This window comes from Musca vetustissima, unplaced genomic scaffold, assembly GCF_032173495.1.
Source record: "Musca vetustissima isolate MV318-11 ecotype Yass unplaced genomic scaffold, APGP_CSIRO_Mvet_v1 utg8951, whole genome shotgun sequence".
NCBI lineage: Eukaryota > Metazoa > Arthropoda > Insecta > Diptera > Muscidae > Musca > Musca vetustissima.
The window spans coordinates 109933-254111 of NW_026882490.1; the positions used below are offsets into that span (position 1 = coordinate 109933).

The window sequence follows — 144179 nt, forward strand, 5'->3', positions numbered from 1 at the left end:
ACAATTCTGAAATCTATGAAAAATTGCATGTCTATCGGACAGGCTTTGGAGGAGGTTAACCCGGCAAAACACTCTAATGTAAATGGCGTTTAAGTTGAACAAAACTAAAGCAGCTGAAATTGGAAACTCAATAAATGGCATGTAACTTTTTTAAAAATAAAGTTATAGTGAAAGTTTTTTTATTCAGAAATAAGTAGATAATTTAATCAATTTTAAAAAACAAAAAGTATAAACGCAAAATTTATTTTGAAATAAAAAATATTCTATTGAAAAATAAATCAACTTTTTGATTTGTTCTAAGAAAATCATCATATCTTGATAGTAATCACACCTACGAGGCATTAAATAAATAAAATGGTCAATTTAATCCTTGGGCATATCGGACACCATACAAAGAAAAAACAGCCCAAAGCCATTATTGACTTACCTCCATATTGCCCAGTATACTTGCAATATTGAAGCCTGAATCATTCATTTTTAGGCATTGAAAATTGAAAATGTGTATGGAAGCTATATCTAAATCTGAACCGATTTCACCAAAACCTAACACACGTCATTCTAGACTACAATCAATATGCTAAACTAAATATCGTGCAAATCGAACATGATCTATCGTGCATCATTTACATAAAATCGGACGAAAGTATATATGAGAGTTATATCTAAACCAAAGCCGTTTTCAACAAATCTTAACACAAAACATTCTAGACTAAATTCCATACCCGCTGCCATATTTCGTGTATATTGAACAAACGTAGAACGACATAAGAATGAACGAAAATATAAATGGGGGCAATATCTAAATCCGAAAAGATTTTTACATAACACTACACACATCAAACTCAATTCAATACCCTCTGCCAAATTTCGTGTAAATCAGCAAACATATGCTTTCGGTGTACCATTTATATAAATCGAGCTATATATAAATCTGAGCCGATTCCAACAAAACTTAACAAACAAACTTCTAGACCCAATTCAATACGCTATGCTAAATTGCGTCTCAATCGGACAAATTTTGGGAGTTTGGTGCAGCATTTATATAAAATCCGACGAAAATATATATCGTCAGCTAAAATGCAAAAAGGCGTAACTATCAAAGAATTGAAAATTGACTTTTTGAATGAATATTGTGAATGTCAATAAACTACATGTGTTGACAAAGTTTTACACGTCTGCGGTCAAAAAAGGAGCTTCTATTAACAAAAAACAAAAAGACGTAACTACAAGTGGGTTTATTTCATAAATGCAAATAGGCGTAACTAACAAAAAAATCAAAATTTTACTTAATTGTTATGACTGCAATTAAACTAAATAACTAAATTTGTTAAAAAAAAAAATTATAGTCTATTATTCGTCATATGTAATATCACCCTGCCGGGCATACTTTTTCATTTCACATGACATGTTTATAGTTTTCATTCAAAACAGTTTTTTGCTTCTCCTACACAATTATGCTTTTGTTAGTTACGCCTTTTTGCATATTAGCTAACGATATGGGAGCTATATCTAAATTTTTTCGTCCTTGGATCAGGTCGCATCTATGATCTGAATTGGATCATAATTTGCTCACAAATATACATGGACGGACATAAATCGACATAAAAATGATTCTATGGATATTCTCAAAAGGAAACATGTGTCTATCTCGATTATGAATTTTAAAAAGTTATTATATTCCAATTTCTTTAAAGCATTAGGGGGTAAGCATTTGTGGTTACTAGCAAGGTCTAATTATGGCATGGTAGTGCATAGCTACCATCTGATTAAAATTTTTTCTCATTGTTCTATCAAATCAAGATACATATTTTGTGTACGTGTGTGTATCGTTTGAATACCATGTCAACAAATTAAATTGAAAAATAATTAAATTTAATAGGAATGATAACGATTTTTCAACGCGTTAGCCTGTAAATACTTACTTTGTTATGGATGAAACAACTATTTCATCGTATTCCCTATTGGATTTTGAGAAGAATTCATGACGTTTCAGTCAATTCTCGCATTTTTAGTTATATGCTGGAAAATGTCAAATAAATACAAAAACATGAAAAGATCATTCATTGAAATACATGTATTCATTGAAATACATGCATTAAAAAATAAAAATATATGGAAAACTATAAAATATATATTTCTATCGCTTCCTCATCTTTCCTCTAATATGAATATGCTGGAAAATTCGAGTTATTCTATGAAGAAAGATTTCCTGTCTCAGACTTGATGCGTCCTCTTAACATTTTTGATGTTAAAACAAAAATAAACATTAATGAAATTTATTCCGAAATGTTTCTAATGATTTTTTTTTTTTTTTTTTTGAACTTCCTGGGATATTATTTATGCTTTAAAAATATTAACAGCCTGTTTATGTATTTCGAAAGAAAGGTTTCTTTCGCTTTCAATGCGAATGAAAATCAATTTTGGTTCATATAAAAAGTTTTTACAGACAAAAGAAGTCGAACGATAAACAACTCGAAAGAAAACGTAAACGTATATTTTTTCTTTACAAATTGGGTTTATGTATGACGAAAAAGCTGTCTTTATGCGAACGAGAATGTCATATTCACTCACTTGCTTTATAGCTTTCGAATGAGTTGCAAAATCGCGAACTATGTACGAAAATTTGAAGCACATTCGCACAACACAATCTCTATACAAAATAAAAATTTTTGGAACATATTTTATAGGTATCCCTTGGATTTTTCATTCATGTTTTTAGAAAATAAAATTGTACAAATACTGAAAAATTTCATTTGACAATTTTTTTTTTGTTAAATATGTGATTGTATTTGTGTAGTTTGTTCTCATTTCCCATTTGACTCTCATTTACTGAACATTGTTGTAAAACTTTACATTTAATTTAGTAGTTTTTCGAATGGCATACGTAACGGCAAACGAACGATTGTTTTCGAAATACATGAACGCTTTTTTAAACGAAAAACAGGCTGTAAATTTAATAAATTCCGAAGAACAATTCTTTTTTTTTATTTTCCCTTAAACATTTTTTAATAGAAATGTTGCCCACCATTGCCTGAAAATCAACATTTTAGCATTTCTCTTGTATAATATATTTTAAAATCTATTATTTAATTTTCTATATTTTTTTAAATATTTCGACTTTTTTTGCCAGTACAAAAAAAGAATAATAATAAAATAAAACCGTGGGTAAAATCTTCACTCAAGTATAAGAGATTTTTCTTTTATAAAAAGGTACTAAAGCATAACAGATTATATTATTTTTGGAAGATTATGTCTGTTGATCTAGGTTCATGTTGATCCACGTCCAACGATGAATCGAATTTGATGATTGATTGAAAAAATATATGTTGTAACAATTTTAAAGTTCCCACCATGGTACAATTATACAAGGTAGGGTAGCTTTTGTCAGAAAGGAGAAAATACACATCTACCTTATGTGTCAGAATAAATGAAAACAAATGCAACAAGTTGTTTTGTTCATTTGACATATTTTTAGTTTTTGGAGAAACATTCAATTTTTTCCAAATTGAACCATATTTAAACTGCTGATACCACTTCCTTATATGTATGTATATATGTACAATACAGTTCAGAGATGTTTCACCACAATAATATTCGAAAAGATTCAAGTCGACAACTTTGGTAAAAATAATACAAGGTAGGTCAGCTTGAGCTAAATATATAGTACGTTTACATTGTACCAGATTTCGTCAATTCCATTGTATACATTTCAAATAAATCCTAACAAAGTAGGTTAATCCGGTAAAAAGTTCTAACGTAAATGCTGTTTTACAGAAAAGCAACTATGTACGTGGTGGCTTCATCTGCCAAATATAAAATAAATATACCCAACCAGTGTTTGTGTTTATTTGTCATTTCTTCAACACACAATTAAAAACGCGAAAAATGATTTATTTCCAAAATCCAGTAGGGATTACCATGAAGAGGAACGCGTTAAAACATCGTATTCATTTCTATTAAATTTGGATATACACACCTACTCAAAATATGTATTTTGATTTGATGGAACAGGACATCTTGAGTGCCCTACCTTGTAATAATTATACCCATAATTACATGAATACAATTAATTAAATTAAAATTTGATATATGTCTCAAGCATTGGTGAATTTAATACCGAAATATAATTTTATTTTGTTGTTTTAAAACAGCCTTGCATTAAAGGTTTGTAAAAATATATACATACATATATTAAAATAAATTATATATACGTATATGTTTCGTTTGGTATTCCGAACTCAAGTGCCATTGAGTGAACGTGGAACATGTCTGCTTTAAAGAATACAAGTTCCACACACTCTTGTTAAAAATTTAAAAATAGACCAGTCCGAAGAGATCTGCTCTGTGAAAATAGCGTGATTGCTGTTCTCTTTTAGATGCTAAGAGAGATCTTTTGAGCGGTTTCTGACATTTCAAAATTTTCGAATAGATTTTGTTTTAGAATTAATTTTACGAATCGATTGGATACGACTAGTGTACAAATTTGCTTCTGGCCAAAAGAACGAGAAAAGATATACCAAATAAGAAAACAAGTTCATGTGAAAAAAGAACGGAAAACGGAAAATTTTTGAGAAAAAAAATCTAAAATCTGTTGGAACGAAACTTGCGAATTTTATAAATCACTAGAAAATTTTACAAATGCTAACTCCATTAAAAAAACGGTTTCCATCGCTGCAAAGTTTAGGCGTAAGTCAAAATAAAAATAACTACCCATAATTCCGCAATAATTATATTTAACACAAAACAAAGATGGAAGTGTATAACGAAGTAGAAAAAGGGACAAAAGAGCCAATTTAAATAAATTAGAATATCAGATGTGATGAAATTTTTTGAACTAAAATAAGCCATCAACACACATATGCATGTATCCATCTCATTATGTATATACTACGTGGACAGTGATGTGCGCCAGCTAACAAGCCCTACCGACACATGGAATCATAAAAAAATAATTAGAGAATTTATGTAATGATATCATGCCTAAAAAGTATTTAATTTGTGACAGTAATAAAAAAATTGCCACTATGTTCATCATACACCACATGTACATTTATGATGATTCTTAAAAAATGCGGAATTTAATTAATTTAATATTTTTAAAACATATACATTACAAAAAATAAATTTATTAAAAAACATACATTTGTATGTAAGAATATTCAAACGTATTAGTCATACAGACTCGTACAAGGGATAAATACAAGCAAATTGCTTGGTTGGGAGGGGTTGGTTGGGATGTATTTTGTGGTCTGCCTATTGTGAAAAAAAAACAAAATTTGTATCACTTTGATATGCATACGCACATATTCATGTATAAACATATACTACATATCGAATCTGTATAGATACATTTGAAGAACAGAATATTGCAATAGGTTCGTACATATACATACATACATCTTTATATGTATGCTCATGTTTTTACACATCCAAAATTATACGTACGAACGCACAGGAAAAACAAATATTCGACGGGAGCCGAATACTTCAGTAAATTAATTGTGTAAAGATCTTTTTTCCTTCCGAAACTCTTTCAATTTTAATTATTTTTTTTCGCCTGAAATTTCTATGTGGCAATATTTTGCCACGCAAGCCATAAATATTTGTTTTCCCATGTAGGTCATGTTCGAATTATGTACACTTGTCTTTTAATGTACATACATATATGAATAAATTGGTCGGTCTTGTGGCTCTTTATCATGATTTTGTTCGCATATATTTTTACTTGTTGAAATTACAAGAAGTTCTTCTCGAGTTGGTACGGACGGATGGATATACATACTTATGATACACACGTTGTTAGCATATCCATCACTTTTAAAGCTATTTACTAAACACACGAAATATGAATATAATGTCTCAAAATACGTCCCAAAATCGGTTAACGAGTTTCACTAAATGTTTGTTTTCTTCCAAAACTCAATGTGCCATGTACACTCTTGACATAGTTGAGATTCGCCTGTTGATAGTCCTCTTTACAAAATATTTTAACTAGCATTTAATGTCAATTACTACTAATCGTAGTCGTACGTTAGCATAAACTCTGTCCAATGTCAGACAAATTGGTAAGTAGGTGTTTTTATACTTACATAGATATCCGGTATGAATACGTGTCAGTATGTTAATTTTTGTTTGGCTATGTAATAGTATTATACTTATCAGCGTCTTCGTAATTCGAAGGGAAAGTGTAAGTCTCTTTATTTGATATCGACATCAATTGTAAATTGTTTGTATTCAGGCCTAAATCTGTTTTAACTCAGGCGACCAGATTTTGGAAATGGAAAGAGATGACAAAAAGAAGAAAAGCGAATAATCTTGGAATCAATATATAAGGAACATATCAAAGAAGTAGACCCATAGTCCAGAAAGAATAGAAATGACATCCACATTCGAAGGCAAATTTGTGTACAATTAAAAAATGAAAAGGTTAGGGCTCTTTATTCTGGAGACACCTAAAACATTGAACCCAAAATATCAAATTTCCGTCAATTCGGTTGCAAAACGTGTCCAGGAATCCTAAAAATACCAAAATTTAATAATTAATATTTTTTATGGAAATTTGTTACCCAATTAGAACTCAAAATATAAAATAACAGATAATTCGTACAATTTCACTGAAATTTCATAAGATTTATTAATTTGTTTTAATTTACAAAAATAAATATTTATCAAGATTTTAAAAATATAGATGACAGATTATATAAATAGATGGCGGATAGAAGATATTAATTTTATAGATGACAGCCAGTTAAAATAGATGATTGTCCTCTAAAAAAGAGGACGTATGGTCACCTTATGTTAATTCTTCAATATGTTAATTTAAATTATTTGTGTTAAAGAACTTGCAAGAATGTACTAATTTTTACTATGATAATATTGTTCCCTTTATATCAAAAAAATGTAAAAATGAGTTGTTTCTTAAAGTGTTTTCACCGGGCTTAAGGTGTTTTCACTGGGCTAATTTGGTCAATACTTTTATGGAATAAACAAAACAAATTTATTTCTTTTTTTACTTAACGTTTATTTATTTATAGAATAGACCAATTGTAATAACATATGTTTTCTACAATTTAATAACTTTATTCATTTTAAAGGCAATAGTAGAAAATACTTCGATGTGTTATATACCGATATGCCAATCTACCATATACGCACTTTATATGATGGGGATTTCCGAAATCCTGAACATAAATTAAGCCTTTGTAAATGGCTTTGAGTTCATTTAGGAATCAGCTGATAATTGTTTATATACACACTCACTCTTGTTTACAAAAATAGAAACTTGTTACCACGAACTTTAAAATAAGATTATAACTCAAATTTGTATTTGAATTTGATATTTATAATTATTATTTATTTCCCCAAATACAGTAGACCACGGATATAAGAAAATGTTTCGCCATATAAGAAAACAGTTTATTATATAAAATACATTCATATAAGAAAAAACCGCTTATAAAAACACATTTTTCTCGATTTATCAGCGATGTTCTTATATCCGTGTTCTACAGTATGTATTTTCGGGTTTCTCCATGGCATAATTATGGAAGGTAGACTCATTTGAGAAATTGATAATGGCAAACCTTCTTAATATGAAATTCATATATCAATTTCAAATAAAATGAAAAATAAATACCATAAAGTTCTATGCCATGTACGGACGAGCGTTGTAGCGAACAACGTTGTTCGACCCCTAATTATGAAGTAATTACTTAGTTCCCCGTACAAAATTTTTTGAGCGAACACCTACTTTTGTACCTTGTTCAATTCGAATCACTCTCTGAATAACGAAGAAATTTGTCCCATCCCTAACAATTGAGAGTCAAATTGAAAATGATGAATGAAAAGTAAAAAATTGTCCATGCAAATTGTATGCAGAAGGATCTAAATTTAGTTGTCTACATAATACAATATGTATTTCTTTCCGTTTTGTTCTAATTAGCGTATAAAACAAAAAACAAATGTGGGGCCACCAAAAAAAAAAAAAAAAAAACAATTCTCCAATTTTGTATATGTGACATTTGAATTGAGAAAATATAAAAATGTATGAAAACAACAATATTTTCAGAAAAAATGGAAAACATGAATTAAAAGTAAATAGATATGGGTTCATACTATAGTCAGGAGAAAGGGAATTAATTTTTCTATTTAGATCCATATGTGATTCATGCAAATATGTTAGAATTTTGGTGTAAAACAAGAAACAAAAAGTTTGAAATAAAAAACTCTGATGACGTGAATTAAGAATAGTGTTATATGAACGGGTTTATTCATGTACGTAATTCTGAGAGAGAACTACGTTGTTCGAATGCCCGTCAGAACATGGTATTATGTATGTCGATGTCGAAATATATTTTCTAACGCTGAACATTGCTCTCAAGATTTAACACCATGGTTTCATTTAAATTTTGAAAGCTGAATTAAACTATATAATGTAGAAAGCGTAACGACGATAATCTTTATTACTATGAAGAATTATTATAATTATAAAAAGTTAAGACTATACCCATGGTATAATTATTACAAGGTAGGGCACAGCTACCAACTGATTACAATTTTTTCTCAAGGTGGCTTGTTCCATCAAATCAAAATACATATTTTGTGTATGTGTGTGTATTGTTTTGAATGCTATGTCAAATAAATTCAAAATAAGTTGAAATATATTTAAATTTATTTGAAATGAAAATTATGTTTTTAACACGTTCGTCTGGAAGTAATTACTTTGTTATGGATGAAACAAACATTTGATGGTATTCCCTACAGGATTTTGGGAATAAATCATAACCGTTGATTAATTTTTCGCGTTTTTTACTTTTGTGTTGAAAAATGTCAAATAAACACAAATACTTGTTGCGTATATTTATTTTATTTTTGGCAGAAGAAGCCACACGTGCATAGTTCCTTTTTTGTTATTCACCTCAAGCTGCCCTACCTTGTATTATTGTACCATGACTATACCAAGAACTTTACCCATAAGACCAATTTTAAGCTACCATTATAAATTCTATAGCAAACATCCAAGGGGTTGTAGAAATGTGCAATATTTCAAAGACAGAAATGAATAAATCGGATTTTATTTTGATTGAAAATACCGTCGACTTCGATCAATGCATATCAAAAAAATCGAGCTTTATTCATTTCGTTTTACATACAATATTAATAAAAACACTCATTTCCCGATTTGCTCGAAATTCTATGCGAAATCGCACGCACCAAATATTGTGTCACTTTTTCTAAAATTACCAAAATACCAACGCTTTATGTGTGTCATTCTATTGGTTTAAAGTTCTAAATAGTTGTATAACAAAAATAACAGAAGTTGAAAAAATGGGTTTTATTTAAATTACAGCTATTATTAAACGATAACTATTAATCGTGTTGAATGAAAGCATTGTATGTTAAAAATGTAAAATGTACCTTTGATATACCTTGTGATAATTACTCCATGTAATAGACCAATACTTTGACCTCACCACCGTTTTAATATTTAATCGGAAACTTTTGAATATAAAAAAACGTCACACTATTCCTCTTACAATGTTCAATTTTAATTAAATTTTACATCGTTTAATGTTTCATTTCCTTTGTATATATGTATGTTAAATACGTAGAACATGCTCGGTGTAAATCTGGCTTTATTGCATACAAGTTATCTGTTTGGCAATGTGGCAACGTCTGCCAAACACACGAGAAAGAACGACGCATGATGGAACAAGTTGAACTAATGTGCTGGATCTAGTTCCAACCGTTCCTTTCGATTTTGCCTCCATTATACCCCATTCGTAAACAATGGTCATTCTTGGCCATTTTGCTTTAAGTTGCTGTTTCGGTGGAACGTTTTTAATTTGAGCCGGATCAGTGTACGAGTTGCTGTGCTCGTCGAGTTGTTTAGTTTTAGTTGTGTTTTAAACGAGACGGGAGACAGATTTGAATTGTATTCGATATCCGTGCATTTTTCCAGTGTATTTTTTAAGAAACTAAACAAAAATACATTTATGCCGCAAAAATGACCGCGATTATTCAAAATGACATTCAAAACGACAAAGTATGTTCAGTAAATTTATTTTTGGCTCTTCCCAGCTATTAGCAATTGTTGTGCAAATAAAAGAAAAGAAAGCAGACATTTCTGTTTAATCCCAGTTCCAATTTGCATTGTTTTTCCCAAAACAATGACGTCAATATGTGGTGTGCTTGCTGATCTTCTTTTTGTGTGTGAATGTTTGTGTACATGTATAGAATGTAAACGCACAAATAGATAGATATCCATTAGATACATAGATAGAAAGAACATCGTCGTGTGTAAATGTATGCTCATGAGATAATTGTGAATTTATTGTGGGGTGTGGTCAGCGAGTCTTTACTTTGCGCTGTTCACCTTCCATCCGTGCTATCGGTGTTTTGTTGTTACCCATCAATTCCGAGTGGAATCCCATCCAAATACCCACTTCCGAATTATTCCCACCACCCACTTCCTGTTGTTACTGGTGGACATACGAACACCACCTAGGTATATCGTCGTGGTGAAACATACACCCAGTAACAAACCTGTCCAACTCCCACAATTTGAATGGACCTCTCCAAGTAAGTACTTGATGTGTGAGTGTGTCTGTCTCTCTCTGTTCCCCCTCCCCAAAATGTGGATACCTTTTCACTTGGTACGTGTTCATTAACATTTCGTTGTGATTATTTTTGTTTTGTTTTGATTGTTTGTGTCCAGTCGTCGCCACTTCTCCTGACGTCTATGCATGTTAAGTGAAAATTGCTACATAAGTTTTCCCTAATATCCATTTTGCGAAAATGAAGGCTAATTTTCGTTCAGATAAGATGGTATATATATGAATATAAGGTGTATGTACATCTATATGGACAATTTTGTATCTGCAAAATAAGTCGATCATCGTCGTCATCATCATCCTATTAGGCCTAATAAAATCTTTGATGACGACGACGCCAAACTCGCATAGACAAACCACTAGACTAGATACACACCGTCACACGCACAAAACCACCAGACAGACATTCGTCTATATTTTATTTGTTGGCGATCTCAGAAGAAGAGACCGGTTTTGGAATTTGTGATCTGAAATTGTTCTGCTTTGACGCTCTTAATTGTGCAAACGCTATTCAGAGTTAGCGTAAATGCGTGTTTATGTTTTATTACATGACATCACTGCCAACACTGAGCAACAATGAATAAAATCCATATATAATAATATCTTTAATTGGAATACGTATATATCTATGTATGTATGTATTCTTATTCGCTTATTCGTTGTATCTTCCAATTTGTAAATTCCTCTTCTAACAGCCCAGTCTCAGTCTCTGAGCAGAAATATTGTCTGCCGTTGGGGGCTTAAGTGGCTCTTACTATGGCAGTCGCCATTGACGCTGCCATAGTTGCTCAAATTCTACGAATTTATCATCAAACGTTCAGTGCACAGGCACCTAAAGTGTAACATAAGCTTGTTAAGTTAAACCGTCAATTTTGCAATAATTATTTCTCGCAAATATATACAAACGACAATGAATCTCCAGAGAATTTTGCAAAACAAAAATATGATGATAATGTTTTTTTCTAGTGCACCATTTGTTGCTAAATTACTTTTCTTCCACTTTCATTTCTATGTCCTGGAATTTGTAAACAATTTGCACACACACACACATGGCATGTATGCCATCCATTTGAAATATTTATAAACAACCTTTTTCTCTCAAGTTCGTTAAATTTATTACTAAATATGTTATATAATTTTTTTGTTTTGCATTAAAATGAATTCTTTTGAGCACATTTACCATGTTTATTGGAAGTTAAGAAGCAATACAAGAAGTGCTTCAATGGATGTGTTAAATTTGTTGGCAAAATCTTCTAAATTATATTTTTTATGCTTAGAGATTATAAGATATTTCAGACAATTCGGAGTCGATTTTTTGGATATCAACTATTTGATATGATGAATAAACTAAGGCGCCCACATTTTGCAATATATTTTTCAAGTGGTATAAATCTGTTTGAAATGTCATAGACTGGGGCAAGATATATAGCGGTCGGAACACACAACTGATTCTGATATATAGCCATCACTAAACATGATTTTTTTTTTATTTTGTTATATATTATTTGGAGATTTTTTTGGGAGAGTGAATTATTTTGTTGTTGCGATAGGCATACATCAACACACCTTTTTTTTAAATTTGTCAATATAATTTTTGGCAAATCTATTTTAATAGTGCATTTTTTTGTTTCTTGTTATCATTGTCATGAATCGTGATTGCTATACAATCTCAATCATAAATCAAATTTCACTCTCTGTGCCCAATTAAAGTTTATCATTATTACTAATATTTTTATAAATAACTGAACATTTATCGCTAGACTTTTTAATTAACCGATAATATTTCAATATATGATTTTACTTTCTCTTTAGTATTTATTTTTACATGTCAAGATAACTTATGTCGACATGCCATTTTATAATGAATCCTTTTGCTGATTATTATCACAATCACATAACAATTACAGAAGAAACCCTTACATCAAAAAAGTTTGACCCTTTGTAACACTACTGAATTACGTAAACTATATGAAACAAACAAGGTTTATGCAGATTGATGTTGTCAATGTTGCCGATTATGACCTTTCTTTTATACTTTCACGCCCCAATGTAATGAAACATGTTTAAATTAGATAAACCAAATGTAAATAGCAAAATGTATTCCGTTTAGTACCTACCTTTAATGTTTTAGCATTAGTTCAATCATTAATGGTATGTTCCCGTACTGCTATTTTTTACTACGATAACAATTTTTTTTTACACTACGGGAATAGACTTCCTTTTTAACGGCATACCGGTTATAACGACGGTATCCAAAAGTTCCGAGAAAAAAATCTGCCCTTTATTCGATATCGATTATAACGACTATCACGTATTGCGACCATTTTCGCCGGCCCCTTGATCGTAGTTATAAGCGATTTCGACTGTAATGAAATCAGTGCAACCGAAATGATTTTAGAGTATTTGGAGAGTATTTGGAAATTAAGAATCCAAATACGAAATTAGGGTATTACATTAGGGTGGACGGGATAAACTTCCGTTTGTTTAGGGTTAGACTGATGTCATCAGTTCAACTTTAAAAGGCAATGTGCAACTTAAAATGAGTTTTGCGAACTTATATAGGGATGATGGTATACATGTATACCATCATCATTGATTGTTTGGAATATTCTTCAACTCATGGCACAAATATACAATCTTCTCACACGCACACTCATACACATACACATGTACTTTCTTGCGAATAATAATGTTGATTGTTAGGAATATTTCCTAGAGTACCAACTGCTGCCGGTAATTGTAAGTAAAACAATAACAAACAACTTGGCACGTGCTTTGTTTTTATTTTTCGTTTTTTTTTATTCGTCACAAGGCAAGTCAGAAAGAATAACAGAAAACAACCCCAGTCTTATTGCGACCAACCCTTAGTTCTATTGGAATAATCAAATTCGAAATATTCCAATTCGAATGGCTTGAATGCGCAGGCTTTTAGAAATCCTGCTGTCAAAAAGAGTTGATGTAGGCTTACAGGACATTTTCAAGTTGGATTTCTAACCAGTCTGGAGTTACATTTTGAGCTAAGCGGAAGCAAATCTAACAAACTGAAATACAAGTGAAAATAACAAGTGAAAAAAAAAAAATAAAAAAAAACATCTTCCTTTATGAATACACACACAAACACACCCCCTATAAAAGGACACACACTCGCGCATACTACATACTTATATGTCTCTGCATACATATTATAGTGCATATACCTTAATAGTATATAGAAAAAGTAAAAAAAAGTTATTTTTCCAATTTCAAATGTTGAATAATACTTTTAACTGCACCAATTGACGACAATTTGTGTTTAATATAAGAAAACCAACCAGAAATTTTATAAAAATCCATTTTGAATTTTAAGTAAAAAAGCTAAGAAAAAATATGACTAAGCAGCAACCGCAGCAGTGACGACATACGCTTACACAATTTCTCTATACCATAGAAGAAAGTGAATCAATAATATTTTAACAAAATTTTATAAAATAACGCAGATATTAAAGTAAAACATAAAAATATATAATTTATCAAAATGGTTACCGAAAACGGAACACAGGTATTTAATATTTTATTGTAAAATTATAATAAAAAATGGCAAAATTCCACTTTTACCCAACAGAAAAAAATTTATTGAATACATACAATATATCGTCTGGCTGGTAGCCATGATGGTTTGTGGGCATCCATTTTTTCATTCAACGACTATTGATTTTTCACAGAAAAAAAATGAATAAAAAACATTTTTAAATATTTTTTAAATACATTTTTTGGTGTAATGAATTGTTGCAAAAAAAAAAAAATAGTTCTAATTTCATTTTCAAGGACTTTTTGGGAGATCGTATAAACGGGTTTTCAAAAAGGGGGTTTAAGAATATCTATATATATATATATATTAACAGTTATAGGGGAGAGGGGGGCACCTTTGAACACTTTTTGCTTTCAAGCCTTATAAAATTTTTTATTTTATCATTTTTGGTTTCTTATAAATTTTAACTAATAGGTACATATGTAACCTTTAAAATGAATATACATATGACAAACTATAAGCTTGATAAATGTATTTTATAACTGTTTTAATGGACGAACTCAAAGTGTTCAAAACTGCCCCCCCAGGGGGGCACCTTTGAACAGGGGTTGGCATTTTTGAACGACATGGTTTTTTACAGTGTTTATGTTCAAATATGTATGTATTTTATTCATACATATCAGAAATGCATTAATTCATTAAAAAATATATAAAAAATATTCAAAATTTAAAAAATTTAGATCAAAAATTATTAAAACATAAAATGTCTCAAAAATACAAATTAATATGGTGAAAAATACAGTTAATTTCGTAATCTTATTAGCCCATTTGAAATTTTGAGAAATCCAAGCCAAAAGTTAAAAACTCCTTTTTTTACTCGAGTTTAATGGGCATGTTCAATGGTGCCCCACCCATGACATTTTACGGAAATTTAAAATAACTTTTTTTGTAATAAATATATATGAAAGAAATTACATTAGTTATGTTTGAAATGATTGTTGGAATGCAAAAAATTTGTTTGACGAAAGAAAACTATCACATAATTCTTCCTGCGCCCTTACAACCAAATGAATAAAAGTTTACAATGACACTGAGAAAACATGGTCACCCATGCACAATTTTTCGACAACTGAAAAAGCAAGCCAAAGTGGTTTACGCATATAGAGAACACGATTGCCATATACAAAAATGTGGTTGCGGGTCGGAAAAATATTAAACCAAGATTTTATGAGCGCTGTTCAAAGGTGCCCCACGTTCAAAGGTGCCCCCCTCTCCCCTATATATGAACAGTTATTAATTAAAATAATTTCAAAACTATATTTTTTGAATTTTTTAACTTAAAATGTCCTTTAGCCTTTTTAGGTTAAAACGGTTGTCTCTAAAAAGGGTGTGGCTATTTAATATAGATTTGCGTGTCTGTCATCCCTTGCCACATTTAAACTGACTGTTAAACTTTTTCAATGTCCCAATTTGGAGAATGCACGAAATAATTACTGCCCAGTTGTGTGTAGTTTGTCTATTTTTTCAGTATTTTTTAAAGGAAACTAATACAGACATTACATAATGCATGACTCACACACAGTATTGTGTTTGTTGTCAGGCGAAGTCGAGGTGTTCGACAATAATACGACCGTCGTTGAATAGTTGGCTAGTTGGGTTGAGATTACGTGATTTCATACACAAAAATAATAATGTCAAATATGAACTAACCTAATAATAGCATATAGTATAGAGTAAATGGAGGGGAGGGCACATTATGGGTGGATCTTTGATAACTATATGGTTATTGGATAAATATTTGCAAAACAGACATATCCAATTACTTGTATACTCTAAGCAATTCAGATAAGAATGGAACGTTTGAATAATTTTCGCAAAAAATGTTAAATTCCGGGGCCAAATGTTTCAAAACATGTTATTGAGTGTTTGTGTGACTCTGACACTATTATCATTGGCAAAAATGTGCCGGGTAACAAATGACCCGGGAAAGAAATTAAATTTTCGATTCCAATATCGGATGTAACAATTTTATTTAAAGAAGTTCACCAACAGTTTGATTCTACCCATAAGAGTAGCTCAGTTTGTTAAGAAACTATATTACGTAATCCACAATAGGAATAAACAAAACAACAATATTGGGACTACTGGTTATTTGTATCAAGGTTACATACGCAATATTACAACTTCAGATCGATCAAGCGAAATGTAATCACAAAAGTCAATGGAATCGATTCGCCTACAACAAATACTGGCATTGTCGTTAATGTATTTTCTATGAGCGCTTCTTCTAATACTTCAAAGAAATATAAAAAGAATAGAAAACAGGAAAAAAGTTCAGTTGTTTTGTCAAACAATTCTTGCCATACCAGAATTTGTTGTTGATTAAAAAAAGGCGATTTTTAGTTCGTGATAATGATTCGACTGAATTCGTATATCTTAAAAGACACACAATGCTGACACATGACAAGTATTTCTTATTCGAAACAACATACGAGTATGTTTGAATTCTATTCGATTTCGATATTCCAGTGGCTCGCTCTTCTCACTATTTAATAATGTCACTCTCAGTGTCTTCCGTCTCTTCGGGTTTGTTTACGTTGTTCTCTTTGGAAGCAATGACGCCATTCTTCGAACACCGATGAAGAAGGGTAGTTCGCGTGCTGTGTTTTCGAAAATAAATAAAATGCAATATATAAACAAACGGCTGCGCACACTGTCGGGTAGCCGAATAACAAAGCCGGAAACCGAATCATGTGTTCACCGATACGAAATATATAATATAAGTTATAGTCAACACAAAATACATGTACTTTCTACATGTGGATGGCACATACATATGTGTGTACCTATGTACATGCATATAATTTCAATTGTTTGTTGTGGGTGTTTTATTCATATATTAATTCACCTGCTTTTACCATCCAACCTTACAAAGCAGTAGAACAGGTGTTTTTTGTTGTTGCTTAAAAACTGTAAGCTCACTTTTTTGCCAATCTATGAGTCATTTTTATAATAATAATAAATTAGGCCAAAGTTAATAATACATACATGTTATTATAAAAAAAAATAATAATTACAATAAAACAGCATTGTTTATTAGTCTTATTCACATTTGTGGAATAAATAGTATAATAATACGAGTGCTCTGTTTACGCGACACTGACGAGCACTGTTGACGTCTAGTCTTCTAGTTAAATATTTGCAAAACATGACCAACTAGTCAGTGAAATGATCCAATAACTAAAAATGGTGTAGCTTTTAATCATTTTACTACATATGACCAATATTTTTTTATTTAAACCTATACTTCGTTAAAAAAATAAATAAAACATATGGTCAGTAGATAAAAACATACTTTGTCACTGGTTTATGGACCTAGTTGATCTATGCCGGAACTCTATATGAGTATAAACCAACATGTTTTAACCCCTTCAGTGACACAAAAAAGTTCTGTCGGAATAAAAATCTAAAATTTTGTATTTAAAATCATATAAAGGGACATAGTTTAGAAAAAATATCAATTGTCATTTTAACCCTCGGCCAGTTTCGTCTGTCTTTCAGCAAAAACAAAAACATAAATAGTAACGGCACATAGGATAACCGAAAAATCGCAAAGAAAGAGAGTATTTTTAAATTTCGAATATATTCGACAAAAACACTGAAAGGGTTAAATAGGATAAATATATTTCCTAGGATTTAAGTAGAGAATGGAAGGCATGAACAATGGAAGGCAGTTGACTTTAGAAGAAGACGAAAAATGTCTGTCATATGTACTTATATTATTTCTGTTAAGGATTCAAAAAGAAGGGATTCAATCAGATCACATACGCTTATTTCCAATCCATAATCTCGCTGAATTTCGCTATACAATTCATGCCGTCCTTGTTATTAGGAAATACATAATTGATGAATATTTTTGTTGACCGAGGGAGCGACTTCCCGTTTTGTAGGCATCGCGAACTCACCATGATCTGCATCATGATAGCATTCAAGAGAAGAGAGGAAAACCAGTTACAGAATCTACTTCAGGAGCCAGTTATAAAGTTCTACTACTCATTTAAAAACACAATTATATTCGATTTTATAAGTTCTACATTAGAGTATACAAAATTAAAATCAATACACATTTTACTAAAAGGATCTCCCATAGAGTAATTCGTGCAATGGAAGCCTGTATATAAGATATGATAGTCTCCACTAGATCGGACAGGAACATTTATTCTAATTCATGAAATTAGGAATTCCGAGGGTATCGTGATCTACTCCATAATGGTTCTTGTATATGGTATTGTGTATTCTGAAATGAGTTAGATATTTCTGCCGAAAAATGATTTTCACTCTTCACTTAAAACTGTAAATGAGAAATATTCACGAAATTGATTCTTGTTTTGAGTTCAAGTGTTGATTGCCGATTATAATAGATCTTTCAAATATATATAATGGTATTGTGTTTCGTACACTTCTTTAAGATGGGAATTGAACAACAAACCTTATTAATTTTTTTATTGCATTGTTTGCTAATTGAAGTTTTTTATTCAATATTTTTGTAGGGCGATGGAAACACATCGTTTCTGCGAGCTGCCAGAGCTGGCAATATGGACAAAGTTCTCGAACACTTGAAAAATAACATTGACATTAACACTAGTAATGCGGTAAGTTGGACAATACAAAATAAAAATGGATGACACTTATTTATTGAATTCTTTTAAATTGCAGAATGGTTTAAATGCGTTGCACTTGGCATCGAAAGATGGCCACGTTCATGTGGTCTCAGAATTATTGAGGCGTGGTGCAATTGTAGACAGTGCTACCAAAAAGGGTAATACTGCATTGCATATTGCTTCGTTGGCGGGTCAGGAGGAAGTTGTAAAGCTACTTTTACAACATGGAGCGTCTGTTAATGTGCAATCACAGAATGGTTTTACACCGTTGTACATGGCTGCACAGGAGAATCATGATTCAGTGGTAAAATTATTACTGTCGAATGGCGCCAACCAAAGTTTAGCCACCGAAGATGGATTCACACCATTGGCGGTGGCAATGCAACAAGGTCACGATAAGGTTGTGGCTGTATTATTAGAAAGTGACACACGTGGCAAGGTTAGACTGCCGGCCTTGCATATTGCTGCTAAAAAAGACGACGTAAAAGCGGCTACATTGCTTTTGGATGTAAGATTTGAAATTTAAATTTAGTGGGTATTCTAGTAAAATGATCTCGAAACTTGAATTGATAAATTTGTATGTCTCATTGCGAATTTTGTTGGTAGACATGCATATCCATTGATCACATTTTTGAATGATTGGAATATATGTCTTCGTTCTGCATTTGCAAAATAAAGTATTCTTATCTTTATCATATTCAAGATACAAACACAGAGTAATTTATATAGAAAATCCTGAAAAACTGGCAAATACTAAAATACATTCTTAACAATCGAAGGCGCACAACCTCAGAGCCATTTAAAAATAAAAACCAATTTCATCGAAGGCAAACAACATTTTTCCCGTTAAATTACCTGTGCCTGAATCCTAAGTTTTTCAAGAAGTATTACTAATTGTGTGTGTTTTTCGAGATTATTTTACAAAATTATTGTCACGTTTTAGTTCTTGCTTTTACTTAAATTATAGATATATCTACATAATACTGTTTCTTCTTTCTAGAATGATCATAATCCTGATGTAACTTCCAAATCTGGCTTTACTCCCCTGCACATTGCCTCGCACTACGGCAATCAAGCTATTGCAAATCTTCTCATACAGAAAGGTGCCGACGTTAACTTCTCAGCCAAACATAATATTAGTCCACTTCATGTGGCTGCAAAATGGGGCAAAACCAATATGGTTTCATTACTTTTGGAGAAGGGAGCAAATATCGAAGCAAAAACCCGCGACGGTTTAACGCCCCTGCATTGTGCTGCACGCTCGGGCCACGAACAAGTAGTGGATATGCTGCTAGAACGTGGTGCTCCGATTAGCGCTAAAACTAAAAACGGCCTTGCTCCACTACACATGGCAGCCCAGGGAGAACATGTCGATGCTGCCCGAATTTTACTGTACCATCGAGCACCGGTAGATGAAGTCACTGTAGATTATCTTACCGCATTACATGTTGCCGCTCACTGTGGACACGTGCGAGTGGCCAAACTGCTCTTGGATCGTAATGCTGATGCCAACGCTAGGGCATTGAATGGTTTTACTCCCCTACATATTGCTTGCAAAAAGAATCGCATCAAGGTTGTTGAATTGTTGCTACGTCACGGAGCAAGTATTAGCGCTACAACCGAAAGTGGTTTGACACCGTTGCATGTGGCCGCCTTTATGGGATGCATGAATATAGTCATTTATTTATTACAACACGATGCTAGCCCGGATGTTCCAACTGTTCGCGGCGAAACTCCATTGCATTTAGCCGCCAGAGCAAATCAGGTATGAAAGAAAGCTTTTTATTTTAATTAATATTATTTACATATAAAGAATTTGAACGTTATATTCCAAATCAACAAAAGAATAGAAATTTCAATTGAAAGTTTGATCAAAACTATTTATTTAAAGAAATAGAATAGATTTTGCTTTAATTTGGAAAAATAAAAATAAAATCATAATGTCCGATAGTAATTGATAAATTTGTATTTGTTTTTTGTTTTATTTAAATGGTGTGTTAAATAAATAGTGCATATTATTCATATTGTATTTTTTACAGACTGATATTATACGGATTTTGTTGCGCAATGGAGCTCAAGTTGATGCACGCGCACGTGAACAGCAAACTCCACTTCACATTGCATCGAGATTGGGCAATGTTGATATTGTCATGCTATTGTTGCAACACGGAGCTCAGGTGGATGCCACCACAAAGGACATGTACACGGCTTTACATATTGCCGCCAAGGAGGGCCAAGATGAGGTAAAGCAATTAATTGCCAAAAAGATTATGGATCACATTGATACTGTATATTTGATGCAATTATTTTGGATACGCCATCAAGAGTATTTCATATAAATATTCTGAAAGTTGTTCAAATTTTAATTTCTTATTTCAAGTTGTATGTCGTCGTCACATAAGTGTTGTTCTTTTCTCTCAACTATTATTATTATTAATTTATTTATTATTATTTGTATAAGTTTGTTTTCTTTCTCTCTATTAAACCACTGATTAATTTAACATACATACATATACATATATTTATTGTTGTTATCTTATAGTTGCACAGATTTTTATTTATTTATTTATTTGTTATTGCTGCAAATTGTTGTTAATTTTTACAAAAGCAAAAAAATGTAAAATAAAAAAAGAAGATATTTTAATTTTTATTAGGTATTTTTATTTTAGTATATATAAAAAAAAATATTTAAATTTAGTTCCGTCAAGAAGTAAACTAGCGTTACTTTAATGAAATGTGGCACAAATGGGGCTAACGATCGACTATGACCCTGGTAATGGGAATAGGATTATTTTATTCAATTAAGTTGTACTGTCACTGCCTTCAGCAGGGACAAACTAGCTGAAAATATTTTCGGGGTTGGTGATTGAAAAGAGCACATTTATGATTTGGTGCAAGCTTTCCTATAAACACTTGTGTATTGTAATATCTGTTGTTGTTGGTTGAGGGAGTGAGTGTGTATTTAGCTTTATATTTTGTTTCTTTTCGTACACATACACTAATTTCGCTAATACTAAATAGCATCACAATAACTACCACTAATCAATCATACAAACAAGCAAGCTATCAATCCACCAGTGACAATATCAACAAAAGATACCAAGTCCTGGTGCACTCCTTAGACACTTCTATACTTCATACATAGCAATGACAAACCCCGTTCTACATTTTAGGTGGCTGCTGTACTGATTGAAAACGGCGCTGCGTTAGATGCTGCCACCAAGAAAGGCTTTACACCTTTGCATTTAACCGCTAAGTACGGTCACATCAAGGTCGCCCAGTTGCTGTTGCAAAAGGAAGCCGACGTTGATGCCCAGGGCAAAAATGGCGTGACACCGTTACACGTGGCCTGCCACTATGACAATCAAAATGTTGCCTTGTTGCTGCTGGAGAAAGGTGCCAGTCCCCATGCAACAGCCAAAAATGGACACACGCCGTTGCACATTGCGGCTCGTAAAAATCAAATGGACATTGCTACAACACTTCTGGAATACGGTGCCCAGGCTAATGCCGAAAGTAAGGCTGGTTTCACCCCCCTGCACCTCAGCTGCCAGGAGGGACACACAGAAATCTCGAATCTCTTAATCGAACACAAGGCCGGCGTAAATCACCCAGCCAAAAACGGGTTGACACCGATGCATTTATGTGCCCAAGAGGACAATGTCAACGTCGCCGAAATACTTCAACGCAATGGAGCCAACATTGATATGGCCACCAAAGCCGGCTATACACCGCTACACGTTGCTGCACACTTCGGCCAGGCCAATATGGTGCGATTCCTTTTGCAGCATGGAGCCAATGTTAATTCTGCCACGTCCATTGGCTACACACCCCTGCATCAGAGTGCTCAGCAAGGTCATTGTCATATTGTTAAGCTTCTGCTGGAGCATAATGCCGATGCTAATGCCCAAACTACGAACGGACAAACGCCATTGGACATTGCCCGGAAATTGGGCTACATTAGTGTTTTGGATTCGCTGAAATCGTACACCAATGAACCGGAGGGTTCCACACAAATCCATTCAGATGAAAAATATCGAGTGGTTGCACCGGAGGCCATGCACGAATCGTTTATGTCCGATTCCGAAGAAGAAGGAGGTATGTATCTGAAACGAATTGAGTGTGTCAGACATTTTACATTTTTGTTATTATGGAACTTTGTTAATTAGATTTAGGGGAATGTAAAAATGCACCACATATTTTGTTCATTCCTTATTTAGATTTTCTTTTTGGCTCAAACTATGTTCACACATTCTCCAACATTGTTACCATACTAAAACTCGTGCGCACACATACTAAACACAACCATACAAACACATTCGAACTATGATCCAACTCCCAATCCCATTACGTTTCCGTTCATCCTCGTATCCATCCATCCATCAGTTTATTGAACGATGGCTGGATGGTGCCCTCACAAGAAAGGCCCTGAACCAAAACAGAATAAGAACACGAACCAACCAAAAACATACTTCCCACTTGTGACACTTGAGCCGTTACTTGAAATCTCTGCCATCGTTTATAATCGAAAATTGTAATTTCTTGATTGTGTCATCTACATACTATCGTTACCACATGCCAAATATAGGTGACACAAATGATTGGGATCCGTGTTTGGGCATTAAGAGTGACCGCCAAAAGAACGATAGCCACATTTATCTGCCATATTATCGCGGTGAATCACTGTTCTTGTCCTGTAAGTGTCTAATCCTATGAAAATGGGCTCCTCATTTTACTACCTTGTATTCTCATACTCGTTCATTCATATATACCTCTACCAAACTACTAACTCTATTGCCAATGTCTAAATGTAAATGTGTTAAGAAAAAAAAAATTATATAATTTATGTATGTATGTAGCAATTATTTGTGTACACACGACCATATATACCTTCAATGTTGACAGGATAACAAATGTATTTCGTTTTGTTTGATACAGAATATTAAAATAATAGATAGATCAACCAATACGTAGGACATCCATACATTACCAACAATAACATTTACTCCACCAAGAAACGAATCAACAAAAATTAAAACATAGTAGGTCTCAATATTTAGGTTCTTGTTTTGTCAAGAGATATGGATATATTTCTATGACTGTTCGCGATTTATGATGACGTGCTTTAAGTGATATGGATTGATTTATGTACATCGATATGGATTCCTTTATGTACGTACATACGTAAAAATCTACAAATGTCAACATGACATCAATTTGATGTTTCAAGGATTTCCGTGTGTTTAAATACAATTCATTTTTTCCGTCAAAAATTGTGCAGATGATGTTGTAATTTTTCTCACAACAACAACAACAATGTATGTATTTACACATAATGTTGTTTTTCAAATTTTGAAAAATTATAAGTGCAAAAATAGCATTTCTTAAAGTGCGTTAACATTGTATCGGATTTCGTTAACCCAGTGTGTTTATATTGTCAATTCCATTGTATACATGTCAAATAAATCCTCATCGACAAATGTCGGCGAAATTAAAACGCATATTTTTATAAAAATTACAATTTATTTTAAATGTTGCATATCTCTCGGTAGGGCTTAACGACTACTAAATGTTTTGCAAGTTAAGTTACCGAATATTTTCGTTAATTAAGCAAATGAAAATTTGCACTTATCGACAATCCGTCTTTGAGCAGTTACAGAGTATCACCACAGGGGTCTTATCTTGCTAATTCCAAATTAGCCTGTTTATCCAGTTCGAAAGTTTTCTTGATTTGTGGAAACTCTGAAACTGAAAAATACGCTTGTTTATCCTAGACGCTCGCACCGTTGCCTTCCTCCATCTTGGTTTTGACCCGTCCCTGTGGATTACCAGTTCTCTAGGGATAGCATAAATGATCTTGTATGTAAATACAAATACTCATGTTAAAACAATTGTGCGTAATGGTACATGATCGAAACAAATACAGTTTCAATAGTCGTGCATACTAACCAAGATTAATTCTCATATACTAATCAAATACTAATCAAAATGTCCAAACAATTAGTACTTCTAGAAATCGTTGTACGGTATTTTCTAATTTGAAAATATCAGTATGTTTTGACGACATTTATCGCTATAAAGGGTAACGCTTTGGGATACAGACCTTATAGCCGATATGTAGTAATAAATGTTTTCGTTATAAACGAATTCGAAGCCCATAATGTTGACATACATTTGTATATATTATTATGATTATAAATTGAAACTGACTTGTAAATATGACATCTTTTATTTATACATGTTGTGTATTATAAAAATATTCAAATAAGCTCAACGATGTTCGGAAATCAAATCATATTAATATTGGTTAAAATGGATTGATAAGTAAAATTGGTAAATATCTTCCGAAGAAAAACAAAATAAAAAATATATACTCTCGCTTATATAACTAAAAACGACGAACTGAACTATACAAAAATATTCGATTTGATTTGATTTCAATCAAAGTATCTGTATGCGATTTGTTACAAAAAATATATATAATATGACTACGAAGAAGAAAACGATGGTCACTATAAATATATATGCATGAGATTTGATTTGAATTTGAAAATACGTATGTATGTTCTATATACCATATATGTCATTGTCAATTTTAGTAGCAAATATAGAAACGAATTCTTAACTCATTCATCAATTTTGTATGTACTTTCAAATACCTCACTGCACATTATCATCATCAAACTTTGCTGTGTCGAACCAATCAATCAATCGATCGAACCAAATTGGAATGCTACAAATCGCTAAACAAAAAACACTACAACCACCAATATATACCACTGCCCAAAAAATGTCGCCAATGCTACTCGCTAATCTCTACCCATCGATCAGGCGAAGATAATATGCTTTCCGACCAACCTTATCGCTATCTGACAGTTGATGAAATGAAATCCCTAGGAGATGATTCTCTGCCCATTGATGTGACACGTGATGAACGTGTGGACTCCAATCGCATGGCCCAGAGTGCTGAATACACCAACGCTGGATTGCAACAGCAGCAACAACCGCAGCCGGCTGTCGAGAGCGCCATAAGTCCCCAAAAGGCACAAACCTACAATGCTGTCCATACGAAAACAATGCGTGACGGTGGTATTTACATATCGAACGATATGTTAAACGGGGATGACCATCAGCACGAGGGGTAAGTAAAATGTTTCCCATTCGTTTGTTAGTTGTTTTGTTTGTTTTTTCTTTTGGAGTTTTCGGTTTCTTGCGTTTCTTAAGTTGATTCTCATTTTCGTTCAAAACGATTGCAAATAATATGCTAACCTTCATACATTATTACTATGTATACTTTTTTCCAACTTTTCTCTTGAAATGCATAGACGTAAATTACAATGGAAAAGGTTTGTGTCTTTGTCTGGTTATTCTCAGAATGCATTTAACAAGTGCTAATGTTTTCCCATTTGACCATTTCAGCTTCTTGGTCTCCTTCTTGGTTGATGCACGTGGTGGTGCTATGCGAGGCTGCCGTCACAGCGGTGTTCGCATGATCATACCATCTCGTTCGACTGCTCAGCCAACGCGTGTTACATGTCGCTACGTTAAACCGCAGCGCACTATGCATCCTCCCCAGTTGATGGAGGGTGAGGCTCTGGCAAGTCGTGTCCTCGAATTAGGCCCTGTGTCGACGAAATTCATTGGACCCGTTATTATGGAGGTTCCCCATTTTGCTTCGTTGCGTGGAAAAGAACGTGAAATTATAATTTTACGTTCCGATAATGGCGAGACATGGCGCGAGCACACCATTGAAAATTCCGAAGAAATCATTCATGATGTATTGCAACAATGCTTTGAGCCAGAAGGTGAGCTAGTTTTTTTGTTTTTGAACTGAAAAACATGTAGGTGCAATGTTTTCTTTGTTTATGCTCTAGAAATCGCCCAACTTGAGGAACAGTCTGGCAATCATGTATGCCGATTTGTTACCTATGATTTCCCACAATATTTCGCTGTTGTAACTCGCATACGCCAGGAGGTACATGCTATCGGACCCGAAGGTGGAATGGTGTCTAGCACTGTGGTGCCTCAGGTGCAGGCGGTATTCCCACAAGGAGCTCTAACTAAAAAGATTAAAGTTGGCTTACAGGTAAACCTCTTTAAACCTCGCAAAGGTGTTGCGCCAGAAAAATTGCGTAAAATTAGTGTTAATCATGTACCAAAGAAAAAGCGTTTTTCGCTCATTTGGTAAATCGAAAATATTGTATCATAAATATTCCATCAGCAGCTTATGACAAATAACAAAAAAGAAAACAATGAAATGTTATGCTTTAAACTCAGTCTGCAATTTCGTATAAAATATAAATTATATATACTTATAGTCTATTCGGGCAATAGAAGTATAGCGCAACCACTGTGGTTCAATTTTTTTCCATTCCACGACAAATTGTAAAGCACAAATACTATATTGATAGAACAAGTGATTCGATATCATTCCATTGTTTCTGTATGCAACTATAGGGGGTTGTTTTGCACTACCCAATGCGGAAAAATATTTCCAAGCTCGCTATATATTTTATTTATCAAACTATGTATTTTGATAATTTCAATACCCCATCTCTCCTATACAATGGACATTTTAAACTTGCAAATGCGTACTGTGTTCTCCAGTTAGTCACTATTTATTATTTATGCTAATGAGAATCTAAGAATTATTTAAAATAATATTACTTGATATGTTCATGTGTAGATTCGATGTATGTGAAACGATAATTTTTACGTCAAACATTTAAGTGCATTTAAACGGCACTTTCCTAAAATTGAATTGATCCATAGCACTCTCTTTTGAATATGTTTTGCTCGCCGTGAATGGATCATACTTAACATAATACTTAAAATTGAATCGTTTTACAAATATCGATATTTGATTCAATTAAATTATCCGAGTTAAAATATTTTATTCCTAATATCAGTACCCAATCATAATTTAGTGTTACGATGGTACATATGCAATACAAACAATATAATCCCAAACTAAACAATAAAATTATGCACAAATACTTACCTACATATATAACTCAAAACGTATCTTATAATAAGTAACAACAAAGAAAAAACGTCAAACATTTTTAACAATTAATAATCAATGATCATGGATCGATTTCAATAGTAGAGTACTACAAACTGTGAAAACAAACTCAAAAATTAGAGATGTAGAATAACATTTTTTCATAAATAAAACTCGAATAAACTTAAATACATACATACATATATATTGCAAATCATAAAGTATACTAAAATACTGTAGAAATCAACTGGTGCATCTGAATCTCTACTTCTTATTATTTTTACTCTTACGATAATTATTACGATATACTAATGTGTAAACCTAAACTCTTACTTATCACAGCAACAATTATTAACTAACTACAATTAAACCCAATAAATTTAGTTACAAATAAAAAGGCAAAACCAAATTTTGAATGTTCTGATTTGTTTCTTTCGTTTCGTTCGACTGAAGAAAAATGCATATTTATTCCAATGAATTCAATTTCCTATTTTGGGATTACTTTTGGAATTTTGAGCAAGGGATATATGTTCACGATACTCTGTGGGCAAAACATAGGGTCTGGTGAAATGGAAAGTGCCTTCATTTGGAAAGCTTAATACGTAAAGAAAATGATTTTTCAACGGCCCCTGTTTATGTAGGATATCATACATACATACATGATTATATTAATATATGTGAATTTTTATATTTTAATTTCCGTTTATGAATTTAAATTTTTTTCTATTTTACGTTTTCCAATCCCCTTATGAATCCACTGTTTTAAATCCACTGTTTTATGCATTTTTCTTTGGTTTTAACTTATTATTTGCGTTCATCTTTCTGATTTTGATTATTTCATGTTGAAGTAGTTGAACATTATTTGTTTGATAACTAAATTTATTGGGAAATGAAATGGGGCTGAACATTTTTATTTGGTTGAAATATTAACCAAATAGCCAAAAAGTTAAAATATTAGAAAAATCATATGGTAAAAATAAAACAAATTTATTAACATTTAAAACATATAGAAAACAAATTAAATAAAATGTTCATCGCCATTTAATTTCTATCGACAAATCGTAGTAAATATACATAAATATAAATACATATATTACAAGATAGCGAAAACTAATATAATTACTGTTTAAGTAAATTCATTAAAAAGTATATATAAACAAGAAAACAAAACTTATTAGAAAAAACTACACGTAATAAGCCTTTGGTACATAAATTAAGTTCATTCGATATATAAGGGCTATAATAAGTCATCAGATTATATAAATCATTTAGATGGAAATTATCTACATTCGTTTGCCAAATTTTGAATGTTTCATGCGCATTAATGATCTCAAAATGTCATTAAATATTGATATTGTTGGCAAGAAAATTGGCCCTTTCACAAATATTAATCAAAATCACTTATACACTTGAGTGACATACACAAACCTAAAACGGAGTGTTGATTGATTTTATTTATTGTGATAAATGTAATAGAAAAAAAAACATATTTTGCACAAATTTAAATTCATGCAGATGATGGCGTATGGAACACTTAAGCGATTACTAAACAGATATTTTGTTTTATTTTATTTTTGTCTTCTTAAAAATAAAAATATAAAATGTTATATAATTAAGTAAATGTTATGTATTCGTGTATTTAAGTTATATAAACTAAATGGCCATCTTAATTTAAAAAAGAAGAAAAATCATTTTTTAAGTATTTAGCTCCAAATGATGTGAATTATTTCTTTATTTCATTTCTTGCAATAGGCACAACCAGTTGATCCAGACTTAACTGCAAAACTTTTAGGACGTGGGGTTGCAGTATCGCCTATTGTTACTGTTGAACCACGTCGCCGTAAATTCCACAAGGCTATAACATTAAGTATGCCTGCACCGAAGGCTCACAGCCAGGGCATGATAAATCAATATTCAGGCAATACACCGACACTTCGCCTGCTGTGCTCCATAACCGGTAAGTACTATTAGTTGCCTCTTTCTAGATCAATATATTGTTCTTGTTTGTACATTCCTTGTTTTCGTATTTATTTTCTTGTTTTTTTTTTTTTTTTTTGAGTACCTCTTTCGTTTAGTTGATTCTTTTTAATGTCTAAAGACTCTGTGAAATAAATTTAGACCATAAAAAAATTTCTTGATGGGATTAAATGGAAATGAAAAGATTTTTATTAGCGTAGTATAGCCGGGGAATCCTTGGCAGTTGTGGGCATATCTTGCCACTGATTTTACAATATAAGACCTCCAACAACTAATAACTGAGCTTAAATTATCAAGTAATATTTTTGGTCACTGAATGCCACGATACATTCCTAGTATAACTAAGATTACACCTATCGAATATATGGACCCTTCTTTTAATTGGCTTTAATATATATTTAAAATTTGTAAAGTTTTTTTCCCTTTCACTTGATCCCATATGAGAAATAGATTCTTTTTGTCCAGTCCATTACGAGAATAACACACACACATATAGCTCTATATCTACGTATTTGACCACAATCAGATTGCAGAATTATAATAAATCTACTACTATTACAAATAACAAGAACGATAATAATGTTAGGCATTGATTTAATTTATCTTAAGTTCCTTTTTTTGTAATTTACATTTATTTTTTTGAATTGATTATATTAATTTTTTTTTTAATTTTCGTTTTCATCTCTTAGTTTGTGTGTTGTTTATCGAAATATATAGTCAAGAACATTTTATATAAACTAGTTGTTTAGTCAATTAGATATGTTGCAATATACAAAAACAGTTTCCTTTTACCATATTTATTCGATCGAATCCACAACGGACAGTGCCTAAGATAGTAGTAATATGTACTATTACGAATCTGTTAGTTTAAGTAGATTATCTATACAGACGATATGAACTGCTTCGAGACCATTGGTATCGTTATCTAGAAACCTGGTTGATTGTTGCCAATGGTGAGTGCAAAGCAATTGTCATTTTGTCTCTATTGGTCTTTCTAACTATGTTCCTTCCTTACGATGACTCATCCTAAAATAGTGTTAGTAAAATAGTTTTGCTAGAACATGCCTCCCTCTTCCAGATTTATAAAAAAATTATGACAATTGTAGATTCGAACATACACCCCCAATATACATATACATACATAGTATTATATTTATAAATCGGTAGCAATATGTAATCAACTGAAGTATTTACCACTATATTATGTGATATGCTTTTTCGTACGTACATACATAGTTACATTCAATCATATGAATATGTTACACCACCGAGAATTTTATTTTCTTCCCTTTTGTCTGTTTGTTGGTTGTTAAAGAAGCTATTCTTCCATTCCCCATTGTAACTACATTGTCTGTCAATCGTATTAGAATTGTATATGTATGTCAATATATATATATATATATATTTTATATATATCTATCTATTTTTTATTATTTCTATTAAAATAGAATAGTGCCAATGTAAAAACAATGTATTCAATAAGTTTTCATCACAAACGTACATACTTGAATATATCGCATCGCATCGTAATCCTTCTCAAAAATAATTCTTTCTTCACATTTATTTTGTGTACTCTCATCCCTCTTCTTTTCATTCATCGGACCTTGTTGACTAACAACCATCAAATCAAATCCGCGCATATTTGTTGTATTATTTCCTAACTCTTTTTTTTAATTTCATCATTATTTGTATGTCACCCAAATTTATTAGATTTGGTTGTAGCGGTAATATGGTTTAATTCCAATAAACCACGGAAACTCTGGTCCTGAAGAAGGCTTTCGATTAAATAAAAGGCTGGCTATTTATTGCGAAACACGTCAATGAAGTTCTCCCTTTAATTGAGACACTTTGAACGTTTATTGTGGCCAGTGATTTGTTTTGCCTGGTCACCAACGAAAATGTATTTCTTTTTTTTTTGAAATGTGTTATTGGCTGTGTAAGGCTTATCGAAGATCATAACATGTTAAATTATATAAAAGACATATGATGGGTATTTTCGTATTCCTTCATTGTTCTGAGTGAGGGCTTCAACGTAGGAAGTGTTCATGGTCGCTGTAACACTGATGCATGATAATCTTTGTATTCTCGTACAGCAATAGCTGCACAACACTGCTGCCAGACATTTTACAGCTGTTGCCCTGATCTAAAAATTGCATTTCATGAGCTGTGTATTTTCTTCTTTTTGTGAAAATTGTTGTCAGTTTTTCTTTTATAACAGAGTATATAACAGTATGTCCATGAACGCAATCAGGATAGCCTTACACATTTAGGGCTCTGTCTCATTAAAAACAACCATGATTTAGTACGTTGCAGTTTAATAATTATGTTTTACTGCCTACGTTTAAATGTCTCCCAAGGCGCAATGCTTTATGCATTAGAGTGTTCGTTTGAATAAAAAAGCAAAAATATTTAGAAAATATCTTCTCTTTCTGCATCTTCAATTGGTTGCATCTTCATGAATATCAGTTGTCTGACTGGAAATTCTTTACTGTGTAAATATTCCTTGTAAGAACTAGCAAATACTCAGCAACAAAACTTTCAAATCTACTCTCTCAATTCAATCTCTTTTAATAGAATTTTGCGTAAACGAACAGCATCCAGTAACAATTTGTATAAATATTATTGAGCTTCAACAATCACAACATAATTTCGGTTTTTTAAAATAGGCATTTTTAAAATGAAATATCTATTGTTAAGATTTACAAAGAGTATGATGTTTTATTAAATTTAAGAATATGTTTTCTGATCATCTTATCTGATATACATATACAAAGATAAGGTACGCAAATTTCTGCAAGATCATCTCAATTCAGTATCATTGTCATTTGAAACAGTGAGAGGGCTTTAAATTTATTTGTGGAATCTATTTATTATGTAAATATTCAGTTTGTAAAATATATATGTTGATTATATAAAGACAAAACATATTCCAGATACTTGGATATAACTGAAAGGGAAATTCAATGAAATTAAATGTCAGTGCGATTAATTGTAAATTGTTTATTATTTATTATTAATTATTTATTATATACATATATTCATAACTACATTCATATTCTCTGTATCGGTGTATGATCATGTTTTATTTTGATGTGTTCTAATACATGCCATTTGTCATTAATTTCCACAAGTCATATACACGCACACACACTCACACAGACATATATACATACCAATATGCCATATAACGTACGCACCTACATCAACGTATGTGTGTATGTGAAAGTTGTATCTTCTTTACGCGTGAGTGTGTTGTGTATTGATAATGTCGAACAGCTACAGCAATAACAGTGTACAAAAATACATGTCATATAATATTTATAAAAAAAAATACAAAAATTATTATTATTATTTTTAATTTCGAATTTTTCAGTTCAGTTGAAGTTTATTTTTTGTTTGTTTTGTTTTCTCTATTTTTGGGTTAATTTTAAGTTTTATATATTCTGTTGTTTTTCGTGTGTGTTTGTATTTGTTTCAATGATAGATAAATAAACAACAACAACCAACAAAAATAAAAATTAAACTGAATATTAAAATCCGTTTACGATTTTTTTCGTACTGATGCGTTCCAATGCATTTTGTGCACGCATTCCGTTCCATTCTGTTAAAATTTTCATCATAATGAAGGTGTGTTTCGGAAAAGATCTCTAAAAGGTAATTAGACAACAAAAACAATAACTACATTCAACAATTACAGTAAAAAATGTGTGGCTCGATTACGAATAGCAACTGAACCTTTAATGGAATGACCAAATCACATACATTTGTGTCGACTGCTTTTGACAATTGGCGTTCCAATAGAAGTTCAGTTATCATACAAAATCGGATAAATAATTAAATTCTGACAAAAATAAAAAATATTTGAGAGAAAAATATTTTTTTAAATCCAATCAACAATAAACCCCCTTTCTTTTGTTAATTTTCCTTTGTTTCGTTTTATTTTCTTTTACGTAAAAAAAAACGAGGAAAAACAATAGCAATTCTGCATTTATTACAAAAAAACTCAGTAAATGTTGCAAATTCGCAGAAAGTAAAACTACAACAAGTTAATTTCATAAATTAATTGTACTCTTTAAATATTACCGATAACAACAACAACAATAATAATAACAAATATATTTTATTTAATTAAATACAGTACAATAAATAACTTTACTATTCCATTTAATATGCTTCGAAGCAAAGTTTTTATTTTTTGAATAACATTGTCTTCTTATGTTTGGCCTTATTTTGTTAAAAGTTTGTTTAAATTTGACATTTGATTATTCTGTCTATGTTTTGTTTTGGCATTTTTTTTTTTTTTTTGTTATTGAATGAAACCAATTGATCATTTTGAAAATCTCCGCGAAAACAACGCATACAGATTATGTGAAACTCTGTTTTGCAAAAGAAAAAATAATAATAATAGTGAAAAAAGATAAAAGTCTTGACTTTTTTCTGTACATACATATATGAATATACATACATATATATTAAAGGAACCTTGTCTGACTTTATACAAAAATGTAGAATATATACGCAGATAGCTATGGATTTGTGAATTATTTCGCAAAATATTTGCTATTTTAGAAATTACCCGGATATCTATTGACATATTTACTTAAAAAAAACCTTTTTGAGGATAAAAAATAGCGTAATAAGCCCGCCCATTTATTTTTGATATAATATTGTCATGTACAATCTTAAGTTTAATCGAATTTCAATTTAAATCTTCATTTATGAAACAAATACATTGACTATGAAGGGTACCGTTCCATATCCGTTGATTTATAACTAATAATTTTGTAAACAAGGGCCCATAATTAGATTTGAATTACAATTCGGCGAAAGCAAAAATAAAGATTCTACTAAAAGTCTTTTGAGTTTGCACTAAATATTAATGCATTCCAAGGAAATGATGAAATCGATATTCAAATTAAACTTAAACTGAATCTGCATAACGCCAAATATGCATACACATAATGCAACGTTTTTATTCTGTCTGGACGTTATGGTCTCAAGCACTATACATATTTACAAATGGCAACTGATTAAAACATAACAGTATAAAAGAAAATATAAATTCTTGATAGGTATCCTATATTTTAGGAAATCGTATATAAATGTACTTATTTAAAAATTAACATACGTATATATGTACATAAAATGGTTTTGTGTTTTATTTTTTTTTGCTAAACCAGAGTATACTACGTACACACGTCTCCATTGAATTGTAAATACATAGTTTCAATTGGGCTGCGAGCTTAGAAAAGTATTCTCTTTTTCGAAGACAGTTTTTTTATCTATTGGTTCATGGTTTTCCAAGAAATGATACAAAATATTGCAACATTTGATTCTTTGTTTGTATTTTATTTTTATTTTGATTTGAGTACACGACAATTTGTAAAATAACACAAACATTTTGAAATTAATCTCAGCACTAGCAACTTGTTAACTTTTTTGTAACAAAATTCGAATATGAAAGAGTTCTTCTTTGGGCCTTACATTCCACCTTGTTCGCCCTATATTAAATAAAAACACAAACACACCTGCAGAACCACCGACAAATTGCATTATTTTTCGTTAATAAATTTCTGTCTGTTTAATTTGTTTTTTTTTTTTTTTTTTGTATTTCTGTTCCTTTTCGGTTTGGGTTATCTTTTTATTTCCAATTTCAAATTATACAATTTTCCAGCCACAGTTTGTTTATTTCAATTCAATTCAAATTCAAAGACAAGGAAGACATGATTTATAGAAAAAGAAGAGTATAAATTAATTAATAAGATTTGCAATGCAGAATTCGTGAAAAATTAAACGATTAATTTTAGCAACAACAACAACAACTACTACTCTATGATTTAATGTAACATTCATTTACCAGTCTTCGCTTTTAAATGAACATTAAAATTTTAAACTCGAAACCCAATTATAATAAAAATGTAAATAAAATTTAATTTGTACATTATAGTTTTGGTTAGTTATTAATATATAATTTAATTTATTTAGTTATTGTTTCTTTGTGGCCCCAAAGAGAACTTTTCTGAAACAAAACATCTTTCTGAAATTCGTACGACTGTTTTTCAACATAAATGCTAACATTTTTTTCTATTATAACGCCTATTTTCATTTCGATTGTATTAGGTTTGATTAATTTCCATATAAGTATATTTTCTTCCTCTTCTTCTTATTGTTCTTCGCATACATATTTATTGTTTTATTAATAATTTTCCACATCACTATAATATTACAACTAACTACCATACAAAACAATATTTTTTGTATTACTAAATATTTACATAAATATTCGTATTTTTACTTAGAGTATTCACACATCTACTCACACACACACACACATACAATCATAAATACTTTCTACGCATGCTCTTTTTGGAATATCTTGTTTAGTATTTTTTAAATGTGCTATTGAATTAAAAGAAACTACAACAACAAACATATAGATAGCTTGCTTCAATTTCAAAAACAATTCAATATTAAAAAAACAACAAGGCGTATTAAAATAAGCTGATGTAAGTGACTGACAATCAGTCAAGTTGTTTTACATGTTTGTTTGTAACATAATGTGTAAGCATTTATTAGGATCTACACATTCAAATTATATTTTTTAATTGTTTTTGTATTTCCAATAGTTGATGTAATGTAAATATTCAATACCATTTGTTGCTGTCATATGAACAAAATATATGTGTGTTTATTAGAAACGTAACGAGATTGTTGACTACAATTCAAGTTTTATGTGAATAAAACATACAATCACAATATCCATTGATATGATACAAAATGTTGTATATTTAGCAAAATTGTAACAAGATGGTAATGGTAATAATCATTTTATAAGAGCTTTCCAATTTTCTCGATAGCGTTCTGTTTTCTAAAATATTTTCTCAATTAGCTAGTAATTCATGTATCGCCCACCGTTACATTATAGATTGTTTCGACCGTATATTTTTACAACAGACAAATCATTTGAAATTACCCATTTAAAAGAGGTTTTTGTCGGGCTTATGCTCTATTGAATCAAAAATCCAAATCTATATATTTTTGTATACAATGTAGAGTGATTACTTGCCTATAGAAAGCCAAAATTATTATTTTTCAATATCAAGTTTTCAGGAGGATTGACGCCCATTCAAATCATTCAAACAATAACCGATATCATTCAAAAGAAATTTTCTGGGAATGGGTTGCTGGTAGTATTCAGATTGAAACACAATTTAATCTATATCTTAACTGCTTTAATTATTTCTTAGCATCACATTTGGCATCGCATATCGTCTCATCTGAAAATTCACCACAATTTCTTTGCTTTATTTAAATATATTCTGTAAATATATAAAATAGAAGCATTTTGTTTTACGCAAAATTCCGTAAATTACATTAAACAATACAAAGTTGCAATACAATATTATAATCAACTATGCACAAATCCGTACGTTAGCGTCCATTTATATTTTCTTATCAATTACTCAGATGAACGAAGAAAATTGTTTTGTTAATTTGTACAGTAAATTATATTTGCGATTGTTTTTAATAAATTAAGCTTTATAAAATAATAAATTATTAAGAAACAGTTTGGGACTCTCTCCTGCTCAATGCGTACATCACTGAATACAATAATTTTTCAGTGAGTTATTGTAACTCAAAATACGAGGCACGTAGACTTTTTTAAATATGTAAATAGCGGGAGATGGACTTTTTCTTTCTGTTTTCCTATTCCTTCCTACTGCATTTAGACATAGACTAATTAACGGATTGTTCTCATCGTTTATATTCGTTATTGTCGTTCGTAAAGAATGAACCGTTACAATCTCTCAATCCAAAAATGTTCACGATATAGTCAATAAAAAACTGAGATTTACTATATATTGCAATTGAGAAATATTCAAAAAAAAAAAAAAAAAAAAAAAAACAAATATATTGCTTAAAATTTAATTGTTTGTGGATTCGGTTCAACCGACTAGAGTAACAGGAAAAAAACCGAAAACATTTGTTGTAGTCTTCATTCTGATTGTAGTGTCAACGCTTTATAGTAAAGTGTTTGATTTGTTTGATGATTTGAAGAAAAACCTTTAGTATTTTCAAAACAAACAAAAAATCGTTGTTCTCCTGCATGATATAATTCAGATCCATGACACCCACCCATAGGTCAATGTTATAGACAAATTAGAGAGTATACCTTAGTTAAGATTTTCATTATTTTGCTATCCAACATTAGCTGCGTTAGAATACCCATAAACATTTTGATAGCTTAGAAGAATGAGCTTTATTCTTTTTTGTTGCGCTTTGGCTTGTCTGGAAATAAACATGAAAATACACAAGCACATTTTAATGAAAAATTTCCAATACACATTATCTCATACACTAACAAAAATCAAATCATTTAGATATCGTGCAAATTCAATATACAATTAGGTTACATTGATGTGGTACAATAATAAGGGTAAGATCAAGGTCTATATAATGGTTAAAGGAAACCCCATATCGAATAAACTTTTAATATAAATTCGTTAGTAAAAATAACTAAACATTTCAATTAACGGTGTTTGACATTTTTATGAAACAACAACAATACTTGAATTCACTAACAATTTTTAGATTATTTTATATAATAAAGAAGCCCAAAACAAAAAAATTAAGTATATAGAACTTCAGTAAAGTATATGATACGATTATTTTGAAAGTGGTTTAAGTCCATTTTAGACTTTTTACGTTTTTGATTTCTAGTATATTTTACAAAATATATACCGCATATATTTTCTATAAATATCAAACAAAAAACATTTTCAAAATAAACGACTAATATCTGTAATGCAAATGTAGGCTTTATGCTTTTTGGGAATTGAAATGGAAGTCTTATATATAAATGAATGTCACATATAGATTATTTATGATAGGAAACTCCTCCGCTGACAAGTTTTTGTAAAGGTTACCAGCATTAGCGTAAAAATTAACTTTTGGGGTATTTTTCTTGTTATGCATTAAGTAGATCTTATCTGCAGCATGTTCATTATAACCAAATAAAAATAAATGAAAACTTAAAGTTGGGACCGAATAAATAGTTCGTTGTAAAAAACGATCGCTATAGGATTTGTATGAAAATCTTTATTTACAAGCACAAATAACGTACAGCATAAATAAAGTACAGATATAACGAAAACGATTATTTTCTCTACCAGTTAGAAATCATCGCAAAGGTTTTTAAGATAGTGAAAAGTAATATCGGAATTTTTCGTGTAATTTTTACGCAACAAGTCCCCATCCATTCAATGAGTATAAGTATTTAATAACGAATACCTATATAATATTTGAAACTCGTATTTTTTCATTTGTCTGTGTACGTTATTTTATGAGAGAAAGATAGATTCTTATTATTCTTCAAACAACAACAAAATTCAACATTTTGAACAAAGGGCATGCTTTCAATTTTTTTGAAAAAATACATTAATTAAGATTTACATTGACGTTTGCTTATGAAAAACTTTACTTTTCTAATAAGATTTTTAAGTACTCAGTAATGGAAAAATCAAAACAGCTCTCTCAGTCAAGAGATAACATTTTGAACAAATTGTTACAAAGTAACGAGTACGCAGACAGACGTATATTTTCCAAAATTGTCGAAACTACATTTCCTATGCTGCAGTCAATTTTACATTTTAATACAAATATAATTTTCTATGTTTACAAAAGATGATGAATGACATGTATTGCAAACATCTACAAACGGAATTCCATATAGGAACAAAATTTATGAACGTAAACAATATATAAATAAATAATAAATAAATTGATTGATTGTAAAAAATACACACACACGTCCATAATCCTAATTGTATTCTAAAGGTGGAAAACCATATGTGGCCTGGATCTACCTACAAGTAATATCGTACCACATTAGGAATATTTGCAAACTAAGTATTAAGTGCATAGAACATTATTCGAATATATATTTTTATTTCTTATATTTAAGTTTTCTTATATAAATATGTTTTTGTTTTTCATTTTTTTGTAATAATTTTTAATTTACTTAAACACTTTAATGGTTTTGTTGGTTTACGTTGATTGAATTAATTATAGATCTAAACAAATCAAAAATAAAAACAACAAACAGAACTATTGAAATTTAAATGTTCAAAATCTACATTCAAAATAGAGACGTAAATTTATTTTTTATAATAAAAGTGTAATAATAATTTGCTAAAAAATCGTTTAGATAAAAGAAAGAAAACAAATTAATTAAATAGCTGAGGACAGTGACCATGACGTTATTGACAGGAAATTGTAGCAATTAAACACGAAGACTATTGCCAAGCCATTGATATACCACTAATGTTTTTTTTGTATTTTTTCTTTTGCCTTGATCGCTTTCTTTTCTTGTCTCTTCTTTTCCATTTTTTGTCTGTCTTGGTTTTCTCTTCCTCTCTCTGGCTATCCTTGTCCAAAATAGGTGGTCCTTCGCGGGCTCAATGGGAAGACGTGACTGGCTCTACTCCACTGACATTTGTCAACGATTGCGTTTCGTTCACCACCACCGTATCGGCTAGATTTTGGCTTATGGATTGTCGTAACATTAGTGAGGCCACAAAAATGGCTACTGAATTATACAAGTATGCAACATTTTATACAAATAAATAATAGTAAGACACGATCACTTAACCTAACTCCCCTTCTCCCATATTGCATCTTAATAGGGAAGTCATTCATGTACCTTTCATAGCTAAATTTGTAGTGTTTGCCAAAAAAGTCGAACCATACGAAGCCCGCCTGCGCGTCTTCTGCATGACGGATGACCGCGAGGACAAGACACTGGAGAAGATGGAGCTGTACACACAGGTGGCCAAGAGTCGGGACGTCGAGGTGCTCGAGGGCAAGCCTCAGTACATTGAAATGGCCGGCAACTTGGTGCCGGTTACAAAGTCCGGCGAACAACTACAGCTACCATTTAAAGCATTCCGCGAAAATCGACTTCCATTTACGGTGCGTGTCAAAGACCAGCACGCCGACATTGTGGGACGCACGCTCTTCATGAAGGAGCCGAAGGTGGCTAAGGGGGAACCGCCGCAACAGCCCATCTGCATCCTGAATATTGTATTGCCGGATGCTGTCATACCCGATTCAGTTACGGCCTTTTCAGACAAAGTTACGCCCACATATCGCAGTTCGCTGTTGAACTTTAGCAAGCACCAGAACGATCACTATATCGGGGACATACGTATAGTGGACCTGTCAAATCTGCTGGGCAAGGATTGGATCCAACTTGCCTCCGAAATTGGCATCACAACGGAAGAGATCGACGAAATTATCAACCAGAACACCGACAGTATTGCTAGACAAGCTCAAAGCATGATTCGCTTGTATAAGGACAAGCCAAATTATGATTTGCCAGCCCTGGAACAGGCTCTCAAGAACATCGGACGCGACGACATTATGAGCAAATGCAAGAGCGGCAGACTTTCGCATTCGCGTGACTTTGATGAAACCGACATTATGAAAAATTCGGAGTCGGTGGAGGAGCTTGTCCGACAAGAAAGTAAGTATCCTCGCGATAAGACATATTGTTGATCTGAATTTAGAATGGGTACTTTGTAACTATTAAATTTTGCAGGCAAGCGGATACAGCAAATCCATGATCACGAGGAAATTAAGTACTCGGCCGAGGAGAAAGAAATCGAGGAATCAGAATCGGACGAGGAATGTGTGAAGCGATCGGTGGCTGAGAGGCGCGATAAAATCGTCAAACGCTTATCGGTGGAACGACAGATACCCGCTTCGTCCCAGAAAAAGGAAATTTCCCGTGAAATAACCGAAATCAAACGTAAGAGCCTGATCGATGACAAGAAGGCCATTCACGAGTCGGAAATAATGATGCAATTGCCCGCTGACAATATTGTAAAGTCTGCAGTGGTTCCCGAACAGGTTATCAAAATGAAGATGGGCAAGAAGGATTCGAGCGAAGTGAGCAAGAGCGACTTTGACAAGGAACTAACGCACAAATTCAAAACATCCAGCCGTAGTTCCGAGGAGGAAGACGACACCTCCAGCGCTGCAAAATCGTTGAGCAGCCACGAAGAAGTGGACAATTCGAAAATCGTCAAGGACATCAGCAGTGTTGAAAAGCCAAGCAAAATTATTGACTCATTGAAATCGGAAATGCCATCGTTGGCCTCCGGTCCCAAACAATTAACTCAAGACTTTTTAGCATTTGAAAAATTCACACAATTGCCATCACAGCAAACCACCGCAGTGCCTGAAAAATTCGTCGGAGAGGTAAAAGAAAAATCGCAGGAAGTAGTACAGACTGCGCAAGAAATTGTAAGCGAAACCGTGGAAACAGCTTCGAAGAAGGTAGAAACTATAATTTCAGCATTTGAAACCAAGAAACCTGAGAACGGCTTCACCGAAACCAACACTGCTACAGCACCTTCCAAGATCATAGATGAGACGGCAACACGCGTTCAAGACTCTATAATAGCAAATCAAAAGAGTGCAACAGATGCGGTGAAAAGTTTCTCGGAAACCAAAGTCGAAGAAACAAAAGAATTCCTTCAGACCGAAAGCGAATCGGTAAAGGATAAAATTAAGGCCTTCACCGAACCCAAAATATCCGAAGCTAAGGATACCTCGTCTCGTATTGCTGAAAATGTAGGTAAGGCAAAGGAATCCATTGAGAAGGAATCTTCGAGTGTCGCCGACTCACTGAAAAGTGGTGCCAGCCAAGTGCAAGGCAAACTGACAGCAGGAGTCGACAAACTGGGACAGATGTTTGGCGGAGTAAAAAATGCCGTCGTATCCGAAGTAAAAGGAACCTCGGAAACATTTGAAACAAAAGCTAATGAGACTAAAACTGAAACCAAAGAAAAAATCGAACAAAGCATTACCGACACGAAAGATGCCATTGTCACCGAAACGAAAACTGTCACGGAAACTATAAAAACATTTTCAGAACCGGCAAAAATAGAAGAAAAAATCACACAAGCAAAGGACTCTGTGAAAGCAGAAGCCAATAATGTTGCCGAGACTATTAAATCGTTTACAGATAAAGCTGGTGCAGCCGTCGACGAGGTCCAGTCGAATATTCAAAAGGAACAGGTAATTGCTTCGGATAAAATTGATCAAACAATTGCCGACTTCGAAGCTAAGAAAGTAACATACGAATTTCGTGGTCTCGAGCCGAAGGTAACATCAGCAGCTACCACTAACATCGAAGAAGAACAAAAAAGTGCTCCAGAAGCTGCGCCTAGAAAATCGGTGACCACATTCGACGATTCCCTGGAAAAACTGGAGGAGATGAAATCAATTGTCGCCGATGCCAGAAAAGTAACACGTGACTTTTTGTCCATGGAACAGGAATCTCAGTTGGCTATGCCACAGCGAACGGGGGTAGTGGAAGAAACCAAACAAATTGAAAAAACAATCGTCGAGACCATTACATTCCCACCAGTGGTGGAGACCACTATAAAGGAAGGTGAATCTTTAGTATCGAAAACTGGCGAAACACTTCAAACAGCACAACAACAAATAGAAAAACATGTTGACGAAGCCAAACACCTTTTGGGAGATGGCATTGAAGTCGCCGCACCCATTACCAAGCCTGAAATTATTACAAGCTCCGTTAAGACCCTGACACAAGATTTTCTGAACTTTGAACAAGCCGGTCCAATGTACGCCTCCACAAGCAGCGAACCACGTAAATCGTTGACAGATGCCGAGTTTTGCAAATCAGTCGAGGAGACCATTACAAAGAAAATGAGTGAAGGTTTAATTGAAATCTCCGAACAGCTGAAACTGCAAGGTGGGTAAATGCCAATAAATTTACAAAAATAATAATAAGTTGAATCAATCAATAAATAAATAGAATTGATAATTTTCTTGTACATTTTTTATTTACAGAGAGCGATATTCCGCATTCGCAGACACCACCACCAACCCCCATTGAAACGAAAAACGACAAAAGCGAATATGTCGAAGGAACACAGAAATCGACAATTGACGAAGGTGAACATAAGTAAAATTCAAATACATTTATTTGTGTGTCCATCACACGTAGTTAAATAAAATTAAAAACGCCAATGCAAGAACTATATATATATATATATGAATGAAATATATATGAATAGAGAAAATCAAAAACACAAAAGGGAATTCTAGGTAGCAATATGTGTCTCTCGCTATCAATCTCCCGGCGGGGAGAGCTCAAACGTTGTTAAACCTTTTAATTTATTTCAGTATTTGTGATAGACGAGAGATGGATAAAAGCAATATCTATCGGCGGGCTGTGTAAACTTTTCCTTTTTCGGTTCTATTATAATTATATGGTGATGTATAAACAGCCACACCGCCAATTCTAAATACTTACACTAGTGTGTATGCGTGAGCGTAAGAAATCCCTTAAATGTTTTTGTGCACACAAAACCATAATGATTGATAATGATTGTGAATAATATTAAAATATCCAAAAAAATAAATATTTAATAATGTGTCGATGTAAAAAATATTATGCACATTTATATTTAATTTCGATTTTACTTGTGTTTTATTTATTTGTTGTTTTTTATTTTTATTTCTTAACTTGTTAAAAAAGGGTTGTCTAGTTTCCCTCTTATTGATACTTTATTATGTTTTTATTTGTTTGAGTTATGAATTTAAATAGGTTTATTTTATTTGGCATATTTATAAAACATCAAGTTCTTAGTTCAACGGTATCAGCGATTTTTGCAGCAATGCACATTATATAACTATTTTGTTTCAAAGAACGAAGTACCTTTGGTATGTCGAGCGAAGTGTGATGGCAAATCAATTATCGGGGAATGTAATTTTAATATATTATTAATAACAATGCCAATTTCATAATAACAGTGTCATCGTATTCAACATTCGATTAATTGTTGTTTTCTTACAAAAAAGTTAAGCTCAACACTATTAAAGAAATATAAATGATTGTCAAATAGTATCCAGTATAAAAGCAAATTGGTTGTGTTACGTTAATGTATAATTAGCACAAGTTGTCCTTTATGAGCATAATAAGAAGTAGTAATTTTTTAATATGTTTTATTTTTTAACTATTTTCCTAAGACTTATTGGCATTTTGTACAGTACTACAGAAGTTAGAAAATTCATAACACACATAGATTTTTATCAAAGACATAAAAGCATGAAGATGGTACAAGACAAAATCACAAGTTGCCACTTTTGAACGTTTAAAAACGCTCCATCGCTATTTCATACTCTGGAGACTTGTAATGCATATATAGTTTATTTACTCTTGACGATTTTTTTATAACTGTAAAAAATAACATTATACATACCATTACTTCCACTCGTAATTACAAATAGTTTCATTGAAAACGGCTACATCGGAAATACATTCAATTAATTTTTTTTAACCTAAATTGCCTTGCATACTTTTAGGCTCTTAAAAATATTTAATGGCAATCAATTACTTCCTTAGAAGATGTAACATATTTTAGAGCGTGTACTTTATAACAAGGCATTGCCATAATATTGATTTAATCGAAAAATTGTAGAAAGGTCAGCAATGCATCCATTAGAATTTAAAAATAAGTGGTAATATTTGTAATGTTGGCTACGGTTATAAGACCAAGTTGTGGCACATTGCAATTCTTTATTTTGAAAGTGTAGGTAAAACATTAAAACACATCAAATTCAACATTAAAAATATTTTTCTTACAAAAATTGTCATTATTTTTTATATATTTTGTTGTAATCACCTAGTGATTTTCAAAATCGGTTTCGGTTGTAAACGACTTTTTTTTTTGTTGCACAACATCTATGTACAAAACGTAGAACGATTACTACTATACTGTAGTAGAGATAATGTCTTTATAAAGAGCGAATTGCATATATCAACCTTAATACTGGTGGCGTTGTTGTAAAACCGAAACAATTTTTTTTAGAAACCATTAATATTATCTAAAATTGTTTCCACATTTAACACGGATTCTAAAAAGAATGTAAATAATATTTAATTGTTTTTATGCTGTCACCTACAGAATCATTAACGACAGATTTGTCGTATAAACAACGACAACGTACTATTTTTGACACGACAATGTCAACCGTAATAAGAGTGTTTATATCATATTTGAATATTTGTTGATTGTATACATACATATTATGGCTAGTCTTTGCATTCCAATTGTTAAGAATTTTTTACTTGAAAATTCGTCTGTTAAGACGAATTAATTGAAATGCAGATCACTATTCGTAACATACATATACAATGTAGATTAGACACTGTTAGAATATAGACTGATAGAACTGCATTCAACTCACTCATACCATATCATATTGTATATTTTTCCGCCATTGCAGATAATCTAATAGATACAGTGAAAACTTTACACAAAACAACCGAATCGACATTTGAACGCATATCTACCATTTCGACTACCGGTAAGTGTATTTCAATATTTTCTAGTTTTAGTTATAAAAGAAAACCAATACAAACCAGCAATTATATACGTCTTTATATCCATATATACATATGTATACTTAAGTATTTACGAGTATATGTTTATGTTTGCCACATTTTATCAACCTATCAGATAAACTAAAAAAAAATCACATTATTTATTTTTCTTTGGCTATGTAGAACGTTTAAACATTTTATTTTCCCATTTTGTTCCTCCATTTGATCTGATTTTGTTTTGTGATTTTCATTCAATTTATTTTTGTTCCCTTTTGTTTCGACTTTAGTTGGATTATCCTTTATTTAATGTGTTTGATAACAGAAATGTCCAAAGGCTTATTTGTGTGTATTTGCAAACATCCATGATATCATTTGAAAAGTAATCTACCCGGTAATGGTACAAATATATAGAAATTTAGAACTAAAAAAACGAAACAAAACAACAACAACAACAGTTTACATGTTGATAATTTAAACCATCTATTTGTGTATATCTTAATGAAATTTTCGCGTTAAACTTAAATATGTATACATATGCGGTTTACAACAGCCACAAAATACAACAAAAATATTAAAATATCGCTGTCAACATGCACCTGTACGAAACTTGAAATGAATTAGTGGCGGGCAGAGTGGTCAGGTTCGTCGTCATCTATTAGCCATCACCCAACTACCACCAGCATACATGTGTCGTCATAAGCACATATACATAAATAATTAGTTTAGTCACATTTCAATTGGATTAGAGTTGTCACCACCAAGAGGTCAAACAGAAGTCTTAAGGATTTGTCGTCCGTCTATCGGCGTCTGCTGTTCTGTGGGGTAGTGTGTGACTTCCGTTTCTAATATACATTTTCAGCTTAAAGTGATTTAAAAAATTGGGAATTCATCAAACGGACTTTGTGAAATGAAAAACTTATGCACTTTAAAAAAAATAACATGAAATGTCTGAGGATATTTTTATTACTAAAGATTTAGTTTGTGAGATTTCATAAATCCGACAACAGAACTTATTCATTTTCATTAAAGATTCGAGGATATAAATGAACGAGAGTTCATGATTCTTTACAAACACAATAAGGTGGGAAAATGTGCCTTCAAAATGCCATATATCGAAATGCCTTTCGAAATTCAAAGAAATCCATTTGAAATTCAAAGAATCCAATTTGAAATTCATAACATTTCATTTGTAATTCATAAAATTTCAGTTGTAATTCATAACAATTCATTTCAAATTCATACATATCCTTGTGTGTTACCAATAATATTTTTCGAATTTAAAATTAAATGTTATGAAAAACAAATGGAATGTTATGTATTTCAAATCAAATGTTAAGAATTTCAAATGGAATTATTTAAATTTCAAATGGAATTTTATTAATTTCAAGTGGAATTTTATGAATTTCAAACGCAAATACTTGGAATTTCAAATGGAAGTTTATGAATTTCAAATGAAGTTCTATGAATTTCGAAAAGTATTCTATGAATTACAAATGAAATTCTCGAATTACTACTGATATTTTATGATTTGCCAATGGAATTCTCGAATTGCAAATTATATGTTGTGAATTGCAAATGGAATTCTCGAATTACATTTGATATGTTTTGAATAACATGTGAAAAGGGTGTAGTAGAAAAGTCAAAATTAGATCGTAATACTTAAAAATCTACAATACTTAAAGATCTTTTAAGAAGAATATCAGAAGTTGATATTCCGAGTTAATTGTTTTGTGGGTACAGGAATGGGTTTCGAGTAATCGGTTGCAAAATTTGAAGAAACGGTAGATTCTTTGATAGGCAATTTTACTAAAACAAACAAACAAATAGTGATGTCATATTCTAAATACTTATTTATGGATTTGCAAAAAGGTCTATAATACAGTTATTGACAAATTTAGAAAAATGTCCGTATACAGAATAGTCTATGTACATTTAACAATCCATTAACGTAATCGCGAATCACTACTATATTCGATAAGCGAACTTGTGTTCTTATATTCCTGTCCGGATTACTTTCTATTAGTTACAGGTATTCTTCTTGTGATTTTCTTTTCAATTTGTAGTTAGTTAAATCTAGAATCAAATTGCAGTTCAGCTTCGGCGTTACAATTCCTTACACTGAACAATGTGTAAATAATCGCATTTGCTAAATATTTTCGTAATTAATTGTTCAATGCGTGTTCGTAAATATTACATAGACTAATTTAGCCAGCCCACGTCATGGTTTATCTAATGTGCCTAGAAAACGGGGATTCACTTTAAATTATGCTCTGAACTGAAGGAAATTTTTGACATATCTACCGAATAACGGCACCATCAATTTTAAGTTTCAGTTGCATTTTTCAACCGAAGTATATGATTAGAAGATATCTTCTGCAACTGAACTATGTGCCTCTTTTTTATACAGAAAATACTTGATTCAAAGTTGCTATTCAAACACCGATTGCATGAATATTGATCAAATCATAACATTATGGCTAAGGTTTATCTACTCAGTAACGAATATACTGGGTTCAGTTTTGGAGATACTTCCCAACAAAAATATCTGACATTGTTAAAATTGTACCTTTCTGTAATATCGATTGGGTTCTGTACAGTGCAATTTGATTTTTAGAATACAGACAAAAACTATATCGTAATTTTATGGAATAACTTTGGATTGTCCCCTTTTCATGCAAAGTGTAGACATTTTGTTGAAATATAGCCACCCACCACAACCACCCGAAAGAATAGCTGTATTCTTAAATCACCCCATAAACAACAACGGTAACCGTGAAAGACAGACAGATAGACAATCGAAAGCGAACGAATTCAGGGTCATACCTTTCGCCTACCCAAAACTTAATTTAATTTGTTGGCTAGACTCACATTTCAAACCTCCCGTAGTGATTAGCAATTTCATTTTGTTTTGTCTTTTGCTTTTGTTACGCGATTCAGTCGGTCGACTCGAAACGTGTGTCGTCTGGAACTTGTGTCGTTAGTAAATTTTTGATTTTACCCAGAAACGAATCTATTTTGTATTTTGAACATAAACATTTCGAAACACACACACTCAACACACAGACACACATATATTCTATATAGAATAAAAATTGACAAGGATTCGGTGGAAATCATATTAAGTGCAAGCAATCAAAGGATTAGGATTAGTTTATACTACAAAATAGTGTGAAGTTGAAATATAAACTTAACGGTAAGTGCTTATCGATTACTTGTGTGGAAATTGAAAAAGAATTTCGATTCTCTAAAGCGGTTATTAACATGGGTTGCTCTGCAATTCTCAATGATGTGGTGTGTATGAAACTCTCTATCTCTTTTTGTCTACCTAAAATTGTTCTGTTTGTTTTATATACTACATTTACATTAATGTTATTCTAAAAATAATAAATTATTAATATTTAATAGAAAATAGTTCAATATTTTGTGGTTTTAAAATGAAAAGACTGTATTTCGTACCTAATCAAAATGATATGTCCAAAAAAAGCAAGTTGTTTTAATAAAATATTGAAAACGGCAAGATTGGGACTATTTAAATAAAATGAAACAAGCATCAGAAATATTAGAAACTAATATTACTATACTGTCCCCTATAATTTTTTTGGGATATAGACTTTTCATCTTAAGCCATCTGAGATTATTCTAAGAAATATGTTAAAACGTTTGCAATTTTTTATAACATTTACATTGATTTACATATACTCATTTACATTCATCAGCATATATATAGGTCCATTTGGGTGATGTCATCAAATAGATAACGAATCCAATCAGCCATCGATTTATGTTTGTTATTCCAAAAAAAGAAGAGAAATTAACCTTCTGCGGAAAACAACTAAACAACTAATTTCAATCGGGCGGCACAGATAACAATGTAGTATATAACATCGAATAATAAAGAAAACTGAATTGGAAGCAGATGTAGTTAGAACAATTGAATCGTTAGAACAATTGAAAACGCTTTCCAAGGCGACTTCATTCCAAATGAACATTATCCAGAAAACGATTAATTTGAAAATGTATGACAACAAGAAGAAATTAAATAATTTAAATGTGTTCAAGAGATTTATTAGCATAGACAGACGACAATCTATAGTCAAATTAAATTGTACATTATCCCCGTTTTATGTGTTGTTAATGCACAAAATACCACATCCATATACCGAATTCATCCAGATGTAATTCCAAAAAATATTGGAAAATAATCTAATCTTTTTTTTCGAAATTGTTGTTCTAAATGCAGAACCTATCTATCAGTAAAAAGTTAACTCAAATTAACAATTTTACAGAAAAATTTATGTATAATAAAAATATATATTGGTCTATCTTGAACCTTTTAAAAATCCAATTGTTTCCAATTTTCTCTTTATATATTCGAAAAGCTTTAATACTTAAAAAAACGAACATTTAATTAAAAATTAACGAATCTTAAAATCTGATTACACCAACTTACTCAAAGTTTCATATTGAAGTATTTTTATATTTTTAGTATATTTTATTATACGCGTGCCTTTTATTGTAGGTTCTGAAATTCAAAATCTCAATGTTCTCAATGTACAACCACGTAGTCATAAAGTTGAGAATTAAAAAATAGAATAGAGTTCAGTAACAGTCTAAATAGTAAGTACATGGACTGCAAGACATTTTCTAATATATTTTAAAATTTACAAAAATAAATATTGACCAAAGATTAATGAAAAATAATGAAGATGACAGATTATTGAAATAGATGACATATAGAAGATCTCTTTTTTATATATGTTCACCAGTTAAACCAGATTACCTTAATAATTCCTTCGTTATCATTGAAACATTGGACATGGAAGAATTTTGAGAAAACCGCCTTACTTTGAAAATATATCAACCCTCATCATTATCATTATATGGACGCTAAAGTCTTCGTTTCTGATGATGACAATTTTTCTATTCCAAAACATGTTCAACCTATGAAATCGATCAATATTGCTCTACATGAATCTATACATTTTCACATCTAACGCTTGAACGCCCAAAATATTGAATTTCAACAACATCTCTTTAAGAAATAATTTCTAATATCTGAAAAATAGAATTTCAATTCAGTTTAAAATAAGTCAAACTCAAATTTCTTATTTTGAATTGGTATCCTATATAAACAAATGGGACATATTTTCAATAGCTTTTATTTAGGGTTCGGTTTCAACAAATTTTCATACTCAGGGTTTTATCATAATTTATATGCAAAGATATTAATATGTAATTTGGTTTCAAATTTGAAATCATAAAATCATGTTTCAACTCAATGATCATGATCATGAAGTTGCAAATCTTTATAAATAAAGGAAAGGGAATTCGTTTATTAACTTATACATACATAAATATTATATATTGAGCAAAAATCAAACAAGTAACGGTAATATATTTCGTACCCATTGAGGTACAATTCTCATGTTTTTTTTTTGTTGGATATAACATTTGTAAATCGATGGTTTTGACAGTTGGTATAATTCATTATTTCATTTAAGGGGACCCCCCATTCTCGGGGTCAACATTTTTGTTGATATAATTCGAATCTACACTGATTAAAGAATGTCTCTACAAAATTTCAAGTGAAAATCTCAAGAACTCTTGAAGATATATCCGATTTATTGTGTCAGCATCAAGTGACGGCTGAAGGCTTCTCAAACTTTAAACGCGTTTTTCTCTAAACATTTTGGCGGGCACGATAACTCAAAAACTAATAATCCAATCGGTTCCAAATTTTGCAACGTTTCTCTGGGAGTGTATAGCTCTCGTATGAACTAGGATAAAGCCAATCGGTGAAGATCTTCCTTATTTTTTAACTTGGTTTTTGGTAAAAAATCGGCGATTTTCCAAAAATATTTTTTCAAAGGTCAACCATATTGTTAATTTTAGAGCGAAGTCAATAATCCTAGTTCATACGAGAGCCAGACATGTACTCTTTCTAACACCGTTGGAATTTTCGGATTCCGATCATCCAGTGAGGAGTTATCATGCCCGCCATCAAAAATAAGGACTTTTCTTTAATTACAAAAAACAACAACAAAACAATAACAAACATTTTTTGTAAATTATTTTTCTTCTTTTTTAAATCTTCAAATATTTATGTGCAAAGTTACAAACCTTAACAAGCATTGGTATTGATTTACCAGCCCATTGAAAATCTTGAAAAATTAAAATCGAGAATGGGTGGGGTTCCCTTAAGAGAACCATCATACTCTACTCCGTACACTAATTTTTTCGGATATTAATTTTAACATCAATCATGGTACAATGAAAAGGAAGTCTATTTCGTTAAGCTGTCGTATGCTGTCGATATTGCATTAAAGTTTTATTAAAATATTGAATAACAAATTTCCAATACAATTCGCAATTCAGAATATGCATTGAACAAGGTAGCCAAAATTGTGGACTATGACAATAACATAGATTTGATATTTAAAATCAAAATGATCCAATATTAGCTTTTGTTATTGTACCATGAAATGGATGATGATAAAGTATAATTTCTATATTCTGTTTCATTGATTGATCAATGTAGAGTTGTTATAAATAAATATGTATTTATGTTTGACAATAAATTTAATTAAGATAAACACGTTGCTAATAAACGATAATGATGTTATTGTCATTCGATATTGTTCAAATAATATTTAGTTTTTCGAAATGTTAGTCCCGATTTGTAATCATTATTTTGAATATGTATGTACGTATGTGTTTAAAATATACTAGCTGAATGTTTTGTTTGTATATATGTATGTACACACTAGCATCTGTATGGATTGAACCCAATATTCATATAATTATATTAAAATAATTAATACACATGCAGACACACACACTCACATATGGGGTTCTAATGTCGTGTTCGTCTTCTCCTGTTGATTGTATATACATACATATAAAAAGTAGCCTCTCACATACAAAATGTTTTAGCTATATAAACTGCGATTTCGAAAAATATTCTTATAGTCATAAAAAGGTAATATGACATACTATTCGATAAAATGTATTTATTGCGGTATTTCGTTTTAAATATTTCGAAATACTTGAATATTATAGCACATTCGTTTACACGATTCTACGATTTACGATTCGTGTGATTATTTTCAAGCAAGACTCCGTTTTGGACAAAACGAACGACAATAACATCAGTATTCTCCAAAAATAACAACAACATAATCATTTCACAATTTGCAACTGCATCCGGTTAAAAAAAATATTTATTTTATTTCATGTTTTTTTTTTGGTTTCATGGAAATTGGCATTGTTTCTTTTTCTCTATGGTTTAACATTTTAGACGCTTTTTTCGTATTGTTTTCTTCTTACTCTTCTTCTACTTTGTCATAGATTTGAATGGCTTATAAACGTTATGAATTAAAAACAATAAAACACGCAACTAATAACGAATGTATGCCATATGAAAGCGTGAAATACAAATATTGAAATCGTATTGTCAGGCGAGTAAATAACTGTTGAGTTAATTTTATGTGAATGTTGAAAATTGCAAACGTTTTCTTTTTTATATTGAAAAATATTAAATATTTGATGCATCGCTGCGTGGTATGTTTGTATGTGTGATACAATTGATATTCAATTTGTCATTGTCGTTGTAATTTTGAGGTAGGTTCTTAGATTGGAACTCATTGCTTGTGTGCGTATTTTTTTGAACATCTTAAAACTCGGAGATGACATCGACATGCTGGGTTTTCAAGCGGATAGACCAGGTACCGATTTTCTTTATTTGAATTCATACCGAGTTGAATTATAGTTTTTGAAATAGTCCCAATATCAGAAATCCGTCCGATGTAAGACTGTACTGTGTAACTCTTGTAATCTTATCATGGTTGATATTAGACACATAATAATATATCTAATACGTATATGATATTGTAATAAAATGTGGAGTATCCTTGTATTGTAATACTTTAAATTATTATGGGATTGTAAATCTTGAAGATTGCTTATGTAGGTTCATAACTCAGAGTCACTTGAAATACACTAAATAATAGTGGTCTGTAGATTTGCAATTTCCGAGCAGATATTCTATAGGAAATACAATTTTCGTGTTTCTTCTTGCTGTCTTCTTATGGCAATACATAGTGTATGCTTCAGGACTGTTAACCCCGAACCCATTCCACACTCTAATAAAGTTATCACCAAAATTTGACTTAACTTCTTTCATTTTCACAGTTATTGTTGTTGCATTTCGTGTCCAGAAAAAAAATGTTTTTATATCGATTAGCTCCTTGATATGACAAACCCCTCTTAATACCATACAAACATACAGCAATACGCAACAATAAATATGCAAATTAATTAATGTGCATTGAAGTCTTGTGTGCGGGTATTATTTAATTAATTTATTCATGATTTCATATGGCATACCGACAAGAAAATAATAAAAACTCACACTCGTAATAATCACAGATATGCACATTTCTCTATATGTATGTATGTATTTATTTTCTAAACATCCAGCTTACCAAGGTTTCAATATCTTACATTTTAAATGGACAATTCCACATAGAATCCTTTCAATATCAAGTGTCATGCCGGTAAGCTGGATACTCATACATACATACACTCATGCATAATATAGAATTGAAAGATATGCTTCTTAACAATACCAAAATGATGTTCATAAATTTTAATTTGCATTTTTAAATTAGTAATCATGTATGTATGTGTGTACATATGTGTCTTTCAACGGAGGCAAATAATATGCATATGTAGATCTGCAAAATGTAAAATTCTGTATAGTGTATTGATATTATTTGATTCCACGAATAATTTATATGTTGGGGATTTGAGTCATATTTTTCCGTCAATTTACCTATAATCAACTTATTTCTTTCAAATAACGTTATTACAAAAATAATAATAATAATATATTATGTTGGAACAAACATCCACCGTGAAGTTTGTTGTCATGTAATTTATTATGCCTTGTAAAACTATTTCCGATTCCACAACAATTTCAAATAGAACAATAGAAACTTAATGAGAAACCTTCCCATAATCGACTGTCAATATATGTCCACATTTTGGCTCCATAATTTCAAGTGCTGTATTTTCTAAATGGTATAAATGGTTACTATTTATGCATTGCCTTTTATTTTCAATTCCTACTAGTTTCTAGACCTTGAATTTGGGAAAAGATTTCGCAACTGTTTTCGACTGTAATTCTGTGTTTTTTTGCCGTGAATATTTTTTTGCATTGCTTTGGATATAACGAATTAACTTGTTTGGTTCCAAGTACGCTGTAACTCTACATTGCTGTATCTGAAAACAGTAAAAATTTGTAAAAAAAGGAGAAAACTTTGGTACAACAGTTGGGGGTATTTTTTTAATTATTTAAATTTTGTATTTCATTCTTGCGCCTTGAAGATATTTTTTTTACATTTTAGTGAACTATATCCGATATAATTCTTCTGAGTGTTACCCTTTGCAGATCTACGTACATATGTTGACATACAAATATTGTACAAATATTATTGAAATTTGATACATACATCATACATGTACATGATTACAAAGTCAAGTAAAAACTCGTTAAAATCTTCTTCTTAAATGACTGACTAGAATTAGTATGTGTGTATGTATGCATGTATAGTGACAAAAATATTCTACTTCAAAAAAAAAAAAAAAACACACACACACACTAAAAATCATAATTTCTGTTATTTGTATGCCTAACAAAAAAATAAACGTTTCCTACTGCTCCGTTTACCGCTCGCCGTAATTATGTGTCTCTGCAACCGCCAATCACTTCTACTGGTACGACCAACCAATCGCTACTACTGTATCCGCAACCATTCGATACCGTGACATTACTTATGCTCACTCCAAATTGTTCGATGGTAATCGATGCTTAATAACATTAATAACCGCTACTCTGCCTCTACTAATTGATTGTTGTGTTGATTAACTGAAAATTGAAAAAAAAAAACTTACAAACAAAAAATCGAATATTGTTGATTCGTAAACGAAACAGAGCACTTTAGCATTCAAACTGTAAAACCTTTTGCCTACACCAGCCGTGTAAAAACGCATTCGATTGAATCTAAGAAGTTGCCTGCAGAAATGTTAGACATTAAGCGTAGCACTCCCCCAACAGCATTCCCCCAGACTAAAGACACTCCCTCATTTACAGAAATGAGTGATAGTAGTCAGATCAGGAGGCCCGATACAATACCACCACCGGTTGATGCTGCATTTAAAAGTGACCAACTGCCATTAGGCTCGGAAGCGAGCGTGAAAACGACAACCAACGAAGACAAAGGGTCCGCCTTAAGCGATAGGGAATATTTGGAGCAAATAATGAAATGTGGCGATGTTAAGCGAAAAATCAAAGAACTAGAAACTCAGGGGCTGCACAAAGACAATGTAGCTGTTGCCACCAGCAAGGTCAGTAAAATCGACGAGGAGCCGGACAAATGTGCCTCGGTTAGGAATGTCATACATGCAATGGAAGAGAAGCTCGTATCGACGAACGTAGAAGCTGTGCCATTTGCCGTTAAACGTCGCGATTCCATGCGCGCCGAATGCGATCTGCCTGTTTTGGAGAAACAAATTCTCAGCGAAGTTGATGTCCAATTAGTCCAACTGACGAAGGCTGAACCGGCAATAACTGTTGTCAGACAATCGCCTATTGATGCTATGGAAAAACAATTCGATCAGTTGCAGGCCATCGACGAGCCGGTGTGTGAGAAAATATGCCAGAAGAAGAAAACTTTCGAGGTGGCTGATGGCAGTGCTAGAACCGGCACAATGGACTCTGAAATTGGTGTGCTTGATAAGACTGAAGTTGTGGAGGAAGTATTGCCGAAAGTCAAGGAAGTGGTACAATCGTTTGAGAAAAAGAAACCCACAACTTCGGCTCTCGAGGCAATACCATTTAGTCCAAGGAAGCGTGAACCAAGGCCTAGTAGTGAAGTTGACTTAGTAACTGTAGAGAATCTCATCCTTTCGGAAACCGATGTTGTTTTAGATAGCCTAGCCCGTGCACCGTCCAAAGAAGCTGTGGTTAAAATTCAGCCATTGCAAAGTCCTCAAGAAAGCACCGGGCTACCTGTAGAAGCAGCCTGCGAAATTAAATGTTCTAAGCGTAGAATAAGTGAGTTGGCGAAACTTTTTGAGGGTCAAAATCAAACTCAGGAATATGTCGATAGGAAAATTAGTGATACAAAAGAAATCGTAACCGAGAAGACTGCTCAAGAGAGTCAATTAAAGGAGACTTTAACTTGTAATATTAGTGTAGATAAGCCATTAGACAGTAGACAAGACGTACCGGATAGGCATTCTGAACAAATGAACAAACTCTCAGTAAGCAAAGATATGTGGGACAATACTCATCGGGCATTTGATTCGAGTGCCAGTAACATTTCTGAAGTCTGCGAAATAACAACTGACGGTTTTGCAAATATCCGCCAAGCCCAACAACACCCTGACGTCAGAAGTCTTTACGAGACACAGTGTAGGGTAACCGAAACGAATGAGCCATTGCAACATCGTCAAATCTTAAGCCTAACTGAAGTTCAAACATTTTCATTCGTTGACGACGAGACGGATTTGTCTCACATCGATGTTCCACAAGTATCCGAATACGAAAACGAATTTAAGACTGAGAGTAAAGTAAAAAGAGAAATCTTTAAATACGAATCGCATGCGATAAAATCGGATGAAAAGAAAATAGCCAAGACTTCGTACACAACTGATAAAGAAATAAGCAAAACTACAAAGACAGAACTGACAAATATAATACATGATACGGATCTTACAGCGGACAGAAAAGAGTCAGGCTCTACTTCAACGACCGAAAAGGTCAAAAGAATATTCGAACTTCGAGATGATGAACTACAAACAAGTACCAATGAGTCACTAGCACATAGTGATAAAAACGTTTCATTTGTGACAAATGAAGTGAAGGAAACCTTCTCTACTCTAGGCTATGGCTATAAGTCACAAAAACAATGCGATTCTATTGGGGAATATTTTAAAGATGATAGTTCAGGGGACATTAAATGTTATGAACAAAATAAAAATGTCGCCGAAGATACAAAAATGTTTTCGACCAGTCAATCTCTAATTGACCAACAAATTTATGAAAGTCAAGGGGAAGAAGATACCAATCTAGTGCCTTCCATAACAAAATCATTAAAAACTGTAACTTCTATTCAATCGGAACACATTCAATTCTCTTGTGATAAAAATTTCTCTGAAAGATCACAAGTTGACCGTGTTGAAAATACTTTCCATTCAGAAACAGCTACAAAATCAGATATTGAAACCAGAACTAGAGGATTTACAGTTTTTAGTGGCGCTTCATTGCCATTGAAACACAAAGATGAATCAAACACAAGTTCTAAATCTGAAGATTCAGAAAAGGTCAGTATGATTAAATCTGATGACAATAAGGTACCAGAGACTACGGAGGCTAAATCTGTTCCTTCGGTGCCTGTGAAACCAAATGACGACAAGTCTGTCTCTTCTATACCATTGCAACCTACTGATCCATTGTCTTCTAAACAAGAATTCCCAGTAAATGTAGGGAAGGGCGGTATATCTCCATATTCTGATGTTGAATCGGAAGAAGACGACGACAGTAAGGTACCACAGGGTAAGGAAGATAAATCTGATCCTTCGGTGCTTGTCAAACCAGTTGACGACAAGTCTGTCCCTTCGGTACTATTGCATCCTACTGATCCATTAACTGCTAAACCACAACCACCATTACTTTTAGAAAAGGGCGGTATGACTCCATATTCTGATGACGAACCGGACGAAGAGGATAGATCTGTTCCTTCGATGCCTGTGAAACCATCTGACGACAAGTCTGCCCCTACGGTACCATTGCAACCTACTGATCCATTAGCTTTTAAACAACAACCACCAGTAGATTTAGGAACGGGCGGTATGACTCCATATTCTGATGACGAATCGGATGAAGACGACGACAGAAAGGTACCACAGGCTAAGGAGGATAAATCTGATCCTTCGGTGCCGGTAAAACCAGTTGACGACAAGTCTGCCCCTTCGGTGCCATTGCAACCTATTGATCCATTGACTTTTAAACAGCAACCACCAGTAGATTTAGGAAAGGGTGGTATGACTCCATATTCCGTTGACGAATCGGTTCCTTCGGTGCCTGTGAAACCAACTGACGACAAGTCTGCCCCTTCGGTGCCATTGCAACCTACTGATGCATTAACTTCTAAACCACAACTACCAGTAGATTTAGGAAAGGGTGGTATGACTCCATATTCTGATGACGAATCGGACGGAGAGGATAAATCCGTTCCTTCGGTTCCTGTGAAACAAGTTGACGTCAAGTCTGCCCCTTCGGTACCATTACAACCTATTGATCCTTTGACTTCTAAACCACAACCAACAGTAGATTTAGGAAAGGGCGGTATGACTCCATATTCTGATGATGACTCGGATGAGGATGATGACAGAAAGAATTCAAAGGCTAAGGAGGATAAATCGGTTCCTTCGGTACCTGTAAAACCATTTGACGACAAGTCTGCCCCATCGGTACCATTGCAACCTGTGAAACAAACTTACGACAAGTCTGCCCCTTCGGTGCCATTGCAACCTACTGATCCATTAACTTCTAAACCACAACAACCACTAGATTTAGGAAAGGGCGGTATGACCCCGTATTTTGATGATGATTCGGATGAGGACGACGACAGTAAGGTAACACAGGCTAAGGAGGATAAATCTGTTCCTTCGGTGCCTGTGAGATCAACTGACGACAAGACTGCCCCTTCGGTGCCATTGCAAACTACTGATCCATTAGCTTCTAAACAACAGCCACCAGTAGATTTAGGAAACGGCGATATGACTCCACATTCTGATGACGAATCGGACGAAGAGTATAAATCTCTTCCTTCGGTGACTGTAAAACCAGTTGACGACAAGTCTGCACCTTCGGTACCATTGCAACCTACTGGTCTATTGACATCTAAACCACAACCACCAGTAGATTTAGAAAAGGGCGGTATGACCCCATATTCTGATGATGATTCGGATGAGGATGACGACAGTAAGGTGCCACAGGCTAAGGAGGATAAATCTGTTCCTTCGATGCCTGTGAAACCAACTGACGACAAGTCTGCCCCTTCGGTCCCATTACACCCTATTGATCGTTTGACTTCTAAACAAGAATCACCAGTAGATTTGGGAAAGGGTGGTATGACTACATATTCCGAAGATGATTCGGAAGAGGATGACGGCAGTAAGGTACCACAGGCTAAGGAGGATAAATCTGTGCCTTCAGTGCCTGTGAAACCAACTGACGACAAGTCTGCCCCTTCGGTACCATTACAACCTATTGATCCTTTGACATCTAAACCACAACACCCAGTAGATTTAGGAAAGGGCGGTATGTCTCCATATTCTGATGATGATTCGGATGAGGATGACGACAGTAAGGTACCACAGACTAAGGAGGATAAATCTGTTCCTTCGGTGCCTGTAAAACCAGTTGACGACAAGTCTGCCCCTTCGGTACCATTACAACCTATTGATCCTTTGACATCTAAACCACAACACCCAGTAGATTTAGGAAAGGGCGGTATGTCTCCATATTATGATGATGATTCGGATGAGGATGACGACAGTAAGGTACCACAGACTAAGGAGGATAAATCTGTTCCTTCGGTGCCTGTAAAACCAGTTGACGACAAGTCTGCCCCTTCGGTACCATTACAACCTATTGATCCTTTGACATCTAAACCACAACACCCAGTAGATTTAGGAAATGGCGGTATGACTCCATATTCTGATGATGATTCGGATGAGGATGACGACAGTAAGGTACCACAGACTAAGGAGGATAAATCTGTTCCTTCGGTACCTGTAAAACCAGTTGACGACAAGTCTGTCCCTTCGGTACCATTGCAACCATTACAACCTATTGATCCTTTGACATCTAAACCACAACACCCAGTAGATTTAGGAAAGGGCGGTATGTCTCCATATTCTGATGATGATTCGGATGAGGATGACGAGAGTAAGGTGCCACAGGCTAAGGAGGATAAATCTGTTAATTCGATGCCTGTGAAACCAACTGACGACAAGTCTGCCCCTTCGATCCCATTACACCCTATTGATCCTTTGACTTCTAAACAAGAATCACCAGTAGATTTGGGAAAGGGTGGTATGACTCTATATTCCGAAGATGATTCGGAAGAGGATGACGACAGTAAGGTGCCACAGGCTAAGGAGGATAAATCTGTGTCTTCAGTGCCTGTGAAACCAACTGACGACAAGTCTGCCCCTTCGGTACCATTACAACCTATTGATCCTTTGACGTCTAAACCACAACACCCAGTAGATTTGGGAAAGGGTGGTATGACTCCATATTCTGAAGATGATTCGGATGACGACAGTAAGGTACCACAGGCTAAGGAGGATAAATCTGTTCCTTCGGTGCCTGTAAAACCAGTTGACGACAAGTCTGCCCCTTCGGTACCATTACAACCTATTGATCCTTTGACTTCTAAACACGAATCACCAATAGATTTAAGGAAGGGCGGTATGCCTCCATATTCCGATGACGAATCGGTTCCTTCGGCGCCTGTGAAACCAACTGACGACAAGTCTGCCCCTTCGGTACCATTACAACCTATTGATCCTTTGACATCTAAACCACAACACCCAGAAGATTTAGGAAAGGGCGGTATGTCTCCATATTCCGATGATGATTCGGATGAGGTTGACGACAGTAAGGTGCCACAGGCTAAGGAGGATAAATCTGTTCCTTCGGTGCCTGTGAGACCAACTGACAACAAGACTGCCCCTTCGGTGCCATTGCAACCTTCTGCTCCATTAGCTTCTAAACAACAGCCACCAGTAGATTCTGGAAAGGGCGGTATGACTCCATATTCTGATGATGAATCGGACGAAGAGGATAAATCTCTTCCTTCGTTGCCTGTAAAACCAGCTGACGACAAGTCTGCCCCTTCGGTACCATTGCAACCTACTGCTCCATGGACATCTAAACCACAACCACCAGTAGATTTAGGAAAGGGCGGTATGACTCAATATTCTGATGATGATTCGGATCAGGACGACGACAGTAAGGTACCACAGGCTAAGGAGGATAAATCTGTTCCTTCGGTGCCTGTGAGACCAACTGACGACAAGTCTGCCCCTTCGGTACCATTACAACCTATTGATCCTTTGACTTCTAAACAAAAATCACCAGTAGATTTAAGGAAGGGCGGTATGCCTCCATACTCCGATGACGAATCGGTTCCTTCGGCGCCTGTGAAACCAACTGACGAAAAGTCTGCCCCTTCGGTGCCATTACAACCTACTGATCCATTAACTTCGAAGCAACAGCCACCAGTAGATTTTGGAAAGGGCGGTATGACTCAATATTCTGATGATGAATCGGACGAAGAGGATAAATCTGGTGCTTCGGTGCCTGTGAAACCAACTGACGACAAGTCTGCCCCTTCGGTACCATTACAACCTACTGATCCTTTGACTTCTAAACAAGAATCACCAGTAGATTTAAGGAAGGGCGGTATGCCTCCATATTCCGATGACGAATTGGTTCCTTCGGTGCCTGTGAAACCAACTGACGACAAGTCTGCCCCTTCCGTACCATTGCAACCTTCTGCTCCATTAGCTTCTAAACAACACACACTAGTAGATTTCGGAAGGGGCGGTATGACTCCATATTCTGATGATGAATCGGACGAAGAGGATAAATCTCTTCCTTCGGTGCCTGTAAAACCAGTTGACGACAAGTCTGCACCTTCGCTACCATTGCAACCTACTGATCCATTGGCATCTAAACCACAACCACCAGTAGATTTAGGAAAGGGCGGTATGACTCCATATTCTGATGATGGCTCGGATGAGGATGATGACAGTAAGAATTCACAGGCTAAGGAGGATAAGTCGGTTCATTCGGTGCCTGTAAAACTAGTTGACGACAAGTCTGCCCCTTCGGTACCATTGCACCCTATGAAACCAACTGACGACAAGTCCGCCCCTTCGGTGCCATTGCAACCTACTGATCCATTAACTTCTAAACCACAACCACCAGTAGATTTAGGAAAGGGCGGTATGACCCCATATTCTAATGATGATTCGGATGAGGACGACGACAGTAAGGTACCACAGGCTAAGGAGGATAAATCTGTTCCTTCGGTGCCTGTGAGACCAACTGACGACACGACTGCCCCTTCGGTGCCATTGCAACCTACTGATCCATTAGCTTCTAAACAACAGCCACCAGTAGATTTTGGAAAGGGCGGTATGACTCCATATTCTGTTGATGAATCGGACGAAGAGGATAAATCTCTTCCTTCGGTGCCTGTACAACCAGTTGACGACAAGTCTGCCCCTTCGGTACCATTGCAACCTACTGGTTCATTGACATCTAAACCACAACCACCAGTAGATTTAGGAAAGGGCGGTATGACCCCATATTCTGATGATGATTCGGATGAGGATGACGACAGTAAGGTGCCACAGGCTAAGGAGGATAAATCTGTTCCTTCGATGCCTGTGAAACCAACTGACGACAAGTCTGCCCCTTCGGTCCCATTACACCCTATTGATCCTTTGACTTCTAAACAAGAATCACCAGTAGATTTGGGAAAGGGTGGTATGACTCCATATTCCGAAGATGATTCGGAAGAGGATGACGGCAGTAAGGTACCACAGGCTAAGGAGGATAAATCTGTTCCTTCGATGCCTGTGAAACCAACTGACGACAAGCCTGCCCCTTCGGTTCCATTACACCCTATTGATCCTTTGACTTCTAAACCACAACCACCAGTAGATTTGGGAAAGGGTGGTATGACTCCATATTCCGAAGATGATTCGGAAGAGGATGACGGCAGTAAGGTACCACAGGCTAAGGAGGATAAATCTGTTCCTTCGATGCCTGTGAAACCAACTGACGACAAGTCTGCCCCTTCGGTCCCATTACACCCTATTGATCCTTTGACTTCTAAACAAGAATCACCAGTAGATTTGGGAAAGGGTGGTATGACTCCATATTCCGAAGATGATTCGGAAGAGGATGACGGCAGTAAGGTACCACAGGCTAAGGAGGATAAATCTGTTCCTTCGGTGCCTGTGAGACCAACTGACGACAAGTCTGCCCCTTCGGTACCATTACAACCTATTGATCCTTTGACTTCTAAACAAGAATCACCAGTAGATTTAAGGAAGGGCGGTATGCCTCCATACTCCGATGACGAATCGGTTCCTTCGGCGCCTGTGAAATCAACTGACGAAAAGTCTGCCCCTTCGGTGCCATTACAACCTACTGATCCATTAACTTCAAAGCAACAGCCACCAGTAGATTTTGGAAAGGGCGGTATGATTCAATATTCTGATGATGAATCGGACGAAGAGGATAAATCTGGTGCTTCGGTGCCTGTGAAACCAACTGACGACAAGTCTGCCCCTTCGGTACCATTACAACCTACTGATCCTTTGACTTCTAAACAAGAATCACCAGTAGATTTAAGAAAGGGCGGTATGCCTCCATATTCCGATGACGAATTGGTTCCTTCGGTGCCTGTGAAACCAACTGACGACAAGTCTGCCCCTTCGGTGCCATTGCAACCTTCTGCTCCATTAGCTTCTAAACAACAGACACCAGTAGATTTTGGAAGGGGCGGTATGACTCCATATTCTGATGATGAATCGGACGAAGAGGATAAATCTCTTCCTTCGGTGCCTGTAAAACCAGTTGACGACAAGTCTGCACCTTCGCTACCATTGCAACCTACTGATCCATTGGCATCTAAACCACAACCACCAGTAGATTTAGGAAAGGGCGGTATGACTCCATATTCTGATGATGGCTCGGATGAAGATGATGACAGTAAGAATTCACAGGCTAAGGAGGATAAGTCGGTTCATTCGGTGCCTTCGGTACCATTGCACCCTATGAAACCAACTGACGACAAGTCCGCCCCTTCGGTGCCATTGCAACCTACTGATCCATTAACTTCTAAACCACAACCACCAGTAGATTTAGGAAAGGGTGGTATGACCCCATATTCTGATGATGATTCGGATGAGGACGACGACAGTAAGGTACCACAGGCTAAGGAGGATAAATCTGTTCCTTCGGTGCCTGTGAGACCAACTGACGACAAGACTGCCCCTTCGGTGCCATTGCAACCTACTGATCCATTAGCTTCTAAACAACATCCACCAGTAGATTTTGGAAAGGGCGGTATGACTCCATATTCTGTTGATGAATCGGACGAAGAGGATAAATCTCTTCCTTCGGTGCCTGTACAACCAGGTGACGACAAGTCTGCCCCTTCGGCACCATTGCAACCTACTGATCCATTGACATCTAAACCACAACCACCAGTAGATTTAGGAAAGGGCGGTATGACCCCATATTCTGATGATGATTCGGATGAGGATGACGACAGTAAGGTGCCACAGGCTAAGGAGGATAAATCTGTTCCTTCGGTGCCTGTAAAACCAGTTGACGACAAGTCTGTCCCTTCGGTACCATTACAACCTACTGATCCATTGACATCTAAACCACAACCACCAGTAGATTTAGGAAAGGGCGGTATGACCCCATATTCTGATGATGATTCGGATGAGGACGACGACAGTAAGGTACCACAGGCTATGGAGGATAAATCTGTTCCTTCGGTGCCTGTGAGACCAACTGACGACAAGTCTGCCCCTTCGGTGCCATTGCAACCTACTGCTCCATTAGCTTCAAAACAACAGCCATATTCATCATATTCTGATGATGAATCGGACGAAGAGGATGAATCTCTTCCTTCGGTGCCTGTAAAACCAGTTGACGACGAGTCTGCCCCTTCGGTTCCATTACACCCTATTGATCCTTTGACTTTTAAACAAGAATCACCAGTAGATTTGGGAAAGGGTGGTATGACTCCATATTCCGAAGATGATTCGGATGACGACAGTAAGGTACCACAGGCACAGGAGGATAAATCTGTTCCTTCGGTGCCTGTGAGGCCAACTGACGACAAGACTGCCCCTTCGGTGCCATTGCAACCTTCTGCTCCATTAGCTTCTAAACAACAGCCACCAGTAGATTTTGGAAAGGGCGGTATGACCCCATATTCTGATGATGATTCGGATCAGGACGACGACAGTAAGGTACCACAGGCTAAGGAGGATAAATCTGTTCCTTCGGTGCCTGTGAAACCAACTGACGACAAGTCTACCCCTTCCGTTCCATTACACCCTATTGATCCTTTGACTTCTAAACCACAACACCCAGTAGATTTGGGAAAGGGTGGTATGACTCCATATTCCGAAGATGATTCGGATGACGACAGTAAGGTACCACAGGCTAAGGAGGATAAATCTGTTCCTTCGGTGCCTGTGAAACCAACTGACGACAAGTCTGCCCCTTCGGTACCATTACATCCTTCTGCTCCATCAGCTTCTAAACAACAGCCAACAGTAGATTTTGGAAAGGGCGGTATGACTCCATATTCTGATGATGAATCGGACGAAGAAGATAAATCTGTTCCTTCGGTGCCTGTGAGACCAACTGACGACAAGACTGCCCCTTCGGTGCCATTGCAACCTTCTGCTCCATTAGCTTCTAAACAACAGCCACCAGTAGATTTTGGAAAGGGCGGTATGACCCCATATTCTGATGATGATTCGGATCGGGATGACGATAGTAAGGTACCACAGGCTAAGGAGGATAAATCTGTTCCTTCGGTGCCTGTGAAACCAACTGACGACAAGTCTATCCCTTCCGTTCCATTACAACCTATTGATCCTTTGACTTCTAAACCACAACACCCAGTAGATTTGGGAAAGGGTGGTATGACTCCATATTCCGAAGATGATTCGGATGACGACAGTAAGGTACCACAGGCTAAGGAGGATAATTCTGTTCCTTCGATGCCTGTGAAACCTACTGACGACAAGTCTGCCCTTTCGGTTCCATTACACCCTATTGATCCTTTGACTTCTAAACCACAACACCCAGTAGATTTAGGAAAGGGTGGTATGACCCCATATTCTGATGATGATTCGGATGAGGACGACGACAGTAAGGTACCACAGGCTAAGGAGGATAAATCTGTTCCTTCGGTGCCTGTGAGACCAACTGACGACAAAACTGCCCCTTCGGTGCCATTGCAACCATTGCAACTGCTCCATTAGCTTCTAAACAACAGCCACCAGTAGATTTTGGAAAGGGCGGTATGACCCCATATTCTGATGATGATTCGGATGAGGATGACGACAGTAAGGTGCCACAGGCTAAGGAGGATAAATCTGTTCCTTCGGTGCCTGTAAAACCAGTTGACGACAAGTCTGCCCCTTCGGTACCATTACAACCTACTGATCCATTGACATCTAAACCACAACCACCAGTAGATTTAGGAATGGGCGGTATGACCTCATATTCTGATGATGATTCGGATGAGGACGACGACAGTAAGGTACCACAGGCTAAGGAGGATAAATCTGTTCCTTCGGTGCCTGTGAGACCAACTGACGACAAGACTGCCCCTTCGGTGCCATTGCAACCTACTGCTCCATTAGCTTCTAAACAACAGCCACCAGTAGATTTTGGAAAGGGCGGTATGACCCCATATTCTGATGATGATTCGGATGAGGATGACGACAGTAAGGTGCCACAGGCTAAGGAGGATAAATCTGTTCCTTCGGTGCCTGTGAAACCAGTTGACGACCAGTCTGCCCCTTCGGTTCCATTACACCCTATTGATCCTTTGACTTCTAAACAAGAATCACCAGTAGATTTGGGAAAGGGTGGTATGACTCCATATTCCGAAGATGATTCGGATGAGGATGACGACAGTAAGGTACCACAGGCTAAGGAGGATAAATCTGTTCCTTCGGTGCCTTTAAAACCAACTGACGACGAGTCTGCCCCTTCGGTGCCATTGCAACCTACTGCTCCATTAGCTTCTAAACAACAGCCACCAGTAGATTTTGGAAAGGGCGGTATGACTCCATATTCTGATGATGATTCGGATGAGGATGACGACAGTAAGGTACCACAGCCTAAGGAGGATAAATCGGTTCTTTCGATGCCTGTAAAACCAGTTGACGACAAGTGCCTGCAACCCTGCTCCATTAGCTTCTAAACAACAGCCACCATTGACTCCATATTCAACCTAAATCTCTTCCTTCGTTGCCTGTAAAACCAGTTGACCATTCGGTACCATTACAACCTACTGCTCCATTGACATCTAAACCACAACCACCAGTAGATTTAGGAAAGGGCGGTATGACCCCATATTCTGATGATGATTCGGATGAGGATGGCGACAGTAAGGTGCCACAGGCTAAGGAGGATAAATCTGTTCCTTCGATGCCTGGGAAACCTACTGACGACAAGTCTGCCCTTTCGGTTCCATTACACCCTATTGATCCTTTGACTTCTAAACCACAACACCCAGTAGATTTGGGAAAGGGTGGTATGACTCCATATTCTGAAGATGATTCGGATGAGGATGACGACAGTAAGGTACCACTGGCTAAGGAGGATAAATCTGTTCCTTCGGTGCCTGTAAAACCAGTTGACGACAAGTCTGCCCCTTCGGTGCCATTACAACCTATTGATCCTTTGACATCTAAACACGAATCACCAGTAGATTCAAGGAAGGGCGGTATGCCTCCATATTCCGATGACGATTCGGTTCCTTCGGCGCCTGTGAAACCAACTGACGACAAGTCTGCCCCTTCGGTGCCATTGCAACCTACTGATCCATTAACTTCAAAACAACAGCCACCTGTAGATTTTAGAAAGGGCGGTGCGACTCCATATTCTGATGATGAATCGGACGAAGAGGATAAATCTGTTGCTTCGGTGCCTGTGAAACCAACTGACGACAAGTTTGCCCCTTCGGTACCATTGCAACCTATTGATCCTTTGACTTCTAAACCACAACCACCAGTAGATTTAGGAAAGGGCGGTATGACTCCATATTCTGATGATGATTCGGATGACGACAGTAAGGTACCACAGGCTAAGGAGGATAAATCTGTTCCTTCGGTGCCTGTAAAACCAGTTGACGACAAGTCTGTCCCTTCGGTACCATTACAACCTACTGATCCATTGACATCTAAACCACAAACACCAGTAGATTTAGGAATGGGCGGTATGACCTCATATTCTGATGATGATTCGGATGAGGACGACGACAGTGAGGTACCACAGGCTAAGGAGGATAAATGTGTTCCTTCGGTGCCTGTGAGACCAACTGACGACAAGACTGCCCCTTCGGTGCCATTGCAACCTACTGCTCCATTAGCTTCTAAACAACAGCCACCAGTAGATTTTGGAAAGGGCGGTATGACCCCATATTCTGATGATGATTCGGATGAGGATGACGACAGTAAGGTGCCACAGGCTAAGGAGGATAAATCGGTTCCTTCGGTGCCTGTGAAACCAACTGACGACGAGTCTGCCCCTTCGGTTCCATTACACCCTATTGATCCTTTGACTTCTAAACAAGAATCACCAGTAGATTTGGGAAAGGGTGGTATGACTCCATATTCCGAAGATGATTCGGATGAGGATGACGACAGTAAGGTACCACAGGCTAAGGAGGATAAATCTGTTCCTTCGGTGCCTGTGAGACCAACTGACGACAAGTCTGCCCCTTCGGTGCCATTGCAACCTTCTGCTCCATTAGCTTCTAAACAACAGCCACCAGTAGATTCTGGAAAGGGCGGTATGACTCCATATTCTGATGATGAATCGGCCGAAGAGGATAAATCTCTTCCTTCGTTGCCTGTAAAACCAGTTGACGACAAGTCTGCCCCTTCGGTACCATTACAACCTACTGCTCCATTGACATCTAAACCACAACCACCAGTAGATTTAGGAAAGGGCGGTATGACCCCATATTCTGATGATGATTCGGATGAGGATGGCGACAGTAAGGTGCCACAGGCTAAGGAGGATAAATCTGTTCCTTCGGTGCCTGTGAAACCAACTGACGACGAGTCTGCCCCTTCGGTTCCATTACACCATATTGATCCTTTGACTTCTAAAAAAGAATCACCAGTAGATTTGGGAAAGGGTGGTATGACTCCATATTCCGAAGATGATTCGGATGAGGATGACGACAGTAAGGTACCACAGGCTAAGGAGGATAAATCTGTTCCTTCGGTGCCTTTAAAACCAACTGACGACGAGTCTGCCCCTTCGGTTCCATTACACCCTATTGATCCTTTGACTTCTAAACAAGAATCACCAGTAGATTTGGGAAAGGGTGGTATGACTCCATATTCCGAAGATGATTCGGATGAGGATGACGACAGTAAGGTACCACAGGCTAAGGAGGATAAATCTGTTCCTTCGGTGCCTGTGAGACCAACTGACGACAAGACTGCCCCTTCGGTGCCATTGCAACCTACTGCTCCATTAGCTTCTAAACAACAGCCACCAGTAGATTTTGGAAAGGGCGGCATGTCTCCATATTCTGATGATGAATCGGCCGAAGAGGATAAATCTCTTCCTTCGTTGCCTGTAAAACCAGTTGACGACAAGTCTGCCCCTTCGGTACCATTGCAACCTACTGCTCCATTGACATCTAAACCACTACCACCTGTAGATTTGGGAATGGGCGGTATGACCCCATATTCTGATGATGATTCGGATGAGGATGACGACAGTAAGGTGCCAGAAGCTAAGGAGGATAAATCTGTTCCTTCGGTGCCTGCGAAACCAACTGACGACAAGTCTGCCCCTTCGGTTCCATTACACCATATTGATCCTTTGACTTCTAAAAAAGAATCACCAGTAGATTTGGGAAAGGGTGGTATGACTCCATATTCCGAAGATGATTCGGATGACGATGACGACAGTAAGGTACCACAGGCTAAGGAGGATAAATCTGTTCCTTCGGTGCCTGTGAAACCAACTGACGACTAGTCTGCCCCTTCGGTTCCATTACACCCTATTGATCCTTTGACTTCTAAACAAGAATCACCAGTAGATTTGGGAAAGGGTGGTATGACTCCATATTCCGAAGATGATTCGGATGAGGATGACGACAGTAAGGTACCACAGGCTAAGGAGGATAAATCTGTTCCTTCGATGCCTGTAAAACCAGATGACGACAAGTCTGCCCCTTCGGTACCATTGCAACCTACTGATACATTGACATCTAAACCACAACCACCAGTAGATTTAGGAAAGGGCGGTATGACCCCATATTCTGATGATGATTCGGATGAGGATGACGACAGTAAGGTACCACAGGCTAAGGAGGATAAATCTGTTCCTTCGGTGCCTGTGAGACCAACTGACGACAAGACTGCCCCTTCGGTGCCATTGCAACCTACTGCTCCATTAGCTTCTAAACAACAGCCACCAGTAGATTTTGGAAAGGGCGGCATGTCTCCATATTCTGATGATGAATCGGCCGAAGAGGATAAATCTGTTCCTTCGGTGCCTGTGAGACCAACTGACGACAAGACTGCCCCTTCGGTGCCATTGCAACCTACTGCTCCATTGACATCTAAACCACTACCACCTGTGGATTTGGGAATGGGCGGTATGACCCCATATTCTGATGATGATTCGGATGAGGATGACGACAGTAAGGTGCCAGAAGCTAAGGAGGATAAATCTGTTCCTTCGGTGCCTGCGAAACCAACTGACGACAAGTCTGCCCCTTCGGTTCCATTACACCATATTGATCCTTTGACTTCTAAAAAAGAATCACCAGTAGATTTGGGAAAGGGTGGTATGACTCCATATTCCGAAGATGATTCGGATGACGATGACGACAGTAAGGTACCACAGGCTAAGGAGGATAAATCGGTTCCTTCGGTGCCTGTGAAACCAACTGACGACGAGTCTGCCCCTTCGGTTCCATTACACCCTATTGATCCTTTGACTTCTAAACAAGAATCACCAGTAGATTTGGGAAAGGGTGGTATGACTCCATATTCCGAAGATGATTCGGATGAGGATGACGACAGTAAGGTACCACAGGCTAAGGAGGATAAATCTGTTCCTTCGGTGCCTGTGAGACCAACTGACGACAAGACTGCCCCTTCGGTGCCATTGCAACCTACTGCTCCATTAGCTTCTAAACAACAGCCACCAGTAGATTTTGGAAAGGGCGGCATGTCTCCATATTCTGATGATGAATCGGCCGAAGAGGATAAATCTCTTCCTTCGTTGCCTGTAAAACCAGTTGACGACAAGTCTGCCCCTTCGGTACCATTGCAACCTACTGCTCCATTGACATCTAAACCACTACCACCTGTAGATTTGGGAATGGGCGGTATGACTCCATATTCTGATGATGACATCTAAACCACTACCACCTGTAGATTTGGGAATGGGCGATATGACCCCATATTCTGATTATGAATCGGCCGAAGAGGATAAATCTCTTCCTTCGTTGCCTGTAAAACCAGTTGACGACAAGTCTGCCCCTTCGGTACCATTGCAACCTACTGCTCCATTGACATCTAAACCACTACCACCTGTAGATTTGGGAATGGGCGGTATGACCCCATATTCTGATGATGATTCGGATGAGGATGACGACAGTAAGGTGCCAGAAGCTAAGGAGGATAAATCTGTTCCTTCGGTGCCTGCGAAACAAACTGACGACAAGTCTGCCCCTTCGGTTCCATTACACCATATTGATCCTTTGACTTCTAAAAAAGAATCACCAGTAGATTTGGGAAAGGGTGGTATGACTCCATATTCCGAAGATGATTCGGATGACGATGACGACAGTAAGGTACCACAGGCTAAGGAGGATAAATCTGTTCCTTCGTTGCCTGTGAAAACATCTGACGACAAGTCTGCCCCTTCGGTTCCATTACACCCCATTGATCCTTTGACTTCTAAACCACAACACCCAGTAGATTTGGGAAAGGGTGGTATGACACCATATTCTGAAGATGATTCGGATGAGAATGACGACAGTAAGGTACCACAGGCTAAGGAGGATAAATCTGTTCCTTCGTTGCCTGTGAAAACATCTGACGACAAGTCTGCCCCTTCGGTTCCATTACACCCCATTGATCATTTGACTTCTAAACCACAACACCCAGTAGATTTGGGAAAGGGCGGCATGTCTCCATATTCCGATGTTGATTCGGATGAGGATGACGACAGTAAGGTACCACAGGCTAAGGAGGATAAATCTGTTCCTTCGGTGCCTGTGAGACCAACTGACGACAAGACTGGCCCTTCGGTGCCATTGCAACCTACTGCTCCCTTAGCTTCTAAACAACAGCCACCAGTAGATTTAGGAAAGGGCGGTATGACACCATATTCTGATTATGATTCGGATAAGGACGACGACAGTAAGGTACCACAGGCTAAGGAGGATCAATCGGTTCCTTCGGTGCCTGTAAAACCAGTTGACGACAAGTCTGCCCATTCGGTACCATTGCAACCTACTGCTCCATTGACATCTAAACCACAACCACCAGTAGATTTAGGAAAGGGCTATATGACCCCATATTCTGATGATGGTTCGGATGAGGATGACGACAGTAAGGTGCCAGAGGCTAAGGAGGATAAATCGGTCCCTTCGGTGCCTGTAAAACCAGTTGACGACAAGTCTGCCCCTTCGGTGCCATTGGAACCTATTGATACTTTGACTTCTAAACAACAACCACAAGTAGATTTTGGAAAGGGTGGTATGACTCCATATTTCAAAGATGTTTCGGATGAGGATGACGACAGTAAGGTACCACAGGCTAAGGAGGATAAATCTGTTCCTTCGGTGCCTGTAAAACCAGTTGACGACAAGTCTGCCCCTTCGGTACCATTACAACGTCTTGATCCTTTGACTTCTAAACAAGTATCACCAGTAGATTTAAGGAAGGGCGGTATGCCTCCATATTGCGATGACGAATCGGTTCCTTCGGTGCCTGTGAAACCAACTGACGACAAGTCTGCCCCTTCGGTACCATTGCAACCTACTGCTCCATTGACATCTAAACCACAACCTCCAGTAGATTTAGGAAAGGGCGGTATGACTCCATATTCTGATGATGATTCGGAAGGGGATGACGACAGTAAGGTACCACAGGCTAAGGAGGATCAATCGGTTCCTTCGGTGCCTGTAAAACCAGTTGAAGACAAGTCTGCCCCTTCGGTACCATTACAACCTATTGATCCTTTGACTTCTAAACAAGAATCACCAGTAGATTTTGGAACTGGCGGCATGACTCCATATTCTGATGATGAATCGGACAAAGAGGATAAATCTGTTCCTTCGATGCCTGTAAAACCAGTTGACGACAAGTCAGCCCTTTCGATACCATTGCAACCTACTGATCCATTGACATCTAAACCACAACCACCTGTAGATTTAGGAAAGGGCGGTATGACCCCATATTCTGATGATGACTCGGATGAGCACGACGACAGTAAGCTACCACAGGCTAAGGAGGATAAATCTGTTCCTCCGGTGCCTGTAAAACCAGTTGACGACAAATCTGCCTCTTCGGTTCCATTACACCCTGTTGATCCTTTGACTTCTAAACCACAACACCCAGTAGATTTAGGAAAGGGCGGGGTGACTCCATATTCTGATGATGATTCAGAAGGGGATGACGACAGTAAGGTACCGCTGGTTAAGGAGGATAAATCGGTTCCTTCGGTGCCTGTAAAACCAGTTGACGACAAGTCTGCCCCTTCGGTACCATTGCAACCTACTGATCCATTGACATCTAAACCACAACTAGTAGATTTAAGAAAGGGCGGTATGACCCCATATTCTGATTATGATTCGGACCAGGACGACGACAGTAAGGTACCACAGGCTAAGGAGGATAAATCGGTCCCTTCGGTGCCTGTAAAACCAGTTGACGACAAGTCTGCCCTTTCGGTGCCATTGCAACCTATTGATCCTTTGACTTCTAAACAACAACCACAAGTAGATTTTGGAAAGGGCGGTATGACTCCATATTCTGATGATGATTCGGATGAGGATGACAACAGTAAGGTAACACAGGCTAAGGAGGATAAATCTGTTCCTTCGGTGCCTGTAAAACCAGTTGACGACAAGTCTGTCCGTTCGGTACCATTGCAACCTACTGATCCATTGACATCTAAACCACAACCAACAGTAGATTTAGGAAAGGGTGGTATGACTCTATATTCTGATGACGAATCGGCCGGAGAGGATAAATCTGTTCCTTCGGTGACTGTGAAACCAACTGACGACAAGACTGCCCCTTCGGTACAATTACAACCTATTAATCCTTTGACTTCTAAACCACAACACCTAGTAGATTTGGGAAAGGGTGGTATGACTCCATATTCTGAAAATGATTCAGATGAGGATGACGACAGTATGGTACCACAGCCTAAGGAGGATAAATCTGTTCTTTCGGTGCCTGTGAGACCAACTGACGACAAGACTGCCCATTCGGTGCCATTGCAACCTACTGATCCATTAACTTCAAAACAACAGCCACCAGTAGATTTTGGAAAGGGCGGTATGACTCCATATTCTGATGATGAATCCGACGAAGAGGATAAATATCTTCCTTCGGTGCCTGTAGAACCAGTTGACGACAAATCTGTCCCTTCGGTTCCATTACACCCTATTGATCCTTTGACTTCTAAACCACAACACCCAGTAGATTTAGGAAAGGGCGGTGTGACTCCATATTCTGATGATGATTCGGAAGGGGATGGCGATAGTAAGGCTAAGGAGGATAAATCGGGTCTTTCGGTGCCTGTAAAACCAGTTGACGACAAGTTTGCCCCTTCGGTGCCATTACACCCTACTGATCCTTTGACTTCTAAACCACAACCACCAGTAGATTTAGGAAAGGGCGTTATGAGTCCATATTCTGATGTCAAATCGGATGAAGACGACAGTAAGGTACCACAAGCTAAGGAGGATAAATCGGTTCCTTCGGTGTCTGTAAAACCAACTGGCGACAAGTCTGTCCCATCGGTACCATTGCAACCTGTTGATACATTGACTTATAACCAACAACCACCAGCAGATTTAGGAAAGGACGTTGTGACTCCAGATTCTGATGGTGAATCGGATGAAGACGATGACTGTAAGGTACCACAGGCTAAAGAAGATAAATCTGGTTCTTCGGTGCCTGTGAAACCAACTGACGACAAGTCTGCTCCTTCGGTTCCATTACACCCTATTTATCCTTTGACTTCTAAACCACACCACCCAAATGATTTAGGAAAGGGTGGTATGACTCCATATTCTGATGATGAATCGGTTGAAGATGATGACAGTAAGGTACCAGAGGCTAAGGAGAATATGGATGATAATTCTGTCCATTCGGTACCTGTCGAAGTGTGTGATAAAATTCAGGGTGTTGATGAAAAGCAGGATAGCAAAATACGTGCAGTTGCGTATTTTGTTGATTTAAAGGAAAATACCGATTCGGCATCACCGAACGCTAGAATATCTAAGACTAGGAAATTTTTACCACCCCCAAATTCCTCTATGAAATCCGTCGACTTAAAAATAGCTACGTCCAATGGTGTTAAAAAGGATATCGTTTCGAGCACTCCTAAGCGTAGGGTAACCCAAAAACCCAAACAGAAGAGTACAAAAGTAGTTAAGGAAAAGTTATTCCAAGAAACAAAATCAAAATCAGCTAGGGAAAGTGATAGTCCGACAACTCGAAAATATGAAAGGGTTATTACCGATTCCACAAACATTTCAGCATTAAATAATCAAATTCGCTTAGAGAGAACACTGAGCCCTTTGCCCAAGCAAACCTTTCTCGAAACTAGTGAATCCCAAAGTCGTAGCACCACACCAAGGCCACGAATTAGAACAGATATTACAAGAGTTCCTCAGAACCAAACATTACGATCGTTCAGTCCACCACCGAATCACCCGAAAGCTAATTATTCTGGCGTAACTAGCGTATATGCATACACACGGAAAGCTCAGGCGACACCACCTCGAGTGAAAAAGGCGAAGGAGGCACCGAGCTCCAGAAGTTCCACGCCCATCGACGATTCTCAAAGAAGACGACTAAGGACGCCAACACAAACCGGAGCTACGCACCATTACATGCAGCCCACAATCGCTCATAGTCGCCGATATGGCAGCTTAGGTCGCACTGATAGCAACGTTAGTTTGGACGACAAGTCAATTTCAAAATCCACCAAAAGCACGAACAACACTAAGGTTCCTACACCCATAAAAATGCGTTCTGAAAGACTGAATTTTCAATCCAATAAGTACAGCTCTAGCAAAGAGTCCATTCTGAGTACAGCATCCAAGGCCAAAGAAGGCAAATCCAAGACTACTGATAACAAAAAACGACTAACTAGCACAACCAGAACACAGAATTCCTCTCCGCAAACAAAAGACAAGCTGGTTAAAGCTACCCAGAAAGTAGATCGGTTGACCAGGTCTACGGTAGCTTCAACGACAACTGTGTCCTATGTAAGACAAATATCTCAGGATAAATCAAGCATTGAAAAGAAAACGCTGCTAAAACCGAAAACTAAAGACATTGAAGATAGCAATCGAAAGAAGGTCGCAGTCCAAAGCGCGACACCCGTAAAACAGACAAAAAGTGCTACTACCAAAGTCCCAGTGAGAATGTCGGCTTTGAAGTCCAACCGTCCAGATGAAACGAGTAAGACCACGAAATCAACCAAAGCCAAACCAATCGGCGGACAATCGGGAAAACGTTCCACGTCGAGTTCTACCGATACGAAAGAGAAGACTGTTGATGTAAAAGTTCAAAAGAAGTTAAAAAATACAATCAATCAATCCAGTACAAATACCACGTCCAGCAGCGTGTCAACGACGTCCACTTCCAGAACAATCCAAAGTAGAAAATCAACCTCTTCCAGCTCCGCAACCTCGACGGCGAAAAGGGATAATCAAATTACAAATAAGAACGAAAAAGAACTACTAAACACAAGACTGGCCGAGAAGAAGCAAAATGTCCACGTAACTTCGACCAGAGTATCCACAGTTAGACTCCACCGAGAGCCTATTGCAAGCACCTTGGTGAGTACGGTAGTGCTAAACGACGATAATGAATCGGAGAACAATGCACGGTCGATTCGCTCAAACGAGAGCACCAAAAGTTCCAGTTCCTCCGCCGGAAGCCGTAAGGTGATAACTAGCGAAGTCTTTACTAAAACTTGCGGGCCTGACAAACCCTTTGAGGTAATTTACCGCCAACCCGACGTTGACTACATTAGTATGATGCGGCCGCAGTCTGTTGAGCAGCGCTGCGTCTATGAGCACGATGTCAGCTTCATTGACACCACCGATTCCAGTTTGTCAGACTCTGTTGCTCTGCCCGTATTCACCTCAGATCAAGACCGTTTGTGTATGGCCAGTCCTGGGTCACCGAAGCCAACGCGAAGTCCATTCGCGTTGATCGAGGAAACTCTACGCCGACAGCAAGCAGGTGGCTTTGCCTTAGACCCCACACTACAACGGCAATTCGAAGCTGTTGATATGTTAACGTCGGCCTCGGGCAGTCCTCTGCCACCATCTACAGTAGATGACGACGCCTCAAAAGGTAAACTATGCAATTTATAATTGTGTTCTGTTCTTCCAAAGGTAGGTAGTTAGGTAGTTGATAGGTAAGTATGTATGCCTGGGATGTAACAATATTTGGGTAGTTGAACGTAAGAGATAGAGAGAGTTTCATACATAGAGCCACTCCAACATACACACACTTCCCAAAGGGAGATTCTTTGATTATTGCCAAGCACCCAGCACGCTTTATCTGGTGGACTGTGATTGTGTGGAAGGGGCGCCAACCATTCCACAGAAGCACAGCGTTATCAGACTAGTGACATGGCTTCAACGATGAAGCCAATTTGTTATTAAGTAAACAAAATGTAAAATAGTAACATTTTGATTACGTCTCTTTTCGAACCGCATTCAGAAACCCACACTCCACACGCAAGAAATCAGAAGCTTTAAAATTCCTAGCCACCAAAAGCCTTGCAATGTCCACGAATGTGCCAACAATATCGGTTACTCCTCATCTACACCATTCCTCATCATCATCGGACTCTGATTCGGATACATCAAATTCGCATGACAATGACATGAACTATTCGAGAAAGTGGGGCGAATCAACCGACGTCGAGGATTTCGACAGTCAGGCCGACAGTGTCAAAGCACCGACAAAAAGTTCGTCGAAGAATCACTTGGCTGCTCCAGAAGAAGGTACTTCGCATGAACTAACCGATGTGGAGGACTACGATGCGTCCGACTCTGACATGGAAGGCGATGGTTGTGATAAGGAACCCAGTTTTCCAGAGCTGAAGCTATCCCTGGAAGAGTTCCTCAACAACGATGTACAGGCATTGCAATCAGTCGATAATGAAGCCATCGAGAGGGTAGAGCGACGATCTGGAAATTTTCTGCATGCGCAGAATCTGACACAAGGCAATGACTACTTAACAGATTGCGAAGATTACCACACGGATTCGGAAATTGAAAACGAATGTGAGAAATCTGTGTGTTTCGATTTGGACGAAGCATTGGTTGAACCAGGACGAGTCAATATAGCCGACGCGACTGGAACACCGAATGTAAGTTATGTGTCGGATGAGCATGACGACGTATCCATCGCGAGTAATATAAGCGACTTGGCGTTGGATATGGCTGGTGCTAGAGCCCCATTAAAACAAGTGTTATCTGAAGATGAGGTCTTGGAAATTTCGGGTGACGAAGAAGTCTGTCAAATTGCTTTTTCCGATTCAGATTCTAGAGATGATGACGACAGTCATTCAGACGACGGAAATGTGTCTATACCGCCGCTAGATGTGACATTTTTGCCGCCATTGGCCTCGGTGACTAGGCCCGCCATGAAACCGGCATGTTCGTCAACTTCTAATTGTAAATTCCTGGCAGTCGAAGAACGAAAGGAGGAGGTTCTAACTGACATCGAACGTTTAGACGACGATGATGATGACAGCTACGATGATGACGAGAAGCCAATTCCACAGGCAGTAATTTTGGCACCCGGTGATCTGGGAGATTGTCACACGGATTGTGAAGACATATCCTGCGACGAAAACTCTTATGCAGATTTATTGGCACCCGAAGCGAAAGGTCACACCGTCGATGTCAAAGTATTGCCCCAGCCGCAACGGGAAGTAGTGTTGTTGCAAGAAGACAAATTTGGCGACACAATTACCAGTGTTATGCCTATGGACGAAGAGTATCAATTCGGCATGGGTACTTATGTTAGAGAGGAATGTGCTACGGACTCTGAAGAATATTCCTGTGCCGATGAGGACGATCCAAATGAAGTTTCGTCGGGCGAACCCTCCATGCCATCTCCCAGTGGCCTTATTGAATCCGACATAACGATTGCCAATGAACAGCTGAAGGCACACATCAGTAAGAGGCTGGAAATTCAATCAAACACTGAATCGGTGACAGACGTGGAGGAATTCTACATGGACGGCACGAATGTTCGCCGAAAGAAACTAAAAACTCGCACCATGAGCAAAAATAAATCAAAGTTTTTAGATGTTCCGAAAGCCGGAGATGAAGCCAAAACTGATACAGAAGATATGGATTTATCGGAGTGGGAGCTTCCGCAGGGCTTAAAATGCACGCCAAAGGCAAACCCAAGCATAAATTTGCCTCCGGTACAGATAGATAAGGCTACCGATATAGAAGATCTTACAGCCGATGATATATCGTCTGCTTCTGAACAGGAGTTGCCACAAATCGACCGAATGACAACAAATCTCAAAGATTACGACACCAGTAGTTCAAACGTTGTTATTGCTTCCGAAGCATGCTGCTCATCAGAAAATGTTCGGCCAAATAAGAAGTCATCAGTGGCTTCGAAAACTCACCACAACAACGGTCATCACCAGCAGCAGCATACTGATGTCGAAGATGTCCAACTACCCTCTGATGCTGAGGACTATATCCCAAGTGAGCCACCATCAACCGACCTCCCGAATGAGTTGCACGAGTTGCTTAATGCCGGCTGTACGACCACCGTGCACGAGAAATGTCAGAGCAGTTTTAATGTTGACGCCGAGAAGATACATATCAAGGGTATGCTGCGTGAGGCCCATACTGATGTTGAGTATGTGGAATCGGATGAATCCGCCGCTAGGGGTAGCAAATAGATGAGCAGCTATTTAAACGCGATTCGAACTACTTTCAAAGAAAAAAATACATCATGAACTCAACGAGAAAAAAAATAATAATAAAACAATCAGACATACACACATCAACCAAAAAGATAGAAAAGAAAATAGATTTGTAAGTAAGCAAGAATTAAAAGCAGAACTTATTTTGTTTCAATTTTTTTCTACCCCTCCACCATTAGATTCCACCATAAATTTATTCACAAATCATCTGCGCCAGTCTGTCGCTCGGAACTTTTCCAGGCCACACAGTGTAATATTATGCTCTCCGTACTAACATGCCTTACTAACTCAACGTCCATATGTCTTACTAACACCTATAACCAATTTACTAACCCCACACATTTTTTCTTTAGGTGAGGTGAAAACACACACACAAAAGTCTTTGGGCCATTTTTGTATTTTTTTTTTGTTCAGTTTTAAATGTGAATTGTTATTTCCTTGGTTGGTTTATGTGTATAATAGTCTTTGACTTGTTATTCTTGGCGTCTAACGAGGGCTGTATTAATTTCTTATATTTTCCGGAATTTCCTTTTTACAGAGACTCTGCAAGAAATCATACCCGAAGTTCAGACAGTAACGATTGAATCGGTGACAAGGCAAGGTATGTAAACGCCACACTCATTTTCATTCACACCTCAGATATCATGTCGTCGTTAGTTGGTGTTTTTATTTTTGTATTTTAATTCGTTTCTTTTTTCCTGTGTTGCCTTTCTGTCATATCTTTCTTTTTCACATTTTGTTGTATCAGAAGGTATTTTTAAGGTTATGCACAAATCAAATAAATGATCATGATATTCAATCTGCCGTTGCTTTTACTTGACAAAAAAAAAAAAAAAAAACACGAACACGAACAATTACAAGGACTAATATTGATCCCGACTCATACGGTTCCCAATGTTTAGTACAGGTTCACGTTTTGCAATAGGCCTCATATAAAGACGCCGTCCGCTTGTAGATACTCTGAAATCCCCTGCAGAATTTTTAAAATAAAAGTATATGTAAAATGTGTCATCACACAATGTGACCACCACTTGGCTGTGTAATGAGAATAGGGGATTGGGGCACCTTCGGCAAGTCCATGTCCAAGCGTCTGTCGGACCGGCTGGTGCGCACGATAACTCTCGAAGTGAGTAACCGATTTCATCCACTCCTTCTGGTACCTTCCACACAAAATAGTCAAAATTTAAAATTAATTTTCTTTCATACTATCAGATTTCAACTAAAATTTGGACAAGCAATTATATTTAACAAACCTAGATCAAGTCAGAAGTTGGGACCAATACCTAACCTACATACGGTCAAAATTTTCAATATTTATAAATCTAATAATAGGCGAATAGAATGTCCGATTTGAACCAAACCTTGCACAACCTATTATCTTTACCAAGCCTAGATCAAGTCAGGAGGTGGGACCCGACGGACCTCTTCTTCTGGTACCTTATATAACGGTGGAACTCAAAAGTTGTACTCAATTTAACGATCTCACATAAAAACAAACAGTTATTTCTTCCATTGCTCTTAGTTTGGCGAAAAACGCAAAGAAAATTCCAGCTTTTTTGATTGTTTATAGTATTCAAACTAAATTTGCTTGAAATTCCCTGTTTTATCGTAGTTCATTAAACATTAAAATGCCTTTATGAAAGATTGTTGGGAAGGCGAATTCGGAAAGTCAAAAAAACTCTACTATTTTAAAGACTGTTAAAAAAAATTACGTTTACGCTGGGAAAAGAGTGCTGCAATGCTAGCGAAAATATGAAAATAAGACCACTCGTAATTGTAGACGCCCAAAATTTCCAATTTATAAAAATAGTCTTCTGTCCAGACTTGTAGCGTAAGAAAGGCTGGATGTTTTTCAATTTTTTAAAAAAAAAATTATCTTTGGCAAAAAAATATTAACCTGCAATCGGATGTCATAGAACCTTTCGAAGCGCGTATAAAATGGTGCAATCAGAACTATCTGTCGAAATCGATAGTTTTCAGACTACTTCAAGAAGAAGCAGTACACTCTCACCTTATGTTCCACATAAGCAAACTACTTCTTACTTTAAAACCTTCGTAAAAACGATTGCCCTTTTTAAATCTTTTGTATTCATTAAATTTTTGTTTTCCCAATGAAATACTAATAATAATAAATATTTATAAATGAATTACAATATCGCTTTGATCAGTAAGAAAAAAATGTCATTCGGTATAACGATATTTTCAATTTAACGATGAGGACTGATAATATATAAAGTGCTATATCGAAATTCTACTATAATCCATTGTGACTCTTTGGAATATTTCAAAATTGTGCGATTCTATTCCGTTCTGCCTTGTTATTATAAATTGCTTATCGACTCTGTATCAAGATCCCATATATGGGTGCCGTACGTTACTAACCCATCTACAATATTATTACTTTATACCCCGGAATGGAATTTTTTGAGACAGCAAGGTGCTGCACCTGGTGTAATTTTTGATTTGTTTCAATTGCTTACATAATTTAGTATTCTAAATTTGTTTTTAAACTTATTTATTTATCTATTTGTAATGCACACTAATATACGCTTATATACCTATATATATACACATATAGTATATGTATATTGCAATCACAATTATATAGCGACACAGTTTACAGTTCCATTGTCATGATCACATCAATTCATCCACCACCAGTCATCTTAATATTCACCATATTTGATACCAATATAGCTCCACCAGTGCGTCCTGTAGAATTTATTTCAATCACAGTCAAACCAAACACATTTGACACTTGCAAATAGGGCAGACAATAATATTGGATCGAATATAATAAATTATTGAATGAATTTTTTCTAAGACCAATTGAATTGTTTCACGATCTTTCTATTTTTGGACTAAAACGTACTTTCGTCTTCTGAATAACATTCCTATGAATGTGTAAGACTTTTCCCAGACTTCGACCAAATACGAAGATGGAAATTATCGGACTGTAGTGGATCACAAGAACGGACTATCTGACTTAACTCAAAATTTGCACATTATAATATTTGAAAGCAACCTCAGCTCAAGTCCAAAGATGGAGACTATCGGTCTAGAAATTGAAAAAGTAGAAAAAATTATAAGAGTTTAATGCACGTCCGAATTTGAGATTTGCATAAAGAAATTGAGGCATGTCTGTCTATACTATAAATATTTACTGTAGCACATAGATACGCTCTATAGTAAACAGCAACCCTACACTTTTTTGAACCGGAATACAAATTTCACTGGGTTTCACAATACATAGTTGTTATAGTTATTTGGTTCACGAACGACGTTGTTCACTCTATGTAGCTAATTTAAAATTTTGCATGCAAAAGACCACTTTATCGACCTATGTATCTCAAATATTCAAATTGTTCAAGATCGTCAAAAAATCAAATCATCAAGGGAAATAACGAAATTTGCGAACATAATTTCAAAACAAGTGAACAATTGAAATATGAATTGACTCGATCAAAATAATTAAACAATATTTTTATTTTCGAGTATTTGTATTTTCCACTTTGTTCACACATAGGTACTCCATCAAGCGCAGCTGATTATCAGATAGCTGTTGAAATACATGCACACTTGTCACATGAATTCGCCGTGCACTGTTGCTTAACAAGGCATAATTAAATATAATGCACACTTGTCACATGAATTCGCCGTGCACTGTTGCTTAACAAGGCATAATTAATAAGGTAAACGCATCGGCCCAGCTGTTGGTACAAACGAATGTCAAGAATGTTTTTGCAATTTAAAACCATATTACAACAGAATTATAAATTTGAAGAGCTTGTTCGGCAATGTTGATTAGGCATTTTCTAAATGAATTTGTGTAAACACATTTTATGAATCGCTTTGTTCTTGCAAAATATTTTTTGACATATGAATGTACAACAACAGTTGTTTGTTGTAGAAATTCGCCATTGCGGCTACCTCACTGAGTACACCATGTTGCCTAACATGAGAAATGTTATTAGGTGGTTTCGTTTACTTTTCCACTAAAAACGACTCAATAATTTTTTGAGTATGTTTACGTTTTCAACGAAAATTACTAATAAAAGTAACCGACCTAATTCCACTAAAAATCGCAACGAATATCCCAAAAATATATGTTATTTGCTGGAAATCTTCAATGATACAAAATCATAAAGATGGGACATTACGTAGTCAAGTAATGTGAATTGTTATATAAATTGTTTGGAATATCGGAATTTTATAAATGCATTTAAATTTTAAGAATCTGAAAACAACCACCTCCAATGAAATTTGTAAAAATTGCTGCAATATATTGAGTAAACGAACACATGTATTGTTTCGTAGTAGAAACTATCGGATTTTGTGCTAATTCGCTGTGATAAAACATCTTATTTTTGCCTCATGAAACACATTAAGTAAACTAATAAATGGCAATGCCTTAACCCTTTGAGTCCCGAATGTATTCCATGCACATATAACGGTTTTGTGTACACAGTGTTATACGATTAATAGGATATGAACGTTTCATGTTATTATTGCTTAACAATTGCTTTCAATTTCAATTATTTTAGAGATACTGAGCTCCCTCTATATAAAGTAAAATTAAAGTTCCCCTTTTATGGTGAATGGCAAACAGATATTTTTTAAGCAATTTACTTGATTGTGAACCCATCCTGTATTGATATTCATGTGTAGAGCGCAGGGTTGAACTAGTTTAGATCGTAGTCTTACACAACATTTTACGAAATACTGCCCACTACAAATGGTTTACTGTTTGCCTACATTGCAAATTTGCTTTTAGGATGGACGGACTTGAAGTAATGTTTGAGGCGAGTTTGAATTGTGTTTGTGGATATATGCGATTGTAGCAAATGCCAAAATACTGTCTACAAAAAATGGTTCGAGCTGAGGATTTGGTGTCAAATAATTATTGCCATAATTCAGTTTTATTTCAAATTGCACAACATTTTTCCCACATCATGTTCTCGTACACTTGAGCGTTCCGAGAAGAAGACAAGCGAATGCGTTTTTTTGTCGACTTTTGAAAACGTTTTTGTCGCGCCATAAAAATCCAATACAATGTGCGATTATTTTTCAGGCACTATAACATATGACACAGTCAATGAAAAACATCCAAGTGATAGCAAGGTCGTTGATCATGACGATGGTGACAAGCGCAATGGTGGTGATGAGGACAATGATTATGACGATGATGATGACGACGAAGAAGATGAAGAAGACGATCGCAATGGATCTGTTATAGGTACAGATTCGAAGCTAGTGGCATTTTCGCAAACCAATCAATTGGAAACTGTTCGCCGTGAGGCAACAGTTCTGGTCGATCGTGTTCTGGAAGAGAGTATACACATTGTAAACGAACAACAGGACGGCGAGCGTGATGTTGTTCGTGACGCAAATGACAATGGAAGCGGAAACGTGAATAACGTTTTGGGTTTAACATCTGCTTCCGGCGGCGAAGGCAACAATCGACAGGAATACAATTCGGAGAGTGAAAATTATGCCATAACATGTGATATTGTCGGCGGCGTTGACGTTGTAAAATCGCCAACAATTGAATCCATGTCGGGAAAATCGTTTGATGATAATTTAAGTTCTTCCGATGACCAACAACAGGCACAGCATTCAATTGGGCCACAGGAACCACCATTCCGCAGTGGTGATGATAAACGTGGTGCCAAAATAACCGTGCAGACTCCCCAAACAAAAGGTAAATCTTTTTATTTATCACGCACCGAAATTCATTCATTTTGAACAATGTGATTCATTTTGAAATTATAGAACTCCTGCAGGAAGAGGCAATTTTATTATAAAATGTGAAAAATGGGAAAATGTATGAACGAGTTTACGGGCTGGAATAGAATATAAGGTCGTTTGAATTAAAAAAAATTAAATTAAAATATTTCCAAATGAAAATAATGCATTTTTTTGAAAATTAAAAATTTTAAAACGAAAAATAAATTGGCGTATTTGCAGCTGTTATTTGGTCTTTTCCTGTACTATAAAATTCTACTAATATCTTAAACAAATTGTTATCGCAGTAAAAAGTTTTACCTTCTTGCAGATTCTAGGACAGATATACTTTAAAAAAGGGGTGCGTATGAAATACAGATTAATTTATTCAAGTTGATTTCACATAACATCACTTAATATTGACCTGCTTGGTTTTTATGGTTGGGAAAAAAGAAATCCATTATTTTTCGATTCGATTTTTACCATCCTCCCTAGATACCAATTTTTTTTTTATCATTAAAGACATTTATGGCGGATGCATTAAAACTTCCCAACCAAGCTCCCGAAGTTTCTGGCGAGGTCAATGGTCGATTTTTAGCTACTGGTTGATGTTACGACTGCTAACATGCCGGTCAATTTCGGTCATTTCTGCGATTTTATCGACATTTTCGTACGAAATGCATCTTTAACATCAAAAATTCCTGAACGGAATCTACGAAACCAAAATTGCACATAATTGGCTGTTACAGTATCGGAACCATAAACACCATTTACAAATAATTTTTCCCCAACCTAATACTTTTGGCAACATTCAGCTTTCAAAATTTAAATGAGAATGTACGCCTTCCTTCGAAAACTTCGCACAACACGTGTTCAGTGGCAAAAATTGCCAAATTATTAATATTGTTTAATATTATGAAGGTTGTAACACGCATAGATATATCTTTAGAACAATGTGCATCAATTAATTAACATATTCACTATATATAACCACTTTAAAATATATACATAGATATTATGCAATTATACACAGATTTGTCAATCATATAATACATAAAAGCTTTAGAAAAAATAAATTTGTTTATTTGTTAAAAATTATCCTATGTCTTTGTTTCTGCTGAAAGACAGACAAAACTGTCCGAGGGTTAAAATAAGAATTGTTTTTTTAAACTCTGTACCTTCACATGTTTTTAAGTACAAAATTTTAGATTTTTATTCCGACAAATATTTTTGACACTGAAAGGGTTAATAAGGTGTATGCATCAGCTACAACATTTTACAAAAATAACATTGTTGTTATAGAAATGAAATTGTCATGTTGATAATTAGTTTTTGGCAAAAATAAACAAAAACAATTATCCGTGTATTTTTATTAATTTTTGACAAAAACTATTATTTGATGAATAATTAATGAATTTGTATATTCTTGGGTTTTTGTCAATTTTTGGTTAGGGAGTAATGTTTAAGACCCGGTCACGAATTATTTTAAAAAGTTTGTAACGTGTAGTCCTTGGTTCCTTTTGAAATTACAATCTATTTTTGAAATTACAATCAATTTTTTTTTCGAAGAATTGGCTTCAAATTTCGCCTCTGTCCATAGTAGTATATCAAAGGCTTTCACATTTGGATAGGAAGAAGATATCAATACCAGATTCCAATATAGACTACGTATGTGTAGCTAGGATTTATTGACAGATTTCAACACGCGATACAAAACATAAACTATTTGGATAAAATCAACGAACGGTTTTAATTTTTTTTTTTTTATCAGAGTGGTTTCAAAATTTTTAAATCAGAGTGGTTTATAATTTTTTTCACAAGCAATTTATTTGATAATATTTATATTTATGTATTTAGTAATGTTTTTTCATTAATATATATTTGTTTTTTAAATGCTCACAGTTATATTCGTTTTCGAAATATGACTCGGTCGTATTATTTGCTATAGTGTGGAATTCGCTTATAGTTTATTATTCGCTCTTTGGCCTATATCAGAAATTTATTTTGTGTACATTAGGAAAAAATGCCCATGAGACTATATGTGTAATAGACTATGAGCAAATTACACTGTTGAAATCGCTTCAAAATGAATATCATTTCGGACACTATATTTGTAATTTTTTCTTCCAACCCCTTAGAATATATTTTAAAAATCAAAGGTTATTGCTCTAATGGCCTAGAGAACATAACAGTTTAAGATGTATTGTCTTTATAGTCCTTTATTCAGAAATACTATTTTCTTCTAAATTCTACTAAATTCTTCATTTAGGCGTTTTGATAATTGGAAATCAGAAAAATGTCACTTAGCATCCTATGATTCGTTTGCAACACCTTCGAATATTCTATTTGGAGTCAGAATAAAATCTATGTCGAATTAACATATGTCTTTCTGTATACATTTAATATAGAGGTTTGAAATTTTTGCATATGCATTGATACTAGTCTTAAGGTGTTTGGTAGTTATTGAATATGGGATATACGTCCTAGTATATCCTCGACATAGCGATACAGACCCTTCTCCTCCTCCTCCTCCTCCTCCTCCTCAATAAGGTGGAGTGTATATTCAAGTTTGTCTTTATCTTGGTAATACCTCAGAATATTTGTTGGAGCCCCCATAAAGTATATATGTATATTTTAGATTGGATTGTTTAACATAAAACTTTAAATTTTACACATAACATGCTTCTATTCTAGGATGTATGGTATGGAACATGGACTATTTCAATCCGCGTGTTGGTATGGCTCCCATTATAACAGCAGTGTCCCATTTTCGATATTTTCTAATAGAAGCACATTTGTTTGTCATTGCGGGTTCTTGTTGGATGAAAAATAAATTTCCATAAAATTTTCCATATGGAAATATGACATAAGCTTCGCAATATTTTCTAACCTTGGTGACAATATTCATGTTTTTACATACGGCCCCAACCCATTAAATGCCATCCTCTTGGTGTAAACTATTCGGCTCGGTCAAATTTAACGAAGTTTTTACTTGTTAATTCTAAAATCGTGGCGTTGTTCTTCTGTCCAAATAGGATTCCCGTAGCCAGACAATCTTAATGAGTATTTACTTTATGTTTAGTGTGATTTAGATTCTAAATTTCTAGAGATATAATTGTAAAATATGTATGTTATAAAATCTGTAGAATTTCTCTGTTCTTCGAGTTTATTTGTTTTCATTTCATTTGTACTCAATATTTTGGAATATTATTTCGATGTGTATAAATTCAACATTTCTTAAATAATATATTTAAATATTTGAAAATCTTTCGATTACAAGTTTATTAATTATTTGCAATAAAATTTAAAAAAAAATTGCCAAAATCTGTTGGGAGTTAATATTTTATACGAATTGAATCAACTGTTCAAAATGAATGCCAACGCCGGAGAAGAACCAATCACTTTTTAAAGGAATAAATCAATGTTCGGATTTACATAAGTAGATGACTAGTTCAGTTAGGTTAATGAGCGGTCATAAAATAAAAAGCGTAAATTAAATTCATTATTTTAATTTGTTGTTATGTTTTTTCATCAATTTCCCAATTTCGAAATTAAAAAATAAATATTACACCATTTCGTAGTGAGTTGCCTCATTAGAAATGTAGAAGAATCACACAGAGAAAACGACACTATGGATGAACAAAACAAAACGGCGACAAGAACTCGTCGAATTGAGCATAAATTTGAAAAGATCTCGTCGAAAGTTGACGATTTAGATGTTGAGGCGGACAAATTCGACGAACAGTTCGGATCTGTTGTGGCCGACGATGAAATAAGTAATTTGCAAGGCGAATTTTCTAAATTAAGTTGGGACGACAGTCTGTCGCCCACAACCAATACGTTAGCTGATATTGGTCAAAATACCCCCGACAATGACATTCTAGACATCGCAGCAGGTATTCCTATTTTCATCGATTCATTTACTAATCATTTTTTATGTACAAAACATATTCATACATATTCCAACATTCAACACGAACCAACACAAGCAGCACGACACATATCATCATAAACGATTGGAAAAATAAGATTTGTCAGTACGCCGAAATGCAGATTCAGTTTTTAGCATCTATCTTCCATATTGAGTCCATATACAATAATATATATCTATACCTAATTACGATTTGTATGTATGTGTATCTTACGTATTCCCCACTCAACCAACACATTATTTGGAGTCGTATTGATTGCAAAATACCATATAATACAATAAAATACAATTCTAGGAAAAAACTGCAGGACAAGTTTTACGTATAGAATATTCCTTTATTTTAGATGATATGTTTTTTTGCACAAAGCGCTATGTTGCCGTTGAAGTTCATTGCTTCTTTATTAGTCAGTCATACCGAAACATACATTTATGAAAACTGGTGACACCGAATGCACTAAACAGGATATTGCCTTTCTACTGAGGCGAGAATTGCCACCAAAAATTTGAGTTAACGCACTTCGACACCAGATAATTCGGAAATATTGGTTTTATTGAATAAATTTGCTCTGACAGCTCGATGATATATATAACTACATTTTTGTATGTGGCAATCTTGTTCTCTATCTGCGTAAACCACTTTGGCTATCTTTTTGAGTTGTTGACAAAATGTACATGGGTGACCATGTTTTCGCAGTGTCATTGTAAACTTTTATTCATTTGGTTGTAAGGGCGCAGGAATAATTCTGTGATAGTTTTCTTTCGTCAAACAAATTTTTTGCATTCCAACAATCATTTCAAACATAACTAATGTAATTTCTTTCATATATATTTATGGGTGGGGCACCTTTGAACATGCCCATTAAACTCGAGTAAAAAACGGAGTTTTTAAATTTAGGCTTCGATTTCTCAAAATTTCAAATGGACTAAGAAGATTACAAAATTAACTGTATTTTTCACCATATTAATTTTTGTTTTTAAGTAATTTTATGTTTCAATAAATTTTGATCTAATTTTTTTAAATTTAAAATTTTTTTTATAAATTTTTTAATGAATAAATGCATTTCTGATATGTATGAATAAAATACATACATATTCAAACATAAACACTGTAAAAAACCATGTCGTTCAAAAATGACAACCCTTTGACTTCCTCCATTAAAACAGTAACAAAATATATTTATCAAGCTTATAGTATGTCATATGTATATTCATTTTAAAGGTTACATATGTACCTATTAGTTAAAATTTATACGAAACCGAAAATTATAAAATAAAAAAATTTATAAGGCTTGAAAGCAAAAAGTGTTCAAAGGTGCCCCCTCTCCCCTATATATATAATTCTAATTGGTCCTGGGGCAATTTGTATTTGGATCTTTCTTGTATTTGCGGCTCTACATAAATAGGCAAATCTGTACGTATTTCCCGAATATAGTATGCTCTACTGTTGCTATTAGAAGACATTTCAAATATATTGCAATGTATAACATTAATATTAACGCAGATAGTGCCGGCGATATTCTATTTTAAAACCTAAATATTTTTATTAATAATTCAGAATTATTGGACACCGTGTTATATAAACCTAAAACTTATATATTTTATTTATGGCGTCAAAAGACTTCGTAGACGTTAGGCAGAATTTAAAAATATAATTGTATGGCAGACACACACACACATATACAGCATTCTCCCCTACAAAACCACCATCGACAAATGCCTATGATTGCGCACACACCTACATAACTTTTGATTGCATTCATTCAGTGTGGCTTCTTTTCTTCCATTATTTTTTTGGTTTGTTCGTAATTCAATTATGCATATTGCGACATTGTTGTTGTTGTTATTTGTTCTAATGCATCCTATTATTGTATCACATTATGAGCTTTCTATGTTCCTCTATCCGTTTTTTTGTGTTTTGCAATAAGCTCTTCATTCCATCATCATATTCATCTTCTTCTTCTTCGTGGTTTTTGTTGTGTCCTTCTATTTTTTGTTTGTTGTTTGTTTTGTTTTCGTTTCACTTCGACATCACTACTACACTTTTTACGATGCTTTTCTTTTGTTCTCACAATCATTATTTTTTATAGAAACAGGTGGTGAGGTTTCACAATCGACAGATATCACCCCCGTCCCACCACCACCTGCCGATGCGACAACCGCCACAACAGAAATACCAATGACAGCGACAATAACATCGTCTGGCAGCGTTGATACCAGTGATACGGTTAGTGAAGTACCCAAACCGAAGCCTCGATTGGCAAAAGCATCATCGCCAGAAAAGGAACAAAGTCAGCCAGTGGGAGTACAGCATGATGAGACCATCGACATTGAAAGTAGTCAGGAATCAAGTACATCCCCAGCACCAGTCCCCAAACCTCGCTCTCAAATAAAAACCTCTGATTCGTATAAAAATCTAACTGTTTTGGATGATTCGGCCAATGAACCGAAAACATCTCAGCTCGCTCAACAAACTGACAGCGTCAGTTTGCGTAGCTTCGACTTTACCGAAGAGACATCACACATGGATGATACGTCGGCGTCACAGAACCTAGATAATATCATTACCACTTCAGCCACCACCAACACCACATCTGACGATCCGGTCACAGAATCCAATGATATGACCAGTGACTTGTCTATTGATGGCAGTGTCATCGGTGGTGGTGATCGCAAGACAAGCTTCTATATTGGAGAATCCAGTCAGAACATTATCATAAAAACTACACCCACCAAACTCAGTGCAGTCGATGATGACCAGGAAGATCCCTTCGGTGCACAAGCCATAGGAGAACAAGCCATTGCCGCGACAGACATTTCACTAATGAAGGAAATGTCGGTTGACTCCGAAGAAGATAATGACGTTTTTAAAGAGTACGTCACGATTAAGACCACTGAACCTGCCGCAAGGATACGACGCCAGAGCTCGGAGACCAGAAACGATTTGTTGGAAGAAGACGTTCTCCCCAAAGAGGAAACGGAAGGTACTAGTGCTGATGTGGCAGCATTACCTTCCGATTCGATCGATGTAGATTCCAAAAAGGTACAGATACCGTCGGCAGATTTGACGAACATTGAAGATGTCCACAAACCCAAAGAAGATGACACAGTTTGTGATATGTCCATCGGTTCGGAGGAGGTTAGCGTCGAAAGGCCAACAGATTTGGATTTGTCATTGGAAAAAAGCGAGTGGGAAACGACGGAAAAAGAAATTCCCCCACCAGGAAAGAGTAAAGTCGAGCATTCGCCTCAACAGCCGACACAATCGGTTCTAACGAAGGAATCCATTACGGAGGAGTTGGTAGCCAAAACCCTTGACGAAGTCCAACAATCTTTAGAAGCTGCCAAAAATGAATTAAAATCTGTTTTGAAAGACGGCAAATCGATTAAGGAATCGCCTTCTGAGTTCGAATTCCGATCATTTTCACAAACCATTTCTAGCGGAGCTGTCGTAGATGTCGCAGCTGAAAGTCTAAAATCCGATAAAATTATCGAGGAAAGTATTGAACTGGTGGAGACGGAGGATATTTCCTCGTTTATAGGAGTACCAGATAAAATTATCGAGGAACTGGTGGAGACGGAGGATATTTCCTCGTTTATAGGAGTACCAGAGAGTGTACAGATGCAGCGGGAGCCACAGCAGCAACACGAAATTGAAGGTCTATTTGAAAGCAGCATACCCGAATCACTGGACAGAGCAGCTGCCATGATGCACTATGCACAAGTCCATGACGCGGAAGGTAAATCCGATGTCGACAAAGACGACCGTGCTTCACTCGGTTTCATATCAACTGGAACGGATGACGATGTCGACGATACAGTTCCAAAACAGGAACACGCATCTTTAGGTTTCGTTTCCAATGAAACAGTGGAGGAATTCAGCTCCATGGAAGACTATTTTCAAGAGAAATTAGCAAAGGCTGACGTGATTGAAAGCCCAGCGGAAACCTCGCAACATATTGCACATACGGTTACGTCTTTCGAAGAAATATCTTCGGAGCGTACAATGAAGCCCTTCGACGATGTCGTACATCGGGTCAAACCAGAGGGCGCTGATACATCGCAAAATCGATGGTCTGTGCCCGAGGTCGAACAGTCGAGCTCCAGCGAAAGTTATTACAAGAGCTTTGAGAAGAGCGAAAGTCGACCCTTGTCGTCCGATGTGGACAATTTAGTCACTCAAGGTACGTCCGAGTATAAAACGGCGGCCGAAGGCTCTTCAACATATCGTGAGACAACCGAGTATATGAGTGCCGCCAGCACACTGGACAGTTTGTCCGGAAAAACAATTAGCTCTCACGAAAGTATGAGAAGTTTTGATTCACATTCGGAGACCTCGGCTAATTTGATCAGCATGGACAGTTCTGAGTTGACGGAGACACTAGTCGCGTCATCAACCGATGAAGCAGACGAAATAGAACATTTGCGCGACTTGCTGGATGAGGAGGATAGCGAGGAGAGCTTAGATTTAGAAGCAACTGGTTATGCGGTACAAGAAAGCGCAATGCAGCAGCAGTCAATGATGAAAAGATCCCAAGAAATGATATTCAAACCCAAATCAGACGATTCGACCATCACCGCAGAAGAACAACATGTAAAGGAAATTCAACGTGAAACCGGGTCAACCTCAACGGACCAGTCTAAGCCAAAGGAAGCTGAGAAGACATGGGGTTTGTCCTACCCCCTGGACGACAGCAAATCCGACGACATTAAGGACACAGATGATATTCTTTTGTATCACGGCGATGCCAGAAAATCTGTGGATGAGTCAAAATACGCATCCAGCTTGGACGAAGGAAGTATTCTCTCAGTTAGTATGTCAAGCACATCTAACATTGACACTGTCGTCGAAAATTTTGAAGACATCGTTGGCTCTTTTGGCGCTTCGTCGTTGGCGGGTATTGAGGGATTCGGAGGTTCTTCGTTGCCGGACGAAACGACATTTGTTATGGAAATGGATGGTAGCGGTGACCATTCCCCTCAGGAATCCAGTGCAACAACACCACCAGATGCTAGCCATGCTAAACGTGGCCACAAGCGTACGGAGAGTAAAGTAGAATCATCAGAGGAGTCCCAATCAATACCGGACAAGGACACTCCTGCAATTGTGGGTGAAGGCAAAGAATCGGGCAGTGAGTCTGACACAGATCCATACGAGACAGAATATGCACGTCAGTTCCGCTCACCAACCGACCGCAAAAATAACAAGAAAAAGAAGCAAGCAGCAGCTGAAATGGATCATAGCTTCGAAACAGAGAAGCGTCCATTCACTCCCTCTCAACTTGTGGCAGAGGTAATTGTTGAGGACGTGGCTACCGAAGAGCTTGAGGCGGAAGCATCCATGATAGAAGACCGCCGACCATCGCAGAACATGTTAGACTATTCCAATATCCCTGATATTACAGTTACAGAGGACGTCCAACAGAAATCTCCGATTTTGGAGGAAGAAGAAGAACAGGCTGATAAATTCGAAGAAAAAATTCTGTACAAAGTTAAGACTCAGGAAGAACTTCATAAAGTAACCGATGACAAGCCTATCTATCAGGAGCAGCCTCGTGCTGACCTCAAGGAAGAAAACTTCCAAAAACTGGTCCAAGAGCAGTACAAACAAAAGCTAGCTGAGCTGCAGAAGGCCGACATTGGTGATTCGGATTATGACGAAAACAAGGCTCCCGATTCACCGGATTCGTTCGAAATGGTGGATCAACCAGACATTTCCGATGATTTTGTCATAATTGAGGAGGTGGCCAAGGAGGCAAATGAAGATGATTTGGGCGGCAAGAGCATACGCATTAAACCCACCAAATACGAACCCAAGCATGATGAAGAAGTTGAAAAAATCATTATCAAATCGGCTCCAGCCGATCCCATGTTGGGCTCCCAAATATTCCGCGACGATCTGAATTTCGAATTTGAAGAAAGTCCGCCTACTGCCAGTAGCGGAGGTACAGGAAGTGAAGTTCAGGAAGAGAGTGATTCCGGCTCAGATATGGCAGCTACAAATAAACGATGGGTTGAAATGCAGTTGACCGATAACCAGCTACGTTACCCCTACGAGTTAACGGGCGGAGTCTTGGAAGACATCAAGGAGGAAGATGGCGAGTTTGAAGTAGGAAGTAGTCGTATTAGTAGCTTCAAGGACTCCTTCTCAAGTACGCCAGAATACGACGTACTCGCTGCCCGCCGTTATTATGGTCGTGGCGAACACGATGATATATCCATGAGTAGTCTTCAGGAATTTGAATCGCTGGAGCAAGCAATCTCCCTAGAAAATCGTAATCGAACACACCAAGGATCGACCGATTCCAGTAATGGCAGTTTCCAAAGGCGCTATCTGGTACGTCATAGCGCGAGCGGAACTGCACCAGGAGATGATATTTCCATTTCTAGCCTTAAGGAATTTGAAGGATTGGAGAACGCTTGTATCGAGGCCCACTTAATTGAGATCAAGGCAAAGGAAGAAGCAGCGTTGCTCTCTCGTTCTGACGAATCGAATAAATCGAATGGCAGTGATCGGGAGCAAGGAGTGGAATCCAGCAACGTCGTCGTTTCGAAAGTCACACGAACCGTTACGCACACAGAAGTTTTAACGGGGCAAAGTTCCCCGGGCATAGAAGCGCTGCTCAAACAGAAACTTCAAGAATGCGAACAAGGTCAAAGTGGCGCCCGTTTGACACAACAACAAGTCCTGGACATGAAATTAAAAGGTGATTCCGATAGGGGAAGCATCGAAAGTCTAGAAATGAACAAAAGCATTGAAATGGGATCTAGCAGTGCCGATGACAGTTATGACATTTCAAAGGATGCCACACGATCGGACATTGATTCGTTGGAAGTGGACAAGCCGCAGTTGACGCGAGAAGAAAGCATTGAATCTGCCGATATGCAGCAAATCGATGATTTGATGTCCAAATTCGGTGCAACGATAGGAGAAGGTTTGACCACAACTACCACCACAACGACGACCAGTACAGACGCGGACGGTCATGAACATACCACGGTGACAAGGCGAGTGATTACAACAACGACGACAACAATGGGCGGCAGCGGTCCCAGTTCAACGTCTCTCGACCAGCAGATGGCTCAGTCAATGGTCAAAGATATTTCGATTGATTCGTTGAATCAGATGAGTGCCGTGGAACAATGCACCACCACAAGTTCGGCTGGAACCACAGCCACGTACCAGACGAGTGCAGGCAATTCACAAATGTCTGGTAGTATTACAAGTTGTGCATCCAGTACCCTCATGGAAGATTCGACAAATAGTATTGCAGCGCTAAACATAACCTCAGCATCTACGACAACCACAACAACAACAACCGATCCCCATCCGTCATCATCACACGATTCCGCACACAAAAAGGACGAAGCCAAGCGCTAAGAAGGATCGGCGGCTTTCGACAATTATTTGATTATGCAAATAATTTGTTTTCGTTTTTTGTACTTTGAAAAACTCTATTAGGTAAGATGGTCTCCTTTAATTTGTATTTTACTGTTACACCCTATGTATGAAGCTTGAACCCTGCTCTTGCAAAATCCATTCATGTCATTCCCCTCTATTTCATTCTATTGCAATGCATTCATGTATTACATTAGCTGTCACCTGCAAAAGTACAACAAACAAACACAAAAAATAAAAAAAAAAAAAACAAAAAATAAAAATTATTTTCGTTTTAACTAGCAAAGAACCCCAACCCCTTTCTAGGGAAACAACAACAATATAAGAAAACTTATCGTGGTCTTAGCAAACCTCGAATATGTATGTTTCTATGTTGCAAAATATTGAAGCGCAATACATTGCGGAATTGGTATATTGGAATCGATTTTACAAACTGATTTATACGTGAAAGGGCGCGACATGAAACACTTTTCGAGTGGTGATACATTTATTGCACACTTTTGGGTGTTATAACTAAAATCTCGCTGCATAAAAGAGAGCTCTAAATTTTGTTACCTCCCGATTTCAAAAATATGTATGACAACCATTGTGTTAAAATTGTCGGAACTTTACCAATTTTTCCAACTTTCCATGCCTTCACATAAAGATTAACTGGAACTCAACGTTCAGGACGACCATTTGAAATCAATACACCTGGAAATGTAAAAAAAATCACATATCTCGTATTGACTCATTACAATGTATTGAGCTAAGGAAAAGATAATGTCGAAATATGTACAAAAAATCATTTATGGATTTGTTCTCATACTCCTCATTATATAACGATCGGACTTTGTATCTAATTGATGGATTTGTCGATTTTCATAACACAAAATGTACTGCTACTCCGTACCGAATTTCGATGTGCAATTTTGTTTTGTAGTCTAAATACCAAAGTCAAATAGAAGCAATTGATAATAACTTAAAATGTAAATAAAAATTTCCAAAATTCATTTCACATTGTTGTAGATCCAGTTTTAAATCTAAGTTGCAATGGTACTTCCACACTTGTTTCTAAGCAAATAATCTAACAAATATTAATTAGTTCAATTCTGGATCGACTTGAAAACGCAATTATTTTGTAGGTTCGGATACATACATACATATGTAGAAGTTTCAAATGGTTACTTTATACAAATTTCTAATCCATTTCATTTTTCTTTTCTCTCTTTTTAGAATTCAAACATTAGACAATTTTTATGCCGGCTCGATGTTCTAATAGCGTAATGGAGTAGTGATGGTGGTGTCCGATGTCACAAATGTTTTCAACATAGCTGGAAACATCCTCAAAGGGTCTATCATCATCGGAAGGCAAAGATGTGTTGTCGTTGGACGGCAATAACAAATCAACTACACACACTCACAACCAACTTTTCATTACAGAATAGATAATCCAATTAATCGCAATTATGACAGTATTCTCTACGCCTTTGGAAAACTTGGTTCGTTCGTCGTTCATCCGATTTGTAAAACAAAATGCTTTTCTGAAATGGCATCACTTGATGCATTTTATTCGAATTGCCATAATCCACAAATTTACTCATCTCTAGCTTTAGATATTTTGTAAAAAACAGGAACCACTAAAGGTTCCCTCAATCGTATTGTGCAGTCGTCATCGATTACAAATAAAAACCAAAACGACATCATAAATATGTCACATAAATACCACAGATACGAATCAGATATTACGAGTATATCTGATTCGTAGAGAGTTTTTAACATAACTAATTATTTTCATTTTTTTACCGAAACAATAATCACAACAAAAATGCTAAATGGCTTAGAAAATTCGCTTGGAAATGATTACAAATAATCAGGAACACTATCTACTATATACGGCCGATTAGGCCACACATACATACACTCACTGTGTCCTTTAGTGGGCATCGACTATGGAGACGCAGGCAAATTAGGAAAGGAAAGGAAACGGAAACGTTACGTGTTCGTGGACATGTTTGACTTGAAACTTCTTCTCACAGGCACATTCTAATAAATTATTTAAAAAAAAAAAAACAAAACAACAATTTAATAAGAAAACTCTTACATTATTATTGATATTCTAATAATGAAATAAATTGACAAAACAAAATGATAAATAAATAAATAAAAACAAAACATTCCATTTTTATTAGATGTACTATTTAATTATATTTGAAATTATATAAGACATTACAACTCATACACTAACATTATATAAAACCAGAATCAGAAGAACAACAACAAATTAAATGTAATGCTAGACACGCATCTATAATTAACCAAATAAATGCTTGAAAGAAATATAAAAATATTAAAAAAAATGGTTGTTTTGATTTCAATGCAGTGCCCATGCATACATAACCTCATAATTAAGAACAAAAATCGGTGGGTACAAACTTGTTAATATTATCAAATCACATTGAATATAAAGTAAAGTAAGTAAAGCTGTAAGATTTTCATTAATGGAGATATTTTTATCAAATTATTCTTGAGGTGATTTCACCCACAATTAAAGAAAAAAATAGAGATATTTGCCATATATGTATATAATTTGTATAAATTTTTAAAGTTATTACCTACTTAGATCAATAACCGTGTACATTTGTACCCATCCAAAGTTAGTGCTGTATTTCATTGAAATATTGGACTATCGTGTGGTTTTTCGTTTTAAATCAGTCGATACGCATCTGATGTAGATGCATAAATTCAAAATTATATTTACATTAGAAGAATTTAAAACCCATGTTTAAATGATAATCTTTCGTTATAGCTTTCGAATTTGTATAGTTTTTGTTTTAATTATTTTTATTGGGATTTTATTTAGGTGTTACCCAGCACCTCTGCAAATTTTTGTAGTCATAGACAACATGGGACCATCAGGGCGACTCGTAGAAGTCAGAAACTGCCTTGGTTTTCCTTTGGATAACCATTGAACGATCCCGATTGAACAATCGGGAATTGGCCGATTCCCGATTCCTGGTAAATAAAAACTTCTTTCGAGACATTTATATACAGTATCGGAGAAGGCCTAAGCACTCCCCAAGTACATTTTTGTAAAATAACCCCAGTAAGGAAAGTAGTAAAGTCGGACGGGGCCGACTATATGATACCCTTCACCACTATGGGTATATAAAACACGACTATTAACACGTGATTGGATGAACTAAAATATATGATATTTATCTAAATGTGAATCGACTTGTCATGTCATTCGTTTGTTACAATGGAACAAAGGTATTTAAATCGACTTCAAACAAATATCACTAGGACATTCTTTGGGCTATGTATGTATTTCTAGAACTACGTAACTACGTTATTCTATGCTCAATTTGGATGTTGTGCAAAATTGCACGTCAATCTGACAAACATGAGGATTTTGATGCACCATTTACTTGAAATCGGACGAAAATATAAATGGAACCTATATCCACATATGAACCGATTTCAATGAAAAAGGTTTATACTAATTCCAGTACGTTTTGTTCCTATCAGCCATATATTGGTTCATTGGTGCGTCAATTACTTAAAATTAATCGATAATATATAAGGGAGCTATATCTAAATCTCAACCGATTTTTACGAAACTTGATACACATCATTCTGGACTAAATTCAGTACGATATGCAATATAAGAACATTGGTAAAGTATTATATTAAATATATATGGGAAATTACAAAATTCTTTTAAAATTCCATTACAAAAATTTGAAAAATTTTTTTGCGAGCACATTTATGATTTTTGGTACATAGGTTAAGAAAAATATGCTGATTCGAAATCTGTTCGCGTTCACAAATTCGGATGCTGCGCACACAAGTTATAGCGGTTTTAAATCTTGTATTTTAAATATAAATTAAATGAATTCCTATTTGTTGTAATTCGCGAATTTCTTCACAAATGGTTAAACACCATTGTTTTCTTTGCATACTAGTCAAATCACATTGAAATACGGTCGCGAAAAACAAATAGAGGCATGAAGATATCGGAAAATAAAATAAATTAATTTTTGAATTAAAACAAAAAATTTTTTTGAATTTTCGATTTTTTAGTATTGTTAAGAGGATACGGTTTTGCCTTAATCTTCTAAAATATACAACGCTTTCTTCTACAAATTCTTTTAGATTATAGTTAAATATCGGTAGATTCATCTAATAAGAGTTTCGACGTTAAAAATAGCTAAATATATTGCACATAAAAATAATAAAAATTGTCAATATTGAAAAGCATGCAATTCGCGTGTTCGTGGAAATCAGTGGTTGCTCATGCGGTTTTCGTATAAACCGAATCAATGTCTTTCAATAATTATTAATTTGTCGATGTTTAATTTAGCGGTGAAAGTGTGCCGCTCGATGCACTTTACTATGCAAAAACCCTAAAAATGTCTAAAAACCACGCAACGTGCATACGATTTTTATGCGTATCCGATTTCAGTAATCTCCTATGAAAATACACAAAAGGACACCTATTTTAAAAGGATCGATTTTTGATAAAATACGCATATTATTCGCGTATCGATATATTTTTGACCTATTTTCACACAGATTCGCGAATATGATAACACAAGAATGAATGTATGTGAAATCAATTCGAAGGAATCCGCGATTGTATACGCGAATTTGTCAAAATAAGTTTTGGCAGTTTTTCCCACATTCAAGGTACCTTTATCCGCCGTTTTATTGGGCGGAATTGAACATGGATTGGCTCATTAGATCCGGCACGTAAAAAAACTAAAATCACGCGGGGTTTCACGGAATTTGAATGGACCATCTTAAATTAGGACTCAAAAAGTAGGTTTTTTATAAAAATTTACGCACAAAATTATCGTCTTTTGAATCCAATTGCAAAGAAGCTACGGTGAGCACATTCATGAGATATACATCAAACGACGCAAAATCACGAGTTCTACAATCCTATAATTAGTTTAGTCCATTATCTGCATGCGCATCCTAATTATAAGAAAAATTCAAAAAACACCGAAAATCCAGCTTTAAAAATGTCAGCATCCTTTTTGGGTGGATGCATTGATTATATCGAAAAATCATACATTACAATCATATTGCCCATGGGGTATTCTGTAACTTAGTCACTGATCACATGTGCGTGCGTTGTGTAGTTTAGCCACAAATCAGGAACGAACGCAAAAAAACTCGTTGGCAGTTTTTTTACATTAACACACAGCTTCCACCAAACTTATTATTTATTACCAATATTTTTAGATTTTGACAAGAACAATTCATTTTATAGAAATGAATTTAAATTACATGCAATATGTTCATATTTCGCGAGTTATAACCTTGCAAACCTCAGTTTCAAGGAATTTAAAAGATTTTTGTAATTTCCCATATATATATATATATAGATCTGAACCGATTTTCACGAAACTCAGCACACATCATTCCAGACCCAATTCAGTACGTTATGCCAAATTTCTTGCAAATCGAAAGATATATAGGGACTTTGGTGCACCATTTGCATAAAATCGGACGAAACTATATATGGGAGCTATATCTACATCTTAACCGATTTTCACGAAAATTGGGAGACATCACTCTAGGCTCAATTCAGTACGTAATGCCAAATTTCGTGCAAATCGAAAGACTTTGGTACACCATGGGCATAAATTTGCATAAAATCTGGACCGATTTTAACGAAACTTGGCAGCCATTACATTAGGCTCAATTCAGTACGTTATGCCAAATTTCTTGCAAATCGAAAGATATATAGAGACTTTGGTGCACCATTTGCATAAAATCGGACGAAACTATATATGGGAGCTATATCTAAATCTGGACTTTGGTGCACCATTTGCTTAAAATCGGACGAAACTGTATATGGGAGCTATATCTAAATCTGGACCGATTTTGACGAAAATTGGCAGACATCAATATTAGGCTCAATTAAGTACGTTATGCCAAATTTCGTGCAGATCGAAAGATATATAGGGACTTTGGTGCACCATTTGCATAAAATCGGACGAAACTATATATGGGAGACGGACGGACGGACATGCATAAATCGACTTAGAAAGTGATTCTATGCATATTCTCAAAAGGAACCATGTGTCTATCTCGTTTCCTTTTGCCTGTTACAAACATATGCACAAAGACATAATACCCTGTACCACAGTGTGGTGAAGGGAATAAAAACATTCTTTTTAGATCAAAGTTTTGATATAGCTCTTACATAAAGATCGCGTATCACTTTCGGTGCTATAAAGACTTTGGCCGAATTTTCTCAAAGAGTTGGTTAAAATTTGACATAACAGATTGCTGTGAATAAAAAACTTATTACTAAATTAAAATATAACTTTTTAAAAAGACACCATGCATATTTCCTGTTTAATGTTCGGTATGTTGAAGTTCTTAAGGCGCGTTTGGACTACTAAATACAGACGATTTCAAACATTAATACGTCACGTTAATTCTGTTCACAAATCCATTGGTTTAATTTGACGTATAAGCTATGAAATTGACATTTGAGATCCCCGTTTTCCCATCTGAGTGTCTTTAATTTTTGAGATTCAGCCTTATTCTGGATATTCGCTAGGGCTGCCATATTGTAATTTGAGTTGTAATGTGTGTTGCCATATTGTAGTTTTAGTTGTAATGTGTGTTGCCCCATTGGAATTTAATTTTGTAATATTTTTCAATATTTTATTTATTGATTTAAAAAATGTTATTTTTTATTGTTTTTTAAACTTTATACAATATAGATGTGAAATGATAAATTGATGACACATGGATCCATGTCTCATCAAGAGTTATAAAACGACGCTTAAAATCAGTTTTATTTTGCTTAAAACGATCCAAACAAGCTTGAGAAATTTTCATTCTTATGCGTTTTTGATCGACAAAATAAACAAATGCGGCACCCATCTTGCAGAAAGTTTTTTCATCTGTATTTCTTCATGCAAAATTAAGTGGACTCGATCATTTGTGATGCCCATGATATTAGCAATTTTACGCACTTTTATTCGTCGATCATTTAATACCAATACATGCACATATGCTACAATGTCTGTTGTTGTTGCCGTTTTTGGACGTAGTTCATCTTCAATGCTTGTACTACCACGTTTAAATTCGGCAACCCAATATTTTACTGGTGCATATGAAGCAGCGCTTTCACCTACCACATTCACCATATCATGAATTTCTTGGCCCAATAAACCTTTTTTATGTAAATATTTAATGACAGCACGCATTTCTATCTTTTTGTGCTAGGATAAGAAGTTTCCGAACTGCCCTCGTATTGTGGTATAGGTAACATCAGATTTGTTATAACCAAATATATATATATATATAATAAGCAAATTTAAAAATGTTGGTTTTATTTTAAAACTTATTTTGTACTTAACAAAACTAACTAAAGTTAAAGATGTAACTCTTAGATTTCTAAGAAAAAAAAAAATAAAGAAAATTACATCAACTACAATGTACTCACTTTTGCACGTTTGAAAAAATTTGCCGAAAACGAATATTTTTATTACTTCTACAGTAGTTTAAAATATGAATGCGTAATTTATGCAATTTGACATTCTTTCTACCAATTTTAGTAAATTTCATTTTAAATATTCTTCCAATCACATCAATTATTAGGGGCTGAAAGGTTCTATCCCAACTGTCTCTTTACGATTGACCTCAAATTATCCTTCGGATTGAGGTCGGGAATTTCTACTTCTCCTACAGGATAGGCGGTCTTATCTCCCAAGACCGGTTGATATGACTCTACAATGATCTCAATAGACTTCTTTCATTATTATATTGTAATATTGTACCCACAAGATAAAGCCAACCCATACTATTGTAATTCCTCAACCGAGCTTCACATTAGGCCTTTGAATTAGTTTTCATCACCAATAATGCTTATCGTCGGATTGAAAACGGTTTCATTTAGATTCGTCGGACCCGATCACATGTTTCCAGTCGACCACTGTTCAACTTTTGGGCTCGTTGCAATTTTTTACCCTGATTTTGCAGTTTTTTTTCGATAATACAGGTTTTTTGGCCAATGTCGGGAAGGGCTCTTCACGTCATTCACCAATTAACAGGTTTGACGAGTACTAACGAAGCATATTTTGGCATTAAAACTTATCAATTCACTTTTCCCGTGGGTCCACACAACTTAGAAACGGTATACAAACTCTTATTTAAGGTTTGGGAACACCGGATTATCGATTTTGTACCCATATAACCACTAATTGGGACAATTTAAGTCTCTTTGCCATTTCTCTCAAGATTTGCATGGCGTCTTTAGTGGTTATTAAAAGTTTTTTCATGATTTATTATTTTTAGTTAATTATTTGATTTTTTTTCAAATTTTTCGGAACTTAATTAATATAAAACGTATATCTTCTTCAAAAAAGACCAAAAAAAAAAGATCGAAAAAAATATCAGTCTAAACTAAATGACCATGGATATAAGGGTATATTGACCAGTATAAGTCTATATCAAACATGTAAGATTTTGCTGATCGACTCAACATCTTTAAATTTTCAACGAATGCAAAGTTTTTCTTTCGGACAAGATAAAATCTATTAAATGGTCTTCATACTATCTAAAAAAACATAATTTTGGGATAATATTGAGATATATCCACATATTTCAATCAACCTGAGTAGATCAGCAAAATCTTAGCTGTGTGATATAGGCTTATACTGGTCAACATACCCCTATATCCATGGTCATTTAGTTTAGACTAAAATTATTTTCGATAATTTTTGTTGTTGTTCTACTCAAACAACTGATTTGATATATCAAATGTTATTACAAATTGATATTTCCTCACATAACATAAAAATATACTGCTTTACTTCATCCAAGCCCTACGAAGTCAAGGGTGTCCTTCAAGTGAATTTCTAACTTTTGAGTTTTTATTTCGAATTTTTGTTTATTTTTATAAATATTTATCGATCTCTACACAGAAAAAAAAATTGTAACCATTTGATAAAAAAATTCAAAAATCCAATTAAAATTTGATTGATTTTTCGCCGATGAAAATAATGTTCATATTTACAATCGCCGATAAAAAAAATTTTAATCCAATTCGAAAATATTTTGATAAAGCAATTCTCATATATACTAAAAATTTTGTTGAATTTTATTTTGTTAATCGATAAAATATTTTTCATATTGACAATCTTGTTTATCAAATTATTATTATTATTATTTCAAATTAAATTTCTTGTAGTACGACACAAAACCTTTTAAACAGCAATTGCCGATTTTTGCCCTTATTATTACAGCTCTCCCACAAAAATACCTCCAAATTTTCAGTATTTTAACGGCTTTAAACTAAATGTGTAGCTCTATACCGAATAAAAACTTATATTTGTTATCCATCTTTTACAATCTATTCAACAAAGTACTTTGTAATAACGTAGTAAAAAATAATATGGCATATTACAAAAAAATTATTAAAAATTGTCCAACAAATAATAATTTTTTTGGTCAAACTCGTTTGTTGATGGTTTTTTTGTGAATTGTTGGTGTTTGATAAACATTTCCGACTACGTTTGAAATATGTTATCGACATCTTTTTGTCGAACGCTGATGAAGCTTTTAATCAAAATTTTCGGGGTGGCTTTTTTTTCTGTGTAGTTATTCTAGCAATTTCTGGGCCATTCGCATCTTTATTTTTTATACAAAGGCTGACTTTCCCAATTTTAGGTTTGCAGTACGAATTGTTGCCAATTTGAATAAATTTTACTGCATTTTTTTTTTAAATTGTTCTTCTGACGATGATTCATTAGACTTTATTTGATAACACAAACTATTTTTTGTATATATTTTGTAATATCAACGAAATTTAAATTAAAAATTCCAAGATTTGCTAATTAGGTGTCCCTCTCTAATTTAACTTGTTGTGGTCTCATGTTTAATCGATCAAGTACAGTACACATAAGCGTTTTAAAAAAAAACTATGTGTGCTAATTACGTGACCGGCACTGTATATATTACGGTTTTCGATTTTTTCTGACCTTTTAAACCTTCGAACATTTCAAATAAATCGTTATTATCTTGAAACATCTATATTTATATCTTAAGAGCATTAATGGAGATATTTAATAAAATTTTGTGGAATTTATGTTTCAATCAATTTGAAATTGAGAGATGAGTTCCCAATTAAAAAGGTTGCCATTGTTAATTTCTCAAATGAGACTACCTTCTTTAATTATGTCATGGCATAGAGGATATTAAATTGTTAGTTATGTTAGGCTTTATTGCTTCCAGCAATTTTTCTGGCTTCAAATAAATCTTCTTTGGTTTGGCAATCTTCTTGGTAGATTTTTATGTAATTTCCAAATTAAAATGTTGTTTGAAATATTATTTTTTTTTTTGTATTTTTTAATGATAAAGATATAAATCATGGCATAATTACACTGTGGGACACGAAAATTATTCAGGGGTTCTAATGTACCAATTCTGTTTAGTTGAAGGCCCTGGACGGCGAAAATACCTTTGGTTATTCTGGGTCACTTCGAAAATTAGTTTTATAACGGTTAATGTAACGAAAAACGTGGTCACATAGATTTTCAATTTGAAACGCGAATAGCTTTTTTTATTTCTAACGGATTTATATTATTGTTTTTTTCTTTCGAAGAGTAGAATTTCATGCAAGATATATATTTGGTAAATCGGTTGAGGATTATGAAAAAATACGCATAAAAAGACAAAATTTATTTTTCTTCTGACTGTACGATGAAATTATGATATAAAGCCGTATAAGTTTTATTATATTACAGGGAAGAAAATTTAGTGAGCTTTCTAAAATCTGAAAAATCGGTTAAAAAATAGATGACTTATACACATTTTTGTATTGATTCTATGCATATTCTCTAAAGGAAATACAAACAGTTATGTTTGTAACAGGCAAAAGGAAACGAGATAGACCGAGGAGGAAATACAAATTATAACTTTTGACAATGAAGGTACAGTAAGAAAAAAAATTTTGAACATATGAGTGCATGAGACTACCTTCCTTATTATACCATGGATATAAATATATAATTATCATGTGTAAAAATATTAACATTAAATGATTACCATTGTATTGTAAAGCGAATCGGTGAAGATCTTATTTTTTGACTTAGTAACTGGCGATTATAATGAAAGTGAAGACTGATAGGAATTTGTTTTCCAAATAATATCTAAGGGTTATCGTACCGTCCGACTCCTCGATATGTTCTCTGTCTAGAATTTTGCGACCGTACATAAACATAAGAATTAACGGCGACAATATAAAATAGTCGTTGAAAATGTCATGTACAAATTTAAAGAAATAATTGAAATTGTTTTTTACTAACAAAGTATGCTGATGATAAAATTGTAAGATATTAGTGCGGCATTCAACCAATTTTGCAATTTGAGGTTCTCTCTTTAAACCAAATTGAAATATTTGTATCAACAACTATCGATATTGACGTAGATTTAAATTTAATTTTGTATTTTGATGTAATTCGAACCTACACTAATTCAAGAATGTCCCTATAAATTTTTAAGTGAAAATATCACAAATTTTTAAAGATATAGCCTATTTCTTGTGTTAGCATCAAGTGACGGCAAGATGACTTCTCAAACTTTAAACGCGTTTTTCTCTAAACAGCGTTTTTGGCGAATGGCGGGCACGATAGCTCAAAAACTAATAACCCAATCGAATTAAAATTTTGGGACGTTTATCTGTGAGTGTATAGCTATTGTATGAACTAGGATAAAGCGAATCGGTGAAAATCTTATTTTTTTGACTTAGTTTGTGGTCAAAAATAGGCGATTATCCAAAGTTCCGCCATTTTGTTAATTGTTGTATTGTGGCGCGAGAGCCAGACATGTGCTATTTCAAACAACGTTGGAATTTTCGGATTCCGATGTTCTAGTGAGGAATTATCATGAATAATATAAATCCGTTAGAGATAAAATAAGTTATTCGAGTTTCAAATTGAAAATCTATGAAACCACGGTTTTCTCTACATTTACCGTAATAAAACTAATTTTCGAAGTGACCCAGAAAAACGAAAGTTATTTTCGTGGTTCCGGGACTCCAACTAAACAGAATTGGTACATTAGAACCCCTAGATAATTTTCGTGTCAAACAGTGTAATTTTTCAGCCGATAAGTTTAACCGTTTCCGAGATAAAACGTTATTAAAAATAGGATGTGTTTAGATGCTTTTATTAAAAGAAGATATTCACCCCTATTCCGTATGTCGTCGTCGTTGTCAACGACGTTTCTCTTTCGACATCACTACGCATCGACATCACTTCGACACTGATTTGGTATTCTGTAACACTCATGCGACGATGTCGACTATTTATCGATAATATCAATAAAAACAAAAAAATTGTTGCATTTTTTGGGCAAAAATGTGTTTGTATCCTTCACCGCACTGTGGCACAGGGTAAATGTGTTTGCCACGACCAAAAAGAAACGAGATAGACCCATAGTTACTTTTTATTATATATGTACATAGAATTATTTTTCAGTCGATTTATGCATGTCCCTCCATCCATGTATTATTTTAAACAAGTTACATGCCACCATTATGATCCGAACGGGATGAAATTTGGAAAAGTGCATCCAATTGGGATGAAATTTTATTTGGCGCATGGACGATTCCTGTTGACATTGGTCAAAATCGGTTCAGATTTATATATAGATATATATATATATATATATATATATTTTTCTTTATTTACACTTTATTTTGCATTAAGTATTGAATAGATTCTAGAATGATGTATCCTGTTCTTGTCCGGCCATGTTTTTTTTTAATTTCTAAAAAAAAAATGTTCAAACGCTTCAGTCGTCAACAAAAGCTATGACGAAGAAATCTTCGACGTCGTCGTCGTCACACATTGTTACGGAATACCAAAAATGTTTCAATAGTTATCGATAAATGTCGACAACGACATAGGGAATACCAATTTGCAAAAGACTCCAAAAGACTCCCTTCGACGTCGTTTCGTGTCGACGACGACATACGGAATAGGGGTGATTATCATTAAAAGAGATAAACAACTTGTTAGCTTTGACGTTTTGCTTAAATAACAGGGCAAAGTACGTGCGAGTGTAATGTGTCCGTCGGCTGTTTATCCGTCTGTTCGTGTAACAAAGTAATGGTCGCATTCATAATACGAATGAGATGAAAATTTTGCACATTTATTCCAATCGAAAATAACAAATTTGAATTGTACCGCAGTTTGACATGTTCTTATCGGAATATATTTAGCTGCGGTTCGAAATGAGGTCATACAGTATAGAGTTCAGGGTTGCTAAACAGTTTCATCATTTCAAACACATTTTCCCACATTCACAAAAAAAAAACAAGTAGTTTTAATACAAATCTATATACTTTAAATTTATATACAAATTTGATAAACACATACTAATGAAATATATACATACGAATGTGTATGCTTAAGTACAACAAATTATGATGATGCATAGAAAATAAAAATTAAAAAAATATATATTTTTACAAATCTTTTGACCATTTGGGCCATGTTTGTATTTCAGCATAGAGGGCATCTCCTGGGCTTACAGTTGGCGAAAGCTGACGATGTCCAAAAATCTTGTAATCCTCCTTCAATTTCTGGTCTGTTTTCAGTTTATCCAACAATAGTTTGACAACATCGAGTGCTGCTTGACTTGGTAACTGGTTATTGAAAACCCCCATAAATGCAATGTTGATTGATCCTGCATTGATACCTTTGGCAATGGCGCCTTGATATTTCCAACCACGACCCTCATAAACATTTCCATCGTTGCCAATCAAATAATTATAGGCAATGTCATCAAAGAAGGCCTTTGTCATGTGGAAATTCTGTATATTGCGCATTTCCGCACTGCAGGCAGCCTGCAAGGACAATAAATTAATTCTCAACTCGATTTGTGATTACCAATCCCCGTTGACTTACTTTTGATTTGCACTCATTGCCAGCAGTATGAGCAATTATTACACGCTGTGCCGGCAATTCGAGGGGAGTCATCTGTTCAACAGCTGGTTTTGCTTTCCACTCGGCGCGGGAAATTATTTGTAGTTCTCCTTTGACGCCCAGGACAGCAAATAATAAAGCTCCCAAAAAGACGGGCCAACCAAAGAATAGTTTACGTGGCATTTTTCAAGAAATACTCTCCAATTTATACGGACACTATTCCGAATCTGATTGTTTCTACGTGATGTTCATATGCTGAATGAATAAGTTTATCGAGAACCGTGGGTTTTATTGGTTGTTCCCATACAGTGTCAGCCACCAATATTACTGCGGTTATTTTGCATTCTTACACATGTGTATTGACACTGGCGAGAAGCATTCTATTTTAATGTATGAAAAGTAAAAGCGAAGTGGTGTTCTCGTTTTATAGTCGAATAGTGTTCAAAGATGGCTGAGTGATTAATTTGAAATATTTGTTTCTCCCGCTGAACAATAATCAGTCATGTTGCGGTGAATGCTGATAAGACCAAAGTAAATAAACAAGGGGATTCCTTTTGAAGTTTCTATATTTATAGATGTGTGTATATAAATTATTTTAAGGAAACACATATGCATTCCGTCCACACAGGGCAACACAGATATCCAAAAAAATTATAATAGAAATTGGAAGATGCTTGCAGTGCGGTACCAGATATTTTACACTAACAGCCGCTTCGTATTATAATTTTTTTCTAAGGATGTGTAAATGTTTATTCGTGTAACAAAAGTTTGAGACTAAACACAGATTCCAAAAGTAACTGTAATTTCATGTTGTTCAAATGCCGACAGCACTTCTTGAAAACAAGTTCCAAATTTGTTGCCACAAAAGTAAGTATAAAACTTAGGAAGTGTTCAAGTTCTAGATAAAAACACATTTTATTGTAGAATATTTGTTCGTTTTTATCAAAACAATACACTATTATCATACTCAACTAAAAATACATTTAAAAAAGTTGAAATAATGAAAATGGTGCAGCGATGAAAGTATTTATAATATATATAGTATATATAAAATATAGTATATATAAGTATATTTTTCTCACCACTATATAATCCAAGAAAATGGAAATAAAAGGATAAGAACAATAATGGAAAAGAACAATAATGGTTCTTTATTGGAATGATCGCTTACAAATTTCAAAACTTCCTACATACTAAATCCAAATCCAAATTTCATGAATACAACTCTATCGGTTCACCCATAATTCAAATTGTACTAAATTTAGTACATAATAGTACCAATATTCAAAACTTCCTACATATCCCAATCCTACACCTTCACAGTTATCCTAAATCCAAGTTTCAGGATTCCAACTATATCGGTTCACCCACCATTCAAATTGTACCAAATTTAGTACACAGTAGTACAATTTCCAAAACTTCCCACACTTTCCTACTTACTACAATTTCCAAAACTACCTACATACCCCAATCCTACACCTTCACCGTTATCCTAAATCCAAGTTTCAAGATTCCAACTCTATCGGTTCACTCACAATTCAAATTGTAACAAATTTAGTACATAGTTGTACCAATTTCCAGAACGTCCTACATACCCCCCAATAGTGATTCTGAATCCAAATTTCAGGATTTCAACTCTATCGCTTCACCCACAGTTCAAATTGTACCAAATTTAGTACACAGTAGTACCAATTTCCAAAAACATCCTACATACGCCTATTCTACACCCCAACAGTGATCCTGACTCCAAATTTCAGGATTTTACCTCTACACAAAAAGGTCACCAAATTTTAAAAAAAGCGTCATTATATGCACAGTTGTTTCTGTACTTGAAATTGAAAAAGGTCAAAATGACCGCCTTCGGCAATCTAGTGTTAATGATGCACGACTTCATGTTGTGTGCAGACTCTCCACTGCAGAGTCGATATAAAGAGATGGTTTTGAAACCGACTACTAAAAATACTATATGGTACTATATTTGGTACAAATTTAATTTGGAGGTACAAATCGAGCTGGTATCCTGAAAATTGAAATTAACATCACCGTCGGAGTGCAAATTGAAAAACTGTCAAAATGACAGCCTTCGGCAATCTAGTGTTAACTAATTTGCAGCAAGTGAGCGATATATTCTTGTCAGCGTAAATTCTATGATGATTTATGCATGTCCGTCCGTCTATTCGTCTGTTGTTATCACTCTAGCGTCTAAACGAATTGAATTAGAGTCGTCTTTTGTCTGGAGGCAGGTCGAGTTCGAAGATGGCTTATCGGTCCACTTTTAGGCATAGCTCCCATATGATGACGATATGAACTATAGCCCGCATTTATCGCCCATATAATGATACTTACCGAATTTCCGTATTTTCAATATACAGCGTAATGAAATGTATTATCATGATGTTAGTTTCAAAATTGAGCTATATCAGTCCTCAACTAGGTATAACACCTCATATAATGATATCTACAAATGTTCGGTAATTCGATGCATGATGTAATCAATATTGGTCCTCCTTTAGGTATAGCCTCCAACGACGTACGCATACAATGACAATTTTCATATTGAACCAGCAGCTTACAACCAACCCCCGAAATAAACGTTGATGATTGCCTCATATAACTGCGACCTCTAAAATGCAGTATTTTGGGAATGTTCCACTTCGGCCCACTGTTTGCAGTTTTTACGAAAAATCTCCATTCAAAATTTCTGAAATTTGTATATGGTGTACATTATTGTTTACATAAATCGGTTTGTAGAATTCTTTCGACTTTTTCATTTCAAGTACCTGTCAGTATACCTATTGGTGGAGGTTATCTAAAGTTCGGCCTGGACGAACTAAACGTTTTTTTCACTTGTTATTTCCTTCATCCCATTTTTTAAAGGTCTTTGACTATATTAACTTTTTTTTACCCATGAATGTCCACTTTAAAGGTTTAACATTCAGCAAGGATTGTGATCCTTTAATTAGGCCATTGCTTCACAAAACGTAATTATTAAACATTGGGCCATGGTTAACTTTCTCATTGTGAAATCTTTCCGATATAGGACAGTAGCATGTATTCTCATTTGAGATTGCACACTGGACCATGATGTTATATTAAATTTGAGGAAATTTAATAATACAGTAATATTTAAATTATGTCAAATTGCATAGTCCATAAATACATAGGTGTTCCAAAACTATAAAAAAATATATGTATACTCTATTTAGCCCAAGTCGAATTTTCTTTTGGTTTAGAGAAAAAAATCAAAATCTCGATATTTTGTGGAAAGGTACCACATGAGTGGTCTAATAGGCTTCATCATTGGAATTGGCTAAAGTATGGGATTTAAATGAAATCGAATATTGCACTTACATTCAATAGCTTCCTTTAAGTTTTCGTAAGAAATATACTTCTGTAATAATAATATTGGCCAATTGAATAATTGAAAATTCCATCAAATAATTCACTTGTGTTGTGTGAACTCAATACATTGCGTATTTCCTCACAGCAGGGCTGCAGGATAGTAAATCAATTCCGAACTCAATTTGTGAATATCAATTACGGTTATATTACTTTAGGTTTCCACTCATTACCTGCAGTGCTGGATAATATATAATAAAGCTCCAATTTCAAGAAATACTCCTTAGTTTATACGAACACACTTCTTATTAAGATTGTTTATAAGTAAAATCTAAATACTGAATGAATTAGATGATCAAGAATATATATATATATATATATATATTAGTGGGGGAAAAAGAAATCCATTATTTTTTTCGGCAGATGGCTGTACTGATAGATTACTCGTAAAGTATCGATCAAACTATTTCAGATTTATGATCGTTGGGAGGGTGACATTTCGCAGTAAAAAAAATATTTTCCTTTTTTTGTTTGGTGCATTCAGTTTTGTGTTACAGGGTGTTAAAATGGAAGTAAACAAAGAGTAAATTCGGTACATTTTCTTTTTTTCTTTGACAAAGGCGAAAATGCAAGCCAAGCGGTTAAAATTGTGAATGGTGTTTATGGTTCAGATACTGTAACAGCCAATTGTGCAATACTGGTTTCGTAGATTCCTTTCGACGACCGAAAATGTCGATAATATCGGAGAAATGACCGGCATGTTAGCAGTCGTAACATCGCCCAGGAGCTAAAAATTGACAATAAAACTGTTTTAAACCATTTACACAAAGCTGGATTCAAAAAGAAGCTCAATTTTTGTGTGCCACACCAATGAACAGAAAATATAGGATGAATCGAATTTCCATCTGCGAAGCCTTGACCAAACGGAATAAGATAGACTAGAGATGAGAAATGGATGACATACATACATTATGATATCTACAATCAACAACTGGCCCGTTTGAAGATAGCAATTGACCAACAGGAGAGGTGTCGTGTTCCACCAGGACAACGCTAGGCCACACACATCTACAGTGGTTCGCCAGAAACTTCAGGAGCTTGTTTGGGAAGTTTTAATGCATCCGCCATACAGTCCGGATTATCATCCTTTTCTTGCATTGGAAAATTTCCTTAATGATACAAAATTGGTATCTAGGGAGGATTGTGAAAATCTACTACTAGAGTTTTTTTGCAAATAGAGAGTAGCACTTCTATGAGAGAGGCATTATGAAGTTACCTTTGAAATGGCAACAAAACGGTGCATATTTGGCCCAAATCGAACATTCCGAAGCATATTAAATAATGGATTCATATAAACTAATGGATTACTTTTTCCCCAACCTAATATATTGAAGCGTGTACATAAATTATATAAAATACAATTTACAAATTAAGATAGTAAAATATTGAACCGATATTTAAATATTAAATATTTACAAATAATTGTCACTATATATGCATTATATTTTGTTCACTAAAATTGCAGGGTTAAAAAAATCCCGCATAACTTTTTCAAAAATAATTATATCGTGTTGGGGTTTTCAGTTATAAATCGGGTACTTTATTCACTTATAAAAAAGAAAACCATTAATGGAAAATTCATTATGAAATAAATAAGTATTAATGGATAAGGGAATAGTCTCAATTTTTGTATGGACAAAACTTAAGCAACTCTTTTGTGTCCTTTTTGGAAAATTTTAAGGTTCTTCTCTTCTCCAGCGTTAGAGTAAAAACTAACTTTTGTCTTCGTCAGTATTACACATATTTGTAGCAAGTTCGTTATAACCAAATTAAAATATATGAAAACTGAATATTGGGACTAAGGTAGATAGCCCTGATTTATATTAGGCGAGTTTACTTGCGGCAATTTTTATCGTTCTCTTTTGAACTTGCTTCATTCTTCTATACTAGGCAATTCGATTTCAAAAATAATTTTTTTTTACAATATTCTGGATTGGTATTTTAAATTACTGACACTACAAAAAAAAATTCAAATTACTGACACTACAAACGAATTGCCAGAAAATTGTCGGTACGAGCAATTTTTTTCAAGTTCTATTCCCCTTGCCCCTCTCTCCTTCAAACAAAGACTTGCCGCAATTAAACTCGCCTAATATAAATTGGGACATATATAAGGTAGCCGCATCGGCGAATTGGTAATATGATATGTCCAAGATATATTAAGAAGGTAACCGTATCAAACCAGCTGATGGTAACATTATATGATATAACAATTTGTTGTTGTTTTTGATTTTTTTTTTCAAACCCATTTCGAAACAAGAATTTAAAAATTTAAATATATTTGAAAATAAAGAATAACAAGTGAATAAGCGTTAAGTTCGGCCGGGCGGAACTTTGGATACCCTCCACCATAAATATACTGACAGGTACTAGAAATGAAAATATAGGGAACATACCAAAATGTGGACCTATACCGACATTTCTATTATAGTTTACATAATATAAATTTCAGAAATTTGTAATGGATAATTATACCCCCAGCCTTATGGCTAATGAGGGTGTATACAATTTACACCGTGAAAATGTGCCTCATCGAAATATTGGTTCTAGACCCCATGTTTCTTTGGACCAACTCCGTTTCAGAAAATTTACATTTCATCTAAACTATGCCAATCTTATTATTTCTTCCAAATTTAGTTCAAATTCGAAGATGGGGAATATCGGTCCACTCCTCCTGGTACCTCCCACACAGGGGCTAGGTTTAAATACGGGTTATAGTTCATTATCGAACCTTACGTTCTAGTTTTTTTATCTCGATATCCTCCACAGGTGATATATTACAACAGAGTCTTAGAACCAAACCCAAAACGCGGAACAAATTGCATAACTATTTTTATATAAAAATGGGGTTATATGGGGACTACCCCAAAAAGGGGGTGCATATTAAAATTTTTTTGTAGAGAAATTTGTTACCATATTCGACTACAAAATACCAAATTTCAGCGAAATCGGTTGAAAAACGCGCTCAAGAACCCCAAAATACCGACATTTGGGGGGTACACTTATATGGGGGCTATCCGAAAAAATTGACCTATATTCATAATTTTTTGTGGAGAGATTTGGTACCTATTAAGAACTCAAAATACCTAATTACAGCTAATTCGGCGAAAAAATACGTTAAAAACCTCCAAAATACTGAAAATTAGGAGGTACCGTTATATGGGGGCAACCAGGAAAAGTGGACCTATATTTATAATATTTGTGGAGACATTGAGTACCCAATAAGAACCCAATGTATCATATTTAAGCGGATACGGTTGAAAAACGCGCTCAAGAACCTCAAAATACCGAAAATATGGGGGGTACCCTTATATGGGAGCTATGCCTAAACGTGGACCGATAAATCCCATCTTCGAACTTGACCTGCCTGCAGACAAAAGACGACTCTATGCAGAATTTTGGCGATCTATCTCAATTCGTTTAGACGCCAGAGTGATTACAACAGACAGGCAGACAGACGGACATGGCTAGATCGTCATAGAATTTTACGCTGATCAAGAATATATATACTTTATAGGGTCGGAAATGATTATTTCGATGAGTTACAAACGGGAAAACAAAATTAATATACGCTCCATACTATGGTGGAGGGTATAAAAAGGGGGTTATATGGGGACTACCCCAAAAAAGCGGTGAATATTAATAATTTTTGGTGGGGAGATTTGTAACCATATACGACTACAAAATACCAAATTTCAGCGAATTCCGTTGAAAACCGCGCTCAAGAACCCTAAAATACCGAAAATTGGGGGGCACCCTTATATGGGGGCTACCCGAAAAAATTGACCTATATTTATAATTTTTAGTACAGAGATTTGCTACCCAATTAGAACTCAAAGTACCGAATTTCAACGAATTCGACGATTTAAGCCCCCAAAACATCGCAAATTGGGGGTACCCTTATATGGGGTCTACCCGAAAAAATTGATCTTTATTTATAATTTTTTTGTGAAGAGATTTTCTACATAATAAGAACTCAAATTATTAAATTACATCCAATTCGGTGAAAACCCCCCAAAAACTGGAAATGGCGAGGTACCCTTATATGGGGGCTAGCAGAAAAAGTGGACCTATATTTATAATTTTTTGTGGACATTTTTAAGCCCCCAAAATATCGCAAACTTGGGGGTACCCTTATATGGGGTCTACCCGAAAAAATTGACCTATATTTATAATTTTTGTGAAGAGATTTTCTACCCAATAAGAACTCTAATTACTAAATTACTGCCAATTCGATGGAAAAAATCCGGTCAAAACCCCCCAAAAACTGGAAATGGGGAGGTACCCTTATATAGGGGCTACCAGAAAAAGTGGACCTATATTTATGTTTTTTTGTAGGGACATTTGGTACCCAATAAGAACCCAATGTACCAAATTTCAGCGAATTCGGTTGAAAAACACGCTCAAGAACTTCAAAATACCGAAAATTGGGAGGTACCCTTATATGGGAGCTATGCCTAAACGTGGACCGATATAGCCCATCTTCGACAAAAAGTTGAAAATGTACTAAAATTGGCATATTTTAGTTTGGTTGGACGAATGTTGTTATTGTTTCGAGTTGGGATATGAAGTTGGCTTTGGAAATAGTTCATATTAGTAATATTCGAATAAATGTAAACTTTTTCCCCTTAAGGAAATCACAAATACGACTCTCAGATGATATATAAGCGTGTTTACAAAACTAAGACTGCTACGTTTTTAGTAAGTCAAAAGCGTTTAAATTTTAGCTTTTATATTTATTTCATATTCATAGTATATGTATAACCATTTGCAGTCGTTTTTATTGAATTTTGTTTGTGAGATAAGGGACTAGTAAATTCCAATGATAGAATTTAGACTTAAATTATCAGAATTATTTAATTGTGTCTCCGGCAATAGATTTCCAAAGAATAATAACAAAAACACGAATTAGGCAACAAATTAAAATAGTTTTTTTGAAAATACTACTAAATGGAGACAATCGAACTACGTTGTTTATGTACAAAATGAATGGAAATGCTCAGGTACCTTATTAACTAATGACATTACTCGGGAAGAGTTCAACAAATGATAACGAATGACAACCAATGACAATATTTCAATGCTGTTTTGTTAATATAACTCAGAGGATACTCAGATATTTATACAAATAGAACTACTCTGATCAGTGATCCGACCAATGTGGCCAGTCTTCGAAACTTTCATATAAGGCATCTGCAGAAGTTGCAGTCGACGTGGGATCCAATTTATTTGCTCCGACTATTCGATAATTTGGGGTGAGTTTGTCTAGACGCACACCTTCCGCCAGCAGCAATCTGGTAACATTTAGTTGTTTATCCGATGGCCTTTGCTTCTTGAAGGATCCAATGTACGCCAGACTTATGCTGTCATCATTATATCCTTTGATGACGGAACCGCGATTATCCCAACCACGTCCCTCGTAAACGTTGCCATCTCCGCCAATAAGGAAATTATAAATAATATCATCTTGTTGTTGAGACTCGATGTTAAAAGTCTGAGTATTGCGCACCGTAAATGTACAGGCAGCCTGAAAATAATAATGAATTCATGTTAATTGAGATAGCAGTTTTGGATTCATATTCACGACAGACTTACCTGAGTTTCACAATTTGTAGTTCGTGTGTGAATTATAATGACACGTTCAACGGGTAGACTAAGTGACACCCATGGATTTATGGGAGGCTGTGCTAACCATCCATCACGCGGCACTATTCGCAAAACATTTCCACCTCCAACATTGTCCAGGGCTGTAAAAATGGAATGTACTTTTAATGGAATTTTTTTTTATATAATACTGATAATTTTGTGAAATATTAACATAGGGTATGCAATTTTTTATGAAAATCTTCAAAGTATGCTATACTTTAATTTAGAATAATTTTTAAATTATTTTTTTTTTTTTAATTCCATAGAGAGATTTTGGAAATAAGAAACATGATGTTTTGGTACATCACTTCCAATATCAATTTGGAGGAGATTTAATAATACAGTATTATTTAAATCGTATCAAATTGTATAGCAATTGATGTTATATGCTTGCAAGTAGTACATCAATGACGACAACGGGGTTTCCTTCTTGTCTATTACATGTTACTAACAAATATGTACACACAAATCAATGTGACGCAGCATGAATCAAAAGTTGAGTCCATAGGTACATAGGTGTTCCAAAATTCAGAAGACGATCAAAAATATTTGTATATTCGATATGAAAATATTTTGCATCGATATGAAGTTGAGAGTTTTTATTTTATATTCCTGGAGTAGTGAGTCCGGAGGTCTCACAATATTTTTTAATAATTATAGCAAAGGAGATTAATTTGTTTGAATTAATTTGTTTAAATTAAACTCAAATGTGCACATGTGATTTAAGCAGTATAACATGTAATATTTCGATTATCTTAAATTATAATATTTATTGAGTTAATTTGACAAACATTAAGCTTCGCAATAAAATAAGCTTAAGAATAAAATTGAGTTGTTTAGATATATTCTTATATGGATACGCATTGTCCCTAATGAGATACACAAAAAATAAAGTTAATATAAAATACAAAAGCCGACCTAATATACATATATATACAGACATTAAAAAAACATGCTATAAATATATTTTTGAGGTCCAGTGTGGCCATTTTTGAATTATTTTATATAAAGCATCGCCGGGACTTTCGGTAGCGCTCAATTGGCGGGCCCCATTTAGGATATAATCGGGTCTTATTTTCTTAAGACGAACGCCTTCTTCCAACAACAGTTGACAGGCTTTCAGTTGTGCTTCGGTGGGTTTGGTTTTCACGAAGGTGCCAATGAAAGCGATGCCAACGCTATTCACATTGAAGCCTTTCACTACGGCACCAACATCATCCCACCCCCGTCCCACGTAGATACGTCCGTCGCTGCTTACAAGAAAATTATAGCCAATATCATCCCAATTGAATGAGTTCATGTGGTATTCCTGAATAACGCGAACCCGTTCGCTACATGTCACCTGAAATGGGGATAGCACAAATGATTGCTTAGTTTGTGTTCGTTCATCAAAGCGTAGGCGCTACTTACCAGCGAGTCGCATGGTTCTGAAGCTGTATGAGCAATTACTACTCGCTGAACAGGTAGCGTCTGGGGATCCAATTTCTGTTTTTGTGGATGCCCTTTCCATGTGCCTCGATCTACAATACACAACTGTCCCTCGATACAGCCTTCATCCTCATAAGTTCCACCAAAGACTCCCGTAAATGTATCTACAATACAATAATGCATGTGAGCATATGAATGGGGACTATATTATTTTAATTTTGGGTGAGGACATACGAGCACATAAATTTCAGTACCAAGTTAATTGAATTCAATAGCTTGAAAACAATATTATGTACAAATGCATCATATAATTATAATGCAACTTAATTATTCATTGAATATGAAAACATGTTGCAAGTATGCCCATAAATTCCATTCAACTTAATCTTTATTATATTCATTTCATCTCTTTAAAGTGTTGCATCGCATTTTTTATAGGTATATGACTGTTTCAACGATTTTTTACCATCTCCATAATGAATGTTCTCTTTAGAGGATTTACATTCAGCAAGGATTGTGATCCTTTTATTAAGTCATTGCTCAACAAAGCTTAACTATTAAACATTGTCCTATGGGTTATTCTTCTCATTGTGAAACCTTTTGCGGTATAGAGGAGTAGCTAGTATTCTCTTTAGATATTGCACACTGGACCTGTATATTCTATATTTTTACGTTTCTCTATAACACGAACAATAAGACAAAATAACTTTGTCTCGAATAGGAATATTGCATGCTAAACAATTCAGAATGGAAGTATGAGATTATGTTTAATTTGGGCGCCATAGTTATTGGTTTGAGATTTAGCTACATTTTTCTACCAAAACTTATGGAAGGGTGACCTGAGAAGTGGGCTGATATTTCATTTTCTTTCCAATTCTGATCATTTTGTGAAAAGATATAAGAAGAAGGAGTCGGATTCTTTCCATCTTGGAAATTTATCTTAATTTAAAAAAAAAAAATCCGAAGTCAAGCCTGGATGAAATCAGTTACCCAATGGTATCCATGCTTGTTACAGCTCATAACATTATGGTGGCATTATGTTAATTTACGAAATATGCTATTACATGTTATCAATAGTTTTTATACCCTCAGTCTTATGGCTAATGAGGGTATATACAATTTGATACGGTGAAAATGTGCCTTATCGAATTATTTGTTTTAGACCCCATGTTTCCTTGGACCAAATAAGTTTCAGAATATTTGGAGTTGATTTACAAATGCACATCCGTCCGTTGTCCGCCTGTCTGGCTGATGCGCACGATAACTCTCGGAGGGAATAATCGATTTCATTTAAACTGTGCACATCTTAATATTTATTCCAAAGTTAGTTTATGTTCGAAGATGGGGAATATAGGTACACTCCTTCTGGTATCTCCCTCACAAAATGGATAAAATTGCGCTTAAAATTAATTTTATAATAACATGCAAACGGACTATCCGATTTTAACGAAACTTTGCACAACCTATTATCATTACCAAGCCTAAATCAAGTACGAAGATGGGACTCATTGGTCCATTCCTTCTGGTACCTGGTCAAAATTTTTCATATTTATGAATCCAATATCAGACGAATGGAATGTCCGATTTTAACCAAACTTTGAACGATCAAGTTTGAAGATGGGACTCATCAGTCCACTCCTTCCTTTCAATATTTATGAATCTAATATCAGACGAGTGGAATGTCCGTTTTTTACGAAACTTTGTACAACCTAATATATTTACCAAGCGTAGATCAAGTAGGAAGATGGGACTCATTGGTCCATTCTTTCTGGTACCTCCCACACAAATGGTCTAAATTTTTCATATTTATGAATCCAATATCAGGCGAATGGAATGTCCGATTTTAACCAAACTTTGCACAACATATTATCTTTACCAAGTTTGAAGAGGGGCCCATTGGTCCATTCCTTCTGTTACCTCCCCCACGAAAGGCCAAGATTTTCTATATTTATAAATCCAATATCAGGCGAATGAAATGTCCGATATGAACAAAGCTTTGCACAACCTGTTATCTCTACCAAGTCTACATAAAGTCCACTTCTAAAATTTCAGGGGAGTGGAAGGTTCGATTTGAATCAAATTTCGCACAAGCTATTATCTTTACCAAGCCTAGATTAAGTCCCAAGGTGGGACCGGTCTGACCTCTCCTCTGGTACCTCCTACAAAAAGGTTAATTTCTTATTTTACGAGATTTATGGGAAACCCAACGGAATCGACTTATATATCTTATATTTGCAATAAATCTATATTTTATATAAATGTTAAGGTGTGCCATGTTTGAACCAAATAAAGATTTGCCACAAGCTGTATAAAAATATATTCCTATCAAATTGATTATATTAGAAATGTTCTGAACTTTTACATATTGTGGCGGTGGTACAAGTAGCGGTCCCGTCTTCAGATTTAATTCAATATATAAATTGTGATGCACAAAATAAGGCTTAATTGGGATTATGGGATTTGTAGATTTTTTCGGACATGATTTATTAGGTTGTGTAAAGATTGAATAAAATCGAAAGTTCCGTTCGCATAATATTGTATACTTGGTTTCATTCGAAAGAAAGAAAGATTGGAGCGATAAACCAAACCATCAAACATGATTTAAATTTAGAAAAAAATATTACGATGTGCAAAATTTGTTATTAGTCCCATTAAGAGTATCATGTACACCACCCAGATAGACGGGCGAACTAACATTTCTAAATCGACTCTCGATATTTAGATGAAGCAATACACCCTCATTAGCATGAAAGCTGAATGTAAAATTATAATTTGTTTAGGATCGTTATGAACACCTTAGAATTTCCATATAGCTCCAGCATACATATTTATGTATTCCATGAGACATTTCATTTGCACCGGCAGTATAAATCGGTTCACAATGACATTTGCCAAATTTTAAATCAACTTTTTCACAATTAATATTTTGACTTTAGATAAGGTAAATACCAATTCCTACGGCCATAATATTTCTCTGTAGTTACGTTCCAAATTTAGTTTATAGAATTATTTTAAATAAACAACTACTTTATTTTGTTTCAATTTCAGCCTCATGCAAATTAAAACATACATACATATATTTATGTTTGTAGTATGTTTGGTAAATAATTGTGGAAATTAGTCATGAACTCTTGTTTGATGATACAAATTGTGGATGTGGGTCTATTTTTTTTTTTTTTTGATAGAGATTGAACGAATACCTATGGTTGAATTGATTGGAATATTCTTTCTCGATTCTTCGCTATTTCCGGGTACAATCTTACTTTTATTCTCCGCGGACACTTCGATCCCAAATACAATGGCCAATATGATCAAGGTTATCACTGCGCAGGCACTGGCGATCATGTACTTTTTCTGCTTGAGAAGCTTTACACACGCTCCATCCGAATTGGCTGGTATCGGTGGTTCGTTAATATCTTTGGCTGTAAAATACAAAAGAAATATATGAGAGCATGTTCGAATAATTGTATTTCAATATTATATTGTATGTATCTATGCATGCATATCTAAGTTGAATTATTTGTTTACGGTATACTGAGAGGTGCTAATGATATGATCCAGAAATAATTCGAACTGTGAAAATAAATATGAATAAGAACTTATTAATAATTCACAAGGGTAACATGATGTTCCACAATTATAAACAAAACATGCATAATTCAAGGACAAAATTCGATGAAATTTCCACAAATTGATTCATTGAAGACACATTCGTATTTATCTTAAATATTTAAGTTCAATTCTATCTGCGGAAGGTAAATTTAAACAAAGTTTCTGAACACAACGACACGAAGACAAGAGTAACCCTATATTTACTATATTTAGGTCAAATCTGGAATTTGATAAAGCATTTTGTTTTTTGTATACATATGTATGTATATATCCTTAGTAAATATGGCAAATCGTTTACGATTTGAATTACAAACAGTATCATGGAATTACAATTCAAATATTTCGAAATGTATATCATTGTCGGTCACGTTTTAAAAATGACACGAAGTCAAAGTCTAAATTTTATATTTTTGTCACAGATGTCCAACTATACGCTGTGCAAAATTTTGACAGTATGGTGCTCCATTTACATAAAATCGGGCGAAACAATATATGGGAGCTATATCTAAATCTGAACCGATTTCAACAAAACTTGGCATATTACAATTAAAATATTTCGAAATGTATGCCATTGTCGGTCACGGTTTAAAAACGACACGAAGTCAATGTCTAAATTTTATATTTTTGTGAATGTAATTTTTATTTGAAAATGTTATATAACATTGACATGTATCAAATTCTGGCAACAATACTTGAGTTATAGACGAATAATAGATTTTTGAATTCATGTAGGGTCAGAAAATGATACTATATTATATAAATTATTATAAACTTCACATAAAGCGCGAAGCGGATTAACTAATTCGTAATTATGTCTAAGGAGTAAATAATTACGTGTTCTACAAACAACATATATAGTAAACGCTAGGGATACGCAGTCGAGTGTAAAGGTCGACTTTTAGACTTTTGACTTTGACTAAAAAGTCGACTCTTCGATCTTTCGATTTTAATGAACCTTTCAAAATCGATCTTCGATTTTTACCCACCAAACCAAAATCGACTAGAAAATGGATTATTTATGGTCTGTTTCCGTACTGCAAGCATCTACTCGATTTTACTATTTTCTTCGATATCATAAAGGAAAATTCGTTATCGTAGTAAAAACTAGTAGATTCTTGCAGTACGGGAACAGACCATTATATGAATTGTTGTCAAACGATAAACTAAAGTTCTGAAATGTGTAATTGTTGAGCAATTGTGGCTTTGTCATTATAAACCAAGTAATTATGAAGAATATCAAAAATCAATCTAAAAAATTGACTTTGCGATTTCTTTCTTGATCAAAAATCGACTTTTAGACTTTTTAAGACAAAAGTCGATTAATTGATTAGTCGATTTACTTATTCCTAGTAAATGGACTTCGGCAATTGAATTCGAATTTCGGTGGTAAAATTTTCAAATTTGTAGACGTCGGTCGTCTGCTTTGGAAAACCACTTATTTGAGATATACGCTATTTTGTTATTTTTACAAAACAACCACTGAATCAAGCTTCAACTTTTCAACAAACAAACGTATATATTATTTTAAATATATGAACTTACAAAAAGTCGTTAAGTTCTCTAAACGATTAAGACGGGACTGTATTTCGGCAAATACACTATCATGATACTCATGTTGTTTCAAGATTTTTTTCATCAACATCGATTCAGATTGAAGAGGTTCACTCCTACACATACACATGTCACACACCCATTTTATATTTTCGGAAGATAGAATTAACGTTAATTGATCCTCATTTAAACCGACACACAGACTGTGAAATTTGTTGGCACATTGTCCGTCGCAAATAACGAAACGAATTCGCTCGTGTGGCTCTGGTGAGGTTTTGCACTTTTCACAACGCTCCATGCTTTTTTTAATTTCAATATTTTTACGCATATAATTTTATATGGAAAATTGAAATCCGAATACACGCATCCGGAATGTACAAGTTTGTCAATGGCACTGACTAGGGTTTTCAATAAAAAGTTGATAATTGAAGTCTTTTCCATTCGGTTCTGGGGTGTTTTTTGGTTAATGATACATATTTATAGAAATAAAAAAAAAATAATTAATGCGAATGAATCGGAATATGGGGAAGAGAAAAAAATCCCCGCAAACACCTCAGTGTGCAAAGAATAAGCAATTAATTCCAGTTTTATTGGCACTGCAAACAATAGCTTTTTAGTCAATAAGGGAATAAAAATAATGACGTACATGTAAATGTGTTTGAAGCTAAAAACAATTATGCAAAAATTTTGTATCTAAATTTTAAATAATCTAAAATACACAACGATTTAAAAATATCTGGTTCGTATCTTTCCATACAACCAAAATACACTCAGGACTCACAACACGGTACTCGCTGTACCTAAGAAATTATTAAAAAATAAGCACCCATCTACAAAGAATTAGAGTGCATCGAAAACACAAAATATTTCAGACTATAACTTTACAGCTCGGTAATACTAAGTTTAATGAATTCTGGATATATCGAATGTATGACAACATGGGCGAGAAAGTTAAGTGCAGTTCTCAATTCCACAAAATATATAACACCATAATTCAAATCGTTTGTTGTTGTTTTTCATGAAATCATATTTTAAGGGTCCCATACACTATACATCATGCCGTACAGCATTTATCATAGTATGTGTTATTTTTTGAATGTTTATTTATGTATGTGTGACACACACAATGCATGAAGAAAATTAAAATAGTTTTGATTTTGAAAATGAACCCCTATCAATCTGGTGAATAATATTCATTTTGAAAGTTGTCAGTAAATAATTTTGTGTACAAAAATAATAGAATTGTGTCGGAATAAAAAAACAACTGAATTTACGACTCAAAATGCAATTTTTGGGACAAAAATCGATTTTTTGAAATAGTGATTGAAGAGTTTGCCATACACTAGTCAATCTCACATATACAAAAAGGGGTTCATCGGCATGACGGCATGATTTATAGTGTATGGGGCCCTTTAAAATAATTTGTCAAATGCTTGAAATTGAATATTAGGGTTGGTCATAGAATTTTTTCGGACAATATATAAAAACATTAAGCAAATCCCCTAAATAAACATACTTTACAATTTAAAATTCATCTCTTATTTTTTCTGGTACGTTTTGTGATCAATTTAGAATAAGTTCGTTGAAAATATTATTTGAAGTGAAGACCCTAATATATTCTGAATTTTTTTTTACAAAAAAGTAAAAAACAGTCTAATTGTCATTTACACCTTCTACACATTGGTATTGCCCTTAATAAAAAAATTCCACGTAGTAAAAATTCTATGAAAATATATTTCATTGTAAACATGTCACTGAACTTGTTTGTACAATTAGATGTGATAATTGTTTTCCGCCATAGAGTTTTCCGAGTTTACGGAACAGTAAATATAAATAAAATTATCCACAACAATTTAATTATACTTGTTTTCAAAGTGTGCTTCCCATAGAATTTTGATCAGAAATTTCGACATTTGTTACTTATTAATTATACCCTACACAACTATGTTGTCAGGGTATTATAGCTTTGTGCAGCCCCAAGAGTTTGTAACGCCGCGAAATATTGGTCTTAGACCCACCTTTAAGTATACCGATCGTCATATCTCGACTAGCTGAGTCGATCTAGACATGTGTATCCATCCGTATTATAATTTGTAAACACGATATAGGCCACAGTTATGGACCAATCTTCACGAAATTTTGCTTGTAGGATGGGTTCTGGCCAATGAAGACCCCTATTGTTTTTCGTAAAGATCAGTTAATATTTAAGGGATGAAATGGACCAAAAACTTTATTTTTGTCGATTTTTCTGGTCGCTCCAGAGCCCGCAATTGTAGTCCGAACATCACGAAATTTTACATGGAGAAGGGGGTCGAGCCAAGGAACAAGCATGCCTGTTTTGATAAAGATTGGTCAATATTTAGCGGGTCAAATGGATCCTGACTTTTGTGTGAAAAATGACAAAATTTGTATTCTTTGGCGTATATATTTACTCCTGGAGGACATATACCCGAGAAGTTGATAGCATATCCAAGAGGAGTTGTTGACCTTTATACACTTAAATATTTACGGGTGCTCACATATTCTGACATTATTCAGTAACCCATTACTCCACTAGAGGCGGAAATATAGCGCTGATCGCTTTGAAATTTTCCATGAGGATCCAGGCATGGGACAACGCCTATAATTTTCAATTATAATCAGATAATAATTTTGGGATGAATTTGACCGAAAACATAATTTGTTTATGTTTTTTTCGAGTCGATTGAAAGCCGAACATTACAACACAACCCACGGTGAAGGGAATCTGGACAAGTAATTAGAAGGGGTGAACTGAATATTAGTAATATTTGTTAACCTCTAGTCGGTCAAGATGGTGCAAATACCTCGAAATATTGCACAAGCTCAGAATATAGAACCACACAAAGTTAGATTTTCGTGGAAGTTGTGTTGATACCTACACATATGGTTTTATAGAAATGTAAAACAAATTTTATAACATTTTATTGATATAGGTACGGTTAAAATAAAATTTTCTTATTTTTTTAACCCGTATATGCGAGCCAAAAACTCGAAATTTGGCAAAAATGTCAATATTTTGTATTGAAAGTGGATAAAAACGTACTAAGATCGGCCGGGCATTCACAACCAAGTGAAATCCATTTAGTTGTTTCCATGCCTTTTAGAACCCATTTGAAAAAAAACTCTTTCAGTACTCTATTTTGTTTGAACTCTTCCCAAAAAATAATTGCGCAACTCATTTTATTGTTTTCGATGAATCTATCTATATCTTATCATTCACTGTGGTACCAATTTCCAAAACATATTCAAGCATATAATTCAATTTGTAATAGTTAAATATTGTCTATCTCTACTCTATTTGGTACTTCTAAGAACCATATCAAGTTTAAGATTTCTATCTCTACTAATTTCCCAATTTTCTCACACATACCGCTTCACTTGCCATTAACAAAGCTGCATAATAAATTTCAGAGTTCTACTTCTAATCGTTACCGCATAATACAAAAACCCACTAAACAGGCTCACACGCCTACGCATCAAATCCGAACTACATGCCAAATTTCATGTTTCTAACTTTAGTCGGATGCGGACGTCCCGGTTCCGACGTAGTTTATAATCTATTCCAAAACATTTAAAATGTATGCCGACATTTGATATTACATGGTATCAGAACTTTTATAATTCAATTTTGACTACCACTGTATTTTGTACCTTAAACTACAATCTAACTCAATTGGTCTAGCATTCGCATACACATATAAATGTAAGAGTTTAGAACTATTTTCTAACTACCTACCGAAACTCGTAAACATTTCGATGGAAATTGTTGAAATATTAATAAGTGGTGTGAACAACTAACCTGAACTGGAAAGGAAACCCTTGTTTTTATGAGCACCACTTCAGTGTTGCATTGCTAGTCTATTTGTATTCCAATTGACATTGAGAACTTTGACTTAATGCCTGGTTGTTGAAATTGTCATTGGAGTTAAATCATTTCTAATGCCCTCCTCCACATATGCGAATATGCAATTGGGACTTACCATTTGTCCGGGGTTGGCCGTTTTCATCGACAAACACAACATTATCGTTGCCGTTGCTTTCGTTCCACTTGTTACGACTGTCGATAAGGAACTGTTGTATTGTCACCGGACCCTCATAGAAATGCTTGTCGCCGATGGTGACATCGGTAGAACTGCTAATGGCAACCTGCGGTCGGAGGGAGGAACTTGCTGCCACCTGACGATGAGGATGAAACACAGCCACGTTGTCGGACATATTCTTTATTATGTCTAAGGGGGAGGCTGGCGGCGGCCCCATTCCGTTGGGCGTAATTTTCTGATCCACCACTTTGAGACCGTTGTTGATGACTGGAATATCGGGATGTTTCGGCGGGTAAGTCACCTGAGTACCCAACTTTTTTATCACATAGTTTTTATGCTCGCCTTCGACATTGGCATTTTCGTCCGAATCACTGTCACTGGAGTAAATGACACTGGAGTCGATGCTACGTACCGAAACCACCGGCGATCCGTTGTGGTGATAATGGTGGGTATGAAAAGGCGGGTTCTTCGATATCTCCGACTCCGATGATGACACAACGGACGATGTTGAGGGTGATGGCGCACGTTGCGGGACATATGGTGATTTCACCTTGCCTCTCTCACTCGCTCCACTGGTCAATGACTCTGGCGACACCACGTCCACATTCGTCGACGCGGGAGGATTACTATTTATCACATTTTCACTTTTAATGGCATTTCGATGACTCGACGGCGATGCGCTGCAATTGTTGTCGCTGCTACTGTTGCCTCTCAACTGCTCTTCACTTTTCAACTCATTGGCGAAAGTGTTGTTACTCCTGCTCTCGCCGCCCACATCCCTGCCCGCTATGTTCCAACTTCGACTGTGCTTAGTGTTTGTTTGGTTATCACTCGATGTTGAAATCGGTGAATTGTTGATATCGTTTCGTTGGCGTTGTTTTCCATATGGACTGAAATTTATTTCGGTTGTGGACGCGGCGATTGGGTCTGTGGCTGATGCTGACATTTGTTGGGATAGCTGCTGTGACTGCGGCAGAGGAGATGGCGGTGTTGTTGCTTCATTGTCACTCACATTTACGCCCGAGTCTGTGGAAGATGACGAAGATCCCCCAAACTTGTCATTGTCAGTTGTCAGCAGAAGTGTTTTTATTTCACGGTGACATCCGTCTGATAACAGCGATATGGACTTCCTATCAGAGTCCTTTGTAAAGTCGACATCAGTTATTTGGGGGTTTCCTTGTTGTTGTAGTTCTTGCTGTTGTTCTTCCTGTTTAAGTTGGTTAAAATGCATTTTCTGCTGCGAGAAACTCTATTTCTGCATAAACTGTCTACCACCTATCATAATAATATCATTGTGAGGAAAAAGATCTGTAATTACAAAAGTAATAGTTGATATACTTCTTATGATATGATTATATATGTATATATGTATGTATGTTTTTATTTATATGATGTTAGTCTGAACATAAAGTGCACATTTAAGTGTTTGAGATGACTGCTAAATGTATTATCGGAGAAAGTCACATCAGCAGTATTAATAATAATATATAGCATTTCCACATTAAATGAAACCTTTTCCAAATTAAATGAAACCTTTTCCAAATTAAATGAAACCTTTTCCAAATTAAATGAAACCTTTTCCAATTGAAATGAAACCTTTTACAAATAGAATGAAACTTTTTCCAAATTAAATGAAACCTTTATTCTTATCTAAGGAAATATAATATTTGCAGTAATTTTAAACCAATATTTGAAAATTAAATAAAAGAATATTAACAAATATAGTTGTATGGCTATGTAATTAACATAAATATTCTTTTATTCGGTGTGATTTTATTTAATATCTTTACAACATAAAACTAAATAAATAGTAATACAAACTGGGGTATTTCTTGACATTTTAATAAATAAATATTTAAGAACAGGAATTGAATACCCGGTCCTAAATGCGAAATACATATTTGACTTAATAAATTGTTGACGATAAGGTAACTGCTTATCTTAATGAAGGGGTTCCCGACTTGCAGCTTGTGGGATTTTCAAAACCATGTCCATAACGTAGTTAGAACAATCTTGCCGAGTAAGCTTTTGAATACTTCGCTCGATTACATCAACAATGTTATGTTCCATTGAAACGTCACACAGCTCAGCTCTTGGACATAATTTTATTTTTGAAAATGCATTTTCGATTGGATTTAGCATTGGAGAATAAGGCGGTAAGAATTTAAGGTTGCATCTTTTGGATTCGATCAAATTTTTTATGTCATGTCGCTTGTGTATTTGAGCGTTATCGATTATCAAGAACGAATTTTCCTACTCTGGATTGATTTCCTCCAAAAGACTTTCTATAAATAATTTAAATCTGTCTGCATTGACACTGGAATTAGAAATTATTGTGTGATTGGGGTATCCCCAATATTCATTGATCGTTGTTGGGGTATCCATTTTGTAAAGTCTTGAGCATATTTTTGTCTCAAGCCTAATGTTCTGGAGTCATTCATTTAGTAGAGTTTTGTATAGGTAGGCATACACAATTAAATAATTATGAGCTAACCTGATTTTAGCTCGGGAACCTCTGATAATTGGGAATCTGAAGAAGAGTCTATAACCTCGCCAAGTATTGCAAGTGAAAATGCTCCAGAACCTACCAAAGCTACATCTACAAGACCCCGAAACAAATTGGGTCAGTATAACAAAATAATAAAAGACATGAAATTTTTTATGTAAGTTGTATGAAGAGGGTAGAACAATTACCGAGATTGCAAATTTAACCTGCATAAAAATAAGTTGAGCAAAAGCATTAATAAGAAGATACAAAAAGAAATTCTGGAAGGAAAATAAGCGTGGAGGAAATAGAACTAAATTTTTGACACCAGAAGTTTAAGTCTGATCGAGTTATATCTAGAAAGTCAACCTGGAATTACCCTCAAAGCCATAAAAACTAAACTGTTGAGAGAAAATGATATAAATATTTCCACAAGCTCCATAGAAAATGGATTACGGAAATTAAAAATTACGTTGAAGATGGCCTCTAGTGAAATAGAACGAATGAACATTAGGTTTGAGACAAAATATGCTCAAGACTTTACAAAATGGATACCCCAACAACGATCAATGAATATTGGGGATACCCCAATCACACAATAATTTCTAATTCCAGTGTCAATGCAGACAGATTTAAATTATTTATAGAAAGTCTTTTGGAGGAAATCAATCCAGAGTAGGAAAATTCGTTCTTGATAATCGATAACGCTCAAATACACAAGCGACATGACGTAAAAAATTTGATCGAATCCAAAAGATGCAACCTTAAATTCTTACCGCCTTATTCTCCAATGCTAAATCCAATCGAAAATGCATTTTCAAAAATAAATTTATGTCCAAGAGCTGAGCTGTGTGACGTTTCAATGGAACATAACATTGTTGATGTAATCGAGCGAAGTATTCAAAAGCTTACTCGGCAAGATTGTTCTAACTACGTTATGGACATGGTTTTGAAAATCCCACAAGCTGCAAGTCGGGAACCCCTTCATTAAGATAAGCAGTTACCTTATCATCAACAATTTTTTAAATCAAATATGTATTTCGCATTTAGGACCGGGTATTCAATAATTGTTCTAAAATATTTATTTATTAAAATGTCAAGAAATACCCCAGTTTGTATTACTATTTTTTTAGTCTTATTTAGTAAAGATATAAAATAAAATCACAACGAATTAAAGAATATTTATGTTAATTACATAGTCATACAACTATATTTGTTAATATTCTTTGATTTAATTTTCAAATATTGGTTTAAAATTACTGCAAATATTATATTTCCTTAGATAAGAATAAAGGTTTCATTTAATTTGGAAAAAGTTTCATTCTATTTGTAAAAGGTTTCATTTCAATTGGAAAAGGTTTCATTTAATTTGGAAAAGGTTTCATTTAATTTGGAAAAGGTTTCATTTAATTTGGAAAAGGGTTCATTTAATTTGTAAAAGGTTTCATTTAATGTGGAAATGCTATATATGGGAAATTACAAAAATCTTTTAAATTCCTTGAAACTGAGGTTTGCAAGGTTATACCTCGCGAAATATAAACATATTGCATGTAATTTAAATTCATTTTTATAAAATGAAGTGTTCTTGTCAAAATCTTAAAATATCTTACATAATAAGTTCCGTGGAAGCTGTGATGTTGGTAATGTAGAAAAATGGGTGAAAATGTGTTGAAGCCAACGAGTTTTTTTGTGTCCCTTCCTGATTTGTGGATAAACTACACAGCGCACGCACATGTGACCAGTGACTAAGTTGCAGAATACGCCATGGACAATATGGTTCTAATGTATGATTTTTCGATATAATCAATGGATCCACCCAAAATGGATGCTGACATTTTGAAGCCGGATTTTCGGTGTTTTTTGAATTTTTCTTATAATTAGGATGCGCATCCAGATAATGAACTAAACTGATTATAGGATTTTAGAACTCGTGATTTTGCTTCGTTTAGTGTATATCTCATGAATGTGCTCACCGTAACTTCTTTGCAATTGGGTTCCAAAGTCGAAAATTTGGTGCTTAAATTTTTATAAAAAACACATTTTTTGAGTCTAAAATTAAGAAAGTCCATTCAAATTCCGTGGAACCCCGCGTGATTTTAGTTTTTTTTTTACGTGCCGGATCTAATGAGCCCATCCATGTTCAATTCCACCCTATAAAACGGCGGATATAGGTACCTTGAATGTGGGAAAAACAGCAAAAACTTATTTTGACAAATTCGCGTATATAATCGCGTTTTTCTTCGAATTGATTTCACATACATTCATTCTTGTGTTATCATATTCGCGAATCTGTGTGAAAATAGGTCAAAAATATATCGATACGCGAATAATATGCGTATTTGATCCAAAATCGATTGTGGAGGCACATCCGCGGTTCGTAACCGATCCTTTTAAAATAGGTGTCCTTTCCGGATGCGCATAAAAATCGTATGCACGTTACGTGATTTTTAGCCATTTTTAGAGTTTTTGGATGGTAAAGTGCATCGAGCGGCACACTTCGGCCGCTAATCGAAACCTCGAAAAATGTATAATTATTGGAAGAGATTGATTCGGTTTATCCGAAAAACGCATGCACATCAACTGATTTCAACGAATACGCGAATTGCATCCTTTTTAATATTGATCATTTTCATATACTGTAACTGCAATATATTTGGTCGTTTTTAAAGTCAAAACTCTTAACAATAGAATCTACCGATATTTAACAATCATCTAAAAGAATGTACAGAAGAAAGCGTGGTATATTTTAGAAGATTAAGGAAAAACCGTATCCTCTTAACCATACTAAAAAAATCGAAAATTGAAAAAACCTTTTTATTTTAATTCAAAAAATAATTTATTTGATTTTCCGATATCTTCATGCTTCTATTTGTTTTTCGCTATAGTCACGAAAAAAATTCGGGGCTCAAATTGTTAATAATTATAGTCTACAATATGTCGCACAAAATTCATGTAGCCATATTTAACGATAAATTCAACATACAATCTTTGTCTATTAAAAAAAATAAAATGTTCATTGCATGACGGATGTCATACGACTATTAAAGTTAAATTTGTTATTGTTATGTTAATATACATAGATAGTTCCATTTCACAGATAAGATAAATGCAGAATTTGATGATAAAAATACTAATGATTTTTTTCGATCTTTCAGAAATTGTATCCCTTGGTGCGTCATTTTCTTCTTAAAATTATTTTTTTAATATACTCGACTATAGCCTGTTTAGTTGAATTGGTTTATAAAATAATATCGTCTTTTAATTTCTTACAGTGTTGAAAGCTATTCTTACAACTTAAAAGCTGCAGACAAATGAAATTTAACAAAGAATTCATTATAGATTACAACTTCGTAGGGATGTTAAAAATAACAAACATTTCCCAACCCATTGCAGCAGTGCATTGGCATTCGCTGTGGCTTTTGTTGTGTTTGTTCTGAACCGAATTCTGAGAAGTGATAAGAAAAGTAGGCGGCATAATGCCAGTGATTGTTATTTCGATTAAGAAACAGAAATCAACACAATGGACAATTAAATGGGAATTGCAGCTAAATGGAAGGAAATTGCAGAATTTAATATTATACATAATTTGAATTAACTCTTAACGAAATATTCGGTAGTGAATTAGCTTTGAGTAACTTATGAGTACTTAGGATCAATATGTAACAAATAACCTAAAAAATACAAACATTGAGCGCTACCCTAATATGTGGGATACATCAAAACATGGAACTATATTGATCATTTCCTGTATACACTGGTGGTCAAATTTTAAGCAACTGAAATTGAAAATATACTAAATGCCGTATAACTTTTTCAAAAATAAACATTTCGTGTTTGTTTTTTTAGTTTTAAATCAGGTACTTTATTCACTTAAAAACCATAAATGCAAAATTTATTTTGAAATAAACAATAATGTATGGAAAAGAAAATTGTTTTAATTTTTGCTTGGACAAAACTAAAGCAACTGTACTTTAAAAACAAACAGGTGAAATTTTAGTTATTTTTACTGTTATAATTACTATGTTTTGGTTTTACGCCTATTTCGATTCTTATAGATAATTTTTAAAAGGACTGTATTAAAATACAATGTGCCTGTTTTCAATTTTGACTTACTGCAGAAAAAATATGAAAATGCTAGAAACAAATACTGTACAGAGTACACTGATCACAAAGCTAAATACCAGTCGTAAAAATATTCCATAAAAGATTTCCCAAATTATAAGTTGGTTTTATGGAACTATATCAGCAGTAATAGAACATCACGGACGAAGGCCGCGAAAAATCTCAGTTCGTACTGATCAATAAATTGTCATAGCAGCAAAATACCCATTAAAGAATTCAGTGAAATTGGCGAAAGGTTATCTTTTTATCTCTGAAAATCGGAAAACCAAATTTAGCTTTTGCAAAAGCTCATATTAATTGGTATCCGACTCTGTGGAGAAAAAAATGTTCTCGGATGAAGCATGAAGGAGGGTCAATTATGGTATTGGGCTGTTTTTCTTCTTATGGTGTTCGATCTATTTATGAGATTTATGAAGTAGCGGATCAGATTGTTTATACAAATGGCTTCGCAAATGTTAATGTTCCCTTCGCTGAAGAAAATATGCCGTTTGTTTGGGTGGTTCAGCTTGACACTAACTTTTAACACATACCGAAACATACCAAACATTGGTTGCGGAAGTAAAAAATCAGGGGTTTACTATCGGCACCACAATCGTCAGATCTTTACTCTGTAGAAAAAATCTTTGGATTATCATAGATAGTAAAAAATGTAGCGTCTTATAGATTCAAAGCCTCGGAGGCGTGCTGCCGTCATCAAAAATAATGGTTACGCTGTAGTTTACTCGCATAATTTACATCTTTTACACAAAATTACAGCTACATCGGTGCGAAAATGCGGCTAGGTTCGGTATCGTTAAACCAAAACCAACAAAATGTAAACCGAAATTTATAATGTTTGGTAGGCAGATTTGGCACCCCATTGCTCAAAGCAATCTAAAATACTGAATAATGGAGGATACCATTACATGGGTACTGCCTGGAAATTTTGGATAATATTGTTAATTTTTGGTTTGGAGATTTTCTACTCAATGAGAATCTAAAATATTAAATTATTATATGAGGACCAATATTATAAAAATATGAATCACTTTTAGTAATGAGAACCGAAAATAAAGCTTTAAAATACCGAATATTGGTTTTATATACGGTTTACTCTAAAATATGGACAATATACCCAATTTTTAATATAAAACATCTTAGGAGTAGTAGCTCTATATTAAATACTACGAGCTTTTTTGTGATTTCAACAGACACACGGATATGACTACATCGACATAGATTTTTATTCAGATCTGTCGGAGAATATATATACCATATGGGGTCTCAATTTTGTACAATGGAAACTTAAACCTTTAGAGTTTGATCATCTTGTACCGCATACTTGGATGTTAAGTATTGTCCAATATAAAGTCCGAGCCATTTCCGGTATATTAAAGGTTTTTGCTGCATTTCCTACCTGTAATTTGGCATCGATGTAGGTTCGTGTTTAGATAAAGATGCCTCAAATTATCAGTATTTTTGAAGGTTTCACTGGATGTAATTTGGCATTCCGGGATGTTGGAGGGTGAAAGTCCTTGGTAATATAGATACATATAAAAGTACCGCCCCATTTTTGTTAATAAGAGTTTTAAGACCATTATTGTTCAATGCATCTCACATTCGAATTATAAAAACTAGGTGTCTGAAATTTGTTATTTAATTTTTCTGATAAAACAAACTACATGGTACTTAAATATCCCAACTGACATTAGGTACAATCAATTATATTGAAAAATATATCAGAGACGGTGTTCACCGATATCTTCGAGGGAGTAATATGTCCAATACTTTCACTACTAGATAATATTTTACCAAGAATTCATAGCGCCCTCGTATTCTGTCGGTTTTCCGTTTATAAAGTATGCCATAAACCGGGATCAAGCGGCATATGCCTAGTCGTAGGGCAAGACTAGGTGCAGGAAATGTCATTCCGCTGCATTACATTAAAAAATAATGTAATTTGATATATTTAGATCTTTGGTATGTGGGGGAGTGCAGTCACAGCCGGTTCTTAATTATTTTCTTATCAATTGAATTGACCTTGTGTAATTGCACAATTTACACAATTTACTAATTATTCTAAACAACTATAGAGTCTAGGTTGTGGTCGGGAACTAAATAGGCGGAGGAAGATGTGCGTGCGAATAATAGATTTCATTTGATATCTGCTTCGGTTGTTTATTCTCCTCAGACAAAGATGTAAACAAAGAAATTTGATTGCTTTATTTCGTTGTTTGGCAAAGTGATGATAACAAAAAGTTAAATAAGTTGCTGCGAGCATGCATGAATATAGCATACAGTGGTGGCCATATGATACAATACACTTTGAATTTCCGAAAGCGAACAGTTTGATCATAACTTACTTTAAAATAGAAAATAGTTTTATTTAACGAAAACAAATTATTTTTAGTATTGAGTAGGGTTTTAACGGTTTATTTGGAATACCATTTACATTTTGTTTTTATTAAAAAAGTCCGGTGTAATCCCATTTTGTTGTTTTTTTATAAAACAATGATTTATTAGTAAATACTTGTTTTACTATTCCTGATCAATAACTGGAGTACTTAAAACAAAGGTTTTAATTATATAGCCACCACGGTATGTTTGCTCTTTTGCATATGAAGAGCAAACAATACATCGTCGTCTTATATTTAAACTGCCATAAAAAATAGAAAATGATTATACAGAAGGAGAAATTCTGAGAGAAAATAATCTTTCCGGAGACACTCGATTAGTTATTTGAGCAATTCAGTGCACACTTAGATTAACTCCATTCTTTGACAAAGGCATATTTATTAATACTTTTTCCGTTTAGGGTTTGTATGACTTAAAAAAGTAAGAATTAATTTTTCTGTAGAGTTGGCGGGATATTTGGGATACCATTTATATTTTGTTTTTTTTTTTTTGTTTTTGCAAAATAGTCAGGCATAATTCCAGTTCGTTGTATGTATAAACAACTATTTATTGGTGGGGAAAGTACGGCATTGTCCACTAAGGGTAGAGCAGGGATGACTATAGTTTCGAATCTCGCCATCGCAGAGCATTTTTTTATCAATTATCTGAGTTTTTTAATAATGCGAAGTCCGCATAATTTATATATGTTTCATTTAATCGAATTTCAATAAATCTGACATTGAAGTACCTGGAATATAACCAGCTTTTTTGAAACATTTGGATTTATCAGCCTGATTTCTCATTTATCAGCCAATGTTCCGGAAATGAGTTACCACATAAAGCTAACGTTGTCAAAACGCAATGCCAATATTTGCCAATTACAAATATTTACAATTACAATTACAATAATTTACAAGTACTCTCTTTCTTTGCGATTTTTCGGTTATCCAATGTACCGTTATTGTTGATGTTTTTTGTTTTAGCTGAAAGACATACGAACCTGTCCGAGGGTTAAAATGAAAATTGCATTTTTTTCTAAACTCTGTAAATACAGAATTTTAGATTTTTATTCCGACAAATTTTTTTTTGACACTGAAAGGGTTGAGCGGAGTTGTTTTCAATGGAACATGACGTCTTGGAAGAAATTTGTTTTCCAACTAATCGATTTTTCATTTCAACGTTGTTTCAATTAAGCTGTGCAAAATGTGAGAAAAAAAATTAAAGAATTAATAAATTCAAAATTGTGTAATTAATTGGAGTTTTCAATTAAAAAGTTTGCAAATTGGGAGGAATCGATCGTAGACTCAAAAACCACTGAACAGATTTTACTTCGATTTTTTAAGCCCGTGATGTCATCTGATGGAAGTAAGATACACAAGATTCCGCGCGGATGTGGAGTTAGTCCAGATCAAGACTTTACAATGTATAACTATTAATCCTATTAATTCCGCTAACATCTACTGCTTTTCTTCTCTTCATTTCCATGCACATCAAATATTGGATTACAAATTTTTTTAAAACAAAAAATGATTGGCATTAGTTGTGTCTGTTTGCTCGATATTTGGTAAAAATTATCACCAAATCTTACTGGATATTGTCTGTTTACTTAAAACTCCAGTAAAAAAGAGTGAAATGAGAGAGATAGCTTCACAGTTCTATGATGAGAAAAATTTTCTGAGTAAATTTTACTGGAAAAGTAACCAGACACCGCTATTATAATTTGTAAATTCTGTCACTTTGTAAAAAAACACATTTGGGAGAAGAATTTTTAGATTTCCTAAATTGCTACCACCATTGGAGAAAACGACTATAAATTCAATAGGATATAGTATTGTTAAAAATACTGTGTTGCAGTAAAATTTTTAAGTTTTTGGATCAATCCAGAAAGACAGACGACGGAGATTTTGAAAATTTTTCTTTTTAGAATTAAGACGGATTTTATTCTTATTTATTAATCGAATCTCAGAACTAATATACTACATCCACTTTTTATTCACTATCTTATATCTGAATACAGATTTAATTAGTAGGCTTTTCTAGAAAAAAAAATCGGCGAACTAAAAAATTTTTTTGCAATTGTGTATTAAAATCCTTTTTTTTTCAAGCAGACAATAAAAATAAAGCCATTACAAAAGTCGAACGCGCCAACTATATTATTCCCCTCAACACTTTGGGTATATAAGATTATTTTCGAAACCAAAAGTATTGTATACACCGATTTAAATTTAAATATTAATCGGCCAAACATATATAAGTGCTCTACCTAAATCTATACCGATTTTAACAAAACGCAGGATCAATTAGTAACGCTGAACAATTATATTTAGCAGACCTCATTACAACACATTTCGGTACACTAGACACATTTTGGCACGCTATGCAAATTTTTGTTTGAATTGGACTAACTTTGGTTGTTTAGTGGACCCTTTACAAAAAATCGAACCAAAATATACATGAGAGCTCAACAGCATTCTAGAACCATTTCAATGAGGTTTAATCGTTTTGAGCTATTAGCGAAGATTTTTGTTTAAGCTTTCTTTGCATAGTGGTGGAAATTACCATCATACCAATGAATGGTCAATAAAATATTTACAAAACATACTGACTTTTGGTTGACCGAGCCTCGATAAGTCTTTTAATGTACAATGCAGAAAAAAACACGTATACTAAATGGTATATTATTGGTTATAGTTTCACATTGAAAATGGTATTCTATGATATGGTATTTAAAAAGCATACAATTGGTTCATATTTGATTTGATGACCATTTGAACACTGGATAGGATGCCAATAAAGCTTCGAAAATTTATGTGTTCGATTTTACCCCAAAGCTAAATTTGTAGATCTTATTAAGGGGTAAAATATTGCTGAAGAGTGAATACTTCAAGTTGTTCACGTGATAAGCAGTAGGAGAGAGGGGGCATCATTAAAAACTCCTTTCTATCAATCCTCATAATTTTTTTTGTATTTTATAACTCTTGTTTTTATAACTAATAGGTACATATGTTACCTTTACAATATACATATGACATACTTTAGGTTTGATATAAATATTTTATTACTGTTTTAATGGACGAAGCCATATGTTCAAAGCTGCCCACCTGGAGGACAGCCTTGGAATTTTTAAACGACACGGTTTATGTTCAAATATATATGAATTTTATTCATACATATCAGAAATGCATTTATTTATCAACAAA

General features: G+C 35.0%; 6 protein-coding genes and 1 long non-coding RNA gene across 7 annotated transcripts; 5 read left to right on the plus strand and 2 right to left on the minus strand.

Annotated features, from left to right (window-relative positions):
• The first annotated feature begins 13967 nt into the window (after positions 1-13967).
• On the plus strand, positions 13968-26970 carry LOC133328951 (ankyrin-3-like). The gene is made up of 10 exons (XM_061537455.1): positions 13968-14151; positions 18672-18773; positions 18838-19290; positions 19783-20547; positions 20822-21025; positions 21956-22880; positions 25614-25923; positions 26108-26128; positions 26202-26587; positions 26657-26970. The coding sequence occupies exons 1-10, from the start codon at positions 14128-14130 to the stop codon at positions 26968-26970; spliced, it is 3504 nt and encodes a 1167-aa protein (XP_061393439.1). The 5' UTR covers positions 13968-14127.
• Positions 26971-29121: 2151 nt separating this feature from the next.
• LOC133328963 (ankyrin-2-like) lies at positions 29122-43779 on the plus strand. Its single transcript, XM_061537467.1, has 6 exons — positions 29122-29142; positions 29539-29743; positions 40205-40364; positions 40449-41287; positions 41363-43549; positions 43648-43779. Exons 1-6 carry the CDS (start codon positions 29122-29124, stop codon positions 43764-43766), a joined length of 3531 nt encoding a protein of 1176 aa, XP_061393451.1. The 3' UTR covers positions 43767-43779.
• Positions 43780-46091: 2312 nt separating this feature from the next.
• Positions 46092-81292, plus strand: LOC133328949 (dentin sialophosphoprotein). Its single transcript, XM_061537452.1, has 2 exons — positions 46092-46170; positions 79067-81292. The coding sequence occupies exon 2, from the start codon at positions 79131-79133 to the stop codon at positions 81282-81284; it is 2154 nt and encodes a 717-aa protein (XP_061393436.1). The 5' UTR covers positions 46092-46170; positions 79067-79130; the 3' UTR covers positions 81285-81292.
• Positions 68448-71102, plus strand: LOC133328964 (nucleolar protein dao-5-like). The gene has a single exon (XM_061537469.1). The coding sequence runs from the start codon at positions 68448-68450 to the stop codon at positions 71100-71102; it is 2655 nt and encodes an 884-aa protein (XP_061393453.1).
• A 17008-nt stretch (positions 81293-98300) lies between the features above and the next one.
• On the plus strand, positions 98301-99714 carry LOC133328953 (uncharacterized). Its single transcript, XR_009754294.1, has 2 exons — positions 98301-98422; positions 99575-99714. It is a non-coding gene; the product is annotated as an uncharacterized LOC133328953 (long non-coding RNA).
• A 12128-nt stretch (positions 99715-111842) lies between these two features.
• Positions 111843-112485, minus strand: LOC133328965 (peptidoglycan-recognition protein SD-like). The gene is made up of 2 exons (XM_061537470.1): positions 112285-112485; positions 111843-112223 (listed from the first exon to the last, which is right to left on the minus strand). Exons 1-2 carry the CDS (start codon positions 112483-112485, stop codon positions 111843-111845), a joined length of 582 nt encoding a protein of 193 aa, XP_061393454.1.
• Positions 112486-120826: 8341 nt separating this feature from the next.
• Positions 120827-133230, minus strand: LOC133328966 (peptidoglycan-recognition protein LC-like). Its single transcript, XM_061537471.1, has 4 exons — positions 131940-133230; positions 125976-126191; positions 121297-121448; positions 120827-121228 (listed from the first exon to the last, which is right to left on the minus strand). The coding sequence occupies exons 1-4, from the start codon at positions 133228-133230 to the stop codon at positions 120845-120847; spliced, it is 2043 nt and encodes a 680-aa protein (XP_061393455.1). The 3' UTR covers positions 120827-120844.
• Between the last annotated feature and the right edge of the window lie 10949 nt (positions 133231-144179).

Excerpts from the sequence above, each read along its gene's own strand:
- LOC133328951 (XM_061537455.1), top strand. The coding sequence starts at position 14,128 with ATGGTTACCGAAAACGGAACACAG. Across the intron at positions 25,924-26,107 it reads GATGACCATCAGCACGAGGG|ACGTAAATTACAATGGAAAA; the intron begins GTAAGTAAAATG and ends TGAAATGCATAG. Across the intron at positions 26,588-26,656 it reads ACAATGCTTTGAGCCAGAAG|AAATCGCCCAACTTGAGGAA; the intron begins GTGAGCTAGTTT and ends TTTATGCTCTAG.
- LOC133328963 (XM_061537467.1), top strand. The coding sequence starts at position 29,122 with ATGTCATTAAATATTGATATT. Across the intron at positions 29,143-29,538 it reads TGTCATTAAATATTGATATT|GCACAACCAGTTGATCCAGA; the intron begins GTTGGCAAGAAA and ends TTCTTGCAATAG. Across the intron at positions 43,550-43,647 it reads CGAACAGCTGAAACTGCAAG|AGAGCGATATTCCGCATTCG; the intron begins GTGGGTAAATGC and ends TTTTATTTACAG.
- LOC133328964 (XM_061537469.1), top strand. The coding sequence starts at position 68,448 with ATGACCCCATATTCTGATGATGATTCGGATGAGGATGGCGACAGTAAG.
- LOC133328949 (XM_061537452.1), top strand. The coding sequence starts at position 79,131 with ATGTCCACGAATGTGCCAACAATATCGGTTACTCCTCATCTACACCAT.
- LOC133328965 (XM_061537470.1), bottom strand. The coding sequence starts at position 112,485 with ATGCCACGTAAACTATTCTTTGGTTGGCCCGTCTTTTTGGGAGCTTTA. Across the intron at positions 112,224-112,284 it reads GCAATGAGTGCAAATCAAAA|GCTGCCTGCAGTGCGGAAAT; the intron begins GTAAGTCAACGG and ends TTGTCCTTGCAG.
- LOC133328966 (XM_061537471.1), bottom strand. The coding sequence starts at position 133,230 with ATGCATTTTAACCAACTTAAACAGGAAGAACAACAGCAAGAACTACAA. Across the intron at positions 126,192-131,939 it reads CGGCCAACCCCGGACAAATG|ATATTAACGAACCACCGATA; the intron begins GTAAGTCCCAAT and ends TTACAGCCAAAG. Across the intron at positions 121,449-125,975 it reads TCCAATCAATTCAACCATAG|CCCTGGACAATGTTGGAGGT; the intron begins GTATTCGTTCAA and ends CCATTTTTACAG.